Consider the following 144,179-nt stretch of genomic DNA (forward strand, 5'->3'; position numbering starts at 1 on the left):
CTCTAATGCTTTGGAGATCCTCCCATTGGCAACGCTACAAGGATGTGTGATGTCACACATGAACAACTTTCCCTTTGATGGACCCTGAAAATGTGTCTTTTTGCTTTTTCGTATGGTGATACAAACTCTTTATCCATGATGTATTCTATAAAAATCTGTATTACATGCCCTCCTATAGAAAGAATACATGTTCTACTGATAGATGTAATAAAAGAGGCAATTTAAGTGAAATATATACTAAAGTAATGGGGAGAGTTGTTCAAGAGTGACATCACACATCTTTGTCGCATTGCCAATGTGAGGATCTCCATAGCATTAGTGATTGCAATATTCAAAAGCTCATAACTTTCTCATTATTTGTCCGATTTTTCTCAAACTTTCATTGATCTGTTTCTTAGATTTTTCTGTTTTCACACAAGCTATCTTGTTCCAAAGGTTTCATTCTCCTTTAAGTTTTGAACAAAAATTACAGTAAGTGTTCTGCATGAGTACAATAGCATGATAAAAACTGATGCTGCCTTGGTAATGGTTGAATTTAATATCATTTTTTTGCAAATGTGTAACGGATCGTTTTCCCCCAGAAAATACCATCTTTGATAAAAAAAATACCTAGTAGAATCTTATTTTTCATTCATTTCCACTAAGGTTAGGGTGTCAAACATACACGTACATGTTTGTTGTTAAATGTATAAATAACATTTTAAGGCGTTGAAATGGCAATAACATAACATTTCATTTACAAAAAAACATAGCTGACAAGATAATGGACCGAAGGAAAATACAATAAAATTAACTGAATATGCGTAAGGTTTGACCTACTCTTTTAATTTTGAACAAAAGTTACATTAAGTGTTATGCATGATTTCATTAGGATGACAAAAATTACTTTTGTTTTGGTAATGCTTGAACATAATGATGAATATCAATGTTACAAATGGCTCCAGAAAAGTACAAATTTTGATAAAAATATGTTTATTTATTTCCTTTTCCCTTATAGGAGGTTGCTTAACATAAATATGCTACATGATAAGCACCATCTTATTTCATTAGACATGGCATCGAAATAAGACCTACAAAAATCACATCAGACTTTTTTGGGCTCAAATAAATTCCCGAAACTCTAATTTTGATGCTGGACAATTACGTTCAAAGTATTCGCAGGCGGCCATTTTGAAGAAAGCGTTTTGGGGTGATTTGTGTTTTAAAGCTGTTCATCATATCAATAACTAAGGGGATTATAGGGGTTGATGAATCAAAATCTTAACTCTATTTGAGGAGTAGACATGGTCTTGATATCCTAATCAAGGTAAATACAGTAAATCAACTTTTACATGGAGATCATGAAATCATGAAATCCTTCCTTGTTCGACTGTTTTAGCATACTTGGCTTGAAATATGATAGCAAAGCACTATTAGGCATCATCTGCCAGGATACACCTTTTAATTCCTGCATACAAATGTCAGAAAATCGTTACTTTGTGAAAATTCCCATAATTTCTTTAAAAATTCATGAAAATTGCCGAAAATTAAAAAAAAATTCCCACAAAAGTCACGTTTATTCCCATGGAAAGTTTCCATCAAGAAAATTCCCGGGAATTTGCAACCCGTCTCCCCTCCCCCCCCCCCTCCCAAAAAAGAAAAAAAAAATCATTATCAAGAAATAATACAGAGAAAGTGAAAGAGAGATGGATAAAATATGATTATTTTACGAATAATATACCAAAAAGGAAAAATTTGGAAATTTTTGCTCTGTCGCTGGCTCGGTGAGAACATTTTAAAGTAAATTTTGCTTGATATGTCATATCTGGCCCCCTCAAAATTGCACTGCTGATTTTGAAGAAGAAAATTTTGTAATACTGTGATAATTTTTAAAGTAACATATGAATCTATTCAACGCCAAGTGTAATCTATTCACTGGTTATTTTACATGAAAAGTAGACTCGTCAAATAAAATAAAAAATACCTTTACTGGTTGAAAGGTTAAAAATAATTTAAGCAAGGGTATTCCAAGATGGTGCCCTCAGTGGGTGCCATAGGCTAAAAATCCACAATTCATCCATTACTTGATAAAATGGCTTTAATTTGGTTTCTATTCATTGGTTTTAAGGATCAAGTAGTACATTGGACCAAGTTACAGGGAAAGCCAGTGGTCTGGAATGTCCAAAAATCCAAGATGGCTTCAAAAAATTGAATCTAAAATGGTTGCTTATACCTAAAGCGGACATAGCTCATTTCATATTGGCCTGGAGGATAATATTTTGGTGTCTAAATCATTGGTTTCAAGAGTAAATCATTGGTTTCAAGAGTCTAACAATATTAGTACAAGTTACAATGACAGTCAGGTGTATTCGAAAATCCAATATGGCTTCCAAAAACTATTCTAAAATGGCTGCTGATACTTAAAAGTGGAATAACTCCTTTTATATTCACCTGTGAGATATGATTTTGGTGTCTAAACCATAGTTTCAAAAGTGAAATAATAAATTAGGACATAGTTTGTTCAATATCTGTCTGGGAAATATGATTTTGATGTCTAAACCATCATCATAAAACCATGGTTTAATGCATTAGAACAAGTTACAAGGACAACCAATGGACTGGTATGTTAAAAAATCCAAGATGGCCTCCAAAATGGGGTCTAAATTGACTGTTGTTACTTCGAAATGGACATATAATTCATTAATAATGCACATTGGGGGTATGTTTTTGGTGTCTACACTAGTGTTTCAGGGGTCAACTAATACTGTACATTGTGTCAAGTTGAATGGACAGTCGGGTGTTAATATTGTGTCCAAAAATTCAAAGATTGTTTGAAAAATGGGGGTTTTAATGTTACTTAAAAGTGGACATAGTACATTAAAAAATACTCCTGGGGATGTTATTTTGGTGTCTACATTAGAATTTCAAGGATCAAATGATACGTTGGGACTGGTTACAATGATGTATAGATGTCCATTTTGCCTGAAAATCCAAGATGGCATCAATGAATGGGTTAAAAAATGACGACTGTTACGTTGAAGTGGATATGATATCCACTTGTGAGAATCTACCTTGGATTTTGGACAAAATTGAAAACTAACCATCCTTGTTACTTGTCCTAATGTAATAGTGGACCCTTCATACCACAGTGTAGACACCAAAGATGTTTCTCACAGGTTGTATGAACTCTGATAATTTTTGAGTGATAGAAGTCATTTTAGATTCCATTTTGGTCACCCTCTTGGATTTTTAGGCAATTTGGACAACTGGATATCATTGTAACAAGTCTAAACGTATTTTTCGAAACTTTAAACCAAAGTTTGAACACCAAAATCATTTTTCCTTGGTTGACTTTCAATGAACTATGTCAATTTTTAAGCAACAGACTCCAATTAAACCCCGATTGTTTGAAGCCATCTTAGATGTTTAGACATATTGGATTACTCACTGTCCTTGTAACTTGTTCCATGTCATGATGTATTTACTGACTTTTAAAACCATGGTTTAGATATCAAAATAATATGCCCTTGGCAGATATTACACGAAATATGTCAATTCTTTAGTAACAGGGCTATTCTATGATCCATTTTTTTTAAGCCACCTTGGATTTTTGACATACTTGACCACTGAGTGTTCTTGTAACTTGTCCTAATGTATAGTTTGACACATTTCACCATGGCATAAACTTATTCCAGGCTAAACAACAATTTTAGACTCTATTTTCAAAGCCATCTTGGATTTTTTAAATATACTGGACAACTGACTGTCCGTGTAACTTGTCATAGTGTATTACTTGACCATTGAAACCATGGTCTAGACACCAAATCATATATCCCAGACGGATATGAAATAAGCTATGTCCATTTATATATCAACAGCCATTTCAAACTCCATTTTTGGAAGCTGTCTCAGGGTCTTGGACACATCAGACCACTGGCTGTCCTTGTAACTAGTCACAATATACTACTTCACCCTTAAAACCATTGCATAGAAACCACATTAAGCCACTGGAATTAGATGTAATTTGGTTGTCATGGCAATGGCATAAGTTATTTGTATATCAACAGCAAACATAATGCTTTGCACTCTAAAATTAGGGGAAATTTATGACAAAATGCAGATTCTAAACTGTTTTTCGATCAAATTTGGTACTTTATTCGGGAAAAAAGGAGTCATTGCCATGGCAACGGGCTATATGTAACAGTGATATTTATCATTAAATTCAAGCATTACCAAGGCAACCTCAAATTTTATCATTCTAATGAACTAATGCGAACCACTGTAATCTTTGTTCAAAATTAATTGACTGGGTCAAACCTTGAGTTAATGGATTGCATTTTCCACCTGTCCATTATCATGTCAACCATGTTATTTTTTTCAAATTAGATGTTATTTGGTTGCCATGACAATGGCTTAAGCTATAATTTGAATGTTAACAGGAAACATATCCATTCTTACCCTAAAATTAGGGGAAATGAAAGGAAAAAATCAGATTCTACAGATTTTCTGATCAAAACTGGTACTTTTCTTGGGGAAATGAGTAGTTGCTATGGCAACAGGTCATTTGCAACGTTGATGTTTATCGAATTCAATTATTACCAAGGCAACTTCAATGTTTATCATTCTTATGGGGTGTTGCAAGAAACTTGCGATTGAACGCAAATCGAACGCAACTCCCAAAATTGAGCGTAAGTCCTCCGATTAAACGCAAATCTGCAATTGAACGCAAGTTACGTTCAATCCTGTTGCAAGAAGAAGTTGCGTTTGATCAATTGAACGTAGATCAAGCGCAAGCTTTGCAATTGATTGCAAATCGAACGTAACTTATGTGAGATTTTGGAGGATGCGCAAAATTTGCGTTCGATTTACGTTCAATTGATTGTCCATAGGCTTGTGTACTAAAAATTCTGCAAAATTTTTTTTTGGTATTTTGTTTTGAAAACTTGTGTAAATTATGCCATTTTCAATTTTCCATGGGTTTTTTTCAAGAAAAACTTGAAATAATGTTATTTTCAATCTTTATAGGCCTCTTCAGCAATTATGCCATTATTTTCACACAATTTCACTACATTCTCTCCTAATATCATTTTAAAGTGTGTCAATCACCGAAAATATTCTGCTCTTGTTATCAGAGGTCATGGAATATTCAAATTGTGATTTCTGAAATAATTTGTATGAAAAAATATTGAAGAAATATCAATTCTCCATAGGCACAAAAAAGCCACTCTTCATTAAAACACTTCATGCACTGGCAAATGTTTATCAATATTTCTGAGGGTTTGCAGTAAATACAACTCAGAATTTGTTTTGCAAGAGCACCAAATTGCTTCAATGCTTTCATTCATAAATATCATAATGAATAACATGCCCAATTAAGTTATTTTAGTTTGATTTTCAAATAAAACATACATTTCAGGAGATTGCTACACTTCAAAATCTGAAGCTCTCTTGTTTCTCTCTCTTTAATCATGAGATTGCATGGTAGATATATATCACACTTGCATACAGGGATGAGGTCGAGGCTGATTCTTCCGAGTCATGAGGCAGCTTGAGAGAACTTCCCATAGATTCTGTACAGTGACTCGGACCAAGGCCAGCAAAATGTTGTCTCGAGGTCAGCATTGACTACATCCCTGCTTGGAAATGAAAAGATCCATTGATCTATGCACAAAAAGAACACTGCTCAAGACATTCATTATTGATGGACCTTTTATTTTTAATTTTCATTGTTTCTTACTCCTGAGGAATTACTTCTGAGATTCATTTATATCAAATAAAAATTCATATCATCTTCATCAAGTGTTTTACCACTGAATGTCAGCCCACAGTCCTTAATGTTGGCAAGAAGAATCCATAGAAGTCCAGTCAGGAAAGCCACAAGCTTCTCTGCTTGAAGGAACAAATTTGGTTTCCAGAAGCAGTCTAATTTGAGATGACTTTGGAGAGCTCCATGGAGTGAAGTTTTTAAACCAGCAACACCCTCATTCTGAAGTCCACTCTAATAAGATGTTACTACAGACAGGAGCAGCTCTGAATTCAGTTCTGATAATCAACCTGTTCATAAAAAAATAATAATATAGGAAATAATGCAAGCCCATAACCATACATAGCTTGGGTTAGTTCAAATTTTGTCCTTTCAGTGCAAGAATGCCCTTAGCAAAACATTTTTGTGCACCCCATCAGTGCAGAAATGCCCCTATGCCTGCTGGTAAGGGCGTTGTTTGCAACGACAAGATGATATGATAGAGGGATAGTGGCTTACTCCTGAGACCATAATAATTGGCAATTTGCCATGATGTAATCTAAAAGTGTGAAAACTGATTGTTTTTCCCAAAATAAATGAATCATGGAAATTAAAATATGCAATAAATTAAATCAATGAAAGCAAAATTCACAATTTAATACAGTACACATTGGATGAGCACAACAACCACCCCTCCCCCCCCCCCCCCCCATCAATGGGGGTGTCTTCATTGCTGAGAAGTCCAAGTCAAGATAGAGATTTGTATTTGCCTTTTTCATTTTGCATTATCCTTGGGTTAATGTGTTCAGATTTCACCCCCATCCGCATTACGATCATGGTGAATTATTAATAATACAGTTTACATGTAACCTACCATTTGAGAGTTGATAAAATGAATCAATCAGCTGGTTGCAAGAACACACATTGTAGCAGACACAGTTATGGTGGTTCGGAGGTTTCTTGTTTATTCCAGACTTCTTTGTCATCATAACTGTAGTAAGCAATTAAAAGCAAAAAGCAAAGAGATAAAACATGTTCATGAAATTAATATACAAGTTAAGCTCAGTTGCCAGGGTGTTAATCATTATAGTAGTCCCAGGGTGTTTTGATTAAAGTCACTTCTGGCCTGGGAAGGGGCACTATGGTTCCTCATCCATGGGCGGTGCAATTAAAAAAATTATGAAATCATACCTTTCGCTTTAATTTACTAAAAAAAGCTCGTAATAGAATGCTAAACTTTGGTGTAGATATTCCTCTCTAGAGCATTCCTAACAACTTTACTTTAAAAAATCTGGTATAAAAATAAATTCCTTTCATGTTTTTTTTTTAATATTTTTTCTTAACTTCTTAAATGTATTTCTTTTAATTGTTATTTTCAACACAAAGTTCATCAGTGACAATGAATTACTATTGTCAATAAAAAAATTACTCAATTATGAATATTGACTTTTTACATGTAATCATGTTTTTGTCTGACATGTACTTAAACAAACACAATGTTGCAAAATTTCCTGACCCTGTACCTGGGAATTGCAAATTTGGTCTCAAAAGTTGCGTGAGACTTGAAAGTAAAACATCAGTCAATGGTGCGGTAATACAATTTTGAGTGGCAGATTTATTCTGAAAAATGTCAAGGGGGACCATATGCCCCCCCCCCCCCCCCGAGTATTGTACTTGATATAAAGGATGTAAAAAAAAATTATGATTATGCATTCAATATTAATAATGATGCACCAAATAAGACACCCTTTTACTGTAAGCACCTGGAAGAGCATTGTAATCATCCATTAAATAATTTAAAGTGAAAAAAAAAAATCTGTCATCTATATAGCACCTCATGTGCTTGCATAAAAATCAAGTTAAGACTAGAGTCAGTTACATAGTAGCCCGGGGGGGGGGGGGGGGGTTACTCACGAAATAATGCATATGGGGATGTGCCGCTGGAATGGGTCGCCTTTTTGGAAGAAATCCCTAAACATGGGGTATGGATTTATGCTGGAAAATCCCTAAACATGGCCCAATTTTTAGATACTGGCCTTAAACATGGGTCCATATTCTACTCCAATGTCTTAGGTGCAAATACAAAATTATCTTACATTTTGGGCATTAACCTTTTTTTTTTTTTTTTTGCTTGTCAAGTTTTCCAGGCGAAAATGTGCCCCCCCCCCTTTTGGAAATCCTGGATCCGCCCCTGTAATGAATCCCCAATAATGGGCCCCTTTTTAGCCAAAATGACCTGTAAATATGGGTACAGGTTTCAAACCTTCAGCCGCACACCTTTGTCCAAACCAAATCTAAGTACCTCCCCCTCCTCCCCCCCCCCCCCCCCCAGGCATAGTAGACCTACATATTGAATCTAAAAAATAGATGTATTATTTTAGGGGAAATTTAGGCTTACATGTATATCTTTTTATATTTATATATGATGGATATTAAAAATGTGACTCATACGGCACATCATTACATATCAACGACACAAATAGACTGCCCTTGCAAAGAACCTCTTGTGCAATCTACCCGTAAGAAATTTTAAAAAGAGCCCCGGGCGGGCAACTCCCTATTCAATGTTAAAACTTCCCCAAGCCAAGAATGAGGCAGATGTGGCCAATAGATTCTGAAAAGTAGCCCAATACATGTAGACCCCCTATACTTTTTTTTTTTTTTCTTGTCTGGCGAGATATGTGGAGTCTGGAGAACCCCCCCCCCCCAAAAAAAAAAAAAAAAAAAAAAAAAAAATTAAAAAAAAAAAATAAATAAAATGAAATAAAATTAAAAGAATTAGAATAAATAAATAATAATTTTTGTTTTAATCCTCCAAAGACAAAAGTCGAAACAGCAAAAATTTTCACTTTATCCCAGGCCAGGCCAAGGAAATTCCTAAAAAGGGAGGTTAACGTTAGACAGACTCTTAAGAGACAAATGGAGAGGATTTTTTTTCTTGTGGAAAAAAAAATAGAAGGTAAACTAATGGAATTTTTAAAGTCTTTAATTTCTATTTACTGGATGGCTATTCGCCGTTGAAACCGATATAACTTAAAAATCATTTCCAATAGGAACAAAAAATATCTTTAAAGGTCATTTTCGATGTTTCATACATAATTAGAGCCTACAGTACATTTACTTGCTTCAGGGTGATTTTTAACAGCACTGCACCGCCACCGGCAATGACCTGCCGTGTTGTTGATACAACCGTGCATTACCGACACAAAAAGTTAAGTGTGGGACTGGGATTAAAAGTGTGCAGTAGAAAATTTGTTGAAGGTGAAATTTCGACCGGCGATAAAGAAACATTTTCACTCTTTTCAAAATAATTTTTTCCCTGGCATAGGTCTAAAATACATAAATTCTCTGAAAACATACATAATGGAGAAAGAATTGTCTGAAAAATGAATATTTTCTACTTACTCTCTTCCAGGTTCAAGATTATTGCAAGCCAATATTTTGCTTTTTCGGCTAGTCTTGTGCTGCAGACCCTGTTTACAGCTGCAAATCAGCTGCAACTTGCGTTCAATCGCAAGCCGTTTTCTTGCAACGCAAATTGGCGATTGATTGCTAGTTGCAGTCGATCGGAATCGGCTGCAAAGTTGCAGTCGATTTGCAATCAATCGCAACGTAACTTTCTTGCAACACCCCATTAGAATGATAAATAGTTCGTGTAGAACACTCATTGTATTGTTTCCCCTAGATTAATTGAGGTCAATCCCGATGCATACAGTGATGCACATCAGGTGAATTTTCATTGTATTTTTCACCTGTCCATATCCTTGTCATCCATGTTGTTTTTTTAATTAGTTATCTGGTTGCCATGGCAATGGCTTAAGATGTTATATTTATAAATTTAGTCACATATATATCTCGATTAGTACCTTAAAATTATTGAAAATGGAAAGATGATCATACATGTCTAAATTCTAATTCAATATTTTTACCTTTCTAGAGGGAAATAAGCTGTTGCCATGGCAACGAGCCCTTTGTAACATTTTAAAAGAATTTAATCCAAGTGTTACCAAGGCAACATAAGTTCATATCTTTTTAAAGAACTCCTGCAGAACATTTTAACTACTTTTTGTTCAAATGAGGGGGTCAAAAGTTAAGCATACAGATTAAGTCAATTCTAATTGTATTTTCCACCTGTCCATTGTGTTGTCAACCATGTTATTTTTTTTCTTCAAATTAGATTAATTTGGTTGCCATGACAATGGCTTCAGATATTGTTTGTATGTTAACAGCAAACATATCAATTCTTACCATTAAATCAGGGGAAATGAAAGAAAAATCAGAGTCCAAAGTCCTTTTTCTAATCAAAACTAGAACTTTTTTGCGTAAATGAGCCGTTGCTATGGCAACAGGTCATTTGCAACATTGATATTTATCGTTGAATTCAAGTGTTACTAAGGTAACATCAATGTTTATCATTCTAATTAGTTCATGAAGAACACTCACTGTATACTGTTTCCCCTAAATTAATTGAGTAGGTCAAAACTTATGCATAAAAGTTATTTTCATTGGATTTTTCACCTATCCATAACCCTGTCATCCATATCATTGATTTTTTTTAATTAGATGTTATTTGGTTGCCATGGCAATGGCTTAAGATTTTATATTTATAAATGCAGTCACAAACATATATTTTTATTAGTTCCTTAAAAATATTGAAAATGGAATGATGATCGTATTCTATATTTTTATCAATATTTTTACCTTTCTAGAGGGAAATAAACTGTTGCCATGGCAACGGGATCTTTGCAACATTCGTTTTTTTTATTTAATTCAAGCATTACCAAGGCAACATAATGTTTTATCTTTATAAAGAACTCCTGCAGAACACTTTCTGTATTTTTTTGTTCAAATGAGGGGGTCAAAACTTAAGCATACAGATTAAGTCATTTCCAGTTGTATTTTCCACCTGTCCATTGTCTTGTTAACCATTTAATTTGTGTAAATTGATGTTATTTGGTTGCCATGGCAACGGCTTGAGATGTAGTTTATACATTGAGCAACCAAAATATCATTGTTCAACACTGTAAAATTAGGGAAAATTAAAGATAAATCCTATTCTACAACGTTTTTTTAATCAGTTTTTTTATTTTTCTGGGGAAAAACAAGTCGTTGCCATGGCAACGGACCAATTGGAACTATCTTGTTAATTTTGAATGTTTCTAAATTTTATATATATTCATTTGGGAGCTTAAAAATTATAATTTTGGTCATCTATATCATGTTTATTTACCATTTACATGGGAATGTATGTCATTTTTGAGAAATTAATCCGTTGCCATGGCAACGGCCGAAAATGGCATTTTAAAATTTACCTCCCATCTTTAAAATAAATCTTAGGGCATATACTTATACTTGTGAAAGTTTCATGCTTTAGTCAAAATTTGCACAATTGTTCGGCTAATCCGCTCTACTAATAAGAAAAATGAATCTCAAGAATAATTTGTTTTCATGGAGTATATTATTCTCAAACACAACTGGAACCAATAATCAAGGAAAAGTTCGATGCTTTCTATAATATTATAAATCACAATCTATACATGTACTATCTATCCGAAACTATCTATTGCAAGAAACTTGCGCATCAATTGCAAGTCTACTTTAGGTCCCTAAATCAATCCTAACTTTTGAAAGTAATTGCAAATTTGCGATTGATTTCTTATCTGCTTCTTGAAACACGCAGTGTAATTTGATGTGCTATGGTTAAAATTGATATATCAATTGTAAAATGGCAACAGAATATTTGCAATTGATTGCAAATATTTTCTTGCAACATCCCCTTAGTTGAAACTTTATTAAAATATATATAATATACACAGATAGTATTTTTGGTGTACAAGAAAGCAAATGATACCATTGGCAAATGGGACCACAAAAAAAGTGTGGCATGATTCTCGAGGTTTTTTTTTTGGGGGGGGGCGCTGACAACTGCCCTTCTTGCTTTCAGTGGCTTTGCTTCGGACTTATTCACAAACAAATATATTTTTCATTTATAACTTTCGGATATCTGCAAACATTTATCCAAATAAATCGATATATTTTAATTCTCTAAAGATTACAGAGACTAAACATTAAATATACCGACAAGTAATCAATTAGAATTGAGGTAAATAGGCAAACTGAAAGTAATAAAAATAATATTGCAACCTTCTGCTCAAAATTAAAACGATTTCTATTAAATGTATTAACTGTAAAATTCTTTACAGAGAGACTATATAGGCCAAATGCTTAAATAATAGATCTGTATAAATCTTTGAAGGTATTGTTAAAGACAGTGGCGGATCCAGGAGGAGCACGTCCGGCCCGTGCCCACCCCCCCCCCTGAGAGTCATAGGGTTAGGGAACATACACAAGTGTGTCCCCCCCCCCTTTTGAAAGAAACAGGATATATTTTCAATGGGAATACGGTATTTCGTTCATACACAACCGAGGACCTTTTTTTTTTTTTTTTTTTGCTTGTCAAATTTGACGTGGACGAAATGAGCTTCAGTTTTTGGTGAAACCTTTTTTTTTCTTCTTTGCTTGTCAAATTTTGCTTCGGAAAATGTGCCCCCCTTTTTGAAAAATCCTAGATCCGCACCTGGTAGAAATCAATAAGAGCAACATTTCAGAGACGTAGGCCTATCTAGATGTAGGATGGGGGGTCGGGTGTCCGGACACTTTATATTTTTGAAGCCTTCTTTTTTGTATTTGGATTACACTAAAAATATAAATTTAATAGTTGTAATCATCTTATATTTTGTTCTCTATAATATTTCCTTACATTTTGTACTAAAAATTGATGACACTTCGGTTGTAAATTTTTCCAAATGACTTCCTAAAATTGATCGTCCGGACACACAACCTGTCCGGACACACAACAACTGGGTATACCAACGACATGAAAAGATGACTTTGACAAAAATAAGCTTCGATCGAGAATCTAATCACTGCAGTGAATGATAGCTTAATGCATATCACTGTCTGACCTCATAATATTCCAAATAATAGCAATCATAAAGAATAAGCAGGAGGGAGACAAGAAGATGATCATGAACAAAATGAGAAGAGAAAGGAGGAGATGAGACAGGAGTAGAAGATGAGTGAGGAGAAGATGAATGAGAGGAAGAAGAAAGAGGAAGAGGAGACTTCAACTTACCAATAATAATTTGGTCTATTAATCCATTTCTATGAATCCCGACCTCAAAATCCTTCCGAGGCAAGTTCCAGCGATTTCCTTTCCTTTAATAGTCAAAGATGTTTTTATACTCAGCAGATTAAGATTATAAATTTAAGGGAAAAAAACTCCCAGTCTTTCTGGTTAAGCTTGCTGGGTATAAACGCGAGCATGATAATGCGACATGCAAACAATTTTATCATTATTTTTTTTCTGCAAAATATGAGTCGCGCACCTTTTCATGATCCGCGCAGCGTAGTCGGGCGTGGCACGCATGCCTAAGTCCAAGTCCCAGGCACCCCTCCCCCGTGGTAACGGTGGTTGGGGGGGGGGGGGGTGGTGAACAGGGTAAGGGATCGGAGGTGTAATGACTGTATAATTTCCTTCTTTCGCATCAACGTTCACGTGGACGTGAACATTTAACTATTACGATCAGTTTGCATGCAACAATTTTAAAGTCGTTTGAGAGCACAGAACTAATTTAATCAAAGTTCAGTGCCATTTAATACAATATGCCAATAATATTAGTGAAATTTAAAAAAAAAGTAAAAGAGATTTTTTATCAGCCGACCCGACACCGCCACGTCATACTTTGGTAACCTATAGCTCACTTTCTGAATATGCAAACTAAATTTATATTTCCTTTACCATATCGTATCAAAATAAGCTTATTTATACATTTTCTGGTAGAAGTGTATATTACGTTCCAACACTAAAAGCTTTTCATTATTATATCTAGATGATATATGCCCATATTTACCAAATATTTAATCATTATTTTGGACAACTCTCCTGTCGTACACCCATCAGATTTTTTTCTGTTATCTCAGCAGATAGATGTATATCGTTTAAACTATATAACAGGGGCGGCGCGGCGCGGCGGAGCGAAGTCGAAAGTGGGGGGGGGGGACGCAGGAAAACAGGGCACCTTTTCTTTCGAAAAGGGCACTATCTTAAACATGGCCGTATGCAGAATTTTTTAGGATCATTGAGGCGCTTTTGCATTTTATTAAGTGAATTTGATGGATTTGTGCATACTTTTGGTGAAAATTTTGTGAAAATCTGCAGTGAAATAATGTGAGTTTTCAAAATTTCGGGGGGGGGGGGGCAACTGCCCCCCCCCCCGCTGCGTACAGCCATGATCTTAAAACAAAGAAAAATGACTTATCTACCCCACTCACTGTAGTGTCGTAGCATGTACACACTTGGCGTTCCATAGTTTGAACGGGATTAACTTACCGAACATGTCAGTTAATTATGTTATGATTAAAGTATTGCTGTGAACATTATGAATGATGCCTTAGGCCTATTAACTGTTTGTCCTGTTGACTACTTTACATTGGCGACGAGAGAAAATGGCAACCTTCACCATTCCACCGCCAGTCCCTCTGGAGATAGACTCGACAAATCTGGCAACGAGCTTCAAGAAGTTCAAACAGGCATTCGGCAATTTTGAGCTGGCGACGGGGATAGCGAGCCGCGACGACTCCCTGCGGGTAGCCACCCTACTGGCCGTAATCGGGCAGCCGGCGGTAGACCTCTATAACACCTTCACCTGGGACACGGCAGCTGACTCCAAAGTGTTCCAAAAGGTACTCGATAAATATGAGGAACACTGCAAAGGGCATGCCAACACCACTTATGAACGCTATATTTTCAACACTAGAGTTCAGAGAGAGGGCGAATCGTTCGAAAGCTTTGTCACGTCCCTCAAATCGTTAGCTGAAACATGTGAGTTTGAATTGCTGACAGAATCTCTCATTAGAGACAGAATAATCCTGGGAATGCGAAATTCCAACATTCGTCAGCGACTTCTTCGCGAAGCAAAATTGACATTGGAACAAACAGTTACAATCGTCAGGGCTGCTGAAGCAGCTACTGCACATGCCAGCGAAATCTCGAAGAGTGCGGCAACAACCTCTGATGTGCACTACGTCAATAGACATCAACCAAATCGGAAACCTAAAGGTAAACTGCATCAACAATCGAAGTCTAAAGTCTGTCGCAACTGTGGTGACAAGTATCCTCACAGTGATCAATGCCCGGCACAAGGAAAAACGTGTTCATTCTGCAAGAAACCAAATCACTTTGCCAAAATGTGCCGAAGTAAGCTCAAACAAGCGGAAGTTAATGTCATGGATCAAATGTCCCAACAACCATCGTCACAACCACAATTAGCTCAAGATTCGACCTCTGAGGACTATCTGTTTGCTCTTGGCTCATCTGACGAGAGTAATCAATTGCTCAGAGTATCAGTGCTCATCAACAATGTTATGACATTTGTCGTCATCGACACCGGCGCTTCAGTGAATATTATGAGCAAAGAAACATTCAACACTATCTCCCAACAGGAGCTACTACTTGAACCAACAGACAGACAAGTCTATGCATTTGGTGCTAACAGTCCCATTGATGTTCTGGGGAAAATCTCTCTTCCAGTACGCCACAAGACACAGACGCAAACGGCTGTATTCTTTGTCACTGAGCACAATGGTCCAACACTCCTACGCTTGAACACTGCGAAAAAGCTTCAAATGATCGCTGTAACGTACAATGTTCATGCTGCACCATCGATTATTGATGAATTCAGTGATCGATTCAGTGGACTTGGCAAGCTCACTGGAGTCACATGCAAGCTGCATGTAAATCCATCCGTCACTCCTGTAACTCAGCCACATCGCAGAATACCCTTTCACGTTAGGCGTAGTGTTGAAGCTGAACTGAAACATTTACAAGACTTGGACATTATTGAGCCCGTGCATCAAGAGCCTACGCCATGGGTTTCTCCAATTCGAGTTGTGCCTAAACCAAAGCAACCAGGCAAAATCAGACTTTGTGTCGACATGAGAGCTGTCAACAAGGCTATTGAGAGGGAACGACATGTCACTCCAACTATCGACGACATATTAGCTCACCTCAATGGAGCGACAGTCTTCACGAAGCTTGATCTTAATGCAGGGTATCATCAGATTGAGCTAGATCAAGCATCACGCTATCTCACTGTTTTCTCGACCCATGTTGGTTTGTATCAGTACAAGCGATTGAATTTTGGAGTGAACAGCGGAGCGGAGCAATTCCAGAATCTAATTCAATCTGCACTTGCAGGTCTTCAAGGCGTGATCAACATCAGTGATGACATCTTGGTGTATGCCAAAAATGAACAAGAACACAACGAACGACTGATGAGGTGCATGCAACGTCTACGAGAGAAGAACTTAACTCTGAATCGTGACAAGTGCGAATTCAACAAGTCTTCAGTTGAGTTTTTTGGGCATATCTTCAGTTCATCAGGCATATCTCCCAGCCCAACAAAAGTCAAGTCATTGATCGAAGCAGCACCGCCCAGCAATCGAGAGGAGGTCCGAAGTTTCCTGGGTTTAGCCAATTATTGCGCAAGGTTCATCCCAAATCTTGCTTCACTGTCGGAACCTCTTCGCGATCTGACAAGACAGAGCGTGCCATGGTCATGGGAAGAGCGTCACACAAACTCCTTCAACAACATCAAGCACGCGATCGCACAGCACTGCCACATGGCATATTTCGACTCGCGTCGTCAGTCAACTGTCATAGTAGATGCCAGCCCCGTTGGGCTCTGTGCAATGCTCGTCCAGGGAGATGATCGATCCAACAGCATCGTAGCACTAGCAAGCCGTTCACTTACATCTGTTGAGAAGCGTTATTCACAGACTGAACGCGAAGCCCTAGCCGTCACTTGGGGCATTACACACTTCCATCTCTACCTATATGGCAGCAAGTTCAAGGTTATCACAGACCATAAGCCACTTGTGCCATTATTCAATAGATCTCATTCATCTCCACCAGCGAGAATAGAAAGATGGATGCTTCATCTTCAGCAGTATGAGTTTGTACTAGAATATCAACCAGGAGCAACCAACCCAGCCGACTACTTATCGCGACATCCATCGTCTAGTACATTGACTGTTGAGCCAAACGCGGAAGAGCACATCAACTTCATCATCGAGAATGCAGTGCCAAAGTCGATCAGCATGGATGAGATAGTGGAAGCGACCACATCTGATCCTGTCTTGCAAGCATGCATCAAAGCTATTGAAGAGAATAGTTGGCACTCAGTCGCACAAGAGTTGCAGTGTTTCAAAAATGTGAAGAATGAGCTCAGTGTCGCAAAAGACGGAAAAGTGTTACTCCGTGATCACAGAATTGTGATTCCGTCTATGCTTCGAGATCGCATCATCACAATCGCACACCAAGGGCACCAAGGTGTAGTTCGCACAAAGCAGCTGATTCGCGAAAAAGTCTGGTTCCCCGGTATTGATAAGCGTGTGGAAGACAAGATCAGTCAGTGTATTCCATGCCAAGCAACGAGCAATTCTACAACGCGTGAGCCAATACAAATGTCAACACTTCCAACCCACCCATGGAAGGAAGTCAGCATTGACTTCTCTGATCTTCCAACTGGAGAGCATTTGCTTGTCATTATTGATGATTATAGTCGATTTCCAGTAGTTGAAATTCTTACGTCTGTTTCGAGCAAAGCTGTTATTCCTCACTTGGATCGCGTTTTCGCAATATTCGGTGTTCCAGAAGTAGTCCGCACAGATAATGGACCACCTTTCAATAGTGAATATTTCAGCATGTTTGCGCAATACCTCGGATTCCGCCATCGCAGAGTTACTCCACGATGGCCACAAGCCAACGGAGAAGTTGAGCGTTTCATGAGAGTCCTAAAGAAGGTGATTCGCACATCCACTGCAGAGCGTAAATCTTGGAAACAAGAGCTGTACACGTTTCTAAGAAATTACCGAGCTACTCCACATAGCACATCTGGCATACCACCAGCAACGGTCATGTTCCAACGTCCAATCCGCACTCGCCTACCTGAACCGCAATCGCACGTGGAAAACGACGGTCCAATTCGCAATCGCGATAAGTCTATGAAGGAGAAGCAAAAAGCAAACGCAGAAAAGCATCAGAGAATCAGTGAATCAAAAATCAAAGTTGGTGATTATGTCCTTGTCAAGCGTGATGGGCATATTGGTAAATACACCACTCCTTTTGATACCAGACCATTGAAGGTCGTAGCGATAAAAGGTTCGCAAATCGTTGCATCTCGTGGCTCATACCGCGTAACGCGAAATTCATCATGCTTCAAAGTCCTGAAAGGTCGACATGACACTTGTGTGGCAACAGGTGATTACGACGATGTGCTATTGCCACAAATAGCAAACCCCCATCCTCAAAACCAATCTCCTATGGTAGCACGAAGAAATCCCATTCGCGTTCGTGCTCCTCCACGATATCTGAATGACTATTATACTTGACTGTATCACAATTAATATCGTGTTTATTACATGTACCTGTATACTTGATGATTGCAGTCCCTCATTTTATTCAATGTTATCATCTTGGCCTTATATCTCATGTTGCGATGCAAGTTTAATGTTACTAATATGTGATCATATCAATATGCATAATTTGTACATGCACCGCATGCAAGATTCATTACGATCAACCAGCATTGTTTCAGTAAAATGCAGAATCCAATATCTGAAGTTATTGTTAGAATGCCAAAACAAATAGACCTATTTCAAAGAGCAACAGTTTAGCAACTGAGTTTGTTGGCACATGTACATGCATACAATATGCCTTATTTGTTGTATAAAAAAAAAAAAAAAAAAAAAAAAAATCTGTTTAAATTTCAAGTTTAGTACAAACATATGTGAAAGAAAACTTAATTCTATGTGTTATGGAGAAAGATATTATTTCCTATGTCAACATGTACATGTAACAGGTTGAATTATGTGCATCATTTGTATTATATGCAAGATGAAACATGTATTTAGTAATAGTTGGAAATTGAATAGTAGACACACACGCTCACATAAGATTGTTGGTATATCATGTTTTGTGCTAAAGGAAGTAATATCTAAATCTATATGTATATGAACATGATACCACTCTTTATGATTATTTTGGAATTTAGTCATGTGCTATTATTAGTGTCAAGGAAAAGACATGTGCTAACAGTGTTATTTGCGTTAGTGTCAAGAGTCAAAAGACATTATTTGATGTATACTGTAAGAGAAAAGTCTCTCTGCATTAAATTTAAACAAGCAAAATTTGATTTGTAGTATAGTTTAAAACAGGTCAGATAGTTTGTTGTTAGCTTAGTTTGAAATGAATAACAAAGTTTGTTTTGACATTTGTAGTTAGTATGTTTGATACAAAACTATTTTGTGTTCACACGTTCCACGCATTTTGTTTCTACAGTAAAATTGAAACACACAGTATATGAAAGTATGAAGTTTTAAATACATACATGTAGCATCATTAAGAGAAACAATGACAAACAACTCACTACATGTATTATTCATTTCGTGTATGCAAATGATAGCATTATTTTTATCAAGTCACACATCTTATCATATAGTCAAGTGATACAGATTTATCAAACAATCAATTTCTGTTTTTGTTTATGTTCTGGTTTACTTATATAGTCATGCATGCAATAGCTTAGTAGCTAACAAGTTAATAAGCTAACCAAACAGTACTTGCACAACGTTAATGTTTCTCTTGTGTTAAAGAGCAAAATCACATATTTGTGTTGTTGAGTTCAATCCGCAAGATAGGAGGATTGTAGTGTCGTAGCATGTACACACTTGGCGTTCCATAGTTTGAACGGGATTAACTTACCGAACATGTCAGTTAATTATGTTATGATTAAAGTATTGCTGTGAACATTATGAATGATGCCTTAGGCCTATTAACTGTTTGTCCTGTTGACTACTTTACACTCACATGACTCATTAAACTTTTTTTTTAAATTTTTACCTCCTGCCACTGTCACATCTGCTATCCCTATACAATCTCGAACTTTACCATTTTCCTCTATCGTTTGACCTCTTGTCCCTTGTCATTTTTCCCTTGCTGCATATATTGCTACCTCTGCCATTTTATCCCTGTCATTTTTACCTGGATACCGTAAATGGGAAATAAGAGGTATTGGGGGTATCCTATAGATAACCAAGCACCTTTTGTAGGTGGGAATAGTTGTACAGCAAATACATGCTTCAAAAGGGGAAGGTATAAACTTATACTGTGAACTATTGGTTAGAGCATTGGACTCATGATCGTATAAGGTTATGAGTTCGAATAACCGCTCTGCATTTGTTTCCACTTTGATAAAAGGGTCTTGAGAGTAATTTCTGTCGTCTATAGGGCCTATTTATGCGGCCGTAAAATATTTTGTATGCAATTAGTTATAAACCAGCTTGGCGTTATATACCAGCAAAACGCTATCCAACTGAGTTACTATGAATGGAGTTACCATAACAGAAGATACTTCCAAATATCTTTATTTGAAACGAGTTAGACTTATGCCGTATTATACAATATCAACAATTGCATTATAATTCTATTCTAAATAATGTCTGTAGTACGTCAAATAATGGTAACATTTTCTTTATGTCATTTCTTTCTTGATATATACTTTTACTTTTAGTTAGATACAGAAGTTTTCATGACGGCGTATTTTCGTGCTGACCAGCATGACATGCGGAGTGGCTTACTGCGATGCATTGCAGATCAAAATGTTTGTCAATAAATATCTGTCTTTGACCTATACAAATTAGTAGACTATATAAGGGAGATAACGACCGATTTAGACAATTGAAGATGGAAAAACTGAAGGTTGAAATTATATTTTTAGCACTTTACGGCTGGAATATAGGACGCGTAAGAATACCTACATATGTACTATATACATTTGTTTTAAATTATTTTCAGTTTTTGGGGAAGGGGGCATGCCCCATACTTCCTATGCCTTGGTGGTGCCCCGGGGTGGTGCCGCCACTGCACTGACAATATCTAGGGTTTGTTAGTGGGATGGGGTCTGTGTCACCACCAAATCCACCTTTGCTAAGGCCCTAAATTTGCCCCTGCCCCTCCAAAAAAAATATAAAAAAGCTACGGGTAAAATAGAAACAAAAATCAATATTTTTGTGGGATAAGTTTGGGTTTTGCAGAAAAAGGGATACATTTATTTCAGTCTGTACAAGGCATGTAAATTTAGATTTTTCTCTTCTCAGTGGTCTCTATATGCAGATAAAAACATATTTCTTCGAGTGGTCCCAGTGCCCAGTAGTGTCCCTGTATACAGGGACACTAGTGCCCAGTTTTGCATGCTGCCACCTACGGTACGATAGGGTAATCTTGTCAGCTGATCAACAACAGTACACTTACTGACTTAGTTCGACGGTAACGTCATATTTTTGGAGTTAGGCTTACAAATCAACTTTAAATTTGGATAATGGAAGATAGGTGAGTGATTTTAGCATTGTGCAATATGCCCTGCTAACGTATGTTAAAATGAATACAATAAATGTTTTAACCTAGTAACTTTGTTCTCATTTATTTTGACTGACGGCCTTGCTCTGGCAACCCGGCCTTGGCTAGCTTGTTCCCCCGGCCTCCCCGGCGGGCTACTAGCCATTATTCGGGTATTGACCAGGAGCAGCTGGAGAGCCGTGTGTAGCCATAACAATTGTCAATGATCATGACATGAGAAGCCAGGGGCCTGTTTCATGACAAGATGAGCAATACATAGGAACGTCCTAGAACCATTCTTCCGAGATAGGTTAGGAAGAATGGCGACAAATCAGCGCTTTCCATTTCATGAAGGCAATTTTGTCTTCCCTTCGAAGTCCGCGACATCGTTTGATATCGATAGTGTCGGAAAAATATTTAGTCTTCATCGTTACCTGAACCTTTCACTTGGAATGACGACTTTTCATAAAAATCATAAATTTCTTAAATAAATGGAGATCAAATAATTTTTTATTCATTACTGATTATAGAATTGATGTATGGAGATTACTTTATGAGGTAAAAATAGAAAAAAAACACTTTAAAGATTCACAAACATAACTGGATATAATCGAAATTTTCATTATTTCTCTTATCTAAGTAAGAGTAAAATTGAAGTAAATAGGCCTATTTGTTAACTATAATACAACGTACTTAATATTCATCTTTATATTTTTCAAATATGATCTCAAGGTGATTTTTATTTACATGCTATTTTCATTCTCCGTTCTTAAACTTTATACAACCAATATGTCAAAACATGATTTTCAATTGTGAACTGGTTATTCAGGGAATTGTATTATGGGTAATCTGAATTGTCAGCTCATTTAAAAAGATTGTAACGTGGTGAAGATTTAGGTGGTGATATTTACGATAGACTTGGTGCTCAGCTCAGGATCTGGATTTATACGATGCAGGGCCCTCCTGGGCATAAACACATCGGGGCATTTTCACCACAGATGGACACAGGGGCAAAAAAATCAAATTGATATTTATGTCAAATGCTTTATGTTTCTTGATAATACAAGACCTGAAGTTTCTGGGACAATTTTTTTTTCTGACTCTGGCAGCCATTTTTTTTTCAAAATGGTCGCCAAAGTATTGATACAAATTAGAGTTGAAAATGGTAAATTGATACATATTTTGTTTTGATAGAATTTTAAAGAACAGGTTTGATTATGATGTTTTCCCCTGTGATTTAGCTTGCTATTATAACACTTTATAAAATCCCATAGAAAGAAACACCAGTAATTCATAATATCTGATAAAAAAATATTGATGAAGTATGTAATATGGTATGTAACGTCAGTTACCAAGAACGTGAACTTTTTTTTCTCATTTCCCAGAAAAGAGGATATATTATATGAAACTTGGTAGATTTCCTCCGTAGGTAACACCCTTTCCTTCTACACCGAAATTAAAAAATGATAAATTAACAATCAAGCCATAGGGTACCATTAAATATGTGTAACGTCAGTTACCAAGTGGAAAATGTAATGTCAGTTACCGAGATGTAATGTCAGTTACCATGATAAGATGTTGGTTACCAATAGTGAAATGCAAATATGGTCAATTTTATGGTGAAGATATATTGTATACTTGTTATTTAAGTCTTTCACTTAGTTAAATCACACCAGAAGGAGCTTGCCATTGACTTTTAAAAGGTATAGTTCACAAGGAATACTATATAAAATTATGAAGGGAGTTGCATTCCCATCATGCAAAAAATATACAGTGATTTTTTTGTATATGTACATGTACTTACCCTGTACCTAATTGTTTGTATCAGACAAAAAAATATATAATTTGGGTTTTTTTTTGGGGGAGGGGGTAATTTTCCCAACCTTTTGCATAAATCTGCAACATTTGATAAGCTTAACATTGCGATGAATGGGGGTTTCCAGGGCCCCTTTTTTAGTTCCTATTCTTTTGAGCATTGCCAGGCTTTAAGTAAATTCCTGGTTTTTTTTTTTGGTTTACAAGTGTAGATGAAAAGTGAAATTTGACAGTTCTGATCATATGGATCTACTAAAACTGTGTCTTTTTTCTAATTTACAAATAGTTCAATTTCAGTTTAGAAGCTGGAGTTTCTTTTTGTTGACGGCTTAAAAAAGAAATTAGCAAAGAGAATGATTAAACAAATTATGATGAAAACTGAAATCCGACAGATATGAAAAAGCATTGCTTGCACTGACCAGAATAGAAATCAATAAAACTGCATGGCTGCATGAGATTCGGGGGAGGGGTAGCCTAGGGGAGGAGACCCTTATTCATTTTGCCTTTTTTGAGGGGAGGGGGAGGTTGGAGAAGCAAAAGGTTTTAAAAGTCAATATAAAACTGATGAATATATGTAAATGCCTGTATAGTCAGAAAAATCCATATGTACAGTCAATGCAATATCAAATTACTATAGGAATACATGTAGCTGCTATGACCCCCCCCCCCCTCAAGTAAGTAAAACATACATTTCCTATCTTTTGATAATTTAAAATGTGAAATATCATGAAACTTTTATGATTTAAAAAAAGCCTTAGGATATAAGTACCAAGAAAATTATGCCTTTGAAAATCATTTAGCACTGGTATGTTAATGTGTAATGTCAGTTACTGACAAGTAATAATAAAAATGTTCAAATCAAAGAAAAGGAATTAAGAAAAAGAAAAAGTTTTTTCATTGAAATGTTCCTGGAAACTCAGGTATACCTCCACATCAAGCTCACTTTCATGTGAAGCCCTGCACAGAAGATACTATGCAATGATTCCACACATTTGACTTTCATGTGTTATCTCTATGGCAAATTAAGTGTAACGTCAGTTACCGTAATGTCAGTTACCGGCATGGTCGTGGAAAAATTATCATAGCCCCCAAAAGACAAAAACAAATTATTTGATATTTTGACACATCTTAACCTAGTAATGGAGCTATATTTACAAATTCAAATTATTACTCTATCTACTCAGGGACAGGAGATATTTCAATTTTACTGAACACCCTGAAATTGCATGTCCTTTTTGCGTTATGTCAGTTACCGACAAATTTTTGCTTGCTGATGCGTAAAAAATGTGGTTACATAGAAAAACTTAGTATCAGAGTGTACAGCAAGGTTCACTTTATTAACTCTATCAAAAGCAAACTCCCATCATTTGTTGTTTTAGAGATACACACAATGAAAGGTGTGAAAAATTGTGCCATGTAACGTCAGTTACCGTGAAAATGCCCATCGGGTACTTGACCTGAATTTTGCCGGGACCAGCAGGTGCAATACACCAGGTGAACACCCTACTTTGACGAAAAGTTTATTGGTTTTAACGTGCATAGGTTGTGACTCTCCTATACACGGGACCAACATTTGCGTCCTTTCCGATGGACGGAGTGTTTTCCAACTGCATTCACACTTGCACTGAATACAGTGGAGGTATCACAGCTTGCTGTGTGTGGGGGCGATTAAAGTAATCAAACTTGTTCAAGCGACAGTCTGATCGTCATGATGGTTCACTTGATTGAGGAATATATATATGATATGATAAATTCATAATTTATCATATCATTTTATTCATGAAATTTTGCTTTGAACATTGAAATCTTAACCAAGGTTAAGTTTTTGAAATGTCATCATAACTTATAACTTATAGTATATGGACCTAGTTCATGAAACTTGGACATAAGGGTAATCAAGTATTACTTAACATCCTGCCTGAGTTTCAGGTAACATGATCAAGGTCAAAGGTCTCTAGGGTCAATGAACTTAGACCATGTTTGGGGAATCAATATCAAAATCTTTATATCCAAGGTTAAGTTTTTGAAATGTTGTCATAACTTCTAAAGTATATGGACCTAGTTCATAAAACTTACACATAAGGGTAATAATGTATCACTAAAGATCCTGCCTGAGTTTCAGGTCACATGACCAAGGTCAAAGGTCACTTAGGGTCAATGAACTTTGGCCATGTTGGGGTTATTTGAGGAATTGTCATAACTTAAATTTTATGGATCTAGTTCATGAAATCTGGACATAAGAGCAGCAATGTTTCCCTGAATACCCTGTCCACGTTTCAGGAACATGGCCAAGATCAAAGGTCATTTAAAGGTCAATAAACTCTGGCCGTGTTGGGAGTATGTGTTGAATTGGCATCATAACTTAAAAAGTTTATGGATCTAGCTCATGAAACATCGAGGTAATCAAGTGTGAGTGATTGTTTTGCACATGTTTTAAGTCACATGATCATGGTCAAAGATTATTTTGGGTTAATGGAAATAATATTTTATATCATATTAGTGTTTTATTCTGTGAATAATTATTCATTAACTGTTTTTAAGGCAGCACTGCTACATCAAATTGTGTAATGCAGGCGAGACTGTCAGAGGCGTTCCACTTGTTTTTTTTTTATGTTCTCTAGAATGTAGGTAATGACACAATCAAATGACACCCCTAGAAAAATGAAGTACATGTATGACATTTTGGACATCTCAACTAGGCCATGAAAAGACATATAAATAAGCATGTAGAGTTGCCATGTATGTGTAAGCTTATAATCAAGCTTATTATTAATTATCATTATTATTTATTATATAAATTTTCAACAAGAGATCAACAGCTCAATGAACATAATGGGTCTCATCAGTGCATCAAGATGTGTAGTATTCTCAAGGATAAATAACCTTGATTATTGTATTTTGTGTGTTAATATAGGAAGTGACCTCTAGTGCAGTGGTAATTGACCTTATCTTTTGCACAGGCTGTATAAATAACAATAGCTACATGTTGGCCAATTCATACAGCCTAAAACATCTATAGCCTATCTGAGTTTGATCGTAGGCCCCCTATATACCGAAAAAATGACAAATTCTGAGAAGCTGCAATTTATTAAACTCATTGGTTGATTTTACATAGAATGACCAGCTGCATTAAAGGCCAAGTCCACCCCAGAAAATGATGATTTGAATAAAAAGAGAAAAATCTAACAAGCATAACACTGAAAATTTCATCAAAATTGGATGTAAAATTGGATGTGGGTGCGTCGTGGTCTAGTGGTTCTGACTTTCGCCTTTGAAACAGAGGGTCGTGGGTTCGAATCAAAGCCATGGCGTGTTTTCCTTCAGCAAGAAATTTATCCACACTGTGCTGCACTCGACCAAGGTGAGGTGAATGGGTACCCGGCAGGAGTAATTCCTTGCACGCACTGAGCGCCAGTGATGGTAGCTCGAGCGAAAGCCGGGGTAATAATAGCAGTGCTTTGTATCCTCTGGCAAAAAGCGCTTTATAAATTCAGCTATTATTATTATTATTATTAAAATAAGAAATTTATGACATTTTAAAGTTTTGCTTAATTTCACTTAACAGTTATGCACATCCTGGTCAGTATGAAAATGAGGAAACTGATGTCATCCACTCACTATTTCTTTTGTATTCTATTATATGAAGTATGAAATTTTCAAATTTTCTCATCATTAATACATGTAAATAAAGTTAAACAACTATTATTCCCTCCTTTAACATGTGGAATTGGCATTGTTTAATTATATGGTTCAGTCAAGTTGGTTCTTATTGTCAAATCTGTAGAAAATGAAATATTGTATAATTCAAACAATAAAAAACAAAATAAATAGTGAGTGAGGGACATCATCGACTGTCTCATTTTCATATCACTGAGTTGTGCATATCACTGTTTTGTGAAAAATAAGCGAAACTTTAAAATGTCATAATTTTCTTATTTTACACCCGATTTTGATGAAATTTTCAACGTTATGCTTGTTTGATTTTTCTCTATTTATTCAAATCAACGTTTTTCTGGAGTGGACTTGTCCTTTAAGTTTCAGATCATCAACAACAGGGTGAGGAAAAAAAAAATTGAATTTGATAGGTACACTGCAATTTAAGTAAAAACTCAGTGAAAATTGGCTATCAAATGACCATTACCAGATAAAATAAAATCATGTAGAAAATACAACAAAGATATGTGTTTTGAAAAATTTGAATAAGAAATACCTTAAAAATGCATAAAACTCTTGATTCATTGTTATACTATTTTCATGGTTTAACTTTTGTTTGATAGCAGCAACCAAAAAATTACACGGGGGCGGCGGGCGAATTCGCCCCGGAAAGTCCAAAAAGAGCCCCGGAAAAGGGCTAAAAACATTCACACAAGGGCGACTGCAAAACTCATAATCGCCCCCGTCAACTAGGCTTGGGAGCCAGCTAGCGCCGGGTAATCGAGTCTACCCGATTCTCTATGCCAGAGTCGGGGAGTCGACCCTGATCTCTGGAGACTCGAGTACCAAGCGGCGGCGGTTCTGAGATAAAGGGACTCAAGTCTTTGCCATGCTCTCTCATTCATGGACGAAAATCGGCCCCAGCGCCGACTCCAAGCACTGAGATAAAATAAATGTAGAATTTGGAGCCGAGGAGTCATATACTTCGAGCAGAACGTTTCTCTGCTTGTGTGCTTTAGGCTCAGTGTGACTGCATGTGGTATGGGGATGCATCGTGTGCATTGTGTGTAGTGTGTATTTCTGTGTGTGTGACTGTAAAATGCCAGTAGAGACCACGTGCGCATGTGTTGAGCGACACTTGTGATTGTATCATGAACTGGGATTTGTGTGTGGATTGTGTGAGAAGTTTGGTGAAGGTGTAAGATTTTGGGCGACTTGATAGATGATTGCTCCCCCCCTCCCATTCATCTAGCCCCATGTCGAGCTGCAGCCACCCATCTTGATCCTTCCCCCAAAGCTTGTCTCTCCTCATTCCTTCTTTTCTTCCAAACTTTATTTCCCTATTATTCTTGTTAATTTCTCCTTTTACAAGTTGTAATTCACTACGAACTTCATTATAATTTTAATGAAGTGTTTATCACCTCTTGTTTGTTTTTAAATATTTTTATATCTCTGTTCAAAACAAGAGTCTCGTCTATCCCTTTAAAAAAAATCATGCTTTGATTTTTTTTCTTTCATTCTAGTCTTAAATGGGAGTCTTGCCTTATTGGACTATTGGCAAGAAGTTAATAAAAAAATGATGTTATTGTTCTGTCAGTAATAAAAGTAGAGATTCAACTATGGATATTTTTCAGTCATATTTCATTTAATCTTCGTTATTTTAATCCAAACATTCATTTTTTTTTAATGATGTATTTCACCTTTGGCCAGTTCGCCATTTTCTTAAGTGACTGAAAACGTAGACTAGCCCCTTAATTCAGGGACATCAACCCTCGGCAATTTGTTTACATAACTTTCTTTGTCTCCGTCATGTATTGCACAATCTTGAGAAGCACATGTTTGGAAATCTGATATTCTTGTGGTGGTGGTGGGGGGGGGGGGGTACGAGATTGCCGCCCTTTTCATTCTGTTTTGGTTTGGCTGCCACATGGCCTCTCTCACTGTGTGGAGAAATTAGGTCAGGTAAAATTTGCAAAGACGTGGATAAGTTCATTTCAATTAGAGGCTAGGCATTCATGATGGATGATGGAAATTGCCAGTTTACGTTCTGGTAGGCCTTTTTGTCATGAATTTAACAATTCAATGACCTTTATGACTTATATCATTATTTTGTATGAATAATTTTAAGTCTTTTTTAAAAAGTGTCATTTACATAACTTTCAGTCAAATATGTACGAAGGATATTTGTTCAACTTCATAACATTTGCAGGTACCTATATTGTATGATAAAATAAATTACCTCAGAATTGTACAAATTCAGAACTTTCTTTTTCTTTTACATTGTCTTTAGACACGAATACAGATCTTTCTAGATTAATTTGACAAATGGGCTATAACACTAAATAGTAAACACGCTAAGCTCACGTCAACCAAGTATCAAACATTCAAACTTGGATTAATTCATGGAGGTTCTACCTCCATGATTTAATCTGAATAGGTCTGTATTAGGTCCATGAATCAACTCAGATATCGTTCAAGCATCAAAATCCATCTATCATCACAACACTAAAATCATAAACGATCACTTCGAAGAAACAATGCGAAGGTCAAACCAGGGAAGTGTTATACTTCCCTGGTATATGCTAGCTACCGTGTATATATACACACACACACACACACACAAACGCAAAAAAGCCGCGAAATAGCTCCAGAAATTGTAGCCCTGGAAAGTAGAAATTGTAGCCCTGGAAAGTGGAAAAAGAGCCCTGGAAAATGAAAAAGTAGCCCTGGAAAATTTTTAAGTTTCTCCAAAAAGAGCCCTGGAAAGAAAAAAAGTAATTTTTTGGTTGGATAGCAGGTAGCATTTTGTGGCCCACTACTACCATGTTATGTTTATTCATGGATACATCTACAATATATACACTACATGGTTTATCTAAGGATGCCCTTTTATCATTAAGTAAAGGTATTTAGTTAACAATACAGGTCTGTTATGAGTCACACTTTGTAAAAGGCATCATGTGACTTAATCGTAGGAAGCTTCATATGGCAGAGCTTTATGACTGGATCACCTGGATAGTCCAAAAATATTGTGCCACCATCATTTTGCACGAATAAATCTATAGATGGAAAAGGGAGATAAGATTAATGAAAAGCTGCCCACTATTGTGTGGCCATGCACACTAGGGTTTATGGCTGTTCCAGAACAATTCCACTATCTTTTTGTACCAATACAACCTTTTTGTGGTAAAGGAAGTTGTTTACACTAAACTTATACCATGCTTCATTTGAAGGGCAGCATTGTACTGCTATGTGGGGAAACTGCTAGCATTAGGGTGTGTTTATGCTTCCATTGCGAGGATAGAATCAGCGTTTTCAAACGTTTCAAAACGCCGATCGTAAATGTGGTTCTGGTAGTGCTGTTTATGCTTAACTTTTCAGAGGCAAAATCATGAACTCCAGCTGGCTTCGCATCGTAATTTTCGTTGAGCAGGAAAGCGAGGTCAAATTGGGCGCACCCTTTTTCGAAAGTTTTTTTTTTCTGAGTGTTGTTATGGGGAAGGTACATCGACTGTTATTTAAACATTGAACAATTTCCGATATTTTAGTCATTGCATGGAGCTACTTGACATAGCCATATAATTTTTACCATGGTGAGGATAATAGTGAGAAAAATGGAGAATATTAAAGTGTACATAATAAAATAATAAAACATATATTTGTTTTTACTACTGGGGCATCTGGCGATGTCTCCTCAAGTCCTCATTATAACTCATGTTCCAGGTTTTTTTTGTAAATCCCTCAACATTCATCGTGATGACAAATTGGAAGAGTAATAGGCCTACTAGTGATAGTACTTTAATCAATTATCACACATGCAAATGTAACAAGGGAGATGAGAGGTAATTCCGGGGAGGTAACATGCGACCATGGAGCAATGCGACTGTATTTGCCCGCGGATTTTCATCTCACCGGAAGCATGTACCAAATGACATAATTTAAACACGTTTTAGATCGTTCTGTTTATATTTCCCCAGAAAGCCTGATTCTGGTCAAACGACGTTTACAAACGCACCTTTTTGTGAGTTTACGATCAGCGTTTTGAAACGTCGTTTAAAAGAAAGTAGGCATGGACGCAACCGTGTTTTGGACTAATCAAGTATGGAAACGCTGATTCTGGCCTGAAAAGTGGAAGCATAAAGCCATAAACACGGCCTAAGATTGTATTATAGTACTGCTCAAAGTACTGGTTGATATTTAATCTTTTAAAAATATGATATAGACAGTTGGATAATATTGGACTATTTTAAATTAAGTAGATGATATTTCCTTTTGCTTCCCCTTCTGTTGAATACACTTCACATTACTGTGTATTAATTAATAGCAAATAATGTGAAGATTTACATTTAAAGGGGAATTTAATGATGGAAATAATAAGAATGATGATAAAATATACTTTGCTATATATAGCACATAATTTAATGATGATAGAAAGTCTCTGTAAGATAGTTTGAAACACAAAGAGAAGTGTCTCTTTTCTGGACAGTGGAGTAGCACACATAATTACATCATCCATGTACAGTAAGATCTAAATAGTGCTGTGAATTATTCACTTTGAAAAAAAGACTGTCTTCAGTAGGTTGTTGAAGGAGTCTAGTGTAGAAGCCAGTTTAACAGTGTCTGGTCAGTTGTTTCAAAGCAGAGTACATTTTTAAAGAGTATTAAATTTTGGAATAACACCAGGACAGTTTGATGCTGAAATTCAAGAAATATATTTTTGATTGGATACATTAGTTGCTAAGTACACAGAGACTTTAACTTTAAGGTCGGTATGATCTTCTTATTAATATCCCACACTTCAACTTTTCTTTCAGATATCAAGGATTTGTTGTGTTTTTGATGGCTCTCTATTTTGTGTTTTTATGTGTTTTGATTTTACATATCTTTTTATTGGGGGGGGGGGGTCTCTATATTATGATACATAATATGTAATGCATAAGATTTAATCATCCCAAGTTGGGATTAAGGAAGTTACTGTATATGTTTTAATCATTCATTGAAAATATTAAAATATTGTTTAGACAAGTCAAGACATGTTAGATATTTCTTTAAATGCAGGGTGAAATAAAATATAAAAATTCTTACATTAATGTCCATAAAACTAACATACTATCACAACTAATGCAAACAATAAGTCCATTATAAAATGTTTCAGTTGTGAATGAAGAATATCAAGGAAGTGAAAAATTAATAGGCTGCTATAATACCATTTGTGACTTTAAGGACGTTCCACAGTTATGTTTGTGCGCATTATGATCTGCGCATAGTTTACACTCTGCGCGCTGCCGTCACAATGGATGAACAGGTGATTAATTAGCTGCGGGTATGTGCTGATTTTTCTCATCTTCTGCACTTTAACTGCAGATCCGATGCGTTATTTCATGAAGCTAAAAAATTGAATTATTCCATGGACCATTCAAAAAAAGATTCTCTACAATTTCAAAATACTTTACTCTGCAGTGCTGCCAAGAATCACGAATATTACCCCGAGTTTGAATAAATGGTAGAGTGGTTTCGATTTTTTCTTCACATAGATACAAAGCATTCGGTGCATTTTTGGTGTTTTAAAAAGCACATTTGCTCTAATAAAAATACTGATAGTTTATAAACAAGCACATGAACCCATATTTTTTAATGTTTGTTCCTCTTAGGTATACCTTCCTCTACAACTCTACAAATTTTGGTGAAAATGACATGGATTTTGAATAAAGTGCAGCATTTATTGTACTTTTGTAGTTTGTTACTGAAATTTCACATTTTTTAGATTGGGATTTTGTTATCTTTTACGCCATTTTTAAGAACTGACAGTGCTGTTAAATTTAAAATTGCAAAAAAATAGCACTATAAATATATTCTCCATTCTAACGATACAATTATTAACTCTTTTGCGAAATTTGATGACTTTTTTATGTATTTTGACTGAGTAATACAGGTTTAAACTCATTGTAGTAATCTTGGGCGGTCTAAAAATGCCAAATTCTTTTGAATGCGCAATTCTTAAGAACATCAATGTGGGTGAACTTTGAAGTTTTATAGCAAAAAATCAAGCACATGGACCTATGTTAATTTTTGCATATTTCGAATATTAAGGTTCTAAAGTATCTATGTGCAAAGTTTGGTGAAAATGACATGGATTTCACTTTAACTGTGGAACGTCCTTAATAGACAAAAGATGTCATGTATAGTACAGTACATCATCTCAATTGTGGGATGTATCATGTAAGAAGAAAACAAACAATATGAGTGATGTTTTCAATATGTTGTATCAAGGAGCTAGCTCCTTGGTTGTATTGAGATACATGTACGGTGTGAAACATTGAAAATTTGTATTGAGATACATGTATGTACTGTGTGAAACATTGAAATTTGCTCCCATTCCATTTCCTGTTGAAAATCTTTGAGGATGAAAATCTAGGATCACAGAATGTTGAGAAGATTCTGGACTCTTAATGTAATGTTCATGTAAAAAGGTAAATTAGTCTCTTTCATGTTCTAGATCCAGGGGCCCAATGCAGAAAGAGTTATATTAAAATCTTTCTCCAAATATCAAAGGCAACTTTAATACTAGAAATAGCAAATAGGCTATCCAGTTAAGCACTTCATTAATTTTTCAATTCTGTATGCACTTTTGCAGTGACAATTAAGCAACAGAATATACATGTATAGTGTAATTACATGTAAAATATTAGACTAAGCATCAAAGTAATTGAATTATTCAAAGAAAATAAAGTGTTATTCATAATAATTTGAACTGATCATTGACTGATCAATGCTCCTCTTTTTTGCATGGCCCCTGGCAGTGTACTGTACACTGTATTGTCTATGGTACATGTACTGTACATACATTAAAGTACTGGATTTCTTGTAAGTCAGTGAGGTTGTGGAAAGATCAGCTTTGTAAGTAACTCTGGTAGTCAATGACGTCATGCGATTAATGAGTCAAGGAAACGTAATCAGGGAATATTAGAGAATTTAAAATATGTGTTTAATAATAAAATTTGGGTGCAAAAATTAATTATAAACACTTAAAAGTGGTTTTTACATGTTTATGCATTTATCATCTAATCTTAATCTTGCAATTTTCATTTTAGATTTATGTTTATCCTGTAGGGAAATTGGACTTTGTTTTCAGGAAATGCCTGCTATCCTCTTATACTAGTATACAAATGTGCAGATCTACATGTATATACCCTGGAACCATCAAACTACATGTACAATCATTGCCAAATACTATAGAGAAGATACATCAATCACCAGGGGGGGGGGGGGGAATTAAAAAAAATTAAACTTATTATGACTAATGGGATGTTGCAAGAAGCTTGAGATCAATTGCAAGTCTATTTTTGGTCCCTAAATCAATCATATGGATGTAGTTAATTGCAAATTAGTGATTGATTGGTAATCTCCTTGAAACAAGAAGTATAATCTGATTTGCTACAGCTAACGTTGATCTATCAGTTGTAAAATTGGAACAGAAAATTTGCAATTGATCGCAAATATTTTCTTGCAACACCCCCTTAGAGTCGCACGTAAATACCGAGTTGTGTACGGTATAAAAGGCTTGACCGCATTGGTCAGATCGTGTCATGAGGACACGCACTACTGCGTGTCTATCAATAAGATCGCAAATTGCATATCATGTATGTGTCGGCATTTAAGTGCGACTTAAGTCATACTTAAATCTTTGAGAAACACCCCCCAGTGATGATGGTAAATCACTTACATTTAGTCTGAGTTAATGATCGTCTTCACAAATATGTGCATTCGCATTATCAATACGTCACAAAATGTGTTACCAATTGCAAGTTGCAGGCCTTGCATTAGACCAAGGCCTTGCTGCTCTTGGAATTCCCCAATTACTGACAGCACTACCAAGGTGACCTCCCCCCCCCAAAAAAAAAAAAATTAGATCAACGAATAAATGACAACCTATGAATTAGTGGCTATCCATTGTAATTGGTGATAAACTTATCTAAAAGTTTTCAGTCTATGTATAAAGGCTTTATCTTTGAATTACATAAATTTACAAATAATCATAATCTTGTATATCTTTTTTGAACATACAGTGCGTCAGAGAGAGATGCCTTGTTAGGGGACGTAGATCATTTCAACGATTCTGCAAATGGCTACATCAACAATGATGCTGTCCAAGGAGAGACTAAAGTAGGAAGATCTCCAAGTGATATAGGACCTGCAGATAAACCACCTAAAGATAGGTTAGTTACATTTTCACAAGTTAGATTTATAAGCCATTTGTGGAAAACAATTCCTCTAAGTGTACATGTATCTGAGCAAAATTATGATTACTCTTTTTTATAAGCCAATGTTTTGATGTATACATATTTTCATGATTTGAACTCATTAAGACTTCTTATTTTCACGAATCTATCATTAGACATTGCAATGTTTGTTAGTTGCCATGTGAAATGTGATTAATGAAAAAAATTTAAGCTTATGCAGTGATTGTTAGAGATTGATGGGACATTTTATACATTCCTAGGCAACATATGGATTTCAGAAGATATTGCAGCAAGTGAAAGATACATGTAGAACCTTTAGAACTTCCAACAATATATATTTATTATTTTGTCAAAACTGTCAAGAAAGTTATAATAGGAAAACATATGTTTCTTTATGATAGTTACACTACACAATATTTGTAAAGCAATGTTCCTTAAAATTACCCTTTCCAGTCCATAAAGTACAGCTATGCTGCATAATATTAGGTGGACATCTCTGCTATTATAAAAATATTGTTTCCGAAACACTTGTGGCTGTTTTAAGGAAGTAGATATAAAAGTCATAAATTGTGGTTTTGCCAGGGAATGTCCATTCAAAATACAAGTATCTGAACCACATCCCTAATTGTGAATATGATATTCCTTTCTCTGCAGGTATTTCTTTGTTTACATAGTATTCTACACATTTGGCATGTGCTCCGTTCTTCCATGGAATATGTTCATTACTGCTCAGAATGTAAGTAAACACCTGTTTGAATATATACGTTCCTATTCTGAGAAAAGCAAAACAAAATTTCAAGGAAATTTAAACGGTTTATATTATTCTGATAATCTACACAAACACAAAGGTGAATTTAATGTCTTTCATTTGAAGGTACATAATGTTTGATCTACATGTATTAGCATTTTTTTTAGTTGACACAATTTTTAAGATTCTTCTAGAAATGCAAATTGAGATAATTTATGAACCATTGAATGATTGAAGCATAAATCAAAAGATCAAATGCTCAGTATTAAAGTTTACATGTACAGTGTAACAGATTGCCATTACTAGCAATTGGTGCATTCAAGAATTAAAATAACCCTGCTGGGTATCTGTTCATGTCACCTGGGTCAAGTGCTACATGATTACATAATGTGGATGGATTTCATGCTGAAGGAAGTCAATATTATACACTAAGGGTACACAGAAGCCCCTAAATAGGTTTTGAAATTGATGAATGGCATGTTGAATGTTGTGTATTGTATTCTGACGACATGAGGTGAATTTTGCATATATCATAAAATTTTGTTGTAGCATCTTTATAGGAGGTGTAAAATATCACTCTAGTAGGGAAAGAACTAGATTTTTAAAGAATTCATTTGTAATGGTAATATTACCAAAGTAACAAGAATTCAAGATTTTTATTTTTAGGGATTAATCACTTTAATCACCAAAACAGAGTAAACAATATATGTATGTCCTGCATGTATATATAAAGTTGTAATTGATATCATCTCTTATCATACATTGACTTTATTAAGTACTTTGACTACAAGTTTGCAAACCATGATAGCAACACGTCAACCTCTAACGTCACATTCCTTGATATGACGGCAGCTCCCATCCCTCAGACACCAGCACCTCAAACAAAGACAGAACTGCAAGACATGTATGAATCCTACTTCTCTATAGCAGCACAAGTACCAAATGTTGTTATACAACTTGTAAATGTTGGTATCAAACACAAGTAAGTATAAAAAAAACAGCACATTTGGGAGACCACCCTTATATAGTAAAGGTGTACATGTAAGTAGTTAAAAGTAAAAGAAAATGATCTGAGCTAGATATAAGACCATGTTAACCCGGGGGGGGGGGGGGGGGGCACTCAGTATATAATGCATGGTGGGTATGTGCCGCGGAGGGGACCCCCATTTTTACACTTAAATCTCCATTCCAAGGCATAGCATTTTTGTCTTATAATAGAGAAAAAGAACAAAGAAAGCCGCTCCAAAGCATAGCATTTTCTTCTTATCGAGAAAAAAGAAGAAAGAAATCCGCTCCAAAGCTTTGCATATTTTCTGTTACGCCGTTCCGGTCGCATTGATCTGCTACAATGAGCCGCAATTTTGGTGAAAAGCGGCCGCAGAGCGCTGTCCGACCATCGCCTCTGCGCTAGCGCACCGGCGCCCGTGCCGCCGGGCTAGCTGCATGCACGTTCCATAGGGATGCATTCGCACTCACACGAAGGCGACCCGTTCCAAGGATCCCCGTTTTCACAAACATTTGTAGTTCCGAAGCCCGTCCGAGGACCCTCCTTTTTACAATTAGCCCGCTCCAAGGCCCCCGTTTTTTGTCTCGCCCGCAGCACACACCTACTACTTTTTTGGTCGAGTACCCCCCCCCCCCCCACCCTGGGATGTTAACTAGGCCTAATGTTAAGTTTTGCTTTTCATATTTTCAAGAATATTATTGATTCTTAAAATATCTTAAGGAAAAGTTAGTCTTATTTGAACTTTATTTTATACCTGCTTATAGAGAGACCCTTAATGAAATACATTTATTTTTTTTAATTCATCATTTATGTATTTTTTGTTCTTTTTTTATTAGATGAGTTTGGATGGTGGCTTGCATACTGGAAAAACAAGCTGTAATATATTTCAGCATAAGTTCTAAGAATACATGCTCAAAAACTGTTTTTCAAACATTTCTTTGCAGAAATTTTACACCAAAAATGATTTTTTTTAAAAGAAATTTTACCCAAAGAATAATTGATAATTACTTGTAGGACTACTTACAATGTTACACAGTATTTTTGTATATCTTGTTCTCAACCTCATGTAGTTTAAAATGCTCTATTCAACAAATGAAATAGTTTAAATCTATTAATACTTGCCTTTAAAAAAGTCATTTCAAGTACCATCGAAACATGTTGCTCACAATTTCAAAATCTCTCTAAATTGTTTTGTTTGTAATCTTTTAATTTTAATGATCGTTTTATGGTATGTCATAGTGATCAGGAGTGAAACTAATAACATATTGGATCAAATGGCTTCATAATATAGCACATTGGTTGTTTCATGTCTTTCAACTCCAGTGAAGAATAATGAAACTAAACTTGTTAAGCACTTTAGATATTGAAGTAATATGATGCAGTGGAGAGTGTTTTTAATAACGCAATTTTTTACCAATATTGAATTTTCTTAGGCAGTGCTGGTACATCTACATGTCATAGGGAACATTGTATGAAAATGCCAGAATGAAATGTGGCTAACCCGTTTGGCACTTCTTACTCAATTTTCATATAAAGTCATTCATAATTTCCATAAGGACCAGCGTAGTGAAAAAGCCCCCAAATTTTATGGGAAAATGTGATAATTTACTCCTTGTTGATTAAATTTGTTAGTCAAAATGTAATAATAGATTCATTGATTGAAAATATTTTGATTTCTCTAATGCAGGGTAACTCTCAAAGTACGAATGCTTACATCACTGACTGGCATGTTGGTTATATTTATTTTCACCACTGTATTAACCAGGGTTGACACCAATGATTGTAAGTATAATAATGTATAATACGTGACCACCCTACTTAAAACTCACAATAAGTTTCAAGGCAGGGTGTACTGTTATTTAGAAGCAAAAATAGTCGTATGTGTTTGAAAATGAAATCTGGAAAATTAGCTTTTCTGAAAGAAAACCTCTCTAGCTTGGGTCAAATTATGGAATTACACCAAGCATGAGGAATAAGACATTTTGTAGATCAATGTTTGGGACTGCTGGGAGTTTTTGAGTGTCAATAAATCTGGCACAAAATGTCTACATCATGCTTGAGCCGATTTCATATATCAAACCATACTTTTGTGTTATAGGTATCTTTCCTTAAATTTTTCCACATTATAATGTTGTTGTTCAATTGTAACAAGATATCATTTCAAAGATTAGGACCTGCTTTTTAAAATCATATATATATATATATATATAATTCGCCCATAGGGCTTTGTCAAGTTATGACAAATTCATTAGATTGCGTCAAAATAATGCATCATAAAGATGCACGTATCCAAAATAGTGAGCAAAAGCGCACAAAGGATGACGAAAAGGATACATCATAAAGGGGAAACGAAAGAAGGCAGTAGGAGAGGTAGATAGAGAGAAAGAGAAAATGAGAATGGGAGGAAGAGAGAGAGAGAGCGCGTGAGAGAAAGAGACAGAGGGTGGGAAGGAAGGAGATAGGGGGGAGAGAGAAAGAAGGACAAGGAAAAGAAAGTAAAAGAAAAGAAATATCTACGTCAGATGAAATGAGTGGAATGATACATCGAGTCCATTTTGACGTAATCTAATAAATTTGTCATAACTTGACAAAGCCCTATGGGCGAAAATTCGTTTAAATATTATTGTCCATGGAGTTATATATAGAAATAAAAGATAAACCCAGAATGACATAAAAGGGGAATATCACAGTAAAATAATCACCATGTAGTGCTAAGATACTGCATATATCTTTAATATACTATCATCACCAGGTATGATCAGCGACTACCGCGTAGTATTATTTGTATTTGAGTAATTATAGCATAAATCTATCAATGTAATTGCTTTGGTATTGTACATATATACAGTATATATACATGTACATGCATTATGCATTCAAAATTCATTTTAATCATTTAATATATTTTTATCTTTCCCTTATTTTTTCAACAGGGGAGAAACAGTTTTTCTGGATAACATTAGCTAGTGTGGTTGTCATCAATTGTGAGTACAAAGATGAAATATAATCGTCTCAGAGAGAGAAATTGCAATTGTTTGTGTTATTGCTAGTAATTATCACAAAATGGCATTCCCCTCCCCCTCGAATGAGAAGGGAAGTGAACTTTAAAAGATATGTAGCACACAGTCAATGTCTTGCCATATAGGACAATGTGCTGTAGAATAGTCAATACTCTATCATGAAGCAACCAGAAAGATACTCTGACTTTGGGTTGAAGGATTAATGAATGCCATTTGATCTCTGGAAAGCTTGGATGTGAATGTTGTAAAAAGTAATAATGATAATATGTCTATTTATATAGCGCAGTTACTATGTGCATATGCTCAACTGCGCTTTGATACTTGGTATCCCAGCCATGGCATAATTTCCTTTGGCAAGAAATTTATCCACATTGTACTGCACTCGACCCAGGTGAGGTGAATGGGTACCCGGTAGGATTTTTCCTTGAACGCGTTAGCGCCTATTAATATGGCGGCTTAGCTACAGCCGGGGTAATAATATGATACCAAGTAAAAAGTAATGGAAGTAATTAAACTTCCGGATCAAAATACTGGATCCTGGGTAATGAGTTTCTGAGTAGTTTAGGTCTGGAGATGGTGCTGTTCAAATTTACTTTAGCATATTGGTTATATGGACAGTTTCTTTGATTTTAGTATATGTTTATGAGTTAACTGGGGCAATTATTAGTTTTTCTATGTGACAAATCATTTAGAGAGTGTTTGAAACTAATTTATGAGAAACGGTTAATACCTCAGTTGCAGTAGGAGGAGGAGGGGGGGAGTAGTTGTCATCAAGGTCATAGTAGTATTACTCAGTAGCAGCAGTACCACATGTTGTATCGTTATAATTATCTGGTATATGTACTTTTCTATTAGATTTTAGTGCCATATTCCAAGGTAGTGTGTTTGGTGTAGGGGGATAACTGCCAAAGAAATACCCCCAGGCTCTCATGGCTTGGGGATATTTAAGTAGCAGGAGTAGTAATAAACAGTATCAGTAGTAGCAGAAGTAGTAGTAGCAGTAGTAGCAGCAGAAGTAGTAGTAGTAGTAGTAGTATTAGTAGTAGTAGTAGTAGCAGTAGTAGTAGCAGAAGTAGTAGTAGTAGTAGTAGTAGTAGCAGTAGTAGTAGCAGCAGTAGTAGTAGTACAGTAGTAGTAGTAGCAGCAGCAGCAGTAGTAGTACTACATGTAGTATTGTATATGTTTTTCTTTCAGGTTTTAGTGCCATATGCCAAGGTAGTGTGTTTGGTCTCGGGGGGATTACTGCCAAAGAAATACACCCAAGCTCTCATGGCTTGGGGATCTTTAAGTAGCATGAGTAGTATTTACAGTGTGAGTAGTATAGTAGAAGTATTCATAGTATTTTCTGTTTCTTTTGAAGTTACTCCTGTAGGAACTCAGCCAAGCAGCTTTACACAGCATCAAGCTGGTATATAACCAATCACATAGGAACGTACATTCTACGTCTATGTTAATCAGTCATAGTGGCTGACTTTAAATTATTCTCGGACCTTTTTGGTGTGGGGATAATGGCCGAGATTCAAGCTCACAACCTTTCAGTCATGAGTCCATTGCTCATAACCACTATACCACATGACCCTAGTTGTAGTAGTAGTAGTAGTAGTAGTAGTAGTAGCATCAGCAGCAGCAGCAGTAGTAGTACTACATGTAGTATTGTATATGTTTTTCTTTCAGGTTTTAGTGCCATATTCCAAGGTAGTGTGTTTGGTCTAGGGGGATTACTGCCAAAGAAATACACACAAGCTCTCATGGCTGGGCAAGGATTAGGTGGAATCGTTCCAGCATTGGTCTCTATCATCTGTCTTGCAAGTAATTTTTTCATTTTCATATTTTTTTCCTTTGATAATAAATATAGCTAGATTCCTCATAGAACACTTTTAATCACCATTATTCAGTCTGTTGTGAATTAGTGGAGATCTCATATATCACCAAAGCCGTTGAAATTGAAATCTTTGATATTGCATATGATAAGATACAAAATGAAATACTGAGTTTATAAAATGAAATACTGAGTTTATTACATCACCAGCTTCCTCATTTGTGATAACAGGCAAGGGTATGCATATAACTTTTGTGAAAATATACTTAAAACTTACATCTGATTTTGATGATTTTGATGAAAATATACCTAAAACTTACATCTGATTTTGATGAAAATTTTGATGTACCGCTTACTTGACTTTCTCTATTCATTCTTATCAACCTGTTGTCACTTCAAAATTCACATTAAAGACCTTCAGAAGCATTTTCATATATTGAATAAGTTGTCATTGTAAACATGGATGTGGAATGAACAGAGTTAATATTGTGTTCTTATATTTTTCATTGAATGATTGTTTCTGTTCCACTCACTCCCTCCATCATACTGATCGCCCCTGTTCGAATTATTTTTTCTCTTTCTTCCCTTGCCATCTCTATCTCTCTGTGTGTATTATCTTTTGTAAATCAATATCTTTCTGTCAACTTCCTCTTACCTTCTTTTAATCCTCCTCTCTCTCTCTTTCACATAGTGTCACTTTCTCCCTTTACTTTATATCCATTTTCTCTTAAGGATAGTGGAAAACAAATCAATAACAATAACATTTTGTATTAGCTGCCAAATCCTCTTGAAATCAAGTGCTTCAAACACAAGTACTTTAAAGAATAAACCAACAATATATTTTTGAAGTGGAATATTTAAAATTCTGACAAACACTACCAACAATATTTTGGTTACGATTGAAAATACAGAAGATCATCATGTTTTTAATCTGGTTTATACTGAAAGAGAGTAGTTGAAATGCCACTTTCTGGCTTTTCTGCTAATTTCTCCTCTATTTTTAAACAAATAAAAAAAAGGATATCCTATTAAACATTTCTAATACCTGGTGGGTGTCTCATAAAGCTGTTTGTAACGTGTACTGAAAGTAAGTAGTTGAAATGCCACTTTCTGGCTTTTCTGCTTATTTCTCCTCTATCTTTTAAACGAATAAAGAAAAGGATATCCTATTAAACATTTCTAATACCTGGTGGGTGTCTCATAAAGCTGTTTGTAACGTGTACTGAAAGAGAGTAGTTGAAATGCCACTTTCTGGCTTTTCTGCTAATTTCTCCTCTATCTTTTAAACGAATAAAGAAAAGGATATCCTATTAAACATTTCTAATACGTGGTGGGTGTCTCATAAAGCTGTTTGTAACGTATACTGAAAGAGAGTAGTTGAAATGCCACTTTCTGGCTTTTCTGCTAATTTCTCCTCTATTTTTAAACGAATAAAAAAAAAGGATATCCTATTACACATTTCTAATACCTCGTGGGTGTCTCATAAAGCTGTTTGTAACGTTACGCACAACTTTACGCACGACTTGAACATGATCTTAGGTGCTAAGTTAGCTACATAGTGATATTGTGGCATAAGAAAGGTCACCAGTCGTGCATCAAGTCTTCTGTAAGTTATGAACAGCTTTACGAAAAATCCTACAGGCCGGTGTTTCATGAAGCTGTTCGTAAGTTACAGCAACTTTACGAGTGATTCTTTCTTAAGAGCCAAATCAACATCAGTGAAAATGTGGTCCAAGTCATTTACCACAAGAAAGGATCACCAGACTCGTAACTTGTGAACATCTTTATGAAACACGGACTTGTATGCTCTTTTGATGTACACTTTATGAATTCATTTGAATTTTACTGAAGATATGTATTTTGATCTTATTTCAGCTTTGAAAAACTACTCGTTAGTTGGATTTGTATATTTCCTCATCTCTGTTATTTGCATCATCATAACATACGCTGCTTATCTGGTCCTACCAAGGAATCAGTTTGCTGAATACTACCTCAATAAACAAGGTATGTAATATTCATTAATATAGTACAAATAATGCACAGGTGAGTGTGTTAATTACTATGCAGCGCACTTATTTACATTGTGTTTTTGTTTTTAATTTGACTCCTATTATTCAATTACCACAAACAAATCTGATGATGATCACATTTATGATGTCAAACAAGTTAAAATTTACCAATATTTCTCAGTTTTTCCTAATGTTTACTAGTGTATGCCAATATGTTCCTCCTCTCTGGGAATCCTGTATTTCTTGGCAAATTGTCAAATAATTGAAAATTTGAAAGTACCCTCCACCTAATTTAGGATCACTAACGTAATATCTCAAGAATCACATAAGGTACCGAGTTCAAAATCTTTGTGAGTCATTACAAGAAGTGTTTCATGACGGTTCATTCTAAATGAAAGTGCATATTTATTGGAGATGCATATCAAGATAAAACAAAAATGCCCATATTCTGAAGTAATATGGGCCTGTGTGTTTATGTGCCTCTTTCATCTTTCATAGAAACAGACTGTTGAATCAAAATCACTCTATCCATAGAATATGATGTACTGAATATCCTGTTGATAGAAATTTGACACTTGAAGAATCCCCTACACTCTTCATATTATTAGCAGAAACCACAATGTAATCAACCTGATTCCTCTTTTACACTCTGAGATTTTAAAACTTCTTTTCATTGGAGGCACCCAGCAAAAACTTGAGATTAAAGGGCTTCCTGATATAAAATGCAGGTTCAAATGAACTTTTCTGAGATATTTCCCTACTCACAAATGACAAATATAATGCACTTATTTCCAGGGCGTTTTACATAGTATGGTGTTAGCAAATTACAACCTACCCATCTTGAAAAGTCAAGATAAAGTGCCTTTAATGGAAGTTCACTCTAACGTAAAGTTTATTTTTATAATAGCAGAAAAAAAGAAAGAAACATATTAGTGAAGGTTTTACTAAAATCTATCAAAGAATATTGAGTTATGGATTTTTAATGTTTCGGTTTTGTAATGTCACAAGTGAGCAGCTCTCAGTATGTCATGTGTTACAGATGAATCAACATTTATTCAGGAAATTGATTTTATTTATGCATTCATTGTATTATCAGACACACCATTCCTTATCCACTTCTACAAGAAGAATATGTTTGTTCATGATGAACCATTAATAAAATGGGAGATTATGTAATGTATGTTTCCTGACAAATGGGGCAGCAGCTTGCATATAATGATAATAATGGTGGCTACTTATATAGCGCACAGGTCCACCTTTCGGTGCTCTTGGTGCTCAAAAAAGGCCCTGCTATTATCATTACCCCGGCTAAGCTTGGCAACTGATTAAGGCACACACAGCTTTTTGAGGAATTACTTCATGCCGGTACCCATTTATATTACCTGGGTCGAGTGCAGCACACAGTGGATGAATTCCTTGCTGAAGGAAATTGCGCCATGGCTGGGATTTGAACCCACGACCCTCTGTTTCAAAGTCCAGAGACTAATCCACTGGGCCACAACGCTCCACATGATATCACATCACATATGACATCACAAACTCAAAACTTTAAAAATTCATAACTATTATTTCAGAATGATTTTTGTCTCACGTGCATAGCAGAGTGAGACTATAGGCGCCGCTTTTCCGACGGCGGCGGCGGCGGCGTCAACATCAAATCTTAACCTAAGGTTAAGTTTTTGAAATGACAGCATAACTTAGAAAGTATATGGACCTAGTTCATGAAACTTGGCCATAAGATTAATCAAGTATTACTGAACACTCTGCCTGAGTTTCAGGACACATGACCAAGGTCAAAGGTCATTTAGGGTCAATGAACTTAGACCATGTTGGGGGAATCAACATCAAAATCTTAACCTAAGGTTAAGTTTTTGAAATGTCATCATAACTTAGAAAATATATGGACCTAGTTCATGAAACTTAGACATAAGGTTAATCAAGTATTACTGAACCTCCTGCTTGAGTTTCACGTTACATGACCAAGGTCAAAGGTCATTTAGGGTCAATGAACTTTGGCCACATTGGGGTATCTGTTGAATTACCATCATAACTTTAAATGGATCTGATTCATGAAACTTGGACATAAGAGTAATAAAGTATCACTGAACATCCTGTGCAAGTTTCAGGTAACATGATTAAGGTCAAAGGTAATTTAAGGTCAATGAACTTTAGCCAAGTTGGGGATATTTGTTGAATTACCATCATAACTTTGAAAGTTTATTGGTCTAGTTCATAAAATTTGGACATAAGAGTAATCAAGTATCACTGAACATCCTGTGCGAATTTCAGGTCACATGACCAAGGTCAAAGGTCAAATAACTTTGGCCATGTTGGGGGGGTATCTGTTGAATTACCATCATAACTTTGAAAGTTTATGGATCTGATTCATGAAACTTGGACATAAGAGTGAACAAGTATCTTTGAACATTTCGTCCGAGTTTTAGGTTACATGACCAAAGTCAAAGGTCATTTAAGGTCATTGAACTTTGGCCATTTTAGAGGTAATTTTTAGATTGCTGTCGTAACTTTCAAAGTTTATAGATATAGTGTATAGAATGTGGATATAGGGGTAATCAAGTTTCACTGACAAGTTTTAGGTCACATGATCAAGGTCAAATGTCAATGAACGTAGTATTGTATCATTATATGAATGGTGTTTTTTGTGAATAATTATTTGATAGTAGTTTTCAAAGTCAGCACTGCTGCTATATTGAATCGCGTGATGCAGGTGAGACCGCCAGAGGCATTCCACTTGTTATGAAACCTTCACCGATACTTATCTCTAAATGTTTATTAAAACCAACTTATCATCAGGGTGAATTTCGCCTTTAATTGTGTGTAGTGGGAAAAATTAATTGGCTGAACCCTATAGCTATATTGATAAAGGTATTTCCAGTGTTATTTACAGAGTATAATATCAGCCAATTTCAATTGATTTGTTGTGAAAACCCAGTGATCATCATCATTATTCCCTTCTTTTTTTGTTTTGTTCAGCTTCTCCACGAACTGGAATGATAGATGTCTCAGCATCGTTTAGCAGTAGTTTTGAAGAGAAGAAGACACCCAAGCCCCCTTTTTTGAAAATATTAAGCCAGGTAAATTATATTATTATTTCATTCAGAATATTTGCAATTATAATTTTGTATGAATATTCAGGGTGATCTTCTGTATACCTATTAATTATTTGGCATTTTGATTTTTTTTTTATTCAGGTGCTTTGATTTCTTTTGATATAGATATTCATGATGATTTATTGATTGATTGATTGATTGGTGTTGATTTTTTACCTGATTGCTAAGAAAGCATGAATGCTTGTAAGCAAGCAACCAGAGGACTGACGGCTTAAGGTCCTCTCCGAGGGACCTGGTAATGAGGATAAATGCCTTACCAAAGGGCACTAGCGCACCAAGTGGGAATCGAACCCGGGTCACCGGAATCCGAAACCCCCGCTCTATCGACTGAGCTATCGCGAATAGAAAGATTTAATGGGAACTTCTTATTTCTCATTTGATTAAATTTTGATTCATATATTAATGTATTATTTCTTTTCTTCATTTGAAAGAAAAAGAAAAGAATTAATGCAAAATGTTTCTTTAGAATGAGGATGGAATTAATCTTGACTGGTGTTACGAGAGTAATTCACAGTATACCTGTCATTATGCAGAGTAGGTTTAATGAAATAGCTTGCCATCAGTATTCAAATGACTTCCTTGTGAGACCTAACAAATAGAGCTGACCAGGGTCCCGTAATACAAAGGCTAGCAATTAATCGTATGCGTGATTTTCACGATTGATTGTACATTATAGTCAATGGAATCAGTCGTAGAAAAATGTTCTACGATCATTGCTAAGCTTTGTGTTACGGGCCCCAGAATGTTGTTTCTCTCTGTAATGACTTTTCATTTTATTGTTATTAAAACCTTGTTTATTAATGCTTATCGTAAGATTTGGTTAGTCACCCAAAAGTACTTCAGTATTCAATTTATTACTTGATTATGTGTATGCCCTAATATAGTTATGATGTGAAGGACATGAGATAAATTTGTATAATTGTTTAACTTCTTATACAGGGTGTGGGCTGAAAAATTCAGGAATTCTTCTTTGTCTATAGCTGTTTGATATCCATATACTAAATTTATAAGGTAATAGCTTAAATAGAGTACTTAAGTGATGACGTCACAAAAAACTTTTTTGGGGGCATTTCAGCGTTTTTTATACCATATTTTGGTAGAGCATGATGAACAACTCCCCACTACCCAAATTTGGTGGGAAAGGTTCATGGGGGCCTTAGATATGACCTCATGAATACATAATTAGCCCCATTGAAGTCAATGTATTATTGGCCTGGGTCTAAATGTTAGATGATACTTGAGTATTTCACACTTATCATCTTTTACAAAGCTTTAAGTAGGTTTATGACCATGCCCTTTTTGTGTTTCTCTTGAGTTATCTTCCTGAGCGGTCACATGTTCGTCTTTACCATGCTTTGGGATTGTCCTGTATTTTCACTCTATAATATGTTTATTTTGCATTTTTATTTTACAGATATGGGTTGCAGGATTAGGGGTATTTCTAACATTTGCTGTGACACTTGGTAACTTCCCTGGCGTAATATCACAGATAGAATCCATGCATCAGAGCGAATGGACAGGTAAGTGTTACATGTATGTCATCAACCCTTAGAGATACACAGCTCTTCTTATTCTGCTTTCAGTTTCAAATCGGCAACTTACAAAAAATTCCCGTGTATTTAAGTACAAAATCACTAAACATATGTATGAATTTCATTATTGGGGGTAGAAAGGAGAAGTTTATCCTGACATCATGTTGGTTTTACTAAAAGAAAATAGCATATAACATATTTGACAAAAATCCATTAACAATGAATGATAGAGGTATGGATTTAAAAGCTCTGATTTTCTGATTTCACATGTGAGCAGCTACATGTACTCCATATGTCATGAAAAGTAGATACAGGCAGAATATGGATTAATTGTGTTGTATAATGATAAAGTTATTTAATCTTATTGTAGTTTATTCATTTCAATGATTACCATGAGTAACAACTATATATTCATTCCATCAGTAATGTACTTGTACTAGTACAAACACTATCATTTTCATGGCATTCTAGTAAAAGTAAGGTCATTTTATTACTATTCATTCTCATTCTGGATACTTCTGCCCAGGTGTGCAAAGTGATATTAGATTGTCATTCTAGACACTTAGAAACCAAAGAAAATGAAAAAAGGGAAAGTACCACATGTGAAATGACAGAGTACAGTATAGCTTGATGTTAATGAGGAAATGGCTCATGATAATTGTTGCCTTGAAGTTGAAGCCTCTACTGAGAATACCTTACTATGTGAAACATGAATTACATGTGTGTGGGATCAGGTTTTTATCGATGTGGATCAATCAGATCTATTATTTACTTTTTAATGTCACCAGGCCTTGAACCTTAAACCTCTGTATCAGTTCATAACTATTTCATTTAATTTCTATAAAGCTCTACATGATTAAGGCCTCGGGGGGAAAATGTACTATAAATTTTTTCTGTGATTTCATCAATTCAATTCAATTTCTTTTCCATTCAAAGATAATACAATGTAATATAAATCAGATACAAATGAATTGATTGATATTTTAAAGAAAATAGTATAAAATAGAGCATATCACCACTTTAAACTTTAAAAAAAATTATCTTCATCAATTTTTTGCTGTGTAATAACTATTCTATTGCCTGAAATCAATTTAAAATATTGTATGTACATGTATATTCTCTTCTCTTCCAGATATGTACTTCACACCGATCTTCTGTTTTCTTCTTTTCAATGCATTGGATTATTTAGGTAGATCTTTGTCATTTATTCAGCTGGTAAGTGTTTTAGTTTGAATAGTTAATATGACCTGGGGATTGTTTCAATAAAACTATTTATAAGATATGCATGCACAACTGGTGATCCTGTGTTAAATGAAATACCCCAAAGTTTCCCTGTAACACTGAACTGTATACAGACTTTGCATTCTAATGCTTTTGAAACAAAAAATCTAAAAAATAAGTAGGAATATCTTTAGCCGATGAGAATGCAAATTATTAAGAGTCTGATTTAACCCAAGAAAGGGTGACCATATGTGCATAAGTGGTTATGGAACATACATACAGCTTTATGGAACACAACCTTGGCTCTGTAAAATAAAATATACAATAAATTATGGCACATATTGGATGGTATGTGCTTCGAGGCACTTATGTTCACATGTTTCTGCTTCTATAAGGCTTGCAAATGACTAGCCGAGTTGACATTGTGCAACATTGTGAGTAATGTATGTCCCTCAACAATGGATATTCAAGGGGTTGTTTGCAGTGCCATTTTAATTGACTTTCATTTGAATTTTCTTGATGAGTGGTACAGAAGCAAATGTATTTATGTGTGATTCTTCACCACCTTTGTAATATTCATGTCATGCATGGTGTGGTTTGGTTGTATATGTATTTATTCAGAACCATCACTGTATAATGCTATTTACAGGAGAAGAAAATTTTTATAAGTCATGAATCATGACCAGATCATGACAAAATTATTGAATATAAATTGATTTGTTTTAGTGTGCATTGAGCTTAGATTGTAGTACTAAAATTAATTTTGTGATTATTGTCATATACTTATAAATCCTGTTTTTTCCCCCTCTTTTTATACTCAATCAACAGCCCAGCCAAAATCACATGGGAGTCGTGAGTTTGTTGGTCATTCTTCGATTAGGTTTTTTCCCTCTGTTTGCCCTGTGTAACGTTAGCCCTGAATCCAGGGACTCGGATGTGGTCTTTACCCATGATGCCTACCCTATTGTCTTCATGTTCTTCTTTGCCTTGTCCAATGGTTATCTAGGGTCACTCTGCATGATGTATGGCCCAAAGTAAGTAGGAATACACTCTTCCAACTATGGTTTGATACGATTATGCTGGAAAATATACATCCTGGTTTAAATCAAAGTTGACGGATTCCACACAATTGGATATGCAATTGTTCCAGATTTATTGGAATCTATGTTTAATCAGTTGTGTTAATTAAAATTTGTGTGTGTAATCTATAATTTTCAAAGTTGCTAAATTTCTCATTTTTGGTGTGGATACTCTTTATTATGATATTCTTTGGGAAATTTTTGGATCTGACATGGACTTACAAAATATGTTACTCTGAAACTGGCTACCAAACAAACTTTGAAAAAGTTGGTATTAGCATGAATTCTTTGTTTAAAAGACTGAAAGATTTTACCTCATGGAAATTCAATCACAACCTTGATTTTATACCCCAAACTATGAAATTTTTTCTTTTGACCCTTAGACTAACTGATCCAATAGCTAGAATGATCACCAACTTTTTTAGTATACCAACAAGAAAAAGACATGCCATAAATTTGGGTAGAAAAGATCCGAGTTGTATGTCAAGGCACTGGCATAAATACTGTTATTATGATAAAAGAATAAATATGTAATTTCACACACAAAGAGTAAATTGTGACATTTTGGCTGCAATTGATAAAGACTTGCAGTTACAACAGATATATCACACTTTTTGTTTACTTTGTGTGACATATCTCAGTCACATTTCCCGTACAGTGGCCAAAACAGCCGTTTTATTCATTTTCATTCAATCCACCTATATGTAGCTGGTACGAAAAATGTTAAAGCGGCTGTTTTCGACTCGCCATAGGGGAAATGTTACTGAGCTATTACTCTTTTAGTATTGTTCACTGTGGTGATCAACATTTTCTGCTCTATACTTATTATAATTCTGTTTATATTTTGCGTTTTTATGTTGTTGTTTTCTTAGGTTTGTAAAGCCAGAGCACCAGGAGACTGCGGGAAACATGATGGCATTCTTCTTGGTCTTAGGGTTGGCTACAGGATCAGCTATATCAGTATTGGTCATTTATGTTCTTTGAAAGGTCACAATGGTCATAGACAGACTGTACTGGATACAGGGTGATGTGAAGGCTGCATTTTAGGAGATAGACATTGGATAGAAACAGATGATTGAATATACATGGTGCACATATAGAGAGACCATCACATGGATGATGCATCTAGATTGTTGCTAGAAGCTGGGGAGAGAAGAAGCACTGACTTTTGTTCAAGTGGAACATCACTCTTTTTTTTTCCATTTATATTTGATAAAGAAATGAAGGTTTATGCCACCCCCCCCCCCCCCCCCCCGTTTCTGAAATACAACTCCATAGCTTATAGCTTTCCACGTAGATATTTGTTTTCTTCATCGAGTAGCAAAGAAAACCCTGTGTGTGAAGTTGCTTCCTATTTTGAAAATTGACAGAATAGTTTTAATAAGATCAGGGGCAGTATTATGAGAGCTCAATTTGTGCTGAACTAGCATTTTGGTATTTAAAGGTCAAGTCCACCCCAGAAAACTTGAACAAGTGTAACGCTGAGTTTCATCAAAATCGCATATGAAATAAGAAAGTTATATGATATTTTAAAGTTTTGCTTATTTTTCACAAAAGAGTTATCTACACAAGAGATTTGATGATGTCCTTCACTCACTATTTCTTTCTGTTTTATTCTTTGAGTTATACAATATTACAATTTTTACAGATTTGCCAATTAGGCCCAACTTGACTGGACCATGAAATGTGAAAGCAATGGTAATACCACATGTTCAAGGAGGAATAAGAATTTGTTTCACAGGACAATAAGGAGAAAATTAGAATATTTCATATTTTATATAATAAAATACTAAAGAAATAGTGAGTGGGTGACATCATCAGTCCCCTCATTTGCATACTGACCAGGAGTTGCATATAACTGTTTTTGTGAAATTGAGCGTAACTTTAAAATGTCATAATTTTCTTATTTTTCATCTGATTTTGATGAAATTTTCAGTGTTATGCTTGTTGGATTTTTCTCTTTTTATTCAAATAATTTTTTTTTTGGGGTGGACTTGTCCTTAAAGGTTCCTTTAAAAGGGAGCTTGCCTAAATTGAGTTGAGCACTGGTAGAGTTTTCAGAATACCAATTTAAAGATTTATTAACACTCATTGAAATGTTCTACTTACAAGGAAAATTCAATGGAGCCTTACAAGAGTTTACAGAATACCACCCCTGAACAAGTTTGTTCAGAAAAAATGAAAACATGTTTACTATCTTTTTGTACTTTGAAAATTGAAGATCTTTGTTCTTTATGTATGGAGCCTTTACCTAAGTATTATGTCTTGCCATTTATATCTTTAATGAATAAAACAAGTATGATGGGTTTATAGGCAGAAACACACTTTCCTAACGTAGCAACTCATTCGTTATGAATATATGGTCTTTGTTCATTACACATCTCTCTTTGAATGTGATCATCGTTTAATGTCACAAGGGGGATCAGATCTGAAGGGTATTATTTTTAAGGGGCTGGAGTTCAGCAAATTGTGAGTTAATAATATATAGCATTTATTAGGCGCCGATTTATCTAGTTTCCCATTCAATGGCGCACCATATATTACCCCGGCTGTAGCTCCAGCTGCTAAAGGCGCTTGATGCATTCAAGGAATTAATCCTGCCGGGTACCCATTCACCTCACCTGGGTTGAGTGCAGCACAATGTGGATGAGATTCGAATCCACATCCCTCTCATTGAAAGACGAGATTCGTAAATACTAGACCCCCAGATTAGAACTAATTAAAGAAATATTTCAAAATCTATTGAAAACATTCAGAAGTTTTATAAAGTCTGTGCAGGACTGCACACAAATACAATTGATGGGTGTTTTGAATCAAAAGCCCTTTTTACAATTATATCATTCTGTTTAGTATTCAATTTCATGTTTTTTTTAATGTTTTATTCATTCACTTGTTGAATTGAATATCATTCCATGTTAAGTTTGTTCTGCCATCATCTATAAACTTTTCTATTTACAGAAACTGTAGTTAGACATCATTAATGTTTATACTGTATGGAGTGAGAAGGATATACATGTGCTTTGTTCATAATATTGAAAATTGAAATGTTGTTGTACTTGAAATATTTGTACTATTGAAGTTTTGTTTGACTATTATATTGAATTTTGATTATGAAGGTGCATATGATGTTTCAGTACTTTCATTATTTTCTCTTTGATTATACTTAAGTAGGTTTTGAGATGTTGATACCATGTTGTTATGTATGTCCTGATAAAAGATCAATACCATGCTGATCATTATTTTGGAAGACTGCTTTAGTCATTTTGTATATTAGAGAAAAGGGAATAGTCCCTACCCAACATCGAAGTGACATTATCTGTGTGGCCAATTTGAAATTGTGATTACATCTTCTTTAAATTCTTTTAAAACAACTCTTCATTTGGGTTGGATTCCCTTTAAAGAAACACTTTATTTTGTATTTGCTCTTCGGCACACCAATATTTGATGATTTGTCAATTCCATAGAGCATTAAGTAATGTGCTTATGCATACACATGAATCAGCTGCCTAATTCAAATATAAATTGTAAATATTAGCAAAACAAACTTCTCAGGATAACAGTGTAAAATTTAAGGCACATTGTAGAATATATGTATAGAAATTCATCAAAAAGTAGAGATGAGTATTTAATATAATATATATATAGAATCCTCTCCTGTTTTATTTTCAGCTCAAGATGTATATGTATATTGGGCTTCACATTACATTTCTATTGTTAAAAAGTTGCAATAATTTATTTGTTATTTTTGTTCATAGATGATCATTTCTTGAAGCTAAATATTTAATTGACAAATCAAAACCCTTGGAGCTATAAAGGACAATAATACAAGTTTTAAGTATCTTCACCGCTTGTCAGCCGAGTATGTTACTCAAGAAAAACTCCCCCCAAAAATTGTGCTTTTCATCGGCCTGAATTCTGTAACATACCATGTCAGAAGGGATGATTGCAAAGGGTCTTATGCAAAAGAGTGAATATTTTCTTGATTTCAGTCTTGAATTTGCTATTTTTCACAAAAAGAGGATAACTCTTTCAATATCTAGTGCTTACATGGATGGAGACTTGCAGCTCTTGACCATGTTCTATTTTGATACCTTTTTTTGGTCTTATTAGGCCCATATTGCTATATCAGGAAAAGCAGTTGCATACAATCTGAATACAGGTAGAGATGGAAAGCTGCACCAAATGAGCAGCAAATACAACATGGCAAAAATAAAGCTGGAAGTCTTCCTCATTTAAGGACAAAACGTCTTCAGTTTCATATTTTCCTCTGCAAATTGTGAAAAAAAAACACATACCTTTGTATTTTATGATCCTAAAAGTTCATCAAACTTGCTAAGTGTCACCAATCGTTTAGTTGGTCAGAATTTGAAAAAGTTTGAAATTTCCTTTGCAAATGTGTTGGCATCCAATTTGATTGGACAGTGCTTCTCAAATGATAAGCATGATTTTTGTGTAGAAATTTTGATGCATTGAATATGAATGTTGAATTTTGCAGATTGTTTGCATCTTCTATGTTTTTCATGAAATTACACCTGTGATGATTAACCAATGCAGAAATTTCATGATTTATACAACAAATTGCACATTGGCCAGACAATATAATCTGATATTACATTTCCATCTTTTGCCTATGTACCATACTATCTTATTTTTATACGCCCGTATTATGGTATGGTATCATGCTCGGTGTCTGTCCGTCCAGTGGCATATTTAGGACAATCAGTACCCAAAAATTATTGATATTTAGACCTGAAATCGGGACATTTAAGAGAGACGTAATCCCACGAAGCGGATCTATAACTAAGCAATTATTGCAGGCACGAGCAATGAGCTGAATTTTTTTATATACTAACCTGAAAGGGGACAATTATAAGGAGTATTCTTAGGAATTCACGAACTTCCTATATGTACCTGTATCTCATTGGCGTAATGCGTGCACGAAGCGCGAGCTGGTTTTGTTGGTATGTCCTCTCCTAAAAAGAGACGATTGTTTGTGAAAATTAATGAAGAGGGTTTGTATCTAATATCAAATCAGGGCGTGATTATAAGTCTTTGTTAACTAAACAAGAAAAAAGAGTAACATACCAAAATGCTTACCCGCAGCTAGATATGAAAAGTTATATGATATGGGATTGAAAAAGAAATATTTTAAGGACTGTTTGTTGGAATTCTTGGAAAGAATAAGTATATCACTAATAAAAAATTGGCACTTATTCATCCTTGGGTAAAAACAGGCAAGCTTCATTTTCTACATGGGTTCGAAACTTCATTACCATGGTAATAGCGTAGGACGGGGGTCTTCAGTGGTCTTCCTTTTCTGCGACTTTATTCCTTAAGCTTGACTTTTCTGCATACAAAAAAAAAGTGTCGCTAAGGCGAGCACATAATACGCCCGCCTGAAACGCAAAAAAAGTTGACCATTTGGGTTCATTTATTGTTTTCCTTTTATTTGTGCCCTCCCCCCAAAAGTGGCACCCAGGGCACATGCCCCCTTTGCCCCTCCCTAGATATGCCACTGCATCTGTCTGTCTGTCCAACTTTTCTTTGTCAATGCGATAACTTCAGTTTAACTTAACCTAGGCTCATATAATTTGGTGTGTATGATACTAGCATGAATCCCAGGAAGCCTAATGATTTTGAGATCAAAAGGTCAAGGTCACAGTGACATGTTTTCATCTTACCCTTCTGCAGTCCTTGTAAAAGCGATAACTTCATTTTAACTTAACCTAGGCTCATATAATTTGGTGTGTATGATACTAGCATTGATCCCAGGAAGAAAGGTGAAGTCACCTTGCTTGACCAATAACTCCTTTTTCCGTGTTACAGGCGGGCATATGTGCTTGCCTTAGCAACACTCAGTAGTATGGAGGCTGCAGTACAATCATATATACATATATACTCATAAAACACAAATGAGACGATTGTTAATGTATAAATAACTTTTTTATTTACAAAAAGAGAAGATAGTGCTTTCTTTATTTCATGCCTTATTTTCTCTAATGTGTTTATACAAATGTTTACAAGAATTGTATGCAATATATTGAATAATAAAGAATTTAGATTAAAATTTATCTTGAACAAAAATGTGGTTATGTCATATTTGTTTAAGACTCCTACATGACACAATAAATACTACTAAATTTCAGACTTCAACATGTCTGAAAATGACCATGAATTTTACAACCAGATTAGGAAAAAAATGAATTTTATGTAAACTAAACATAAATAACATCTAATTACAGGTTCACATAAACCCTACATAGCCCGGGGAAGGGGTGGTTTATTACACACCAAATGCAATTTCTCTTTCTACCATAAGTCATTAATGTATCATTATCAAATAAAACTATGTAGAAAAATGTACCTTTCCAAACCCTGAGATTACAATGATTTCTACCAATCAGCAAAATTTTGTCGTGATTACACAATCTATAGCAATCCCCCCCCCCCAGACTAACAAGAAAAATATTGGGATTAAAAAACAATTGGGGAATGAAAATATTGTAATATTTACCAATGAAGAGACTTGCCAAACCCATCTTGTACACTGTACTAAAATAACCCAGGCGAGGTGGCACAAAACAAAAATAATTTAAATTGCATTCATACTACTGAAATACATTATCATTATTATCATCATTGGCTAAGGGAGGGATTTAATATTACATTCCACAAGACTTTTGTATTTGATATGATTGCAGCAAGGAAATGGCCTATTGTTCTCAGAATGCAAAACCTTATTGCTGGAGAGCTGACTCATAACAAATATCCTCTGAGCTTTACATGACCAATATCGGTATCTAAGGACTTCCAGCAGCTGAAAATCAAAGTATGATCCAAATCATATTTCATGATGCAATTTGTTAATGATTTTCCCTGAAAACTGATATCCTTGCATCTGATGTGCTTAGACCAATTTGTCAGTTAAAAGGTTGACAACATGCTTTATGAAACACACCCTGCACTCCGTAACGCAAGGATGCCAATAGCTAAACACCATTGGCCAATCAAGATCATTGTTGCATCTGCATCTTGTTCAAATACGGATCAGGACCAATCGCAATAGTTCTTTCATATTTGGTATTCATTGCAAACTTTTGTGCAATACAAGGCCAAGGCTTTGGTTGTTTTTTTATTATCTAATCTTTAGGCAGATAAATATCAGTTGAGTGATCATTCTTTTTGTCATCATTTCAGAGTCTCTGCTATATAAGATGAATTTTATAGACAATTTTCATTTCTTCTTATTCTTGTTGCTACCTGATAGAACATCCAAAAACTTTCCCCTAGTCATCTCACGAGCTGCAAAGAGAAGAAGAAAAAAAAAGGCAATGTAAGACAACTATGGTTGTCAAATAAAAAGAGTATGGTGAATAATGATATTGGAAACAACTCAAATAGAATGGTAAATATGATAAAGCTTAAAAAGAAACCAAAACCAAAGGAGAGAATAAATCTGAGAAGAGTAAAATGAGAAGATCAATATAAAAAAGTGTAATCAAAATCATTTATAAAAAAAGACTAATGGAAATTCAAAGTATTTTACTTTCTATAGAGATTCTCAAACTACAACATATGCTTCAAATGGACAACTTTCCATTCGTTTTACATATTAATTCTCAAATTTTACCCACTATCTTTCAAATAGCATCTAGCATCCTGGGGACCGTTTCATGAAGGTTGTAAGCACTAACAAGTTGATTTTCTCTGATAGTTACTATGGTAACAGTCAGATGCCAGTGCCTCTCAGCCAATCAAAAGCAAGGATTTCACTGAAATTGTCAGCACTGACAATTAAGTCAGTGCTGATAACTTTCATTAAATGCCCCCTTGAGCACAATCAGAGTGTGTAAAATAAAGGGAGAAATAATATGATAGAAAAAGGGTAATATTTCTATCATTCATTTAAGTTTTATATCACTTAATGGACAGCTTTATAAAGCATCCCAGTTTTTATTCTACCGCTTCTATCAAAACAACCCAGCAGGTATCAAGACGGGATCTCCCCATTTCAGCAGGATTGGATGAAAGAATGTCAAAACTCACCTTCCTCTAAGCCAAGTTGGTAGGCTAGATTCTGCAGCCCTTTTACTTTCTCCATTAGATTGGCTGTGGTTAAACTACCCAATTCTGTCAAGGAAATAAACAAAATTATATAAATACAGAAAAAAAATAATAATAAAAAAGAAAACACATGTTCATGCTTTGACTATGAAGCAACTGGTATCTCCACAAGCTTTTTCCTATCCAAAATCAATTGGGTACATGAACAGTGCCAATAATACTACTTTTTTTGTGGGGGGGGAGGGGGGTTCAGCAAATTTGGGATTGGTCAAGCGATTCCCCCATGACAATTCTGTACCTTTAACGTAAGATACAATAAATCTTACAATCGTTATCAACCCTATTTTGGTGTATTATCTGTGATAAACTTACAATATGAATTGTAAGATTGGCTTAAATCATAATATTAATTGTAACTTCAATGTCACATGGTAAAAGTATAACTAAAGTCAATTATTAATGAATGCTTCATGCATAATTAAAGATAGATATTTGCATAAACTTAACTATGTTTTCAAAATAAATTTTCTAAACCATCTCTTAAATTTGGCCGAATGATTTTTTATGTGCTATACTATGGCTATAAAAAACAATAAAACCTTACCATTGAGCATATCGATGTCATTCTTCTCTAAATCAGCTTCCCAAGGCGGTGAATTTGCATTGTTGAAAGGCTAAGAAATAAATATTGAAAAATTCATATTATTCATATAATGTCAAGCCATTGGAGATATGGGAATGTATAATTTACTAAAGGATGGAAATGTAAAAGAAATGGAATAGTCAAATAGATAAGATTGATGAGCAAATATTAACAAAACTTCATCAGAATGGTCAACTGTTCACAATATATCCCCAAATATTCTCATCCCAATTCTAATTCCATCCCAATTCATGCACTTAGCAAAATAGGGGGAGGGGGATAGGCAAAAATAACAGTGGAATAAATCTACTGTATACATTGCACTTACACTCTTGATATCAGCAAAATTGGATACTCCAGGAACTGAGGGAAAAAAAGAAAAGAAAACTTAAGAATAAAGTTCATACTAATTACTTTTTTTCCATAAAATAGTGTACCATAATATAAATAACAAGCATTTCTTGAGACCAATCTGAACTGATACACTCTACCCAAAAGGGTGTTATTTGGAGTATTAAACCAATCATCTCAAATGCCTTAAGGCTACCGCACACCTTACGATTGGTCTGCAACCAGATTTTAGAATAAAACGAAGTAGAAGTTGATGCTAATATTGAGACATGGAATATCTTACTGTGTAATGTTCTAAATCATTGTATGAATACCTATGTTTAAATCTGCGACTATGCTATCATCCTTATTAGAATAAAAGCAAATTTAATATCTAGTTGTAATGACTTCATGGCAATCATACAATTGGCTACGATTTGAAACTAATTTAGGCTTTACTCCAAAATAAAGGCTGGTAATCATCCAAAATTGTTATATACATGTAAGTATTTCAGTTAATTTGATCCTCAAATAAAAAGATACTTTTTATTCAAATTTTCAGAAAATAAGCAAAATGCGATTTGTTCCATAATCAAATCTTGGCCCAGTTGTAAGGTGTGCGGTGGCCTTATCTCTATACACCACCTTTTTGGTTTAATCTCTGTTAGTAATGATTTGACCATATTCCACTAAGTTGCACTAGCGTTAGGTAAGGGGACTTATAACAGTTTTTTTTTTGTGAACACAGTTGGATTTTCAAATGTTGACAAACCACCCCATATAATAACACTTACTTTGCTCAGGCCATAGCTCTGGGGATGCACGGTCCAACCTTTCAAAACTCAGGAGAGTTGCTTCCAGATCTGTTGAAAGAAAGAAACAAACAAACATATTGTGTGAATGTGAGAAGTTTTTGTCAATCCAACCCTTTAAAATTTCAACATATAGGCAATTAAAGTGCTGATTGAGTAGAAGAAATAACCAGTTGTCTCATATCTATTGCCCAATTGTCGCAAGCCCCCTCTTGAGAACGAATTCAAGGCAAGCATGAAAGTTTGCAGCAGCATACAATGAATTAAAATGTTGCAAGTAGGCATAGTAGCAGACATTTTGCAGAAATGAATTGAAAAATGCAAACTTTATCTCATGCTTGCCTTAAATTCATTCTCAAGAGGGCTCCCAACATCATTAATTGCACAATTCATTGCATGCGCAACAAATCAACGACTATCAACAATCAATAAATGGGTAGAACTGAGACTGCCAGACTGGATAATTTCACATCTAATGAAGACAGACATTCCATGCAAGAGTGACGCGTACATGTATTCCATGGTAGTAAATCTGAATTTTCCCTTTACGTCTATTTCATGTGATTACGGCCTAAAAGAAGCACAACTACAGCAATAATCCCAGACCTTCACATTGCTATTCAGATAATGCTCACAATCACTGTATCTATCGCCAGCTGTGAGCGATCATTCAGCAAGTTGAAACTCATCCTCTCATACTTGAGAGCCTCCATGGGCCAAGACAAATTATGTGATCTAGCTCTACTGAGTGTGGAGAAAGAAGAAACTGAAAGAGTCAATTTTGATCTCATCATTGATCAACTTGCAGCAGCTAAGGCGAGGAAGATTAATTTGTAAACAGTCAGACTGCAGGTCCCAAGAAAGTGGCTTCTTTCATCCAAGTGATATTCATGACTTGAGATGTTTTGCATATTTAATGAGCTTGATGCGGACCAAAACACCTCTTTTCATTCGGTCATTGCTGCTCTAATTGTGCATCGAATTTCATGAATTTGGTACCATTGTAAAGAAGAAGAATCATTTTTTCAGGTCATGTGTTTGGATTTATTCAAAGATTTTGTAATATAGGTTAAAATTTTGATCTAAAATAATATGCTACAAAATAAATATTTTCACCTGACAAAAGCTGCTATTTTCACACTTTATTTTTGTTTGAGCCCAAATGATTTTTATATCACGATAAAGCTGAATATGTATGCTTTGAAATGATATAGGCTTCAAAATAAGAATTGGTTTAATCGGGTCAAGACCACACTTTTCATTTGCCAAGTACATAAAGCAGCTTGAAAACAAGAATACTGCATTCTGATTGGTCAAAGAGACCGCACACTGGCAAATTCCAACGGTTCCAGTGCCTGGGTTCGTGGGAAGGTCACACTTCCCATGTGGTAATCTCCTCAAATACCCTGCGCCTGTTGTTCTGTGACTCTTATCCAGCCAATCGGAACTCTGGATTTCATGCAAGTACAAAATTTCTGAAATCTCGTCTTGTACCTTGGTGGGAAAAGTGTGATCTTGACCCGATTAAAAGGTGCTGCATATCAAAAGTGGCATTGTGAGAAAGTACAGAAGTTCAGCTTTATGTTGATATAAATATCATAGAGGCTCAAAATAAAAAGTTTTGCGCAATTTGCAAAAGAAAACAGAGGAAGAAAATTCAGTTTTGAGGCACATTTTCAGGCCAGAAATTTACTTATTTAACAAAATATTGTATACAAAATAAATGACCAATATGAAAGAGTAACTTTTACTCTATCTGATGGTGCAATAATATTTCATTTAACTTGAGGTTAAAACAGGTAAATTCTTAGAGAAAGAAAATCTCACGAATCACAAGATTTTGCAAGGAGGAGGATTCAGCCACGAGATGATTTGGATGAATCTGGCCTTTTTGCTCATTAGCATAGGGACCTGCGGTCTGACTGTAAACTATTTCATCACTGCCATTTGCCATAATCTTCCTGGCAATCATCACTCCTGTGTATTGTAATGATGTATGTTTTGGGGTATTGATTTTATGTTTATATAGTAATTCTGCCTGAAACTAAGATTTCATCAATAGGTTGATATGTGTGTTTGACATAAACAATATATGCATACAGTTTTCGTAATTTGTTCCAATTAAAATCATTGATTTATTTAAAAGCTGGCATTTGAAGATAACTCTTGAAAAAGGCCACAAATCCATTTACCGTCAGTGACTGTATACTAGCACATCAATGATGTGGAGCTCATCCTGCATCTCGCAGCGAAATTTAACACAATTTTAATTTCAGCCCAGTTGACACTTTAGTGAATTATATTGGTGACATACGGTAAATTGAGGATATAGAATTGAAATTGATGAAGAAATGGCATAGAAGCATTTTTTGCAATCTATGAATAAATTTCATATAAATTAAGCAAAAATAATTTTCTCGTCAAAATTTCTGAACTCTGTGTAGTACCTTGGTGAACCTCATGTAGCTCTCAGATGGAACAAAAATAATCAAAATCAATCAACAAATAAATAAGTATTTTTTGTGAGTTTTGAAAATATATGAATAAATTAGCATATTGAATGAGTTTCAAAATTCTGTGTTGAAATTTTGAATCACCACCTTGAGCTATCATATAAAGCAAAAAAAATTGAAATTGATCAACAAATGAAGAAGAAAAAACATTTTTTGTGTTTATGAATAAATTTTGCATAAATTAGCATAAATAATTTTCTAGACAAAATTTCAAAATTTTGTGTACAAGTTTGGTGAACCTCATGCAGCTCTACCAGATTGAAGAAAAAAAATCAAAATCGGTCAACAGAAAATCATATATATCATCATACTTGAAATGACAGAGAAGAAACATTTTGAAATTTAGTCAACAAATAAAGAAGAGGCATTTTCTGTGATGTATGAATTTCATATCAACTGATATTACGACTAGTCTACTCTCCAAGAGTATTGGGCTGGGCATTTATTTTTCTGACTAAATAAACCGATGCCATTGGGAATTACACACGCTCGAAATTTTGACGGAATAAAGCCATATTTTGGTATGTATCCAACTTTTCCTTCTTAAATCTCTTAGATACATGTTAGATAATTCTTGATAAACCTTCTCCATATTTTTTTCTTTTTCAATTTTAGTGGAGGGGACATATGGAAGTCTTGCCGTTTCAACCTTCTTTTATTCGGTTATCTTTTTTTCCCCTTCATTTTTTTCCTCTCATTTCTCAATTCATCTCTTTTCTTTCTCTCCTTCATTTTTTCATTTACCCTCCCTTCCTTTTTTTTAAATTTGTTACAATTTTAACTCAAAACTAAAGTCGGCTAGAGCTAACTTACTTAGCCTAGCCCAATGAGTGGCCTAGGCTCTAGCCCTTCTTTGAGTTTGACTTTGTTCATTTAAAAAAAAAATTAAAATCAAGACAAGGACTGCATGGCTCAGTCGATCCGCTCGTGCATTGTGCTTTGTCGATTGTCCCGTATTTCATTTGTGAAATCTGGTCACCCTGGTTTTACTGGCCATTCTGTATGCATATGGATACGAAAGTGCATTTCCACCAAATATCATGAAAGCAAGCTGCTGGTACAGCCAGGGTAACTTTAAAGGCAGGAGCTCGCCGAACAGTCACCGGAGCGGAGCGTGGTGGTCTGCAGAAAAGCTTACGGTATTCATTCACACACACTCACGATCACGGCAATCGCAACAACACCACAATGTCAAAAGACTGTACTTTTAAGATGACAATATACACATTTTATTTTAAGATAATTCCAATTACCTTCATATTATACTCAAGTAAAAAATTAACCCAACATTACACCCTGAAAGTTAGAACAATGGTAAGAAGAAAAAAATTAAATTTACCCGCACTGCCGGCTGGTGACGCCATTTTCACAAGAGCCCTCTACCGTTCATTTCAGGTACAATGTTTATATTTTCGTTGATATTGAATGAATGAATAAAGTTAAGTGCTGTGCAGTTAATAGTATACCTTTAATTTAGCATTTTAGGCTTTTTAGTAGAAAAGAAATGGAGCCAAAATGTCATCGCTTAGGCGGGAGCTGTGTAGAAGATGCAGATGAACAATCAAACAACATAGTATACCATGGTATTATGGATGATACACCTTTATTACCTTCAGCTTCTGTGCAGCAGGCAAGTCAAGTAACAACAACATGCAAGTTGCAACACAAAACATGAAAATTGATGTACTACTAGTACTAGTCCCTTTGTGTGACTACCGTAGTCATCAATCCAAACAATTCATCAATCGTCATCATGCATGATCGTACTACTAAGTTTATAATGAAATGTTTTTGTTTTCTTCATGTTTGTGTTTTTTATGTATGAAGATAATAATGCAGAGTAATTTTTTATGAGTGGTTATATTTGTGTATATTTTTGTATCAAGGGCCTGAATTAACAGGCTACTCTCGATAAACATTTGCAATAAATAAATAAATGAATAGATCTAATAACGCTTTTACATCCTGGCCCATCCTTGCTAGTCACTAATATAGACACTTGCCATCCCGTACGTGCTACCTTCCCTTCTATCTCTCTTTAAAAAGTTTATTGGTAATCTTTTTTTCTACAGGAGGCAATGACGGAAAGAGTGGAACCTTTTACATCAGGGAAGACATCTTTTGGACTATCAGTTTTCAATTTGATGAACGCTATATTAGGGAGTGGGATCTTGGGCTTACCCTATGCAATGGCACAATCTGGTATTATCCTCTTCAGGTATTACACATTTGATCCATTTCATGAAAGTTTGAAGCTATGGGGGCCAAGTTTCACCACCAAGCAAAAAAAAAAGGGAAAAAAAGGGAAGTGCAAAGCGTGAAATATGATATTATTTTTTTCTAATTATACAGAGGGAGTCAATCCTGATTTCAAGTTCTTCATGAAAATATAATTGATAATCAAGTTGTATATGTGAACGTGTAAGATCAGGCAAAATGTAACTTTTTGAAAATGACCTTGGTCATCAGATGAAGTGTTACTAACACCATTTGATATCTCTTTCTCAATGACAATTAGCCCAAGTGGGAATTAGACCAAGTGGCAATTGGAGTGATTGGACCAAATGGCCATTGAACCTGATTGTTAGTATAATATTAGGTTACACTAGGAATTACCTCTTTCAGCATCAATTATGGTGGCAGCGGTGGGATGAACACCCATAAAATGATAAATGCCTCTCAGAAATATGCAGATGCATGTGTTATTTGTCAATTGTAATTATTTGTTATATATGTTCTTGTAAATTGGATTTATACTTTGAAATGTTAAATTGAATAATAATGTTGATCATGACATTGATGATGATAATGATGATGGCATTTATGATGATCAAAATATTCATTATGATAATATGGCAGGTTATGAAGTGTATCTTAATTTACATTCAAGACAATGAAATTTATCAGGGGATGAAGATAGACCAAGTATTTTTAATGATTATTATTGTCCTTTTCCATAGTGTGATGCTGTTGCTTGTCGCTGTCATGGCAAACTACACAATCCACCTCCTTCTGAAGATGTGTGACATCACAGGTCATAGGTCATATGAAGATATAGGGAACAGTGCAATGGGTGTCCCAGGCAAGGTAAGCTTTTAGTCCCTTACTATTTGAGTAAATGTTATGTTCATATTTTAGTGTCATGTCTTAGTTTAGTGCACTCTCTTGATAAAACCCCTCCTTTTATTTTCTGACTATCTGTCTCATTTCCTTCCCTATTTATGAAACTGTATTAAAATAAATTCAATGAGAATTTTTGTCGATTTTGTTATAGCTAATGGCAGCTTCTGCTATACTCCTTCAAAATGTTGGTGGTGAGTAGAGGATCTAATATTTAGTTCTTGTATTATTATTATTATTATTATTTTTATAATTATAATTATTATTATTATTATCTTCATCATCATTATTAATATTATTATTATTAGTAGTAGTATTATTACTATTATTATTATCATCATAATCATCATCATATCAGTAGTAATATTAATTAGGGGTGATTTACTCCATTATTAATGATGAGTGATGAGTCTATTACAATTAACTTTCCTCTTTGTAATATGATTTACTCCGATGTAATTAAGATAAACCTCAAGGTGGTTTGCTGGAGGCATTATGTTTTAGGGTCATCTGTCCTTCCACCTTTTCATCCTCAAGAAAACCATATGATTTTACGGGTCAATTTCAAACTTAGCTCATGAATAAATGGGTATTTAGGAAAGTGGACTAATAAATAAATCACTAAGACAAATACCTTAAAAGCAATTAACCTGGTAAAAAGAATTGAGTTCAATACTGATGATGGTAGGGGCTTATAATATATTTTTATCCTTCATTTGAATGCTAGTATTGATGGGCTAGATTCCAATTTAAAAGGAATGGTATATTTCAGTGTTTCTTGAAATTCTATAACTTTAAAAAGGGAAACAAAAGATTATCAACATTTTTTAGTGTATTGTCTGCATACATATTGACAGAAAATATTGATTGAATAATGTTTGCCAAATGCCTTTGAAATAAGAATAGTTTGTATTTAGAAGTAAACTATCAAGATATTTTGTGATAAAAATATAATGACCAATGTCACAAATTCTGTGATTACTTATGTCATCACTATCAGTCATTTGATTAGAACTTGAAAGTACAATATTTTATATTAAATTTTACTTAGTAATGTTATTTTGTCTATCCTCCCAGCTATGTCAAGTTATCTATTTATTGTAAAGAATGAGATGCCAGCAGTTCTCAAGACGTTCCTACATGAAGACCAGACTGCAAAGTAAGTGTCTTGTCAAGTATTCATAAATTTTAAAGTTGTAATTGTTATTTTCATCATATTTTTGATCAATCTCAATTTTCATAATGTCAAATTGCCTCTGAGGCAGGTTATTATGAACATTGATGTACTAATAGCATTGAAAATATGCACCCCTCACCCGGAAATCAAAAATTTTCACTGGCAAAAGCATAACATGCAGATTTTTCATGCAGTGCATGTACAACAAAATCAAAATGCCTTCTTACTTGAATATAGAATATGCATGTATTCATTAAATGAACTTTATGTTTATATGAAATTAATTGTTTTGCCTGCGGCTACAGAGATCATCATCAAAATCTTAACCAAGGTTAAAATTTGAAATTTCATCATAACATAGAAATCAAATTATTTATATTTCATAAAACTTGGACATCACTCATCATTTGTATTAATTTCAAGTCACATAATCAAGTTCAAAGTTAATTATTTAGAACCAGGCCAATAATACATTGACTTCAATAGGGCTAATTCAGTATTCATGTGCAGGGACTGCGGAACGGTTTTTAAAGAGGGGGGGGGGGGGGTTGACTATGCAAAAAAACATAATCAGATGGTAATTTTTACGTTTTTGTACACGTTTTGGAAAAAAGTGCGGGGCCTCGAGGCCCCCCGTTTCCGCGGCCCCTGATGTGGTCATATCTTGGGCCCCGTTGAACCAATTCCTAGCAAATTTTAGCTGTCATGCACCTCCAAGATATGACATGAGAAACAATGAAATGCAAAATTTGTATTTTCATCATGTCACACTTCAGTACTCTATTACACTCCTAATTCAATGCAGTGAATGGTATGTAAATGGTGACTATTTGGTCCTACTCCTTGTGTTATTGGTCATCCTCCCCCTGGCTTGCCTGCCAAAGATCGGTTTCCTTGGTTACACCAGTGCCTTCTCCATTCTATGTATGGTCTTCTTCACAGTGGGGGTGAGTTGATGATGATGATGATGGTGATGATGATGGTGGTGATGGTGGTGATGATGCTCGTGATGATGATGATGATGATGATGATGATGATGATGATGATGATGATGGTGATGATGGTGATGATGATGATGATGGTGATGATGGCGGTGATGGTGGTGATGATGCTCGTGATGATGATGGTGATGATGGTGATGATGATGATGGTGATGATGGTGATGATGGTGATGATGGTGATGGTGGTGGTGATGATGGTGATGATGGTGGTGATGGTGGTCATGATGCTCGTGATGATGATGATGATGCTAGTGATGATGATGGTTGTGGTGGTGATTGATGATGATGGTGATGATGATGAAGATGTTAATGATGATGTGGATGATGATGTACATCGATGATGATGTTGTCAAAGGGATAACCTTCTCAAAAAAAATGTTTTCTTATGCTTTCTTCTCCAGATTGTGTATAAGAAGTATGGATTTCCATGCCCTATTCCTGTTACACCAGGACCAAATATCACTTTAGAGAATATGTTTGAAAACTATATGTACTACCATCCTAAAGATAACCAGACCAACCAATGCAAGGCCAAGCTATTTACTATCACTCTTCAGGTAACAATCCCATTATTGTGACTGTACATATATGGGCCTGTTCATAAATACTATGGATACTTTGATTTTGATTGGCTACTGGGCATAGTTACCATAATTGTAAGTTTGTCATCAAATGAGCATCTGGTGTTTAGTTTATGATGTTGTGATCATATTTCAAGTGAAATGAAATTTGATACTTAAGCCAGAATTTTAAGTATTTTACTCAGTATTTTGCTGAAGTAAAATACTTCACCATGTTTGGTATTCAATTTGCATTTTTGGGCTTTGTTTGAAATTAAATCTAAGTTTGGCTTGAGAAAGTAAAATACTTGGATGTGATCTGAACACTAGTTTAAGCATTTTGCTTAGCCAAGTAAAATGCTCAGTAAAATACTTACCGTATAGAATCAATACTTTCAATTAAATACCTGCCTAGCTGTTTTATAGTAATCATTCTATACTACAAACTGATGTAAATTCTTCTCATCCATCTGGTCATATTTGAATATAAAGACTTCAGATCAAATCACTGGAAATACAGCTTACTTGTTGAGACATTTCACCAATATCCAATTGGCTTTCTTGGGCGTATGACGATGCTTTTAAAGAAAGGAAGACCCTTATAAAGTCTGAGATGTGCAGATTCTGTGTGCAATGGATATGTCTAGTGCAAAAGTTATTTAATGTCAGTTTTCTTCTTTTCAAACACCATTCCCTCTTTTATGCATCATTTCTCAGTTTGTTTGTTATCATATATATTGTTTTGTTGTTTTTCCTTTACTTTCACCATCAGACAGCATACACTATACCGACAATGGCTTTCTCCTTCGTGTGCCACACAGCAGTACTTCCAATCTATGCAGAATTATCAAGGTATACCAGTTGTGGTAACAATCTCAAAAGTTTGAACAGAATCCAATAAAATTACCACCCTATGTGCCAAAAGGCTCTGGAAGAAAATGCGTAATTGCTGAGAAATCAGCAAAATAAGCACGGAATTCCATCAAATGTCGGGTATTTTTCCTAGCAATATTAATAGGGCCTACATTATCCCACATTTGCTATTCTGTGTTAATGATCATCAGAATTATCCAGTACCATGGTATACTATGGTATTACCATAGTATTACTATGGTAATACTATGGTAATACCATAGTGTACCATGGTACTGTATGGTACTTTTTTACAAGGGTGAGCTAAGATTTCATGATTTCCCAAAGATAAGCTTACTTTAATGTACCAGATCTAGATATATGATGATATTTTGACAATTAACCTTGATTTTAAAGACTTTCTCATGAAATAATTGTTTGTTGCAACTACTATCTTCTACCTTTAATATACTAGTACATAGAATCAGGTATCAAAGGTGAACTTTGATATTTGCTTTGTTGTGTTTAATAGCTGATATAACCTTTATTCTCAAAAAGTAAGCTTTACATTAAAACCACAACACATTATACTCAGATTTATTTATGTGAATGTTTGTGATGTGGATTAATTGTTATATAATATCATAATTCACCTTTTGAAATAAATTGTCAGCATCAACATCAATTATCCACTAATCTGTTAAAACAAGTATTTGGCAACAATTAAATGAAATGTATATAATCATCAAACTTAATCAAGAATTTGAGTGATGAATTATCTGTATGAAATTGCAAATTATTATGACATTTATTTTTGGAAGCATATGAACCATATGATAATGGGACAATATGTTCATGATAAATGCATGACCTTGATATAGTTTGACAGAGAATATTCCAGCAAATGTGAGAAATTCTGGCAATGAAAAGAAAAAAAAGGATCATCTCTGATATATTAACATAATGCACACCTGCAGCATATATATACTAACTTTCTCTTCTTTTTGCAATTTCCTGTAGACCAACGAAGCGCAGGATGCAGAATGTTACTATCACGTCTATTGGAGTTTGTTACACCTTGTATATGATAGCATCGTTGTTTGGATATCTTACATTCTATGGTAAGCTTATGGTGGGAGAGGGAATACTCAATCTTGGTTCAGATGAGAGTGTTCTGCTGTAGCCTCCATAATGTGACTAGTCTTGGTTTTAAAAAGTGCCATGAGTATCAGGGCCGGATCCAGGATTTTCCAAGGGGGGGGGGAGGGCCCATTTTCCCGAGGAAAAATTTGACAAGCAAAAAACAGCATTTTTTTTTCATTTTTAGTGATGAATATGTAATTAAGGTTGAGAATGTGGGTGATAATTAGGAAATATTGGATGGCCTTGAGTGAGATGCAAAGAAATATTGTACGAGCTGAAGAACAATATTGGATGAGTCGAAGACGAATCCAATATTGTTCTTCAGCGAGTAACAATATTTCTACGCATCTCACGAAAATTGGTCATCCAATATTATTATTATTATTATTTACATACCCCCACAAAGCTAAAAATAAAGTAATGAACCCAAAAAAAAGGTTAGTAACCATCAATTATGGCAATCCTGTAAATCATGAGCATGGCGCCTGAGTATTGTCATTTAAAAAAAAAGAAATCTCTGTAATGAAGTAAAGATGCGCAAGCGTATAGTGCAAGCGCATTTGAATTCAATAAATTGACTCTCCTTTACCACACCTGGCAACTAATACGCGACGAAATTTCATTGTGACGTAACAAAAGCTTCATGCGCACAATCATTTATTAACCAATGATAATCTTGTGGGTGGGGCAAAATATTCATTTCGTCCAATATTTTCAATATTGGATGGTTTTCATTGGCATGCACGTTAAAAATCAGTTTTAATATTTTGTCTCTTTGAAATAAGCGTGCAAGACGTCAAAAAATATCTGCGCCTGTAAAACCCTAGATTTAAATAATAATATAGTTTATTTTCACTTGGTCTACTTATCATACGGGCTTATTTGGTCTACTGTCAGTTTGGAAAATATCCATTCAGTTTACATTATACTTGGTCTAATAAAAGAACTCATGAAGAGATTTGTTCACTGTGCTTGTTAATTATTTTCTCATCTATCTACAGATGGTATCAATAGTGAGATACTCCATGGCTACAGCGAATACAAAGAGGATGACCTTCTTATCTTGATCATCAGAATAGCTGTTCTTACTGCCATTGTCTTCACAGTACCCATCATACACTATCCTGTAAGTCAGGACCAAACGTTAAAATCTGTGGCTTAAAAATGGATAACCAAATGTGAAAACTTTCCAGTTTGATTTATAAGCATTTCTGGTACTCAACTTATTACATCTGACTCAACATGATCATAATAACAGTCATAATAACAATATATGATATTTACCAAGGGTAGCCACTTCAACATTGTAATTTTTTCTTTCATTGGGCCCTGCATAACATGATAAGTTGTTATAAACACCCTTTTCCATTCTAATATGCTGAGTGATTGGCTTGATGGCAGAAGGTCCCATTTTAAAAAGTTCTTGGTATGACTCAGCCTCGTCAAGTGTCAAAATTTTGATATTCTTGACTATTTTGTAATCCATTTCAGGCTCGTATAGCATTCATGATGATAGCCGGGACTGCCTTTCCCGTAGCATCAGCCAGGTATTCATGGAAACTTTATTTCCTGACGACATTCATTCTGCTCGCCTTAGTCACAACATTTGCCATCTGTGTTCCAAACATCATGGAAATATTTGGTGTCATAGGTAAGCAAATAAATATAAACTTGCAATGATATTAAAAAAAGTCCAAACCTGTAATAATAAACATCGGATAACTCTTTAATTGCTATGTTAAGATGGAAGAGATTGCCTTTTTAAGCAAGCAAAGTCCCATTGTGCTAGTATCATCTGTACTAGAGACATTTTTATAGATGTTATGGAGAGAAAATATGCTGCAACAAGGCTCTTATGAAAATGAAAATACCAGGAACAATAATTTATCATTGTTTGGCAAGTTTGTATTATTACTATTATATGAATTGTTTGTTATATAAAACAAAAATGTTTAAATCTATGCATACACATGTCAGTTAGACAACTTCCCCTTTTTCTTTTCTTGATATAGGTGCCACTGCCTCGACCAGCTTGGTCCTCTTTCTTCCATGTCTTTTCTACCTCAAACTTGGTCAGGAGCAGCTCAAATCATCATCTAAAATCATGGTAAATAAAATTACTAAATAAAACATAGAGTCTGTGAACAGACAGTTTAAAATTTTCAAAAATATTTTGCTCATGTAATCCCAATGCTTGTGACAGGGATTGTGGAGCTGTTTTTAAAAGTGGATGCTGACCATACATAAAACACCATCAAATGGTCATATTTACTTTTTTGAAAAAATGGGGCTGAAGCCCCCCCCCCCCCCCCCCTGCTTCTCTGGGCTCTATGTAATGCGACGTTTGAGTCATTTCCTTTAAATTGGTCAGTAATTTTAGTTTGGTGTTATAAGCTCAGCAGTACTTAATGTTTTTTTTTAAGGATCAAAATAGTCTTCTAGATAAAGTATTTCAGTGGTCTCTCTTCAATAAGTTAGCATTTTCTCCCTGAATGCTGCTCAAAGATCTAACTAATCTTCCAGTTATCAAAAAATTTGCACATTCTTGGAGAAGGACACTGAAAGATCATTTAGAGATAATTACAAGATCACCGAAAGACTAGTGAAGACCAATGAAAGAAATGAAAGAGATCGCCAAGAGACCACAAATTACATGAGATAGTACTGAAAATTATTTGGCGGGATATTATTGGTTTTTTATCTTTCAGCAATCTCTCAAAGGTCTCCATGCTTCAGAAAGGATGCTTAAATATTAGTTCTAGAAGTATTAATCATATTTTTTGTGATTTATCCAATCTTTACAGGCCACCATCCTCCTGGTGGTGAGTGTTGCTCTCCTCATCCTCAGCCTGGCCACCATCATCTATGGAATCATTACCAAGGATACATGATGCACTCTCTCCATCTCATTAAATACCAAAGAGACAAATGTGTGGCCAAACTGATTAGTCTTCAGGAAGGACATACTGGTTCATTAGGTACTAGGTTCAAATCCCTGTCTCATACTCGAGTGCTTCATTGAAATCTATATTGAGGGCGAGATGATGATAACATGCAATATCCATTGGACATGCATACACACAAATTATACATGTGTAGTTTGTGGGATACAAGTACTAATTTATGAACACTGGTTGTTAAGATATTGATGTCTGTTATTGCCACTTTCCAGTTGACCTGGATTAAAAAAAGACCTTTCTTTAGAAAATTGCTTCCAGATAAATTTTGAAAATTAGGTAAACACCGATTCTGATCTCATGCCAAAACAGTAACCCTAGTCCTTTCTTTGATTTTGTTTTGACCCCCCCCCCACACACACATCATTCTTTAGATAAATTAACATGGGGGGGGGTCTGAAAAGGGGTTTTATATAAACAAAGAAAAAAGTATGCAGATATTTTAATTTTGAACAGGTGCCTGATGAAATAAATTTTTATGAGTGGGTTTTCTAATGGATGAAGTGGATTATATTTTTGCATTGTTGAGAAGAGAATACCATACAATCTAATTTTCACATTTAAGTAATAAAAAAATTTATTAATATAATAATGAAACAGTTGATGGATCTGTGGAATAAGTATAAAATTGTGGAATCTTTAGTTTTTGCAGTCATGTTTTTGTATTGTTGATATTGAATACATCTTCTTGTATTGCAAATCAGAGTGCAATGTTATGTTGACTACCAAGAATTTACAGGGTATCACTGTCACTTTCAAAGCTGTTTTTGAAAGTGGCCCAGTTACAATTCTATGTGTGTACATGCATTTTTTCCAAACATGCAATAAAAAATTATATTAACCAAAAAAAGGGGGTCACATTAAATGGTGATGAATGTATAATAATGTATATGTGTATTTCATATCAATTAAGTTTCGGAATAGTTCCCTTATGTAATTTAAGTTGTAAGGGATGATAGAAAAATTCAAGTTTATGAAGAAATTCCTTGTGTATATTTGCTTTGTATTCATTTATTCATGATTTTCATTTTTTGTTACAGCCTGGCTGAAATCTGAGTGAGCCTTGGATTTGTTCTCAAACTGGAAAAAAAAAGGGGGGGGGGTTGATTGATATTATAGAGAAAAGTTGTTCTTTTCCCCCTCTTACATTATCTTTTACTTAAAAAATACAGTGGTGTGAATATATTCCATGGAATGCACAGTCCAAATACGCTCATGGGGCTAGCCTGGCATGAGGTCTTTTGTCTATAAGTCAGCTTCAAATACAACAAATCTTAATTTCCTTTACCATCTAAGCTGGTCCTAATTTGAGGAGTATATTTCATTGAACGGTAGAGTATGGCACAATTTTTTATGCTACTTTGGGCCTGAGAATAGGACACTCAAAGCATGTTTACCACTTCATTTGGAGCAACTCCCTAGAGTTTCAATATGGTAATAAAATTAGTTTCCACCTTCCTGCTTTAATACGGGTAGATTGAAATGAGGCTATTGGGGATAAATGATTAAAATGAATATATTTATAGTAAAATCTATGCAAAAATAAGCAAAGATGTGTTAAGAATGCAGTACTTATTGCAAATGTGTTTGTATTTAGGCAATTTCATAAAGAATGTACGTCCAACTTTTGATAATTGGGACCTTACTGAAATTTGGTCTAGTTTTCATATGAAAGGCTTGCATGTTATGGATTGAGCATTCCATGAAGTTAAGCAAGATTACAGAAAAAGGGGGTTAGAATTTTCTTAAAGGTAGATTATTTTATGGAATTGCCCATTTGAAGAGAAATGTATTCCTTTCAACCACATTATGCCTTTATAAATTATACATCTTATTTGTACTTTCATGCAATTAAAAAAAAAGATATTTGCATATTAACCTTTTTTTCCTCAGATTTAATTTTTTATTTTTCTAATTAACAATCATTATACTATTATACTTCATTTATATTTTCTTGAAGTTGTATTGTAATTAATTAGAGAACAATATGCTTCAGATTGTGTTTTTCTTTGTATTTTTGTTATTTACAAGAAACCTTATCACAGCAGAGATCTGTTCATATTTAAGTTTTTGTGTTGAATAGGTTAGATGCTAAAGGTTGTGTGATGTATTTTCTGTGTCCTTATACCTAAAATAATATAAATTATGTTTTCATAAAGAGAAATAAATATTTTCGAAATCAGTATATTGTGTTTTTGATTTTCATTATTTTTGAGTCGTAGGATTGAATGAAAAGAAAGTAAATCTATAAATATTTATCTAATATCGATCAGAAGTTAAGATACAAAAAAAATGGAAACAGTGAAACATATCAATACAGGTCATGAATGAATCCCCTTAAATGATAACAGGGGTTTGAACTTTTGAAGATGGTATTATCATGTGTCGTCATTTGGGAGCTTGCTTCCTGAAATGCTTTTGAATTGTCATATTTTTGTAATTGTTAAAAAGGGCAAGTCCACCCTAGCAAAAGTTGAATTGAGTGAACCCCCCCCCCAAAAAAAAATAGCATACTTTCGAAATTTCATCAAAATCACATGTAAAATAAAGTTTAATTTTCACAAGACAGTTATAATATACATGTATGCACATATTGGTCGGTATGCAAATGAAGGAACCAATGTCACGCACTCAATATATTTTCTTATATGAAATAAAAATGTCTTAGTCCTCATTTTAAAGGAAAGCAAGGGTTGAATGATTCCTTTTGTTAATATGTGGGAACCACTGTTGCATCCTGCTGTGATTTAGAAGTTGCTACCTTAATTTCAAATGTGAAAAAATTTAGATATTCTATATTTCATACAACAAAATACAAAAAAAAAATAGTGAGTGGGTGACATCAACTCTCATTAGCATTTCACTGTGTAGTGCATATAACTATTTTGTAAAAAAATATATATATCTTGCATCCAAATTCAATGAATTTTCAGCATTACTGTATACTAGTAGGATTTTTCTCTTTTTATTCAAATTTTTATAGTATTTCTTTTTGTCATGAAAAATTTTGAGCTTACCCATGTAATGCACATTTAATATCATTCAAAAATATTTGAGAAAAATGACAGTTTATGTTACTTTTACAAATCATATCACATCTTATCACTTGTGTCTTTGACAGATTTTTTATCAAACTTTCTTTGGTGAATTACTCTCATTCAAATTGACTTCTTGAAGCAAACTGTAAATTAAAGAAAATCAATTTCAAACAATCTTAATTTATACTTCAATAAGAGTAAGAAATCACACTTGAATATCACAATACACAAAGAAAATGCACTTTACAAAGGGTTTTCCATATCAAATATTTTAATCAAAATCACCATGTCACACATTCGCATTTTAGTAATCACCATACAACACACATTCACATTTTCTAATACGATATTCTCACCAACGACAGCTATAAATATATTCATGGGCTAAAAATATAACCATAGGTATTTGTTAAAATCAATGTATTCTATGATACACCTATGTACATATGCACAAGTTAATTGCTCTTATCAAATGTGAACAGGAAAGTATTTCATGTTGTATGTAAAGTTAGGCATTGCTTTATGAATGACTGGTTCTTGTGCTAAATGACATACTCCGCATTTTCCTTTGTGTTTCGACAAAGTTGGGCTAAATTCTCTTTTTCTCTAATCAAATTTCATCAAACTATGAACTCTGCATTTTGACATTCTTCAAAGGCATTTTATTTTACAAAGATCGCATATCAACTTTTTTTTTAATTGCCACTGATGCTCATCAAAATGATTCAAATTGGATTTACCACAAGAACATATTCCAGTTTTTCTTAAAACTCATGCATAAACCAGTGACGAGCTAATGCTTCAAAAAATGCCCTGTTGGAGGAAATCTTATCATCATAGGCAGGTTTATATCATACATTCTCTGAATAGAAACCAACAGACAGATTTAAAGGCTCATGTACACATGGAGCAATTAAGCCCTGTAACATTTTATGTGCTAATTGGTATATGAGGTATAAAAAAGATACAACTCTTCTCAGTAGCGAACGCAGGATTTTTTTTAAAGCGGGTGGTTTTGAAGCTGAATGAAATTTTGATAACCAAAAAAAAAAGGTCTTCAAGCAAAAAAAAAAGGGTCTTCACCACAAATTTTACCTTGTTTTGCACCTTAAACAAATTTGACAAGCCCCCCCCCAAAAAAAAAGCGTCTTCAAAAACATTTTAGGGGGGGTTGAACCCTTACCCCTGTGACCACCCCCTTGCATATGCACTACTGACCCTTCTCATGCAACAAAAACTAAAATCAAATTCTTTAAAAAGGTTGGTGCACAATTGTTTCAGAAAGTGCAAAAATCTGTTTAGAGGACAAGCTCACAACATTATTGAATACAGCTCTTGACATGCATGAAGTAATAAAATTATAATGACATTATACAACAACATCATAATGAAATCATAGTGCTGTCAATCCTGTCAAACATTTGAACCATTTGTGTTGTAGACTCGAAGTGTAGGCCTATAATGAATGTTTGTAAGCCTAAGTAGGGCAAAATGTCCTGCCCTGAAATTGTCAATATTGTACAGTGAGGTAAGAGGGTCATCTCATTTCCCTCGCCTTAGAGATTGCCATGCATGTTGACATGCTAAAGATCAGGGTCACTAAATAAAATTTCTAACATAGACTTTGTACAAAATTGAACTTGACCTTCAAAATAAGTCTCATTATAGGAATGTTTGATTCATATTTGATAACATATTGTGGGCTAGATTTTTATCTCTCACCTCTCCAGTAAATAAAATGTACAATCATATGAGGTTTAAGGGTTGATTTCTGATAACTGACCAATAAAAAAAGTATACAGCATGTAATCTAATGACTCAAGGAAAATGTAAAGTAATGACCCATATTCAAAATCTCCTTTGTATAACTGATACTGTAAGAACTACACACTGCTATAATGATGTTTAATCAATCAAAAATAAAAGGGATATCTGCATGGACAAGACCCAAGACTTCACAACAGTCTGACAATACTCCTCTGAGGTGAACTGGTACCGAGTGTATTTTAATACGACAACCCAAATATGTTAAAGATGAGAAGGTACTTGAATGCCTGGTATCAAAAGTGTCTGAATACACTGTTTGAGGTAAACTGACTCTGACTGCGATCTAATCTGGGTCTTTTAGGTTTAGGACCCGAAGGTGTTGTTGATGGGCCTGATGCACTCACAGATCGCTTCACCTGCAGATGAAGATAGAGAGAGAGATAAGGGGGTTGGGGCAACAGAGGGATGAAAGATAAAAACCAATTCAGAGAGAGGGATGGAGACAGAGAAATGAATATATAAAGAGCCAAAAAGAAGAAAGTGATAAAAAAAGCAATTAGTAATTCAGAATTATTAGAAATGTTCAGAATTGTCAGTGCTTTCCAAAAAACATTTAATACCAAACATCCAACTCACACACACCTCTTACATGATGTCATCCAAACACCCAAGATCAGACTTCACACAGACACTAGTCATGATTTCATTCCCAAAATATAATAACCATCTTGAATATTGCATAGTCATTAGCTATAATTTTATCCCAATACCTATAACCAGACTTGATATAATATAGACAAAAGTCATGATTGCTGTTGTATAGTTATTAGCTACGACTGTATCTAAAAACACGTCACCAGACTTGATATCACAGAGACAGTAGCCATCATTTCATTAATATCACAAAGTCAGTTGTTAAAAACCAGCTTTGAATTTTCCCAAACACCTATTAAACTTAAATATCACAATTTTCAGACACTAGCCTTGATTCCTCCAAACACCCAATGCCAGACGTGACCCAGTTTTAATCTAAACATCTAAAATACACCTACCTTTGGAGGTTCTACAACACTGTCTTCTCCTCCAATGGAAGCTTCTGCTGACTGAAACACAAAGTTACGGGTGCTTCTCGGTCCTTGAGGGTTTGTGACTGGTTTCAACATGGAGGCCATCTTAGCCAGGTCATTCTTGCTTCGGGATAAGAAGGATCCTCTCTTGCTCTAAAAATATAATTCATTTTTCAAAGTTTTTTTTATTGTATATATTTGTATTTCATTGAGTTAAGAACTGTATAACAAAACAAGGACAGATTGTCCAAAGACCAATTTATGTCTTTCAGTACAAAATAATCATACATATCATGTTTTATCAAAATGAAATCACAGAATAAATCACACATTAAAACAATCAAATATTAAACACAGAAAGATAAACTAACATTTTTTCATTCATTTTTTGAAAAAAATTAAATAAAACCAAGGCAAAAAAATTTAGGCTTTCAAGAGTGAAAGTATGCATGCTTAAATTATGAAGGCCCAACCCATGCATCTAGAGAAATGAATATCTACTCACCATGATTTTCAGAGGTTTGGGGGTTCCAATCTTATTCTCTTTCTTTGGTTCTTTTTCTTCCACTTCTTGAGTTGGTGTCTCAACTAAAATAGAAAAGTAAATATGGGGTACAAGAAACATAAAAGAGATGTATTTTTTAATAGGAAGTCAGAATTTCTTCCGTCATTGTTTAGACATTTTTTTCTCGAAATCATAACTTTCGTATAGTATACAAATATACCAGGCTTTGAGCAAGAGTATAGCAGGAATTATTTGTTTGACGTTGGATTGGCATTACTATATATAGTAATTTTGCCAGTACAACCGAGAATGAATAATTCTCTCTTTACTTTCGAAATAAAGGCCTGGTATATTTGTTTTATATCCTACATTTGATAAGTTAGAACAACAGATCTTGATAATCTTGTTCTTGTACACATAGTTCATCTTATTTTTTAAATCTGAACCAAAATATGGATAAACACGCTGCGCTGACTGGCCTACTTTTCCTGAAGTTACGCGCTTAGCGGAATGCGCATTTGTGCCTGCACCCAAGAGATTGCACGATGTGTGTTTAATGATCTGTGACGTCAATGATGGAATAGTGCACTTTTCCCTCATTGACGTCACGGAATAGTAATTTTTCTTCAGTGGGCGTTTCATTTTCAACATCATCGCAAAATAATGAGAATATGTTTGGTCACATGATGCTATTTAAACCAATCAGCATACATGATTCAATTTATGCAGGATATAAGGCATCATATATCATATAAGTGTGTCTCTATGGAATTTATGAGCAAGGACAGAAAAAAGAAAATATGACTGTGAGCTTCAAGAACATTTTGGGTAAAAGTATTGTACAGATATTGAGTCAATGATTATATGACAATTTGGGTATTCCATCATTTTCAACAAGCATGAGCAAATAAATGTTCATCCGAGCTGCAAGAAATGGGAACAGACTTCGGGTTTGTAAATATTAAATAAATTGTTCAGCGTATCAACCCCTTGGCTTGAGAAAATTCATAGTAGATGAAATAAATGTTCATCCGAGCTGCAAGAAATGGGAACAGACTTCGGGTTTGTAAATATCAAATAAATTGTTCAGCGTATCAACCCCTTGGCTTGAGAAAATTCATAGTAGATGAAAACTTGCTTTCTACACAAGCTTGAACAATTTGTTTTCTGTAGTACTCAGTAATCAATTAAAGGAGAATGAAACCCTTGAAACCAGCTGAATCCATATCAAAGAGAAAAATCAAAGAAACATATTGTTGAAAGTTTGAGGAAGATTGAATGAATAATAAGAAAGCTATGAGCATTTGAATATTGAGATCACTAATGCCATGTAGATCCTCCCATTGGCAATGCGACCAAGATCTGTGATGTCACACACGTACAACTCCCTCATTACTTTAGTACTTATTTCACTTATATTCTCACTTTTATAGAGTCTATCACAAGGTGAGGTGTTCTCTTTATGAGAGGACAAGTACAGAGGTTTCACAACATTATATAATTGATGAATCGTTTGTCATATGATTAGAATGAGCAAAAAGAGATGTTTTGGGGTATTATTTTTATTTTTTTATATGTCCAAAAGGGGAGAGTTGTTCATCTGTGACATCGTAGATCTTGGTCGCATTGCCAATGGGAGGATCTCCATAGCATTAGTGATCTCGACATTCAAATGCTCATAACTCTTCTATTGCTAGTCCTAGTTTGCTCAAACTTTTGTTGATCTTATTCTTTGATTTTTCTGCTTTCACAAAAGCTAACTTGCTCCAAGAGTTTTATTCTCCTTTAACATCTCTTAACTGGGTCATATTTCATCTTTGTTGGGGTGTTAAAACCATGAATCTAAAAATAGAAGAACAAAAAAAATGTTGAGGACAGGTCAGAAAATGTCTAATTTAGAGTTATATTTTGCCAAGAAAGAGTTCTCTATAGAATAGGAATTAGGAGCTTGCTTTCAGACAATATGAGGTTGTCATCATTACCATATTTCTAAAATACAGCTTGTTTCTATGCTGTCCTCAAATTTATTAAACTTTGACAATGTTTTAGCATCCTATTGATGATATGCTGAAGACACTTACCCTGAGGTTTCTTGATGGATGCTGCCCTGAGACACTTTGCAAACTGACTACTCTCATCTAAAGATGGGGTCACTGAATCTGGAGTCACTGCACTGGTCTTCTCCTATAACAAAAACATGAATAAGCTGATGACAATTATACAAATAATATACAGGTGTGGATGTGCTATAGGCTATGCACATTTGAGGGCTTTTACAATGGTGCCAGAAACTTGTTTGCCTTTATCACTTTTATTTAGGAATTAAGAATTTTTGTCTGTAATTACTTAAGCGATCATTATCAATGAGAGAAAATAAACAGTGACCAGAGAGTCCTGTAACAGAAAGATATGCTATGGCTCACAAATATAAACAATCCTAATTGGTTCCTGGTCAATGTTTTGAAACAAAATTTTTAAGAAACCATGATAACCACTGCCATTTAGTGTTACAAAGCCCAGTTCGAAAAGGTAAACAATGACATGTAACACCACTCAGTATGTCGAGCCAAAACTTATCTGATGAACTCAATCATTCTCCCCCTCCTATATTTCAAACTTAAATACAAACATCTGTCTTACTAGTACTCCATAAGGATTTATTTTGGCCCCCCTGCCTTTATTTGTGTGTGTTTTTATGGGGGGTTATCTTCTTGCTTTTCTAGGTTTATTAAGTACAAGTACCCTTTATTTTCCTACATTATAAAAATATTATTTGCTAGATTCAATTTGAATCATTTTGATTCACATCAGCTAAAGTTTTGAAAACACTTTCATTTTTATGTAATTCATGTATTTTATGTAATTTGTCATTGGGGATAGATGTTGATATTAAAGGCCTTTGTCAATCCTTCCACATCTTGATTTTTTTATTGGTGTCTTTATGCTATACATTGTAACTGTTATATATATATATATATATATATATATATAATATTTTGACTGTATTTTTACTCAATCTGTGGAAATAAAGTTGAACCGAATGACCCTACCTCATTTTCTTTCAACCACTGTTCTCTCTGGTATCTCGTCAGTCTCCATTGAGTATCTTGATCCTGGGCATCTTCTTCATCTTCCTCCCCATCAGAGCCTGGTCTAAACATATCCATCTGGGACTCTAGATGATATCAAGAAAATACACATTAAGACAAAGATGTGTTGTCATCAGGGGGCCCTTAACACAAATCTTTGCGATTAATCATACAGTTGATGTGTAAGCTTGATTGCACATATGTATTATGTACCTAAACTTACGATCGAGTGCTAAGCTTTTTGTTAGGAGTTCCTGGGCCCCGTCTTACAAAGAGTTGCGATTGATCCGATCAATCGCAACTACGGACGGCTAGCAACGTCAACATATAAAATGCTTTTTTGTTCAAATTTTTTTCTAGATATGTGTATCCATAAATTCATTGATTTCTTGACAATTTGGTGCGTTCTCCTTTGTTTACAAAGGACATTTTACAAATTTCCTGTAGAAGAAGTTATGACACTGATGGATTTCCATAGAGTTACGATTGATTGGATCAATCGTAACTCTTTGTAAGATGGGGCCCAGGTGATGGACCCCAACTGTGTCTTCTGGCAATATACTAAACGGTAATCCAGGCCAAAATGATAAGTTGAAACAAGAAAAAACAATGACAAAATCAAAATAAAGTGGAACATGATCGAGTTATTGAATTTGGAATTTTTTGTACTAATTTGGTAAAAGAGTTGGATGCATTTCATCATGAATATGCAATAAAAGTACTGAGTGGATTGATTAATTAAAATTGCCATCAAATATGGAAGCTAGATTTGTTTTCAAGAATGTGTAAGTCATATCTTCAAGAGGAAACATATGCCTGGGCATGAAATATTGATTTCCATAAATCAGTGTGGTCCTTTTTATTCAAAGTACAGTGCAAACACCTTCTACATGAAAAGCTATTATACCATCGTTTAATTTTCACAGACTGATTGCAACTTCACTTTGTCAATTTACAATGATACAATACTAACAATAAAGGTATTGTGTATAGCATACCAAGCAGAAAATCATCTTACCCATATGTCGCCATCTAAACTTGCGCGTTCTACCCTTATTATCAGAATGCAGGTCTCCGTCCGGAAGGTACATCTCCTTGAAGATTCTCAATCTACGAGCATCGTCATCATCCATGGTCTTCCTGTAAATCAAAGTTTGTTAAAAGGAATGAATTAACTTTGCCAAAGTAACTTTATGTCGCCACCGAGGTGTCAAAACATCTTAAATGAATTTTTTTAGGGCAGCTCAGAAAAGGCTGTATTTCTAGAAATATGCCAATGGTGGCAACCTCTGAAAACAGTCTCCTAATTTCTGTAGAGAACTCTTTCTAGGCAAGAGGATTGCTGCTTATGTCATAACTCTTAATTCAAGCTTTTTCTGAACTGTCCTCAAATTCTTAATTTTGAAATGTAAAGTTTTAACACCCCAGAGGCAATGTGCATGGACAGCAGTACTCTGTATAATCAACAATACATGAACATTTAAAAATAGCATTGAAGTCAATAATATCTTTTAAAAAAAATCATTTGAGTTCGGTATACAGTGTGGAGTCAATTGAGAGCAGGAGGTGAAATCAAAATGTAATCACTAACATCTTTTCCCTTCCAGTATTTTGAATTTGGGGAATGGGGTGAATCACTAAGACAGGGATTTATACTTCATTTATAATTCAATCATACATATTGGCATTACAAAATTATGATTATATCATATAAATATTTTTATTTTTATTTGTGTGTACTCAATATAATAAGGCACAGCAATATTAATCCCTAGCCATACAAAATGCCAGCAAAATGTGTGTTATAGAATAAGCTCAAGGAAATACATTATGTAGTAGTACAGATAATACAAGTAGAATTAATTACTTGGAAAAAAAACTGTTATTGCTAATATCATTTATATTATTGAATGACATGAGTCCATGTATCATACTTACAAGTGGACTTTGTTGACTTGACTCCTCAGCTCATCTTCATCTCCTATTTCCTCGTTTACGATGCCTTCAAGATCTTCATCATCGGGTTCATCTTCGGCATCATAGTTTTCATCGCTATCGGCCTCGCTTCCTGATAACTCGGCTTCATCCTCAACAAAGTTTGCTAAATTGAGTTTCCTGATAGAGCAGAGAGAAAAAACTTTTTACCAAATTTAAAGGACATATAAAACATTTTTATATCTTTAAACTTTTGTTTCTCTCCAAATTGTCAATTACCAGTAATCTCATATCCAACTAACTCCTTTGAAAAAAAAGATTTAATAGACTGATTAAGAAAGAAAATCTGCAAAATTCAACTTAGTAAATAATTTGTATCAGAATATACTCTACTGTGGAGCGTTGTGGCCCAGTGGATTAGTCTTCGGACTTTGAAACAGAGGGTCATGGGTTCAAATCCCCGCAATGGCGTTGTTTCCTTCAGCAAGAAATTTATCAACATTGTGCTGCCTCAACCCAGGTGAGGTGAATGGATACCTGGCAGGAATTTATTCCTTGAAATGCCGAGTGCTGGAAAGGCTGCTTGAGCTACAGCCGGGGTAATAATATCCAAGTCCTTTGGAAGCGCATAGAGACGTTATTCATAATGTGTTATGAGCTATACAAGAACTGAATATTATTATTATTACTGTAAAAATCAAAGTTTGAAGTCCTCAACCTCCTATAAAAAGAGTTTGTTATAAAAATAACTAGATGTATTTTATGCTGGATAAAAATTGAATGTCCACAAAGAATCTATGAATTTGTACACATATGTTCAAAGTTGTAACTTACTTGCCATACGTCTTTCCTTTGAAGCCACCCCTATTAAATTCAAATTCACTATCCAAATCAGATTCATCCCCTCCCTTCTCTGCCTCCTCCTCCTCCTCATCATCATCGCTCTCGTGTTGTATTATCCTGCGCCTCTTTTTGGGAGCAATTTCCTCATCACTGCTCAGTCCGTTGTGGACGTCGTCATCGCTGTCTGGTCCGTCAGGGTCTGAAGCGATGTGGAAAGAGAGAGGGTCGTCGTCCTCCTCCTTCTTGTCTTTCTCTTCCACCTTCCTCGTTGAGCTGACCTGAGATTTTGCTTCCATCCTAGAAGAAATAATCAGAATGATGATAACAATAAGGTGAAAGTAAGGGATTGATAAATTAAGGAAATAAGTAAAAGGAAAGGGAAAAGATAACGAATTAAGATACAGAAGATAGGAAAAAAGAAATAAATAGAATGAAGGAAACATATCAAAAAGAAAAAAATAACATTTCCATTGAGAAGAAAGAAAAGAAAACAAGGAATAAAAGAAGAGGGAAGAATGATAAATCAAACAAGGCAAAAGAAAGAATGAACGTAGGGAACATAAAGATAAGAGAGATCAAAGAACGAAAAGGATATCAAATTTTCTTCAAGATAAAACAAGAAAAGGAGAAAAGTAAAATAAGAGACAAGAGAAAGAGAAAAGTGTAATCTGAGGATATAAAGAAGAAAGAATGAATAGGTGATAAACACATCAATCTCATGCAGCCTAGGTTCTCATATATATATCATGCTAGTTGTCCTGTGCTCCTCAAAAGACCATTTTTAAATAATAGCTGGAATTGTAAAAGGACATGTGAGGCTATAGCACTTAGTCCTCAAATTAAACATACATCAACTAGACAGATGATGATAAATGACATACCCAGTGAATGTCCCCGAACAAAGGTCTAGTAATTCATCCATGTTGGCTTGAGTACCAGGTCTTTGCGACACTTGAGAGAACGGTCCCGGCTTGTCAGCTTTAGAAACATCCACACCTGAAAGGGAAGGAATATATGATGAATAGCTATAGATTTCTAGCCAGAGGTGAATGAGCTAAATCTATCCCACTCATGATTTCACTTTTGAACTTCTGGATCTACATTAACACGGCTCAACACTCCAGGGCCCCCATTTCATATTAAAAACTGGTTATAAAAACAAACTTGCAATAACAGTTTGAAGCTACTGAAATCATTCAATTTGATTGGCTGATGGTGAATTTGTTATAGAAATTGAGCATCTTTTATTATAACAAGTCTTTATGAAAAGGGTCCCAGAGGAGTAAAACAAGTTAGGTGGATGGCAGAAAAACTAATACAAAATCAAATCATTGATAATATGGTTCCAGTCTGTTTGTGCATTTTAGGGTCTTGAGTGTCTACCATGGTTTTAGGTAAAGAATTCCGATCAGTTAGTTTTCCTGGTAGAAATTAATAATTTAAAGGTATCTTTACTGCAGCTGATTCCATTGTATGATTCATCGTGAGATCATCTGGTTTGCTCTGGTGACGGGGTGTAGCAGAGCCTTGACTGGATTGGAAAACTAGCCTTCAACTGACACAACCATTTCTGAATGGACCGTATCATTATATTTGTCACTCCTTTTCTCATGTGTGAGCTCGATTTGTGTACAAGTATATTGGACTTGGGAAGCTGTCACCAGCACAGATAAAATAAATGTCAGTGAATGGACATGTCATGATACTGCCTTTGAACGATAGGTAACATACATAAGACACATTCTAAAAAAATAAAAGATGAAGATGAGAAGTTACAGCCAACATGACACAACTACATGTACTTTGAACGCAAGATCTATACAAAAACTACACGCAATAAATCCAAGATGCAACACTTTGATAAAGTTGTCTCATAATATATGCCCTCAAATCATTTTATGCTACTAGATCTCTTTACAACATTAAAAACATCCATAAAGACAAAGAAGCATAAATTACCTATTGAGATTTCCTTGAAAACAGCACACAAAAAAGCTTACCTTGTGTTGTAGTGAACTGTCCAGAACACAGACCTAATAGTTCATCCATACTCTCTTGACTCTCCCCATTTTGAGTTTGAGTATTTTCAAACATAGTCTTCATCTTCTTGGAAGATGATGATGATTTCAAGTTGAGAAGTCTGAAAGATTAATGATAAAGGTAAAGTGGTGCAACTTTAACATATAAAATAACAGAGTCTGAATAAAGGAACACCTAAACATGATTAATAATTTTGAAAAGCATTTTATGAAAGAAAAGTTTTATCCAAGGAATAAATAAATGAAACTTAGTTAGTGTTCTAATAGCTCTAGTACCTTTATTGGCATATTCATGATATGGAATTATTCAAAATTCAATGAAAACTAAAAAATGACAAAATGTAAGTTTCTACTGGCCATACAGACACAGGTGTGTGTGTGACCTAGGCTTGAATTGTACGTATTGCATAAAAATGATTAAAACAATCCCTCCAGTGACAAAATATGATTTTAAAAGCATGTTAACCTCGGTGTGCAGCAAGATAAGGCCCTAAACCAACATAATAAAATGTCTAAAAGAATGACCACCCCCAATACAGACCTGCCAACCTCTGGGAATGAAAAACTGTATTCTGTGATAAAAAAACTGTTTTTTTTCCCCCAAAAAGTGTATTTCATAATAAAATGCTTGGCGCACTCGCTCATCGCAGCGCTCAAGCTGCATGCATACTATACTAATACTAACGTTGCAATACACTGCTCTTGCAGATGAAAAAAAAAAATTGAAACATGTGTATATCTTCATCCTGGTTTTAACAAAATGATTGAAAAAAAAACAAGTTACCTGAAATTATATTGATCTAATAACCATATTTGTGTACATTTTATGAAATAGAGACATATAGAGATGATTTTTTTCTCAATAAATTACGATTTTGTATTTTTTTTTATACAAAAAACATATTTTTTAAAGAAAAAATGTACTGCCGTATGTTGGTTGCAAAAACGTACTAAATACGCCTAAAACGTACTGGTTGGCAGGGTCTGCCAATACCAATAAAGAATTATCCTGTTCAAAATATTGAAGGGTGCATGTTTGTTAATTACGGTCACTCACCCATTCTCATCCAGAAATTGTGTTTGGGTTTCATCTTCGAAGGAGAAATGGAAGCTCTGTGACTCGGTGACCTGCTGAGAGTCTGCGATGGTTGGCAGACGAGGGGAGTCTTCACGGAATAGATCCTGCGAGTCTTCAACAGGTAGGGTAAGTTCATGGCGGGATACAGTCTAGGTACAAGATGGATACAGAGGGAAATATGAGTAGGGTTTTGATGATAAATCAGACTTAAACAGTTGGAAATTAATTTGCTTAATGTTTATCTGTAATTAAAAAAAATATATACATGTATATACTTCCATCTCTTCAATTACAATATTTTTGTTTTTATCTGAAATCAAGTTTGAAATATTCACAGTAAAGCTTCAAATGTAGGCATTTTAAAAATTTATTAATTTATTAATCTTCTTAGTAATTAGTTCTTTTTTCAATCTTTTTATTACTGTATTATCACTACATTTGATTTCAATAAATAGAGAGAGTCTAACAAGTGTAATGCTAAAAAAGTTCATCAAAATTGGATAAGAAATTTGAAGATTTTGCTAATTAACAAAATAGTTACATGCACCAAACAAGTAATATGCAAATGAGAGACCTGATGATGTCACACACCCACTATTTCTTTTATATTTCATTGTAAAAATTACGATTTTACTTCTGATTGGTAGTGAGCTACTCCATTAATCAAAAAGCATTTCTCTCTTGACTCTGGCTTTTACCTTAGCCGAGACACTGCTGAGAGTAGACTGATGTCTAGAGAATGGAGTAAAGGTTTCACTCTTGGTCGAATCTACGCTGGTTCTTCCAGACCTGGCCATCCCACCCTGTGGTTGATGGGCCGGTATTAATGACGTCATTGCTTCAAAGCTCGTATCAAGACTATTGGAGCTGCTGTCTTGGCGTACCGGCGCTGGGAGAACAAAGCTCATACTGTCTTTGCTTGAATCTGGAACAGTGACAGATAAGTTTGAAGCTATAACAGCAAACAAATTTTAACAGAACAACATGTAAAGAGAGAGATACAAAGCTGCCAACCTTGTGCAAACTAAAAGGGGATCACAATGGCAAAAAAGGGGAATTTCAAATGAAAAAAAGAAAATTCTCAACACGCCCCTTAAAACAAGACCCACCAAACCCTGGGGAAGAGAACTGTATGCAGTGATACTCAAAACTTTTTTTTTGAAATACTGACCCACAAATAACCTTTGGTCTAGTTACCTCAAATTACATTCATCCAATTACCTAAACTAGACATATAGAGATAATTTTTCTCAGTAGGATACAATCTACAAATAAATTGTTTAGAAAATCACATTTTATGACAAAAAAAACATAATGCCATAATTCGGTTGCAATACAGTAGTAATTGATAACAGAAAATAGTCGCACAAATCATTAATTGACATCATCAAATTGACAAAAACACAACATTTGCTAATCAAATCCTCAACTTTTAGGGCAAAGCCATCAAGATGATAATCAATAGATGTGAAAACCTGGTAATATGACCTAAAATGAAGCATACTGTTGAGTCTGCATACATACCTGTCTCTTTACTTGCTGCACTCCATGTGACTTTCTTACTACTGGAGTCTACTCTACTTATGGGAACCTGGAAGTCACTAACGGTAGAGTTTGTAGCGCTATCAAACATCTCCATAGTCTTACTACACTGGTCCAATGCTGACAGAGTCCTTGGTGTCTGCGCTGAATTAAAGCGACCAGAATCTAAGGGTGAAAGAGATAGAGAAAGAGAGAGGGAGGAGAGAGAGGAGGCAAGACAGATGAGAAATGTACACGTAAATTGGATAAATTGGAAATAATCCTTTACATTGTTACATCACTCCAGTGCTGCAGAAATTTGTGGTGACATAAACAAATGGATAATAGAGAAAATATTTTATTTCCCATAGAAAAATTTTCAAACTGTGTATATCATCATTCCATCTCTTGTACATAGGATTTTTCTTGTAGATAAGTGTGTATTAGAAACAACATGACACAATTGAATTCGGATGATAGATTTTTTTCCATTGTATTCTCCAACAAAGAAGTGGGAGGGGAGATAGGATGACATTAATGACAAACTTAGAAATTCAATACATTCTTATTTTCAGCTGCAGTTATTCAAATTTACTGGTTATTAAATAAATTTATACAATATCAGAGTTGATTTCTCTGAGACAAATGGACAAAGAGATAATTCATTCTATTTGTACCTTGTAAAGCATCACTTATTTCAGTATCAGTATCTTCTGTGCCTGTGGAGTCCAAGCGTAGAGTTATACCTTTCTCTTCCTCACCATCATCAACATCATTGACCACCATTGGCCTCTTTGTATTTCCTTTCCTCCGGCTTGGAGAAATCTCATCATCGCTATCGACTGGGCAAGACACCTTATCAAGTGATCGGGACTTCTTTTTGAGCTTTTTGACAGTGGTATCCTCCTCTTCTTCCTCTTCATCATCCATGTCATCATCGTCGTCATCATCACTTTCGGCCTCTCCATCAAGGAACTCATTGCCAGGCTGGAGTAAAGAAATAGATTATGGCACAGAATATAAAATATAGTAATAGTAATAGTGGGGGGTGGCAGGGGCAGTTGCCCCCCCAAAATTTTTTTTGAAAATTTTCAAAAGTTCACCAGTAATACACACCAAACCCTTCAATTTCACTTTTCAAAATGCAAAAACGCACTAATGACAAGCTCAGTCACTTCGCCCCCTTGCTTTCGAGTTTTTTTTTTTCAGAAAAGTTTATGCATGCTGCCTCCCCCCACGAAAAAAATTTCCGCATACAGCCATGAGTACAGGACTCATCTGCCACATGATTATAACAGGGCTGCATGATCTTGCATTATTGGTATTTCCATTACTACTAGCTAAAAACTCATGATATAACTTAGTGTCCTTCATAAATAAATGTCAAACGATGTTAAGCAATGTTCATATACCACTTTTTCAGCTAACGCTAACAAATATTACAGATGTGGAGAAGGGTAGGGAAAAAAATATTGGATAGGAATAAAATTGTTATGACACATTCCCCTGGAAGCCTGTTGAGTTGGTTAGGGGTGATTAGGGTAATTTTTAGCCACAACTTTAACTATAGCCTTACATCATAATCTGCATCTTCTTCTTCGTCTTCATTGCCTATCCCTCTCTCCTCCTCTTCGTCCGTGTCACTACCTTCCGTCAATTCTGCTTCATCCTCATCATCTTCTCCTCCTCCAAATCCTTCTTCATTATCAAGCTTAAAGACCTCTTGTCTCTTCTTTCTTTCTTGCTCTCTCTTTACCCTCATGGTGGCTTGCAGGTTCTCCTTTAGGCGACAGAGTTTAGCACCTGCAAAAGACACGTATCCACAAGTCCAGTAATGCAACCCATTTCAAAGCAGCTCTGAATGTATGAACTTTTTTTAAATGCATAATCAAAGATGGAATTTTAATACCAAAGCTTTGCATTTAATCACAGAATATATTCTTCGCAAGATGTAGGATAGTTAGTAGCTTAAGTAAGTATTCAACATTTATTCATATGTATATCATACTGTAGGCCTATTCTCATTGTTGTGCTACTAATATGTGTTAATGGTACCAGACACGATTAGCATTTCATGCTATTTTCTGGTCCCATTTATCCTTTTAATACCTTTGTAAAACTTTCAGTTTCGCAATGTTTTGTTACATATACTTTTTTTGGATAATAAAACATCAAACTCAACTCAACATTATTATTAACTGATGATGTTAATTTGAAAATACATTATGGCTTATTACTTGCCTGGATTTTCATAACAGACCAAAACTTAAGATTATGATGTACGTGTATATGTCACGATGATGTGAATGCGGTTACACAGAAATATATATAATTCATAAGCACCAAAAGTTAAATGTTGTCATTTAATTCTGCTTTTAAAAATGAAGGACAAGGTGCTCACAATTAAGTCAGAATTCAACAACTGAATCTAAGAAACAGTGGAAATCTAACTGTAATTTTTGTTATTAGCAACCAGATTGTATACATGAAGTATTACAGCTCAGCTGGTAGAGCAGTGGTAATGGATTCTTGTAACCCCGGTTCAACTCCCACTTGGTGAGCTAGTGTCCTTTGGGCAAGCATTTATCCTCATTACCAACATTACCAAGTCTCTCAGAGAGGACCTTATGCCTTTGATCCTTTGGTTGCTTACTTACAAGCATTCATGCTTTCTTAGCAATCGGATAAAAAAAAAATCATCACCATGAACATAATTAGGATGACACAGAAAGCAAGTCTGTATAATGAAAAAATTAAGATTCACTCTTGGAGATTACATCATGGGAAAGGTATGTGATTATTTTAATTGTGATTTTGCAGTCAACAGCCGAACTCTGAAGGAGGTGCTACTGAGTAAGTCAATCTTTCCTGTGATCAATAATCTAAGGCTTTTCTTTTCTCCTTTCTTTTCAGGTTTATGTCAAGGAGAGATCACCCAAAGCATTAAATATCAGCCCAATGGGTATCCAATGCACTCTCCTCAAGAACCAACCTTCTTCTGGTTCCATGACATTTACTCCGAAGAAAATTGCTCCACTGCAAATTCCACACATTAATGGGATAACCAAATTCAACCCTGGATTTAAAACTGTACCCTATGATCCTAAACCTAGCATTTATAAAACCTATTGCAACCCTAACCCTATATCTTAGACGAAATAAAGCCCGGAGTAATTGTCGCCGGAGCAAATGTTGTATCATCCTTCTACTGACATACCTGGAACATTGAGTGTAGGATCTAGTTCCTCTGCTTTTTTATCCAATTCGACAGTGAATGTGTGATGTTTCAAATCTTCTTTCCCATCTTCCCCTTTCTCTTTCGTTACAATACTGAATGAAGAGAGAAACAATATTGTTACCAGAATATAGAACAAAAATGAAAAAAGCATACAGCGAATGCACACTAAGTGATATTCTGGTGTGAAAAGTAAAGATTATAATTACTACAATTATATGAAAACCTCAGATGGTGAAATACTGTATACTAGCATAGGCTTAGCACATGGTTTGGTGGATGAATTTGCATAAAATTCATATTCAAAATTTAATATTCATGTAGTTTAAAAGGTATAAAACTAGAAATTCGACGTGTCCAAAGGACACAGATGCCCCCGCTTAACGCAATCAGAAATTCATTCAATATGATTGAACTTGATATCATGCAGAAACCAATATGCATATATATATATGAACAAATTTAGACCTTTGACCTAAAGACTCACCCTTTCCATAGTAATCTCTGACAGAAGATATGACAGTCGGGTCATTTGATGTGACCTGACTGTATTTTGGTGTCATCTACCCAGACACCAAATATTGTTAATATCTGGTGAATATTTCTAAAGTTATCATGCGGAAACCAACTCGCATATATAATGAGCTGTGACCTTTGACCTGCAGACTCCAAATTCGAACTTCACCTGTATTTTGGTGTCATCTACCTACACACCCAAATTTTTAAAGATCTGTTGAATATTTCATAAGTTATCATGCGGAAACCAACTCGCATATCTAATGAGCTGTGACCTTTGACCTGCGGACTCTGAATTCGAACTTAGCCTGTATTGCGCGGAAACCAAGCGGGGGGACGGACGGACGTAAGGATAGAGGGACAGTGGCAACGCTTAATGCCCCCTCCGGACTTCGTCTGTGGGGGCACAAAAAGTACTAATTAGGAATAATAATCAAAGGGAAAAGATTCTACCAAAATAAGCAATTCAAATATAGCTGTTTCTCCTTGATATTTACTTTCTCTCTCTAATCCTATAAAACTTACATGTACCTAATCAGAAAAAAAAAATTATGTAGCTAATTACATTGGTGAGATAATAGTTGACCATTTATACTAAAATTGCATCGCAGGGATAATGAAAGTATTAGAAATCACATAATGAAAAATGTACTTACTTGACTTGAACATCTTTCTGATGTGTCTTCTTGACATGTTTTGTATGCTTCACAAAGCGCTTCATCAGCTTGAAGATGCCCTTCTCTTCTGCTGAAGGCTCCTTCCCTTCATCCAAATCAATGGTAATCTTAGGTCCACCACTAAGCTTTGGTTGTGCCCCTTTTAATCTGTTCAGGGATTCCTGGAGGCGTTGCAACCGCCTTGCCTGTGAAGACTGAGGGTCGGGCTGAGTTGAGGTAGTAGGAGGTGGAGTCTTGAATAATGGCGTCTGGATTTCTTTTGGTGATTGCTGTGATGTCTCAGGCAAGCCTTGTTCTTCTTTGGGCGATTCATTATTTGATGGTTTTGTTGGCGAAAGCTCTTTTGTATTTGAGTCTGATGATACTGGAGAAGTAACCGATTTCCCATCAACTACTGGAGTGTTACAGCTACTTTCTGCTTCTGCATCTTGCATCAATGTATCATTGGTTGCCTCTGGCTCAGTTTCCACTGCATTATCAGTATCAACCTTATCAGTTTCACCTGCTTTGGCTTCTGCCGTAGTCTCCATGGAAGAGCTCTCAGAACTCTCTTCACAATGGAGTTTGTTTTCAGTATTATCTTGCACTTGTGATGTTAAAAGATCCGGAAGGTCATCAATTTCTTCTGTGTGAACTTTTTTTACTGTACTTTCTTCCTCTGTTGAGGTGTTCAATAACTCTTTCCCACGAATTCTGTTCAATATCAAATAAAGCATTGCAATCATAAAACACTTGGTGCAATAAATGTTGGTCAAAATGTGACTGCCATATTCAAAACCTCATATATATACCTTAACATTTGGGTTCATTCAATTCATGAGCAAATTCACTTTAAAATCAACACAGACATTCTACCAAAATTTGACAACACAGTTTAAAACTTTAGGGGCAGATTAAAAAACTTATTAAAATCTTAACATTTAGGTATGTTATGATATTGCAAATCTAACCACAATTCTTAAAGAATGTTATTTTTTCTAAAAAATCAAGAAAAAATATTTCACATTTCACCTCCAACTGGTGGCTTCATCACTGTGTCGTTGATGGCGAGATGCCACTAACGGTACCGTGCGAGAATGGGATTATATACATCTATAGGCCTACATATCTTTATTTTGCACTCTTCCTCTCCCTCTTACATTTATCTCTTTATTCCCTTTTCTCTGCACCCACCCCCCTCACTCTCTCTCTCTCATCATCCTTCCTCGACTCTGTTTTGCACATTAAGTTTAACCACATGCTTTGCTCTCGAAGCATCATACATGTAAGTCATCATTAACCTGAAGATCAGGGGAGTATATCATCTACACTTTCATCTAACAAGTTGTCAGACTTTTCTTAATTCTGTTTGGGTGAGAATTACTTTTAATATGGTACGGGTAACTGTTGGATAAAACGTCAGACAAGTCCTTTCATGAAATGCTCTCCAGAAGCCCTACATCAGGGGTTCTCAAACTTTTTCTTTGAAGGGCCAGATGAGACTCCTTGTAAACCTGAAAGGGCCAGGGTGAAGTGGATACTTAGAAAAGAATGTGCACGAAGCTCAAAAACCCTTGCAGTCAGGGTCCTAGATGCTCTCTTGTGCAATCTGGCCCTTATTTTGAGAGCATCTAATCCAACAAATTTATAACAGTTTCATATGGAACGCAGGTAAAATTAGAAAAGATTTCAAAATACAGCGAGATTCAATATAAATGATAACAAAATTGTAGTTCTTTGTTAAAAGGAATCTAGATTGTATCTATACATACCTGGTATTGGGGTCACAGATAATGTCTTGAAGTATCAATATTTTTTGGTAGTCAAAGTAGAAGGAATAATAGAGCATGTCTTTTGTAGACTAACAAGGATAGTCTCCTAGTCACTTTCAATATGGGGAAAGTGACAGTCTGTCAGCAACAAGTTGCTTGAACCTTGGCACAAAAGGTGTAATTGCCAGACGAAGGCACTGGTGCAAATGTTCACTGGTCAAGCAGGGGCGGGGGGGGGGGGGGGGGGGGGGGCAGCCCCCCACTTTTTTCCAAAACCATGTACAAAAACGTAAAAATTACCATATGATTGTGATTTTTTGCATGGCCAACCCCCCCCCCCCCCACTTTGAAAACCGTTCCGCGGCCCTAGCCTGTCAAGGTATGAGTTAGTTCTTTATAATGTTCATTCAACATGGTTCATTCAACATGGTGAGAACAGCGCTGGTCAACTAATAAGTAGATCGAACAGACAGAAAAGACTCCACTAAACTTTTTGACTGCCATTATACGGTTAGGTCTACATTGATACACAATGTAATCATATTGAGCTATGTTTCATAGTGTGACTTAAAAGGGATTAAAAAACCCAGAGTCTCGCGGGCCGGATTGAGAAGTTCCGTGGGCCGGATCCGGCCCGAGGGCCGTAGTTAGAGAACCCCTGCCCTACATGAACAAATTATTGATAATAAAGTTTGCGTGATGGAGTGTTATTTACATTTTGTTCTGTTATTTTACATTATTTGATTTATCTAAGATTTTTTATCTCAAATACTGAGAGTATAAGAAAATATTTCCTTGCTTTAGGGCAGATCTAGATATCAAAATAGACCATAAAACAGGAAGATTAATAACCACATACCTTGGGACTCTACATCCAGTGGGTTTCAATGAAGTAAGACTTGGCTTCTTGTTGAACAATTCATCCAAGCTCAGAGGTTTGGGGTGATGATATGGAATCTGTATTGTAGACTCTGTGTAAAAATCAATACCGGTATATCAAATACTTTGTTATTCGAGGGTCCAGTTTTTATAAATCTTCTGTTATCAACAACATTAGAATTATGGTATTGAAAACTCCTCGATTGGTTGGATTTGATCAGCTGTTGGCAAATTGGTCATGAATGAGTTTGCATTTGTTATTGATAACAAGCTCTATGAAACAGAACACTTCGCTTATCATTGATAAACAAATTCTATAATTCCATGGTAAGTTTGCTCTCTGCCAATAAAAAGGCAGAATTCAGAAGATTATCACAGTAGCTATTATCTGCAATTGACAGTTTTATGAAACATTGGAATGATAACCAATAAGCTTAAACTTGACATTTTGACTGGATTGGAAAGTTAATTAGTGGTGATATATGAACTTACCTCTGACAATTCTTTGAGATTCACTATGGATCTGCTGTAGTTCATCCTTGCCGATTCGTTTCCTCCTCATAGACTGAAATCAAAACAATTAAAATGTATAATTATCAACTGTGTATCATGCAACATATATCTAAGTGTATCGAGAATAGAATATTGAGATATGTAACAAATTTAAGAATCTGACCAAAACACCATTGCTATGTATTTAGAGTGAATGTAAATATTAAGACATTTATAATGTGATTCCACTTCAAAAAATTGTGCCACCATTATAAGCTAAGATTGTGAAAGTGATTTCATTTTTTAATGTTTCTTCCAAATCCCAATATCCATTTCTATATTTGGCTAGATCTATACATTTGAAACCGAGACGTAAAATCTCGAAACATAATATTGTAATTAGAAATAGAATGTTACAATATTAATTATAATACTACATAACTATTATACCATAATACTACATAACATGCCTATTGCAACCACCTCTGGTGGGTGGAGCCTTGAGATAAAAACCTTACCCTCTTATCCCCATTAGACTCTTCTTCTGGATCTTGAGGCGGTGGTGTTAATTGGAAAGCAATTTCTCCTTCCTCATCCTCGTCACTACTGCTATCATCACTGCTTCCTATAGTCCTTCCGCTTTTCTTTCTTTCTTTCTGCGTTTTTTGTTCACCATCATCATCAGAGTCATCGTTACTGCTATCACTTCCTTCATCGCTTTCACCACTGCTTTGTACATGCCTTCGAATCTTCTTCTTTTCTTTTGGTTTATCATCATCACTGCTCAGACCATCACTATCGTCGCTACTCCCTACAGAGCGACGAATATTCTTTTTTCGTTTGGGTTTATCCTCTTCATCATCATCACTCTGGCTATCGTTCTCATCACTACTTTGTACTCGTCTACGAATCTTCTTCTTTTCTTTGCGCTTGTCATTGTCCGATTCATTATCACTGTCATCTTGTTGTCTACCCTCCATTTGATCAGCATCTGCTTCCTGATCACTTGCTTCACTTTCTTCTTTTTCACTGTCAGACCCTAAATCTCCTGCAAAACAATCAGAACAGCACAAATAGTTATTACTTCCAGTGGAAGTGCTGATTAAAGATACAGAAGTTTGCGTTAGTCTTTCGTGTATAATCATTGTTAAATAACCTCCTTTTGGGACCTTAACCCTAAAAGGACTGGGCTATTTGAGACGTATTGAGGGCTGGGGGGGGCCATGATGGCCACCCTTCTGATCTCGGCCGCCTTTTGCGCGATCGCGCAGAAATTTGGCACGCACATTCTTTACTGCATAAACTACAAGCCAGTATAAAAGAAAAATTCTGAAAATAATTATTTTTATCTATTATGAATAAAATATGTAAATTTATTCGTGAAAACCATTATTTGCATATTTAACACCCAATTTCACTTCAAATTTTCTTTTTTTTCCAGATGTCATCTTTGTAAACAAAGTTAAAGGTTTCCACAAAGAAAAATTGCAAAAGCCAATTTTTTCCATATGTATTTCTTTGTTTTTGGAATTTCTTATGTATTTCTTTGTTTTTTCATCTTTTTTTCATTGTTTTTTTCAATGGAAATTATTACACACAATTTAACAACTAAATTAATAAGGCAGACCAATTAGAATGAAAAATAATCACCCTTTTATGAATTTCATCTCCCATAGACTTTGTACACAAAGTATAAAAATGAGCCATTTTCGGCCTGACATTGTCTCGTAACCCGTAGGACGCGAATTTGGTCTCAAAAGGTGCGCGAGACTTCAACAAAAAAAGTCATAAAACATTGCAGCGCTACCTTTTTGCATTTCAGAAATATTGCGCGAAGCATCAAGGGAGGGGCCATCATGGCCCCCCAGTCCTTTTAGGGTTAAATAGTAGGAAAGTCTCATTTTTCTGTATAGACACAAAATTTGAAGTATCCCTGAATAAATTAATACTACAAAATAATGTTCAAAACAACTGTTTTGTAATGTTGCATTTTGTATTGATTTAATATCAGAAAATGTAACTTTTATCTTTAATAATCTAACTTAAAAGCCTTATGGTCATGATCTTAAAATGAGTTAGAACAGAATAAAAAAATGGCCACCCAAGTATGTAATGTGAAAATCAAGGGCTAAAGGATTCTTGTAAGAATGCATAATTGCTGAGAAATGTGCCTCGGAATAGTTTACTAGATAGATGGTGCATAATAAATGCTGTGTTTATTATCAAATGAACAAAATAAGCATGTTACCACAAGTACATGTACATAGTGTGCAGGCATTTGTATCACTATGTTTAGTTCGTAGAACTAGATGTATGACGGTACACTTAAAATAAACCTTGGAATGTAGAGACTTTCTCATCAAAATACCGGTGTTGTTTAGCTGCAACTGTGCTTGTTTTAACTTTAACCAAGTTCATGTAGCCAAATGGGTTCAAGCATTTACCTTGATCTAAAATACTTGGTATTCTCTCTTCATCTTCATCATCACTCAGGATAAGCCGATGAGTTTTAGTGGGTCCCTTCTGTCTGGCTTTCATTCTGACTATCTCCTCCTCATCACTTTCATCATCATCTGCATCAAACAGGTCAGAGTTTATCAGAGGGTCTGGTGCCTACATCAGAAGATAGATAGGAATGAGAAAATTTCAAATCCTTCTGCTTAGTTCTCTGAAATATCACAAGACATGGACATGACATTGATTGCTATGTCTATGCACATCCAGTGTTCACCATGGAATCTTGTGTTAAGTAGACAAGAATGTCTAGCTTGTGTAGAGTATGGTCTTCACTCTTGTATTGATAAATAATAAATAAACTATGTACCTGTCTTGTGGTCAGGTTTCCTCATTTCTTCTACAAAGTAATGATTACAGTATCACTAAAAAATATTGCCTTTGAAATAAAACCAATGGAATATTGTGCTTCAATCATGCAAGATCATAATTTAACACTCCAAATATGTGAACAAAGTCTACTCCAAGTTTTGGTAAAGCCTCCCACTGTAGTATTTAAATTCATTACTTTATTGTGTGAATCATGATGTAAATGATATGAAGTTTGTGATTTTACATGAAAATTGATTTGTGTCTTTTCAGAACTGGAACACACTAAAATCCAAACTTTGAGCTTCTGAGAGCTGAACTATAGCTCAGTCGGTAGAGCGGGGGTTTCGGATTCCGGTGACCTGGGTTCGCACCGGCCAAGTGGTGCGCTAGTGCCCTTTGGTAAGGCATTTATCCTCATTACCAGGTCCCTCGGAGAGGACCTTAAGCCGTTGGTCCCCTGGTTGCTTGCTCACAGGTTTTCGACGTGCTTTCTTAGCAGTCAGGTAAAAAACCTCGGTATAATTTGTGTCTCAGTCTGAGTTCTGATTTTTACGGCCTACTAAAATTTATTCTCAACATACATGTAGCAAAAGTAAAATTTAGATCTAACTTCATAGATCTAACGTTGATATATAAAATCTTGAGTTTGGCAAAATATATATAGGCCTATATACCGTATATATAATATATCAGCGATCGCGAACACGCACCGCCACCTAGCCTGGAGGCGTCTGGGGAGTAAAAGTCATCTTACTCTACGTAGGCTTACTCCCCACTGACGCCTGGGACACCAAGGTATATTCACGCACGTACGGAAACAAAACCTGAAACTTTCGCCCCCGAGATTTCTACTTTCCCTCTAAAAGATCTAGCCCTAAAACATGTAGGGTTCAACTTCATTTCTGCGATATCGATTTTGTTTTTAAAGAAGAATTCATTAAAAAAACGAGAAAAATGTTATGAAAAGATGGGAAGAGCTTACGGCCGTGTTTACATCGCCATCTTGATTTCTTTGTCTTCCGCTTGGCGACAGCACGCAAATCGTGCTGTCGCCAAGCGGAAGACAAAGATTTAGAAATCAAGATGGTGACGTAAACACGGCCAGCGTTAGCTCTTCCCATCTTTTCATAACATTTTTCTCATTTTTTTAATGAATTTTTCTTAAAAAACGAAATCGATATCGCAGAAATGTTGGAAATGAATTGAACTTTGAAGTTGAACCCCATGTACATCTACAGTACATGTTTTAACAGTTAGGCCTTAGGGCTAACGTTAGATCTTTAATTAGGCTAGAGGGAAAGTAGAAATCTCGGTGGCGAAAGTTTCAGGTTTTGTGGCCGTACATGCGTGAATATACCTTGGTGTCCCAGGCGTCAGTGGGGAGTAAGCCTACGTAGAGTAGATGACTTTTACTCCCCAGAGGCCAGACGCCTCCAGGCTACCGCCACCGGTTAATGCAGCTCAGCCCAAACACACTCTGCACTGCGCCTGGCATGAACACTCGTACACAGCTCAGGCCCGCCCGCCTCGAAACGAACGGGGACGGTACGGCACACAACAACAGCAGCTTTCGCTAGCCTAAAGCCCTGCAGCCACAAATTTTTTCAACGCCTTTTCACTCACCCGTATTGGAGCTGATTCTACACCGAGCATGGCGAGTTTGTTGAGTAGATTAGCTTGAAGAATAACCTTTTTAAGCTTAAGGAATTCCAATGACTTTAACTGCAGTAGAAATATTGAAAAAGGAAAATGTCACGCAGTCGGATGGGTTTTTGTCGTACAATTTATTTCATGTTTTCGCGCTCCATATCTGAATTCTGCGCGCGCAATATTTACGGTAGTCTTGATTCAATTACGGTATGACAGTGTGACGTGGATGAGTATTATATTACTCAAGCAAAAACAAAAAACCCCAAAACGGGCAAAAAAAAACTTGAAATGAAATATTACCGGTATTTATTGTAATAAAAAAAATTGCCTTATTTTATTTCTTACCTAAATGATTTGTATATTTGGGTTGTTTCATCTATCAAAATTAAAAAGAATTGAATCATTACGAACGTTACGCTAATCTCGACCATAAAAGTCTGAATGAACAGTCAGTCCGCAAGCCCTGAAAAAGTGGTAGGCACTTATGATCCAAGTTTGAAAGGAGACTCGTAAAATGACGTCAGTCTCGCCGATGAATATTCATTAGATCGTGGTCGTGCGTGTTCAATACACACTGCGTGCAGGCATGCAGATAGTTATATGCGAGGAACTTTGGCTCCAGAGACAAGTTGTCAAATAACGTGTGTGTGTGTGCGTGTGTGTACCATCGGCTGGTAGTATGCCATGCTGTCTAAGACTTCAAACGCGTCGGAGAGAGTGCATGGCAATTCGGTAAAACGAAGTTTCCGATACAAAGAGATAATAAAATAACACTATGTACAGTACGCCCGGGGGTGCCACTTACATTGACGAGTGGATACCATGCGCGACCAAAAAAAACACGTAAAAAGGATGTCTTTTTCAAGAGAGGGCACGTTACGTACGTAACGTGATAAGGGTGTCAAAAACACAAAAATATTGAAAAAAGGGTATCTATTTCCAGTATACGTTGAGAGGCAAATGTCAGATCAGGGGAGGCAGGAGTACAATCAGGTTTTTTTTAAGGGAAGAATAGTGTAGAATAAAAGGTATTATATATACCCAAATGATCTAGGTGAGGGAAGTGAACAATGATGTTTTTTTAAAAAAAGAATGAATATACCTTACCTGAATATATATTATGGTGAAGCCAATTTAAAAGGAGGTGAGACAAGTTTCAATGGAGGTTTTTAAAAAGAATAAACTGTATTATGGTGAAGCCAGTTTAAAAGGAGGTGAGGCAAGTTTTAATGGAGGTTTTTAAAAAGAATAAACTGTATTATGGTGAAGCCAATTTAAAAGGAGGTGAGGCAAGTTTCAATGGAGGTTTTTAAAAAGAATAAACTGTACTACAAATTATGGTGAAGCCAATTTAAAAGGAGGTGAGGCAAGTTTCAATTGAGGTTTTTAAAAAGAATAAACTGTACTACAAATTTAAAAGGAGGCGAGCTAGCAACGTTTCAATGGAGGTTTTTAAAAAAGAATAAACTGTACTACAATTATGGTGAAGCCAATTCAAAAGGAGGTGAGGCAAGTTTCAATGGAGGTTTTAAAAAAGAATAAACTGTACTACAAATTATGCATGAAGCCAATTTAAAAGGAGGTGAGGCAAGTTTCAATGGAGGTTTTTAAAAAAGAATAAACTGTACTACAAATTATGGTGAAGCCAATTCAAAAGGAGGTGAGGCTAGTTTCAATGGAGGTTTAAAAAAATATACTGTATTATGGTGAAGCCAATTTAAAAGGAGGTGAGGCAATTAGTTTCAATTGAGGTTTTTTAAAAGAATAAACGTACTGTACTACAAATTTGAAAGGAGGTGAGGCAAGTTTCAATGGAGGTTTTTAAAAAGAATAAACTGTATTACAAGTTATGGTGAAGCCAATTTAAAAGGAGGTGAGGCAAGCCTCAATGGAGGTTTTTGAAAAGAATAAACTGTATTACAAGTTATGGTGAAGCCAATTTAAAAGGAGGTGAGACAAGTTTCAATGGAGGTTTTAAAAAAGAATAAACTGTATTATGGTGAAGCCAATTTAAAAGGAGGTGAGGCAAGTTTCAATTGAGGTTTTTAAAAAGAATAAACTGTATTATGGTGAAGCCAGTTTAAAAGGAGGTGAGGCAAGTTTTAATGGAGGTTTTTAAAAAGAATAAACTGTATTATGGTGAAGCCAGTTTAAAAGGAGGTGAGGCAAGTTTCAATGGAGGTTTTTAAAAAGAATAAACTGTATTATGGTGAAGCCAGTTTAAAAGGAGGTGAGGCAAGTTTCAATGGAGGTTTTTTAAAAGAATAAACTGTACTACAAATTTAAAAGGAGGCGACGCAAGTTTCAATAGAGGTTTTTAAAAAGAATAAACTGTACTACAAATTATGGTGAAGCCAATTTAAAAGGAGGTGAGGCAAGTTTTAATGGAGGTTTTAAAAAAAGAATAAACTGTACTACAAATTATGCATAAAGCCAATTTAAAAGGAGGTGAGGCTAGTTTCAATGGAGGTTTAAAAAAATATACTGTATTATGGTGAAGCCAATTTAAAAGGAGGTGAGGCAAGTTTCAATTGAGGTTTTTTAAAAGAATAAACTGTACTACAAATTTGAAAGGAGGTGAGGCAAGTTTCAATGGAGGTTTTTAAAAAGAATAAACTGTATTACAAGTTATGGTGAAGCCAATTTAAAAGAAGTGAGGCAAGCCTCAATGGAGGTTTTTGAAAAGAATAAACTGTATTACAAGTTATGGTGAAGCCAATTTAAAAGGAGGTGAGACAAGTTTCAATGGAGGTTTTAAAAAAGAATAAACTGTATTATGGTGAAGCCAATTTAAAAGGAGGTGAGGCAAGTTTCAATTGAGGTTTTTAAAAAGAATAAACTGTATTATGGTGAAGCCAGTTTAAAAGGAGGTGAGGCAAGTTTTAATGGAGGTTTTTAAAAAGAATAAACTGTATTATGGTGAAGCCAGTTTAAAAGCTAGAGGTGAGGCAAGTTTCAATGGAGGTTTTTTTAAAGAATAAACTGTACTACAAATTTAAAAGGAGGCGACGCAAGTTTCAATAGAGGTTTTTAAAAAGAATAAACTGTACTACAAATTATGGTGAAGCCAATTTAAAAGGAGGTGAGGCAAGTTTTAATGGAGGTTTTTAAAAAGAACAAGTGGAATGCCTCTGGCCGTCTCACCTGCATCACGCGATTCAATATAGCAGCAGTGCTGATTTTGAAAACTACTATAACTCGCACAAGATGTTCAGTGATACTTGGTTACTCTTATTTCCACGTTTTATGAACTAGACCAATACACTTATAGAGATATGATGGCAATTCAACAAATACCCCCAACGTGGCCAAAGTTCTTTGACCTTACATGACCTTTGACCTTGATCAAGTGACCTGAAACTCGCACAGGATGTTCAGTGATACTTGATTACTATTATGTCCAAGTTTTATGAACTAGACCAACACACTTTCAAATTTATGGCTGTAATTCAACAAATACCCCAATTTGGCCAAAGTTCATTGACCCTAAATGACCTTTGACCTTGATCATGTGACCTGAAACTTGCACAGGATGTTCAGTAATACTTGATTACTATTATGTCCAAGTTTCATGAATCAGATCCATAAACTTTCAAAGTTATGATGGTAATTCAACAGATACCCCCAATTCGGCCAAAGTTCATTGACCCTAAATGACCTTTGACCTTGGTCATGTGACGTGAAACTCATGCAGGATGTTCAGTGATACTTGATTAACCTTATGTATAAGTTTCATGAACTAGGTCCATATATTTTCTAAGTTATGATGACATTTCAAAAACTTAACCTTAGGTTAAGATTTTGATGTTGATTCCCCCAACATGGTCTAAGTTCATTGACCCTAAATGACCTTTGACCTTGGTCATGTGACATGAAACTCAGGCAGGATGTTCAGTAATACTTGACTAACCTTATGGCCGAGTTTCATGAACTAGGTCCATACACTTTCTAAGTTATGCTGTCATTTCAAAAACTTAACCTCAGGTTAAGATTTGGTGTTGACGCCGCCGCCGCCGCCGCCGTCGCCGCCGCCGTCGCCGTCGGAAAAGCGGCGCCTATAGTCTCACTCTGCTATGCAGGTGAGACAATAAACTGTACTAAGAATTATGGTGAAGCCAATTTAAAAGGAAGTGAGGCAAGTTTCAATGGAGGTTTTTAAAAAGAATAAACTGTATTATGGTGAAGCCAATTTAAAAGGAGGTGAGACAAGTTTCAATGGAGGTTTTAAAAAAGAATAAACTGTATTATGGTGAAGCCAATTTAAAAGGAGGTGAGGCAAGTTTCAATGGAGGTTTTAAAAAATAAACTGTATTATGGTGAAGCCAATTTAAAAGGAGGTGAGGCAAGTTTCAATTGAGGTTTTTTAAAAGAATAAACTGTACTACAAATTTGAAAGGAGGTGAGGCAAGTTTCAATGGACGTTTTTAAAAAGAATAAACTGTACTACAAATTTAAAAGGAGGCGAGGCAAGTTTCAATGGAGGTTTTTAAAAAATAATAAACTGTACTACAAATTATGGTGAAGCCAATTTAAAAGGAGGTGAGGCAAGTTTCAATTGAGGTTTTTAAAAAGAATAAACTGTATTATGGTGAAGCCAGTTTAAAAGGAGGTGAGGCAAGTTTTAATGGAGGTTTTTAAAAAGAATAAACTGTATTATGGTGAAGCCAGTTTAAAAGGAGGTGAGGCAAGTTTCAATGGAGGTTTTTTTAAATTACCTCTTGTGTGAGTGAAGATTTTTAGTCAAATTTCTATTGTCAGCAAGGTCATGTTAAAAATGTAAATATATAATATATTCTTGGTCTAGCAAAGGCAGTGCCATAAATTCTGACTGCATGTAGTTGAGAATCCATCTAGTTAGTCATAAAACATCAACGGCTAATTGTATCCATTCAACTAATTAGGGTTTCTTATTCCTACGATACTTGCTAATGTTAAATCATGGAGAATCACCTGTGTAAATAATGATACATTGTTTGTTAGCATTAATCGGCATTGAGGCTGATAAATTTCTTTGATAACTATTTGATGCAAGATTATATGACCTTTGTGTTTTATTCAGTATTTTTAGACTGTCTCATATCATTTTGAACATAATTTGCGACCATTTTTGCTGCCCACTCAACAGTCTTTGTAGATGTTTGTGCAAAAACTTGATTAGAATGCATGCCGTTATCACACAGTACTTGCTAACTTTTATTATCTTTTATCATGATCCTAGGCCTGCCAGTACTGAAAATAAACGTATTTTAAACTGTATTATAGCGTATATTTTTATTTACTCAAGCTGCAGTTGCTTTCCATGATCATGAATTGGTTTTATAATACTTGCTGTTAACTAATATAATTGTCACTTGTTTTTTCTAACAGCGAGAATATATTGCTATATGTGTCCAGCCACCCCAATACCAACAATAAATACATTGATTTAAAGATTCTCATTGATCTTGAGCGATCACATCCTAAGCTGTAAAATGATTTATCTTGTTAATATTGATCAATAATATCCCTCGCTAGTACTTCATTGAATGCAGAAGAAGTTTGGTGAGAGCTTCAACAAATAAGAGAACAAGATTTGGGGTTCACTTAAGCATGCGATGTGTAATATGTAGTTCAACTACTTAGCAGTGAGCAAAACACGGATATCAAAGTCTTGTATTTTGTCTTCAACTTTTACAACCTCACATTTTGACAGTATGAAGAAATTTCTTTTTTTTTTCGGATAAACCAATATTCTAAATATGCGTTTGGAAAACTGAATTACTATTTTGTTTATTTTCTACGAACCTTCCCTGGCAACTTATTGTTGATATTTGGGTGGCTGGCCACATTTGTTTTGAGAAAAAATATCAAAGAGTATATGAAAAAAAGATTTATGTAAAAAAGCTTGCCTAGCTGTTGGTATTTTCTTCTATTGTACTTTGTCATGTAACTCTGGTAGATTTCATTTCGTTACACAAAATGGGGTTCAGTATTCAGAAAAACCATTAACCTTGCCTCAACCACAACAGTACTTGCCAAACTGAATAAATCAACATTATATCAAGCTGTGTAGAAGAACTTAATGATCATGTAGATACCATTAAGTGCATACATATATAATGTCTTTCAAGCTGTATGACAAAAATATTCTTTTCCATCCAACATCAGCTTCTACTATTTTTTAAGGTTAGTTTTTATTGTCATGTTGGCAAATTGTGAAATAGTTCATGTTGAAATATGTTGTATTACCTGTCATGCATTTGTAATGTTATTTTTTTAGAATATATTCTGTCATCATTTTCAGTACATAAAAGTTTATTCAATGTATGCCTTTACCAAAGTTGGCCATAAGCACAGTGGGTACCAACTATCACTGAAGACAACACAACAATTACTCAAAATATATGCATAGCCTTATGAATGTACAAGTCAATAAAATCTACTATGACTACATAGCTTTTTTTTGTGCAACACAGTCATATTTCATTTGGATCAATTCAAAATTGAGTGGTGTTTTGGGGGTAATGCTATGGTAACTGCAGTTCTGTTGTCCTCTGACAGTTGGTGTTGTAAGGATGTGATTGGCAGTGTGTGGACGTCATGTTATAAGAGAAAAAAGAAAGTTAAAGTGAGAGTGTTGGCTTTGAAATGGACTCAACCTATGAAAGTTAAAGTTTGTGCTGCAGAAACTGGTGTGGTAGTGGGATGATAATGATGATGAGGAACAGGGCCGGTATTCAATGCTACTCTTAAAGCCACAATTTCAAGTATATTTTACTCAGTATTTTGCAAAAGTAAAATACTTATCCATCTTTGGTATTCAATTGCATTTTTTTTTGGCTAAATATTTTGCTTAAATGTAAGTCAGCCATCTACTAGACTTAAGTCTACATATACAAAAATGATACGCACAGAAATACATTCACACATTTGGCACTATTTGGCTCAAAATTTATAACATCACAATGGGTATTTAATAGTATTTAGTTCAATTTGGATAAGGTAAATTCTGAGATCTGATCTGCATACAAGTTTAAGCATTTTGATAAGCCAGCCAAATTGCTAAGTAAAATACTTACAAAATCAAAACTTAGAATTTAATAGGCGGCCGAGGTATTATTTTCTTCCAGAGGACATGTACAGATTTCTTGTTGACAAAGGATGACATGATGATTATTTTGCAAATATGGCTTATTAAAAAATATATTATGTATATTCCATTTCAGTGACAATTGCATTTTTGGGGAGGGGATATTACGTATTTGGGAATGGAAAAGTTCAAAATTAATGCAAACTTAACCTATTTACGCAGGGGGGGGGGCTCTGAGCTCTGCGATTTAAAAAAAAAAGTCTTTTGCATGTTTTGAGACCAGTTTTGCGAAGCCCGGGTACTGGGTTCTGAAAATTACCAAACAATTTGTAAGTGCATATCAGACAAAAATGGCTCAAAATTGTGATATTTGTGTACCACGTCAATGGAATATGCGTTTTCAACCAAAATTCATGAATGCCTAATTGTTTTTAGTTTTGTTGAACTAAACTGATTTATTTCATGCTGTTACGAGAGTCTGAGCATCGTTGAAAAAAAACAATGCAATACAAAGGTAAAAACACAAGAAATACATTATCGAAGAACACCACAAAGAGTTTCTAAACCAAAAATTAGAACATTTGGAGCTTTATTTAGGGAGTTAGAGGAATAGGTATAGTATACTAATTATGCACAAATGAGCATAATCAATTAATAGCAATTTGCATGAAATAAATAACTACACAATTTTGTGGATTATTAAAAGCAATTGCGATCTTTTTCTTCACTATTCATTGTTTTAGAAACCTCATTGTAGACTTGCCTCATGCACCTCTCAAGATGGCTTCATCATTTGAATTATATTCTACACTTATCATTCTTTAAAAAAAATCATTGTAGACATGCCTCACCTCCTCTCAAATTGCCTTTACCATAATTTGTAATACAGTTTATTCTTTTTAAAAACCTCTATTGAAACTTGCGTCGCCTCCTTTTAAATTTGTAGTACAGTTTATTCTTTTTTAAAAACCTCCATTGAAACTTGCCTCACCTCCTTTTAAACTGGCTTCACCATAATTTGTAGTACAGTTTATTCTTTTTAAAAACCTCTATTGAAACTTGCGTCGCCTCCTTTTAAATTTGTAGTACAGTTTATTCTTTTTTAAAAACCTCCATTGAAACTTGCCTCACCTCCTTTTAAACTGGCTTCACCATAATTTGTAGTACAGTTTATTCTTTTTAAAAACCTCCATTGAAACTTGCCTCACCTCCTTTCAAATTTGTAGTACAGTTTATTCTTTTAAAAAACCTCAATTGAAACTTGCCTCACCTCCTTTTAAATTGGCTTCACCATAATACAGTTTATTTTTTAAACCTCCATTGAAACTAGCCTCACCTCCTTTTGAATTGGCTTGTACGTAGTACAGTTTATTCTTTTTTAAAAACCTCCATTGAAACTTGCCTCACCTCCTTTTAAATTGGCTTCACCATAATTTGTAGTACAGTTTATTCTTTTTTTAAAACCTCCATTGAAACTTTCCTCACCTCCTTTTGAATTGGCTTCACCATAATTTGTAGTACAGTTTATTCTTTTTTAAAAACCTCCATTGAAACTTGCCTCGCCTCCTTTTAAATTTGTAGTCCAGTTTATTCTTTTTAAAAACCTCAATTGAAACTTGCCTCACCTCCTTTTAAATTGGCTTCACCATAATTTGTAGTACAGTTTATTCTTTTTAAAAACCTCCATTGAAACTTGCCTCACCTCCTTTTAAATTGGCTTCACCATAATACAGTTTATTCTTTTTAAAAACCTCCATTAAAACTTGCCTCACCTCCTTTTAAATTGGCTTCACCATAATACAGTTTATTCTTTTTTAAATTGAACCTCCATTGAAACTTGTCTCACCTCCTTTTAAATTGGCTTCACCATAATATTCAGGTAAGGTATATTCATTCTTTTTTTAAAAAACATCATTGTTCACTTCCCTCACCTAGATCATTTGGGTATATATAATACCTTTTATTCTACACTATTCTTCCCTTAAAAAAAACCTGATTGTACTCCTGCCTCCCCTGATCTGACATTTGCCTCTCAACGTACTGGAAATAGATACCCTTTTTTCAATATTTTTGTGTTTTTGACACCCTTATCACGTTACGTACGTAACGTGCCCTCTCTTGAAAAAGACATCCTTTTTACGTGTTTTTTTGGTCGCGCATGGTATCCACTCGTCAATGTAAGTGGCACCCCCGGGCGTACTGTACATAGTGTTATTTTATTATCTCTTTGTATCGGAAACTTCGTTTTACCGAATTGCCATGCACTCTCTCCGACGCGTTTGAAGTCTTAGACAGCATGGCATACTACCAGCCGATGGTACACACACGCACACACACACACGTTATTTGACAACTTGTCTCTGGAGCCAAAGTTCCTCGCATATAACTATCTGCATGCCTGCACGCAGTGTGTATTGAACACGCACGACCACGATCTAATGAATATTCATCGGCGAGACTGACGTCATTTTACGAGTCTCCTTTCAAACTTGGATCATAAGTGCCTACCCAAAATAGCTTCTTTTATCCAAGTGATATTCACGACTAGAGAGGTTTTTGCATAGTTAATGAGCTTGGTGCGAACCAAAACACCTCTTTTTATTCGGCCATTGCTGCTCTAAATATTGACCAAATGTCATGTTTTTGGTATCTTTGTAAAGAAGAAGAATCATTCTTTTAGGTCATGTGTTTGGATTTAAAAAAAAATGTTGTAATATAGGAAAAACTTTTGATCTAAAACATGAAACAAAATATTTTTTTTCATGCAACAAAAGTTGCTATTTTCACACTTAATTTCTGTTTAGGCACAAATGATTTTTAGATCATGATAAAGCTGAAGATCTAAGCTTTAATATGATATAATTTTTATAAGAAGATGTATTTTAGATGGGTCAGCAGCCAGCTTTTAATAGGCCAAGTACAATTTGCAGCTCAAAAACAAGAATACTGCGCTCTGATTGGTCATATAGAGACCACACACCCACGCAAATTCCAATGTTCCCCTCACTGGGCCTCTGCAAGGTCACACTCACCATGTGTTAATCTCTTCAAATTACCCGCGCCTGTTTGTTTTGAAAACAGTATTCAGCCAATTAGAACTCTGGATTTTATGTTACTCAGAAATTTCAGAAATCTCGTCTTGCATCTTGATGGAAAAAGCTTGCTGCTGACCCATCTAAAAGATGCCACATATATCAAGAGTGACATTGTAAGAAAGTATAGAGTTTGAGCTTTCTGATGATATAAATAATGTTGGTGCCTAAAACACAAAATGTTGCACAATTTGCAAGTGAAATCAGAGGAAGAAAATTTTGTTTGATGCATCTTTTCAGGTAAAAAATTCACTTATTTATCAAAATATTTCATTCAAAAGAAATGACCAATATAAAAGAGTAACATTTACTATTGCCCACATGGTACAAAAATAATCAATATTACTCAAGGAGAAAGTGGTTAAATTCTTTGAGAAAGAAAGTCTCACAATTCACGAGATTTTGCAGGGACATGAATTCAGCCACGAGAGGACTTGGATAAATCTTGCTCATTTGCTCATTACATGGCCGGAAATCTGTCCCGAAAGGTAGGGGGGACAACAGGGGCGGATCCAGCCTTCGCCGATGGGGGGGCGAATTTTTTTTCAGCCATATGTTAATCCCCGATCGGCCGCACGAAGATGATTTTTGTTTGTTTCATTGAAGGAGTAGTCCTCATGGCCACTTTTTAGCTTTATTCTTATAATTCAACATAAATATATAATATCATAATCCTTATCTATATAATGCGAGTGCGAAGCGCGAGCATTTTTTTTTTCTTTTTTTTTGGGGGGGGGGGAATTTTTTTGTATTTTTTCCTAAAATTTGAACATTCTGGGCAATGTTTGTTATCCTGAAAAAAGATGTATACTAAATAATTACTTCGAACGCGAAGTGCGAGCAGATGTTAACTGATGGAAAAGGTTAGCCATGAATACGTTACATATTTCAACAATCAAATAATGCGAGCGCGAAGCGCGAGCTTAAGAATGGAAATTCTAAGCACTTTTTGTAACTAAAACATATACTAGGTATATAACTAAACAATTGATGCGAACGCGAAGCGCGAGCGGAAAAGTTTGAGATTTAGACCTAAGAACGAGACACTCTATTCATGTTTTGTAAATTATGAAAAGGATGCCGTGAGTAATTGGGGGCCTTCCTTACACCCGGTCCTACATTAATAATGCGATTGCAAAGTGCAGCCATATAATGTTTTTTTTAATTTGAACTGATCGAAAAGGTACTTGCATGTTAAGGACTGCTTGCACTTAGCCATGAAGACGTTACATATTTCAACAATCAAATAATGCTAGCGCGAATAGCGAGCTGAAAATTGTTGACATTTCTACAAAAAGAATCGAAAATTTTAATCAATTTTCGTAATCGTGAACAGGGTAGCTATATAACTAACCACTTGATGCAAGCGAAGCGCGAGCAGAAAAATTCGAGATTTAGACCTAAAAACGGGACACTATGTTCATGTTTTGTAAATCATGAAAAGGGTGAGTAATAGGGGATCTTTCTATATTAATAATGCGAGCACAAAGCGCGAGCAGAAAATTTTTGATATTGTGATCTGAAACTGGATGATGATTTAAATCGAGAACAAGTTGAATATCTGAAGAAACATGCGCGTGTTTCAGATTTAGACCTAGAATCTAGGCGTTCTACACCTCTTTTATCATGAAAAATCTGAAAAAGAGTCCATTTCAGCTATATATTTCAAGCACTTTGTAGGGAAATTGTGAGGTGGATATGGATCGCACTTAAAGGGGAATCCAACCCAAATAAAAACTTGTTTTTATAAGGAAAAGAAAAATCAGACAAGTTGATAGGTGAAAGTTTGAACAATATTGGACAAACAACAAGAAAGTTATGAACTTTTAAAAGTTGTAATTATTGGTAATCACTATACCCATGGAGACTTCAAATTGGCCACATATGGGATGTCATAGTGATGTAAGGCAAGGACTACTCTTCCATGTACTCCAATACGTATTTTGGCTAAAATGTCATTTTTTTCCAAAAGTTTTATTTCAAATTATATTTTTCATTCATGAGGACATAAAACAATATACTGCCAGGGTTATATTTACATTACTTCCCCAGGGGAATGGGTACTTAGGAGAAAACCACAAATCCCTGATAATAAAGTACATGGCCTATGGGAAAATTGTCCTTGCCCCTTGTCATAATTTACTTACCCAGTTGCCAATTTGAAATCAACATAGTATTAGTGATCTCAATTTTAAAGCAGCTTTAACTTTCTTATTGCTTGTCCGATTTCTTTCAAACTTTCACCATTCTGTTGAATTTATTTTTCTCCTTCCCAACACAACATTTTATGGCCAAGGCTGGATTCCCCTTTAATGAAGAGCTGATATTTTTCATTGTTATTTGAGTTTTGACATAGGACCGGGACATCCTTGGGACATGTCATATGAAAATGATGACTATCTTCCTATTCCTCTTGCTAAGCGCGAGATGAAACAGAAGGGACAATTTAATCGTTAAATTATTAATATCTTATTTATTAATGCCTAATGAGGACGAGAAATCTGATATTATGGCCTGAGAACTTGACATTTCAAGCAATTTTGTAATTATGAATAGAATGCATCAGTCAAAATATTTTTTTACCATTAATGCGAGCGCAAATCGCGAGCCGAAATCTTTGATAAACTGTCATGAAAATCAATATTGAGACATATATAAATCGGCAATTAAAATGCGAGCGAGTAGCCAGCGCTATCTGATACGTTTTGACAATCATACTTTTTTTTTTCAAACTAAATGAAATACAAAAAAATAATAGGTACTTAATAAATCGAAATTTGCGAGCGCTCAGTGCGAGCAGAAAATGTCAATATTCAGACCATGAAGCTTTCACTTTTACAGAGCACTTTTTAAAAATCAGTTTGTAAATCACACAAAATAATGAAAGTTCGATTTCCGAGGTGAAATGTGTAATGTATATTGACTTCCAAACTTGATATTTAAGCTCCATGTTGAAAAATCACCTGACAGGCAATGCGAGCGCGAAGCGCGAGCGAAAATTTCATATAGTGACATGAAAGATTCTTTTTATTTTCCAAGTCTTCCCCTCATCTTATTTTAGTCACTCTGGAAAATTTGACAAGCCCCCCCCCCCCCCGCAAAAAAAAAAGAAGGTTTTCACCCAAAATGTAAGGTCATTTAGTCCAAAAATACATGTTTTATTTCGAATGTGAATGATGCATTTTTCTCCATCATAAAAGACAAAAAATAGTAGGGGGACATTTGATATTGTGTCCCCCCTACTATTTTTGGTAGGGGGGACACGTCCCCCCTGTCCCCCTGGGATTTCCGCCCATGGCTCATTAACACAGGGGCTTGCGGACTGACTGAAGTAGCCTACATTCCCTACCACAAAATAATGGATTAGATGGGATTCATCCATAGAGTTATATCTCTATGGATTTATCCACCTCATTTCTGCGATAGGAAATAAAATAATACCCAAACTAGAAGGGGGTGGGCATGCAAATAAACACAAATTAAATTAGATGGTAATATTTACGTCTTTGTACATGTTTATTGGAGAAGTAGGGTGGGCTGAAATGGGGCTGAAATCCAGCCCCCCCCCCCCCCCCTCGGTTGCAAGCTTATGCAGCCCTCAACGGGCCCTCAACCACTGCGAGCACACAAAGTTATGCCCTCAACCCCCCCCCCCTCCCTTCACACCTCTGTGACCTTGTCTGTGACCTTGCATGACCGTCGCTAAAAAAAAAGGAGGGGTGGGTGTGATAACCTCCCCCCCCCCCCCCTCGCCGGCCGCGAAATTATTTTTCCCACCGAGTTATGGACCAACATATAAATATTCATGACTTGCGTCTTCGGATTAAGAGTACGCATGCGCGTGGACTTTGCCTCGACCAGTGCCCGTCGTAAGCATTCACGTTCAGTTGCCCAGAATGAATTAGCATCGTCAAATTACCGGTACATAGTTACATAGGCCTTACAGGCTTAGCGCCTAGATCTATGTATATATATCCAATTCTTAAACACTTATCAAACTAGCTGCCATTAATGGCAAGACATGTGCTAGGCTAGGGCTAGCTTAGGCTAGCGCATTAACTTTACCTCAAATCTGGACCTGTCTAATGCCTAATACTAATAGTAATAGCCGACTAATGCCATGGTAAACTTCGAACCGGTAAATTCCGAAATTTACGTTTGATTTTATTTACCATGGTTTAATATGTCTAGTCCGTATACAGAACCAGTCCTAGATCTAAAAAAAATATCTTAGTTCTAGTCTAGTCTCTAGATCTAGACTCTGATCTACGCTGTATCAGCACGGAACAACTAGTGCAGACTGCCCCCTGACGATTTACAACTGATCCAGGGGACGTGCCCCCCCCCTCCCCTTTGAGAAACCAAATTAATTTGTAATGTCAAAATGCGCTTATGTCCCCTCTTTTGAACGTGAAGATCTTTTTTTTTTTGCTTGTCAAATTTTTTCAGCTAAGAAATCCTTAATTTGGGGTGAAGACAGGGATCAAGATCACTGACGTTAGTTTGTGCCTGACGTTAGAATACGTTCCATGCACTGCAGTGGCGTAGCTAGGATTTTTTTCTTGGGGGGGGGGGTCCTTGCTTTTTCAGGGGGGCACGTGCCCCCCAGCCCCCCCCCCCCGTAGCTACGCCACTGATGCACTGGCGTACCTAGGATTTTCCAAAAGGGGGACAAATTTTTTGAGGATATTTCATCCACGAAAAATGTGACAAGCCCCCCCCCCCCCAAAAAAAAAAAAAAAAAAAAAAAAAAAAGATCTTCACGTTCAAAAGAGGGGACATACGTCTTTTTCATTGCATTTTTACACTACAAATTATTAATTTGGCTTCTCAAAGGGGGGGGGGCACGTCCCCTGAATCAGTTGTCAGAGGGGCAGTCTGCCCCCCCCCCCCTTGGTACACTATAGTGGTTCCATGCTGATACAGCGTAGATCAGAGTCTAGATCTAGATCTAGAGACTAGACTCGAACTAAGATAATATTTTTTAGATCTAGGACTGGTTTTGTATACGGACTAGACAAACCATGGGCGCGTATACGGACTAGACAAACCATGGCAAATAAGCTAATATATTGTCTAATCCTAATTGAACGTAAAGTTCGGAATTAACCAGTTCGAAGTTAACCATGGCATTAGTCGGCTATTCAGTGTTGTAGTCAAGGCTCAAACCTCCAAGGCCAAGGCTTCAATACCAAAGGCCAAGGCTAAGGCTAAGGCCAAGGCATGGAAACCCAAGGCCAAGGCCTGAAAACCTCGAGGCCAAGGCATTTCAAACTTACGATATCCAGAACAATGAACTAACAATACTTAGGCGGCAGACATCACACATGGTAAAATGTATGTGAGCGAGGGGACTGAGCGATAATAAAATTTAACCTTTGTACATTTAAAACAAAAATAATTTCATGATAGAGACATATTAAAATAATGATATAGTTACCTGTGTACACATAATCCATAATTTTTCTAGGCGATTTACATTGCAATAATTATTATTACCACGGTCATCTGATCCTGGCATTCTCAACGTATGTTTTTCTCCACTGCCTGGGACAGGGGCAGCATAAAATTATTATTGGGGGGGGGGGGGTCAACGCCAAAAGGCACTCATTTATCAAAATGAGTTTTTGTGCAAACAGATTCATGTATTTTTAAAATGAGATTATGAACTACGTGAAGTAATTGTGTGTTTGTAGAAATTAAGTTGAGCAAAGGCTTTCTAAAGTGATTTTTAATTATAAGATAGATATTTTGATTTAGGTTTTACTTCTCAGCGACAAAGCATAGCCATAGCGAGCAAGCGGTTTTGAAAAAAAAAAACAATACTGGGCCCTGTTGCATAAAAGTTTATGTATTGATTTATGTCATGATTTATGTCACGATTTATGTCATACAGCATAAATCACGCTATAAAATCATGACATAAATCCATTTGAATGACATAAATTTATGTTGTGATTAAAATCAAGACATAAGCGGCGGCTTTCCGCAAGAAGTGACTTAAGGGTAATTTCACGATTATTTTTTTTTAATTATGCCCTCTGTAATTTGATGATATTTTGAGTTTTACTTGGACTTTCGAAATAATTTTTGTGTCATTGGATAGCGTATGATGTATTCTTTCAATATTTGAAAAACTAACAATCATAAATATTTCCCTTATTTTTATAACCAAAACTAGGCCTAAGCTTAATAGTTAATGAGTTTACTTCGTTGAGGATAGGACATTTTCCTTAGAATAATATCATAATTTAAATATCAACGTCACATATTTTACAAGCACCACCCCTCCCTCCCAAAATAATGCTAATAACTCTGACTTTCAGTCTAGAATCGCCCCTTTTGTGCTTAATTCAGATGTGATTAAACAAGAAGTTTGCTACACACATTGGCTGATTTCAAGTCCGGTGTTGGCGTTGGTGTTGGAAGTTGGATATTCCCCCTAGCTCCAAAATATATTTGGTGTGTTGGAAATCATGTTACCATGGTAACGGCATACTATATGACAAAAAATGGTAAAACATTTTCAGGTTTAATTACTTCATCAATTTTCAACCAATTCTCATGAAATTTGGTTCACACATTAAGTTAGAAGTAAAGGTGTGACAGACACATATTTTGTGTGTGTCGAAAATTGTGTTGCCATGGTTACAACATATTATAGGCCCCAAATTAGGTAAAAATCTATTGGTTCCAACTACTTGATTAGTTTTCAACCAATTCTCATGAAATTTTGCTCACACATTTGCCTCGAGGTAAAGATGTACAAGACATATTTTTGCATGTGTCGGAAATCGTGTTGCCATGGTAACATTATACAATATGTCCAAAATTAGGCAAAAATCTTGAAGTTCAAACTACTTCATCAGCAATTCTCATGGCTTGATCACACATACATGTAGGTCTTGGGTAAAGATGGGCAATAAATATATTTTTTCCATGTGTTGGAAACTGTTGCCATGATAACGGCGTAGGGCAGGGGTATTAATCATCTTCATTGATAGTTCTAGTTTAAGTTACCCCAAAATTTTGCTTGCTCGCAGTTTTTTGAAATTTTGCCCTTTACACCATGTCTGCCCTATAAAAATTTAAATTCCTGAAGCCACCCCTTTAAACTAAAAGAAAACTCCTTTGCAGAGATATTTATATCAGTTATCCCCAAACCATTAACTCCGATTGACAACTATGCATATATCCCTGTAATCATTTATTCATTATTTTTTTTAATTCTATATAATTTCAGTTGTCTATTTTATAAGCGTGTCATGGAACCCTCTTGCCTGAGCAGTTTGGGCGAGGGTTACACATTTGGAAGCACAGTGGGGCAATTTCGTCAAGAAAATATTTGACATAAAATATAAATAAATAAATAAATAAATAGGCCTAAATAAAAATGTTCCTCACTTCAGAACAATGGTCTAATCCGATGGTTTGGTTTATTGTTTTTTGCTAAGAAAAAATAAAAGAGATACGGTTTTCCTTGCCCAAAACTGGCCAAGATGGGGCGATGGGGGGGGGGGGGTACTTTTAAAAAAATGCCCACTTATTGTCCAAATTTCAAGAGGAGTGCATATGAGGGGCCACTACTCATCACAGCTTTGTGCCTAAATTGGGACACATTCATGCCACCTGTATCCCTTGATCCATGCCTCTGTCACCCATCATTTATATTTTTTTCATCTTTAAGCACCTGGCCATTTTCTTTCTATCTCTCATCAAATGTAACCAACCCCCTCCCCAAAAAATGCTTTATCATATTTTTCCATTTCATTATCTTCCACCCTCCGAGGTTGGCCCACTATCATTCTTGAAATTTATCTCTTTAATTCTCTATACATCTCTCTACCTCTGTTAATGACTTCTTCACATTTCTACTTTTTTCCTCTCCCTTCTCCCATTCTAATTCACCTCGCCTCTCTCTCTCTCTTTCTCTCATTATTCCTTATACAGTGTAATTTTTGCATATCTGGATCTTTCAAATTTTTTCATGATATTTCCTTTTCATTTCTCGCCCTTGCTAATTCAAATCTTCATCTCAATCAATTATTTTTCTAATTTGACAATTCATGGGACAACTATTGGTTTTAACTGGTATCAATTGGTTTGATATTCCAGTATGGTTAATGTGTTTTTTAAGTGGGTTATGGGAGGTCTATGGGTTTCAACTGGCATAATCTGTTCCATATTGGTTTATGGGTTTTAACTGGAATCAGTTGGTTGATATATCAGTAAGGCCTATTGGTTTTAGCTGGTATCAATTGGTTTGATATTCCAGTATGGTTAATGGGTTTCAAGTGGATATGGGAGGTCTATGGTTTCAACTGGTACATTCTGGTCCAGTTTGGTTTATGGGTGTTTACTGGAATCAACTGGTAGATATATCAGTAAGGCCTATTGGTTCTAACTGGTATCATTTGGTTAAATGATATACCAGTATGGTTAATGGGTTTAAGATGGCATTAACTGGTATATGCACCCATTGAGTTATGGGTTCCAACTGGCATCAAATGGTCCAGTTTGGCTTATGGGTTTTAAACTGGAATCTATTGGTAGATAAACCAGCAAGGCCTATTGGTTTTAACTGGTATTAACTGGTGTACTAATTTATACCAGTATAGTTAATTGGTTTCAACTGGAATCAACTTGTATGTTTTCAGCATGTCGATTCCAGTTGGGACAATTGGTTTCAACTGGAATATACTGGTATGATGGGAGTTTACCAGTTGTGCCAATTGGTTTCAACTGGTCCCAGTTAAATCCAGTTGAAACCAGTTAAAATTTCAACTGGTTTCAACTGTTTTTTTTTACCTGGGTTCAGAGTTTATAAAAAAATAATCCTACAATTTTCTACAAATATTAATTACTATTTCTAGTAGGGAAACGTGTGTTCTGAGGGGCAAATCATATTTTAACCCCACCCCTCTTCCTCCCGATTCATTGAAAGCAACAAAACAAAGAGATGAAGCAAAAAGAATGACATTTTGTGTAGATTTATTACTTTTAAAATAAATACACACCAAAATTTGTAAAACAATATAATCTTTTCACCTGTCCCATGTCCTTTAATCATGACTGTATAAACATGATTAAAAGAGGTACATACACATACAAAAATATTTCTTAATCAGTTGTTAACACTTAATGTATAAAATATAAGAAAAAATTATAATTCATAATTATTTTTTGCTTTTTTAAAGTAGTTTCAACTTGTCTTTTAATTTACTTGATTTATTTGGGTTCAATATACATTTAAGAAAATTCACGTACTGCTAGCTTGCTTCAATTGAGTGAATCTAACTTAATTAGGCAAAGATGATTATTACTTATAAAATCATGTTGAATGTATATATTTTCAATTAACGCCTTATTGAAATAATGCATGAATATTCATTAGAGCAAGTCATTTTTTTTTACTGTCATAGGCCTATCTATTTGTGTTTGAAATTGTTTTGGATAAGGGTGTGCATTTTATTCTTTTGTTGAATTAAAGATTGAGCAAAATTAAATTTAGCAGAAAATTTCAGATTTCTTTTTAGGTTTTCGGAAAATGCTTATATTATTCTCATTGTTTTATTTGTAAGAATGAAACGATCGCGTATAAATATCTGTCAGTACCTATACATGTACAGGTAAGTGACAATGCACAAAGTCTAATATTTGGATAAAAGATGTCTAAGATGAAAATGACGCCACTAAAAGTGGGACGATGCGGGGAGCGGACTTTTTAATCACGAAAGTCCACTCCCCCATTTGATTTTTTCAAATATTTTAGTGATTGTTTTACTTAATTGAATTAAGTTATTGTAACTTAATTTCCTTGAGTAAAAATGGATGCAAAGAAAAAAAAGTAAATTTTACTTAAAACTGCCAAACTCATAAATACTGGAAAAAATTTAAGTAATTTTTTGCCACAATTTTATACAGTCATTTCAATTATTTTTTTTTTTACAGTGTCGATTCAAATAAAATATATTATTCATATCCTAAATGAATACAATACCTAAATCAAGTGTACAACTACAAACATGACACATAATACATTAAAAAAAAACATGAATAACTATATCGCATTTGTATGCTTAATAAATATTTCCATTTAAAAGAGAAAGATTTCTGTAAGATTTCATGAAGAGGAACTCACAGTGATGTAATTTATTCTTATTCTCCTTTTCTCCTCTTCCACCCCTCCTCTTCTATTTCTTCATAATCTTCTTCTCCTCTTCCTTCTTTGTCGCCTTCTTTTCTACTTATTGTTCCTTTGTATTATGACTTATCATCATTATCATTATAATAATTTTATGATAAAAATCATAAAAAGGTATCCACAATATCAATATAATGATTATTATCTTTGAAAAATGAAAATGAGTACTTTTGTTAATTTTACAAAGCGTTTAGAGAATACTTAAGTCAGTGAACAGTCATCATGGTCATATAGTTCCCTTGCCAGGTGCAACCAGGTCCATGGCGTCACGTCTTCAAAAGTCTTGACTCTTGAACAATCTGAAATAAGAAGAATCAGTGTAAACCACGTTAGCAGCTCAACTTGATAATAGCAGAGTGTTCACATTCATGTACAGTATGTATATGGAAGAGCCTTATGATGTTGCAATCACGGGCTTAAATTAAAACAAGTGGAATGCCTCTGGCCGTCTCACCTGCATCACGCGATTCAATATAGCAGCAGTGCTGATTTTGAAAACTACTATAACTCGCACAAGATGTTCAGTGATACTTGGTTACTCTTATTTCCACGTTTTATGAACTAAACCCATACACTTATAGAGATATGATGGCAATTCAACAAATACCCCAAACGTGGCCAAAGTTCTTTGACCTTACATGACCTTTGACCTTGATCATGTGACCTGAAACTTACACAGGATGTTCAGTAATACTTGATTACTATTATGTCCAAGTTTCATGAATCAGATCCATCAACTTTCAAAGTTATGATGGTAATTCAACAGATACCCCCAATTCGGCCAAAGTTCATTAACCCTAAATGACCTTTGACCTTGGTCATGTGACGTGAAACTCATGCAGTATGTTCAGTGATACTTGATTAACCTTATGTATAAGTTTCATGAACTAGGTCTATATATTTTCTAAGTTATGATGACATTTCAAAAACTTAACCTTAGGTTAAGATTTTGATGTTGATTCCCCCAACATGGTCTAAGTTCATTGACCCTAAATGACCTTTGACCTTAATCCTGTGACCTGAAACTTGCACAGGATGTTCAGTAATACTTGATTAACCTTATGGCCAAGTTTCATGAACTAGGTCCATATACTTTCTAAGTTATGCTGTCATTTCAAAAACTTAACCTCAGGTTAAGATTTGGTGTTGCCGCCGCCGCCGCCGCCGTCGGAAAAGCGGCGCCTATAGTCTGACTCTGCAATGCAGGTGAGACAGAAAATGGGTTAATAGTCTCTGAATATTATTTTTGATACGCGTATATTGAAGTCAGAAAATATATTTCATTTCAATCATATCATTGGAGAAAATGTACATGTGTGGTGTAAGGAGGGCAAGGGTGCAGGGTAGGCGACTCACCTCTAGTAGTGGGGGAAATAAGAGAACTTTAGAAGAGGGGAAGAACAAGAAATGGGGGGAAAATACATGAACACAAAATTGAGGTCAAGGTCATGTTTATGTTACCAACTTACCACCTATCTCTACTACTACTAGTTTATTCTTAAATGCACTTATATTGTGTTTATGCTTGTAAGCTCACATTGTTAGTCTCTTTGTTGAGATTCTAATAAAAAATAAAATCAACTGAATCTGAATCTCTTGCAAAAGTTAAGTGGAAAATAATTGTTACAATAGTATGGATCCAATAGTCTACCTAGATTTTGTTTTCATTTTGACGAGTTACATCGTTCTTGCTCTTACATATTTTTGAGAATGCATTCCATAATTATATTGTCATTGATTGAAATATTAAGAGGGCTCAGATGTCAATTCAAACTTGACATTCTATAAAAATTCATGAGATTGATATTATCCATTTTTGTGAGTAAATTTAAGATGAATTTATTACAAGATGTGGATGAATTAAATAGATATAACAGTACATCACATTTACAACCGCTCTTAAGAGTAAAATAAATATAAAACAAGTGGAATGCCTCTGGCCGTCTCACCTGCATCACGCGATTCAATATAGCAGCAGTGCTGATTTTGAAAACTACTATAACTCGCACAAGATGTTTAGTGATACTTGGTTACTCTTATTTCCACGTTTTATGAACTAAACCCATACACTTATACAGTGCGTCCCAAAAAAAACTATACACTTTTGAAATGGCTGCCAAATAAAAAATATAGCACTTTGGGGGAAATAACTTATAGATATGGAAAGCCAATAAAGTCAACTTTTAAGTGACACCAAAAATTTGGAAAACTATTCATGCTTGAGCGAGCACTGCCCACTGAAACAAAGGGTATGAAAATTAGGGTGGGCCGGAATTAGTCTTCCAATTTCTTTCAGGTTTTTTGTTTGGTACTTGCAAAGTTGAGGGTTATTTGGTGATTAAAGATCAGTTGTGATCAGTTTGTTGTTTGGGAAAATTCAATGCGTTATTAAATTGAATTTATTACATTGAAATTTAATGCATGAGTGATCGCGAATTGCAATTTTTAGTGCAGCATTTTGTCTTTATCATGTGGATCTCAACAATGTGTTTATGAAAGTCAGGAGAAGAGGTGGTAATATGACTTAGGTAGGTGAAGTACGTTGTTTGGATAAAGGTCAACAGAACATTTAGCACCCCCCCCCCCCCCCCCCGCTTCTCTCCTCCTCAGACACTAAGCTCGGCTAGGCTGGGCAGGAACTAGCCTTACAGTTTTTTTGAGTGGTTAGTCCTTTGGAACTTGCTAAGCTAAATTAATGAGTGAGATAAGTTTTGGTTTCTTAGGCAAATTTCATGAGTTACTAAATTGAAATTTAATGCATGAGTGAGTGAACAGGAATTGAAATTTTAGTGTAGCATATTCATCTTGTGGACCTCAGAAGTGTGTTCGTGAGAGTCAGAGTAATGTGATGGTACCTGTTACAAGCAAGAGGGCGAGATATGCTAAGACTTGGTTAAAAGGGCATTCCTCTTCTTTTTGTCCTTTTACAAATTAAAAGTCATATGTACCCTCCCCTCTCCACCTCCATTTCCCAGCCCCCCCTCTCTGTCTCACTTCCTGGATTGTAGCCTATTCAAAACTTAGCTGCCAAGTGACCGTTGGCTGATGGTCACTTTTTTTATTGAATTATTACCAAGAAATTTAATGATTATGATGATTAATGAAATAATTTATTGAAAAAAAACTGAATGTTTGATTGATCACATTGCACATTGAATGAGTTGATTTACTGATAAATTGTTGATGAAATGATTGATAGGAAAAAGTTGACGCCCCAATTCAGAATTAATCATTAAATCAACATTCCGCTCTGGACTTCACGCGTACATGACAATAGCCATCAGTCTCTCAACAGGAGGGGAGGGCGGGAAAGAGGGAGGGGGCGGGGGCTGAATGTTCTTATTCCATCAACCTACTTCTCCCACTTAAGTCCTATCTCACCCCCTATTCTCCCGACTCCCATGAACACATTGCTGAGATCCACATGATAAAGTTGAAATGCTGCCCAAAAAGTGTAATTTGTGTTCACTCATGCATTAAAGTTCAATTTAATAATTTATAAAATTTGCATAAGCAACCAAACTGGTCACGGTTGATCATTAATTTATCACAACGCCCTTAACTTTGCAAGTTTGAAAGGATTTGCCTCTTAAAAACTGACATAAATTGGAAGGCTAATTCCAGCCCACCCTAATTTTCATACCCTTTGTTTCAGTGGGCAGTGCTCGCTCAAGCATGAACAGTTTTCCAACCTTTTGGTGTCATTTGAAAGTTGACTTTATTGGCTTTCCATATATGTAAGTCTTTTTCCCCAAAATGCTATATTTTTTATTTGGCAGCCATTTCAAAAGTGTATAGTTTTTTTTGGGACGCACTGTAGAGATATGATGGTAATTCAACAAATACCCCCAACGTGGCCAAAGTTCATTGACCTTACATGACCTTTGACCTTGATCATGTGACCTGAAACTCGCACAGGATGTTCAGTGATACTTTATTAGTCTTGTGTCCAAGTTTCAAGAGTCAGATCCATCAACTTTCAAAGTTATGATGGTAATTCAACAGATACCCCCATTATGGCCAAAGTTCATTGACCTTTGACCTTGGTCATGTGACCTAAAATGCGCACAGGATGTTCAGTGATACTTGATTACTCTTATGTCCAAGTTTTATGAACTAGACCAACACACGTACTTTCAAAGTTATGGCAGTAATTCAACAAATACAACGAGGTATTGAGGTCAAGGTCATGTTTATGTTACCAACTTACCACCTATCTCTACTACTACTATTTTATTCTTAAATGCACTTATATTGTGTTTATGCTTGTAAGCTCACATTGTTAGTCTCTTTGTTGAGATTCTAATAAAAATAAAATCAACTGAATCTGAATCTCTTGCAAAAGTTAAGTGGAAAATAATTGTTACAATAGTATGGATCCAATAGTCTACCTAGATTTTGTTTTCATTTTGACGAGTTACATCGTTCTTGCTCTTACATATTTTTGAGAATGCATTCCATAATTATATTGTCATTGATTGAAATATTAAGAGGGCTCAGATGTCAATTCAAACTTGACATTCTATAAAAATTCATGAGATTGATATTATCCATTTTTGTGAGTAAATTTAAGATGAATTTATTACAAGATGTGGATGAATTAAATAGATATAACAGTACATCACATTTACAACCGCTCTTAAGAGTAAAATAAATATAAAACAAGTGGAATGCCTCTGATGGCCGTCTCACCTGCATCACGCGATTCAATATAGCAGCAGTGCTGATTTTGAAAACTACTATAACTCGCACAAGATGTTTAGTGATACTTGGTTACTCTTATTTCCACGTTTTATGAACTAAACCCATACACTTATAGAGATATGATGGTAATTCAACAAATACCCCCAACGTGGCCAAAGTTCATTGACCTTACATGACCTTTGACCTTGATCATGTGACCTGAAACTCGCACAGGATGTTCAGTGATACTTTATTAGTCTTGTGTCCAAGTTTCAAGAGTCAGATCCATCAACTTTCAAAGTTATGATGGTAATTCAACAGATACCCCCATTATGGCCAAAGTTCATTGACCTTTGACCTTGGTCATGTGACCTAAAATGCGCACAGGATGTTCAGTGATACTTGATTACTCTTATGTCCAAGTTTTATGAACTAGACCAACACACGTACTTTCAAAGTTATGGCAGTAATTCAACAAATACCCCAATTTGACCAAAGTTCATTGACCCTAAATGACCTTTGATCTTGACCATGTGACCTGAAACTTGCACAGGATGTTGAGTAATACTTGATTACTATTATGTACAAGTTTCATAAATCAGATCCATAAACTTTTAAAGTTATGATGGTAATTCAACAGATACCCCCAATTCGGCCAAAGTTCATTGACCCTAAATGACCTTTGACCTTGGTCATGTGACATGAAACTCAGGCAGGATGTTTAATAATACTTGATTAACATTATGGCCAAGTTTCATGAACTAGGTCCATATACTTTCTAAGTTATGCTGTCATTTCAAAAACTTAACCTCAGGTTAAGATTTGGTGTTGCCGCCGCCGCCGCCGTCGGAAAAGCGGCGCCTATAGTCTGACTCTGCAATGCAGGTGAGACAGAAAATGGGTTAATAGTCTCTGAATATTATTTTTGATACGCGTATATTGAAGTCAGAAAATATATTTCATTTCAATCATATCATTGGAGAAAATGTACATGTGTGGTGTAAGGAGGGCAAGGGTGCAGGGTAGGCGACTCACCTCTAGTAGTGGGGGAAATAAGAGAACTTTAGAAGAGGGGAAGAACAAGAAATGGGGGGAAAATACATGAACACAAAATTGAGGTCAAGGTCATGTTTATGTTACCAACTTACCACCTATCTCTACTACTACTAGTTTATTCTTAAATGCACTTATATTGTGTTTATGCTTGTAAGCTCACATTGTTAGTCTCTTTGTTGAGATTCTAATAAAAAATAAAATCAACTGAATCTGAATCTCTTGCAAAAGTTAAGTGGAAAATAATTGTTACAATAGTATGGATCCAATAGTCTACCTAGATTTTGTTTTCATTTTGACGAGTTACATCGTTCTTGCTCTTACATATTTTTGAGAATGCATTCCATAATTATATTGTCATTGATTGAAATATTAAGAGGGCTCAGATGTCAATTCAAACTTGACATTCTATAAAAATTCATGAGATTGATATTATCCATTTTTGTGAGTAAATTTAAGATGAATTTATTACAAGATGTGGATGAATTAAATAGATATAACAGTACATCACATTTACAACCGCTCTTAAGAGTAAAATAAATATAAAACAAGTGGAATGCCTCTGATGGCCGTCTCACCTGCATCACGCGATTCAATATAGCAGCAGTGCTGATTTTGAAAACTACTATAACTCGCACAAGATGTTTAGTGATACTTGGTTACTCTTATTTCCACGTTTTATGAACTAAACCCATACACTTATAGAGATATGATGGTAATTCAACAAATACCCCCAACGTGGCCAAAGTTCATTGACCTTACATGACCTTTGACCTTGATCATGTGACCTGAAACTCGCACAGGATGTTCAGTGATACTTTATTAGTCTTGTGTCCAAGTTTCAAGAGTCAGATCCATCAACTTTCAAAGTTATGATGGTAATTCAACAGATACCCCCATTATGGCCAAAGTTCATTGACCTTTGACCTTGGTCATGTGACCTAAAATGCGCACAGGATGTTCAGTGATACTTGATTACTCTTATGTCCAAGTTTTATGAACTAGACCAACACACGTACTTTCAAAGTTATGGCAGTAATTCAACAAATACAACGAGGTATTGAGGTCAAGGTCATGTTTATGTTACCAACTTACCACCTATCTCTACTACTACTATTTTATTCTTAAATGCACTTATATTGTGTTTATGCTTGTAAGCTCACATTGTTAGTCTCTTTGTTGAGATTCTAATAAAAAATAAAATCAACTGAATCTGAATCTCTTGCAAAAGTTAAGTGGAAAATAATTGTTACAATAGTATGGATCCAATAGTCTACCTAGATTTTGTTTTCATTTTGACGAGTTACATCGTTCTTGCTCTTACATATTTTTGAGAATGCATTCCATAATTATGTCATTGATTTAAATATTAAGAGGGCTCAGATGTCAATTCAAACTTGACATTCTATAAAAATTCATGAGATTGATATTATCCATTTTTGTGAGTAAATTTAAGATGAATTTATTACAAGATGTGGATGAATTAAATAGATATAACAGTACATCACATTTACAACCGCTCTTAAGAGTAAAATAAATATAAAACAAGTGGAATGCCTCTGATGGCCGTCTCACCTGCATCACGCGATTCAATATAGCAGCAGTGCTGATTTTGAAAACTACTATAACTCGCACAAGATGTTTAGTGATACTTGGTTACTCTTATTTCCACGTTTTATGAACTAAACCCATACACTTATAGAGATATGATGGTAATTCAACAAATACCCCCAACGTGGCCAAAGTTCATTGACCTTACATGACCTTTGACCTTGATCATGTGACCTGAAACTCGCACAGGATGTTCAGTGATACTTTATTAGTCTTAATTGTGTCCAAGTTTCAAGAGTCAGATCCATCAACTTTCAAAGTTATGATGGTAATTCAACAGATACCCCCATTATGGCCAAAGTTCATTGACCTTTGACCTTGGTCATGTGACCTAAAATGCGCACAGGATGTTCAGTGATACTTGATTACTCTTATGTCCAAGTTTTATGAACTAGACCAACACACGTACTTTCAAAGTTATGGCAGTAATTCAACAAATACCCCAATTTGACCAAAGTTCATTGACCCTAAATGACCTTTGATCTTGACCATGTGACCTGAAACTTGCACAGGATGTTGAGTAATACTTGATTACTATTATGTACAAGTTTCATAAATCAGATCCATAAACTTTTAAAGTTATGATGGTAATTCAACAGATACCCCCAATTCGGCCAAAGTTCATTGACCCTAAATGACCTTTGACCTTGGTCATGTGACATGAAACTCAGGCAGGATGTTTAATAATACTTGATTAACATTATGGCCAAGTTTCATGAACTAGGTCCATATACTTTCTAAGTTATGCTGTCATTTCAAAAACTTAACCTCAGGTTAAGATTTGGTGTTGACGCCGCCGCCGCCGTCGGAAAAGCGGCGCCTATAGTCTCACTCTGCTATGCAGGTGAGACAAAAATAAATATTACCCTACAGTATACTTGTATTTACAAGTAGAATGTTCAATAAATACAACTTTATATACAAACTCACCTTCATACTAGAAGCTTGACCCCCTTATCCAAAGAGAGATTTCTTGTTTAATGGCACACAGTGGCAGAGTGTCTGGACTTCCATCTCCTTCCAGTTGCTGTCCCCCTCTTTCTTTCTACCTCTTCTCACCGTTTGTGTGGTTCACCTGTTAGAAAAGTGAATACCAAATTTTTCCATAGTACTAAACAGATGAGAATGAATTCATATGTACATTTTGTATCAACAACAACAACTGAAGTCCCTTCTTTAAAAAATATTGTTATCATTACAGATTTTGTCAAATATATTTGACAGGGGTGTTGGACTTTTGGTACAGTTTCACTGGCTATTGTAAGAACTGTGTAAAAATGAATTCTATCCATGAGTGCATTGTGAATGAGGTCTAGTCATTCAACCTTGAAATGGTTTGATGAACACACTAAGAATCAGGGTTCAAATTTGAGCCTTAGGGGTTGGTACAGTAAGGGGTGCTAGAGGGAGCAATGCTCATTTGTGCACCTTCATGGGTGTAACATAAGCTACATTAAGCACCATATAGGGTGCAGATTTGAACCATGTAATGAAAGTTATTTTTTTTTTGAACATTTTTAATGTTTAAAGGAGAATGAAACTCTTGGAGCAAGTTAGCTTTTGTGAAAGCAGAAAAATCAAAGAATAAGATCAACAAAACTTTGAGTAAAATAGGAACGACTAGCAATAAAAGAGTTGTGAGCATTTGAATGTCGAGATCACTAATGCTATGGAGATCCTCCCATCGGCAATGCGACCAAGATCTGTGATGTCACACACGTACAACGCTCCCATTTGGACACTGAAAATATACCCCAAAACATATCTTTTTGCTCATTCTAATCATATGACAAACGATTCATCAATGATATAATGTTGTGAAACCTCTGTACTTGTCATCTCATAAAGAGAACACCTCACCTTGTGATAGACTCTATAAAAGTGAGAATATACGTGAAATAAGTACTAAAGTAATGAGGGAGTTGTACGTGTGTGATATCACAGATCTTGGTCGCATTGCCGATGGGAGGATCTACATGGCACTAGTGATCTCAATATTCAAATGCTCATAACTTTCTTATTATTCATTCAATCTTCCTCAAACTTTCAACAATATGTTTCTTTGATTTTTCTCTTTGATATGGATTCAGCTGGTTTCAAGGGTTTCATTCTCCTTTAAGTATTATACACCTTAAAAGGTAAAATGTTGCCCCTTTTATTGTGCAAAGAACATTTCTGGGTGCAAACAATAATAAGGACAATTTCACCTTTTATCACTTAGGGTGCAATATTACAAGGAGAGTACAAGTGTTTCATTTAGGCTTCAAATTTTTTAACTTAGAAAAATATGTTATAAAAATGATTTACAAACGCAATATATGAATACTTCAAATGAAGATACATGTAGCATCCTAACCGATTATTACAGCGAGAATCAAGAGGATCCAGGGAGTTTGAATTTTCGACCCCCTCGCGCCCCACCCGCGACATGGAAAATTGGCCAAAATTGAGCAAATAATTTTTGTTTAATATAGCCCCCAAAATCCCCACACCCCCAAATCAGCCGTCTTTGCTCCCTGGGATGTTTTAGCATCCTAACCAATTATTACAGCGAGAATCAAGAAGATCCAGTGCCATTTGATGTTATTTGTATTGTGATCTTTGTTGTATTAATATATTAGTTTAATATTCAACTCGTTATGATACATTGGTGTCTATATTTATTAGAGTCTTACACCAACGGAGGTCTAACCCTTTTATTTAATAGTGAGCTAGTTACGAATCATCATGATTTTGTTATTCAGATTATATTGTAAAAGAGGAGAGAAAAGTAAAAGGCAGTTACACCAGTATGTTGTATTAGTATTATGATGATCCCAGGACCAAAATCCAGTTAAAACCAATTCGGGCAAAACCAATTGAAACAAGTTGGCCAACTGGTTTCAATAGGGAAATTGGAACAACTGGTTCCAATTGAAAACCAGTTGCCAATTGGTTCCAGTTAAAAACCAATTGAAAACCAGTTGCCAATTGGTTCCAGTTAAAACCAATTGGGCAACTGGAACCAGTTGGCAATTGTTGTCAATTGGTTCCAGTTGTTCCAATTTCCCTATTAAAACCAATTGAATCCAATTGGAGGCAACTGGTTTCAATTGGTTCCAGTTGAAACCAATTGGAGGCAACTGGTTTCAACTGGAACCAGTTGAAACCAATTGGTTTCCAACTGGATCCAATTGGAACTTCCAGTTGGAACGAACTTAATTAGTTACAAATTAATTAGCATTTGCACTAACTATTTCTCATGCCAACACAGAAGCAGTGTTATATGTCTATTAATACCAATGTAAAGGGCATTGATAAAATACAGACTTTCATGTGTATATATTTATATGGAAGATCTTCAAATATATGTACTTTTATTTGATGTAATTTGGTAACATTTAGTGGTGTACTAATTATCCTTTAATCTGTTTTAATTATAATCTATAACATTTATGAACATGGTTTTCACTGCTAAGTATTCTAAATACTAATCTTTAAAAAGTGTGGTACTTGAAATTGTAAAGAATTAAATAGATACATTGTTAATGATGATTAATCTCATAAAACATTATTCTGTGCACACTGGCAAATAATATGCAAATTAACTGGTTTCAATTGGATCCAGTTGGGTAACTGGAAAATTTCCAATTGGAAACCAATTGGAAATAATTTCCAGTTACCCAACTGGTTCCAATTAGAATTCATTTCCAGTTACCCATCTTTCCAGTTAGAAGTCATCTCAGTTACCCAATTGGTACCAGTTAGGATTTCCAGTTACACAACTGAATGGTTCAAGTTAGGATTTCCAGTTACCCAACTGGTTCCAGTTAGAAATAATTTCCAGTTGGAAGTCATTTCCAGTTACCCAACTGGTTCCAGTTAGGATTTCCAGTTGCCCAACTGGTTCCAGTTAGAAATCATTTCCAATTGGAAGTCATTTCCAGTTACCCAACTGGTTCCAGTTAGGATTTCCAGTTGCCCAACTGGTTCCAGTTGGGATTTCCAGTTACTCAACTGGTTCCAGTAAGAAATCATTTCCAATTGGAAGTCATTTCCAGTTACCCAACTGGTTCCAGTTAGGATCCAGTTGCCCAACTGGTTCCAGTTGGGATTTCCAGTTACTCAACTGGTTCCAGTTAGAAATCATTTCCAGTTGGAAGTCATTTCCAGTTACCCAACTGGTTCCAGTTAGGATTTCCAGTTGCCCAACTGGTTCCAGTTAGAAATCATTTCCAATTGGAAGTCATTTCCAGTAACCCAACTGGTTCCAGTTAGGATTTCCAGTTGCCCAACTGGTTCCAGTTGGGATTTCCAGTTACTCAACTGGTTCCAGTAAGAAATCATTTCCAATTGGAAGTCATTTCCAGTTACCCAACTGGTTCCAGTTAGGATTTCCAGTTGCCCAACTGGTTCCAGTTGGGATTTCCAGTTACTCAACTGGTTCCAGTTAGAAATCATTTCCAATTGGAAGTCATTTCCAGTTATCCAACTGGTTCCAGTTAGGATTTCCAGTTGCCCAACTGGTTTCAATTGGTTTCAACTGGAAATTGTTAAATTCCAGTTAAAACCAATTGAAACCAGTTGAAACCAATTGAAACCAATTGAAACCAGTTGGAAATCCAACTGGTTTCAATTGGATTTTGGTCCTGGGATTCGATGTTGCAACCGCAAATTGTAAGCGCGCCATCTAGTGTTGGTCTCCTGGCCATGGTCATTAAAGACAGTCACACTTAACCTCAAAGTTGTCTAGTTTATTTACTTACGTCTTATATTATTAACCCTTGGCGCAGGGAGTTTGAATTTTTGACCCCCTCGCCCCACCCGCGACATGGAAAATTGGTCAAAATTGGCCAAAATTGAGCAAAATGATATTTGTTCAATATTTCCCCCGAAACCCCCCCAAATCAGCCGTCTTCGCTCCCTGGGATGTTTTAGCATCCTAACCGATTATTACAGCGAGAATCAAGAGGATCCAGGGTGTTTGAATTTTCGACCCCCTCGCCCCACCCGCGACATGGAAAATTGGGCAAAATTGGCCAAAATTGAGCAAAATAATATTTGTTCAATATTTCCCCTGAAACCCCCTCAAATCAGCCGTCTTCGCTCCCGGGGATGTTTTAGCATCCTAACCGATTATTACAGCAAGAATCAAGAGGATCCAGGGAGTTTGAATTTTCGACCCCCTCGCCCCACCCGCAACGTGGAAAATTGGGAAAAATTTGCCAAAATTGAGCAAAATAATATTTGTTCAATATTTCCCCCGAAACCCCCCCAAATCAGCCGTCTTCGCTCCCTGGGTATGTTTTAGCATCCTAACCGATTATTACAGCGAGAATCAAGAGGATCCAGGGAGTTTGAATTTTCGACCCCCTCGCCCCACCCGCAACATGGAAAATTGGGCAAAATTGACCAAAATTGAGCAAAATAATATTTGTTCAATATTTCCCCCGAAACCCCCCAAAATCAGCCGTCTTTGCTCCCTGGGATGTTTTAGCATCCTAACCGATTATTACAGCGACAATCAAGAGGATCCAGGGAGTTTGAATTTTCAACCCCCTCGCCCCACCCGCGACATGGAAAATTTGGCAAAATTGGCCAAAATTGAGCAAAATAATATTTGTTCAATATTTCCCCCGAAACCCCCCCAAATCAGCCGTCTTCGCTCCCTGGAATGTTTTAGCATCCTAACCGATTATTACAGCGAGAATCAAGAGGATCCAGGGAGTTTGAATTTTCGACCCCCTCGCCCCACCCGCGACATGGAAAATTGGGCAAAATTGGCAAAAATTGAGCAAAATAATATTTGTTCAATATTTCCCCCGAAACCCCCCCAAATCAACCGTCCTCGCTCCCTGGGATGTTTTAGCATCCTAACCGATTAATACAGAGAGAATCAAGAGGATCCAGGGAGTTTGAATTTTCTACCCCCTCGCCCCACCCGCGACATGGAATATTGGGCAAAATTGGGCAAAATTGAGCAAAATAATATTTGTTCAATATTTCCCCCGAAACCCCCCCCAAATCAGCCGTCTTTGCTCCTTGGGATGTTTTAGAATCCTAACCGATTATTACAGCGAGAATCAAGAGGATCCAGGGAGTTTGAATTTTCGACCCCCTCGCCCCACCCGCGACATGGAAAATTGGGCAAAATTGAGCAAAATAATATTTGTTCAATATTTCCCTCGAAACCCCCCCAAATCAGCCGTCTTTGCTCCTTGGGATGTTTTAGCATCCTAACCGATTATTACAGCGAGAATCAAGAGGATCCAGGGAGTTTGAATTTTCGACCCCCTCGCCCCACCCGCGACATGGAAAATTGGCCAAAATTGAGCAAAATAATATTTGTTCAATATTTCCCCCGAAACCCCCCCAAATCAGCCGTCTTCGCTCCCTGGAATGTTTTAGCATCCAAACCGATTATTATAGCGAGAATCAAGAGGATCCAGGGAGTTTGAATTTTCGACCCCCTCGCCCCACCCGCGACATGGAAAATTGGGCAAAATTGGCCAAAATTGAGCAAAATAATATTTGTTCAATATTTCCCCCGAAACCCCCCAAAATCAGCCGTCTTTGCTCCCTGGAATGTTTTAGCATCCTAACCGATTATTACAGCGAGAATCAAGAGGATCCAGGGAGTTTGAATTTTCGACCCCCTTGCCCCACCTGCGACATGGAAAATTGGGCAAAATTGGCCAAAACTGAGCAAAATAATATTTGTTCAATATTTCCCCCGAAACCCCCCCAAATCAGCCGTCTTCGCTCCCTGGGATGTTTTAGCATCCTAACTGATTATTACAGCGAGAATCAAGAGGATCCAGGGAGTTTGAATTTTCGACCCCCTCGCCCCACCCGCGACATGAAAAATTGGGCAAAATTGGCCAAAATTGAGCAAAATAATATTTGTTCAATATTTCCCCCGAAACCCCCCGAAATCAGCCGTCTTCGCTCCTTGGGATGTTTTAGCATCCTAACCGATTATTACAGCGAGAATCAAGAGGATCCAGGGAGTTTGAATTTTCGACCCCCTCGCCCCACCCGCGACATGGAAAATTAGGCAAAATTGGCCAAAATTGAGCAAAATAATATTTGTTCAATATTTCCCCCGAAACCCCCCGAAACCCCCCAAAATCAGCCGTCTTTGCTCCCTGGGATGTTTTAGCATCCTAACCGATTATTACAGCGAGAATCAAAAGGATCCAGGGAGTTTGAACTTTCGACCCCCTTGCCCCACCCGCGACATGGAAAATTGGGCAAAACTGAGCAAAATAATATTTGTTCAATATTTCCCCCTAAACCCCCCCAAATCAGCCGTCCTCGCTTCCTGGGATGTTTTAGCATCCTAACTGATTATTACAGCGAGAATCAAGAGGATCCAGGGAGTTTGAATTTTCGACCCCCTCGCCCCACCCGCGACATGAAAAATTGGGCAAAATTGAGCAAAATAATATTTGTTCAATATTTCCCCCGAAACCCCCCCAAATCAGCCGTCTTCGCTCCTTGGGATGTTTTAGCATCCTAACCGATTATTACAGCGAGAATCAAGAGGATCCAGGGAGTCTGAATTTTCGACCCCCTCGCCCCACCCGCGACATGGAAAATTGGGCAAAATTGGCCAAAATTGAGCAAAATAATATTTGTTCAATATTTCCCCCGAAACCCCCCAAAATCAGCCGTCTTTGCTCCCTGGAATGTTTTATTAGCATCCTAACCGATTATTACAGCGAGAATCAAGAGGATCCAGGGAGTTTGAATTTTCGACCCCTTGCCCCACCTGCGACATGGAAAATTGGGCAAAATTGGCCAAAACTGAGCAAAATAATATTTGTTCAATATTTCCCCCGAAACCCCCCGAAATCAGCCGTCTTCGCTCCTTGGGATGTTTTAGCATCCTAACCGATTATTACAGCGAGAATCAAGAGGATCCAGGGAGTTTGAATTTTCGACCCCCTCGCCCCACCCGCGACATGGAAAATTGGGCAAAATTGGCCAAAATTGAGCAAAATAATATTTGTTCAATATTTCCCCCGAAACCCCCCAAAATCAGCCGTCTTTGCTCCCTGGGATGTTTTAGCATCCTAACCGATTATTACAGCGAGAATCAAAAGGATCCAGGGAGTTTGAATTTTCGACCCCCTTGCCCCACCCGCGACATGGAAAATTGGGCAAAATTGGGCAAAACTGAGCAAAATAATATTTGTTCAATATTTCCCCCTAAACCCCCCCAAATCAGCCGTCCTCGCTTCCTGGGATGTTTTAGCATCCTAACTGATTATTACAGCGAGAATCAAGAGGATCCAGGGAGTTTGAATTTTCGACCCCCTCGCCCCACCCGCGACATAAAAATTGGGCAAAATTGGCCAAAATTGAGCAAAATAATATTTGTTCAACATTTCCCCCGAAACCCCCCCAAATCAGCCGTCTTCGCTCCCTTGGATGTTTTAGCATCCTAACCGATTATTACAGCGAGAATCAAGAGGATCCAGGGAGTTTGAATTTTCGACCCCCTCGCCCCACCCGCGACATGGAAAATTGGGCAAAATAATATTTGTTCAATATTTCCCCCGAAACCCCCCCAAATCAGCCGTCTTCGCTCCCTGGGATGTTTTAGCATCCTAACTGATTATTACAGCGAGAATCAAGAGGATCCAGGGAGTTTGAATTTTCGACCCCCTCGCCCCACCCGCGACATAAAAATTGGGCAAAATTGGCCAAAATTGAGCAAAATAATATTTGTTCAACATTTCCCCCGAAACCCCCCCAAATCAGCCGTCTTCGCTCCCTGGAATGTTTTAGCATCCAAACCGATTATTATAGCGAGAATCAAGAGGATCCAGGGAGTTTGAATTTTCGACCCCCTCGCCCCACCCGCGACATGGAAAATTGGGCAAAATTGGCCAAAATTGAGCAAAATAATATTTGTTCAATATTTCCCCCGAAACCCCCCAAAATCAGCCGTCTTTGCTCCCTGGAATGTTTTAGCATCCTAACCGATTATTACAGCGAGAATCAAGAGGATCCAGGGAGTTTGAATTTTCGACCCCCTTGCCCCACCTGCGACATGGAAAATTGGGCAAAATTGGCCAAAACTGAGCAAAATAATATTTGTTCAATATTTCCCCCGAAACCCCCCCAAATCAGCCGTCTTCGCTCCCTGGGATGTTTTAGCATCCTAACTGATTATTACAGCGAGAATCAAGAGGATCCAGGGAGTTTGAATTTTCGACCCCCTCGCCCCACCCGCGACATGAAAAATTGGGCAAAATTGGCCAAAATTGAGCAAAATAATATTTGTTCAATATTTCCCCCGAAACCCCCCGAAATCAGCCGTCTTCGCTCCTTGGGATGTTTTAGCATCCTAACCGATTATTACAGCGAGAATCAAGAGGATCCAGGGAGTTTGAATTTTCGACCCCCTCGCCCCACCCGCGACATGGAAAATTAGGCAAAATTGGCCAAAATTGAGCAAAATAATATTTGTTCAATATTTCCCCCGAAACCCCCCGAAACCCCCCAAAATCAGCCGTCTTTGCTCCCTGGGATGTTTTAGCATCCTAACCGATTATTACAGCGAGAATCAAAAGGATCCAGGGAGTTTGAACTTTCGACCCCCTTGCCCCACCCGCGACATGGAAAATTGGGCAAAACTGAGCAAAATAATATTTGTTCAATATTTCCCCCTAAACCCCCCCAAATCAGCCGTCCTCGCTTCCTGGGATGTTTTAGCATCCTAACTGATTATTACAGCGAGAATCAAGAGGATCCAGGGAGTTTGAATTTTCGACCCCCTCGCCCCACCCGCGACATAAAAATTGGGCAAAATTGGCCAAAATTGAGCAAAATAATATTTGTTCAACATTTCCCCCGAAACCCCCCCCAAATCAGCCGTCTTCGCTCCCTTGGATGTTTTAGCATCCTAACCGATTATTACAGCGAGAATCAAGAGGATCCAGGGAGTTTGAATTTTCGACCCCCTCGCCCCACCCGCGACATGGAAAATTGGGCAAAATTGGCCAAAATTGAGCAAAATAATATTTGTTCAATATTTCCCCCGAAACCCCCCAAAATCAGCCGTCTTTGCTCCCTGGGATGTTTTAGCATCCTAACCGATTATTACAGCGAGAATCAAAAGGATCCAGGGAGTTTGAATTTTCGACCCCCTTGCCCCACCCGCGACATGGAAAATTGGGCAAAATTGGGCAAAACTGAGCAAAATAATATTTGTTCAATATTTCCCCCTAAACCCCCCCAAATCAGCCGTCCTCGCTTCCTGGGATGTTTTAGCATCCTAACTGATTATTACAGCGAGAATCAAGAGGATCCAGGGAGTTTGAATTTTCGACCCCCTCGCCCCACCCGCGACATGAAAAATTGGGCAAAATTGGCCAAAATTGAGCAAAATAATATTTGTTCAATATTTCCCCCGAAACCCCCCATAATCAGCCGTCTTTGCTCCCTGGGATGTTTTAGCATCCTAACCGATTATTACAGCGAGAATCAAGAGGATCCAGAGAGTTTGAATTTTCGACCCCCTCGCCCCACCCGCGACATGGAAAATTGGGCAAAATTGGCCAAAATTTAGCAAAATAATATTTGTTCAATATTTCCCCCGAAACCCCCCAAAATCAGCCGTCTTTGCTCCCTGGAATGTTTTAGCATCCTAACCGATTATTACAGCGAGAATCAAGAGGATCCAGGGAGTTTGAATTTTCGACCCCCTTGCCCCACCTGCGACATGGAAAATTGGGCAAAATTGGCCAAAACTGAGCAAAATAATATTTGTTCAATATTTCCCCCGAAACCCCCCCAAATCAGCCGTCTTCGCTCCCTGGGATGTTTTAGCATCATAACTGATTATTACAGCGAGAATCAAGAGGATCCAGGGAGTTTGAATTTTCGACCCCCTCGCCCCACCCGCGACATGAAAAATTGGGCAAAATTGGCCAAAATTGAGCAAAATAATATTTGTTCAATATTTCCCCCGAAACCCCCCGAAATCAGCCGTCTTCGCTCCTTGGGATGTTTTAGCATCCTAACCGATTATTACAGCGAGAATCAAGAGGATCCAGGGAGTTTGAATTTTCGACCCCCTCGCCCCACCCGCGACATGGAAAATTGGGCAAAATTGGCCAAAATTGAGCAAAATAATATTTGTTCAATATTTCCCCCGAAACCCCCCAAAATCAGCCGTCTTTGCTCCCTGGGATGTTTTAGCATCCTAACCGATTATTACAGCGAGAATCAAAAGGATCCAGGGAGTTTGAATTTTCGACCCCCTTGCCCCACCCGCGACATGGAAAATTGGGCAAAATTGGGCAAAACTGAGCAAAATAATATTTGTTCAATATTTCCCCCTAAACCCCCCCAAATCAGCCGTCCTCGCTTCCTGGGATGTTTTAGCATCCTAACTGATTATTACAGCGAGAATCAAGAGGATCCAGGGAGTTTGAATTTTCGACCCCCTCGCCCCACCCGCGACATAAAAATTGGGCAAAATTGGCCAAAATTGAGCAAAATAATATTTGTTCAACATTTCCCCCGAAACCCCCCCAAATCAGCCGTCTTCGCTCCCTTGGATGTTTTAGCATCCTAACCGATTATTACAGCGAGAATCAAGAGGATCCAGGGAGTTTGAATTTTCGACCCCCTCGCCCCACCCGCGACATGGAAAATTGGCCAAAATTGAGCAAAATAATATTTGTTCAATATTTCCCCCGAAACCCCCCAAAATCAGCCGTCTTTGCTCCCTGGGATGTTTTAGCATCCTAACCGATTATTACAGCGAGAATCAAAAGGATCCAGGGATTTTGAATTTTCGACCCCCTTGCCCCACCCGCGACATGGAAAATTGGGCAAAACTGAGCAAAATAATATTTGTTCAATATTTCCCCCTAAACCCCCCCCAAATCAGCCGTCCTCGCTTCCTGGGATGTTTTAGCATCCTAACTGATTATTACAGCGAGAATCAAGAGGATCCAGGGAGTTTGAATTTTCGACCCCCTCGCCCCACCCGCGACATGAAAAATTGGGCAAAATTGGGCAAAATTGAGCAAAATAATATTTGTTCAATATTTCCCCCGAAACCCCCCCAAATCAGCCGTCTTCGCTCCTTGGGATGTTTTAGCATCCTAACCGATTATTACAGCGAGAATCAAGAGGATCCAGGGAGTTTGAATTTTCGACCCCCTCGCCCCACCCACGACATGGAAAATTGGGCAATATTGGGCAAAACTGAGCAAAATAATATTTGTTCAATATTTCCCCCTAAACCCCCCCAAATCAGCCGTCCTCGCTTCCTGGGATGTTTTAGCATCCTAACTGATTATTACAGCGAGAATCAAGAGGATCCAGGGAGTTTGAATTTTCGACCCCCTCGCCCCACCCGCGACATAAAAATTGGGCAAAATTGGCCAAAATTGAGCAAAATAATATTTGTTCAACATTTCCCCCGAAACCCCCCCAAATCAGCTGTCTTCGCTCCCTTGGATGTTTTAGCATCCTAACCGATTATTACAGCGAGAATCAAGAGGATCCAGGGAGTTTGAATTTTCGACCCCCTCGCCCCACCCGCGACATGGAAAATTGGGCAAAATTGGCCAAAATTGAGCAAAATAATATTTGTTCAATATTTCCCCCGAAACCCCCCAAAATCAGCCGTCTTTGCTCCCTGGGATGTTTTAGCATCCTAACCGATTATTACAGCGAGAATCAAAAGGATCAAGGGAGTTTGAATTTTCGACCCCCTTGCCCCACCCGCGACATGGAAAATTGGGCAAAACTGAGCAAAATAATATTTGTTCAATATTTCCCCCTAAACCCCCCCAAATCAGCCGTCCTCGCTTCCTGGGATGTTTTAGCATCCTAACTGATTATTACAGCGAGAATCAAGAGGATCCAGGGAGTTTGAATTTTCGACCCCCTCGCCCCACCCGCGACATGAAAAATTGGGCAAAACTGAGCAAAATAATATTTGTTCAATATTTCCCCCTAAACCCCCCAAAATCAGCCGTCTTTGCTCCCTGGAATGTTTTAGCATCCTAACCGATTATTACAGCGAGAATCAAGAGGATCCAGGGAGTTTGAATTTTCGACCCCCTTGCCCCACCTGCGACATGGAAAATTGGGCAAAATTGGCCAAAACTGAGCAAAATAATATTTGTTCAATATTTCCCCCGCAACCCCCCGAAATCAGCCGTCTTTGCTCCTTGGGATGTTTTAGCATCCTAACCGATTATTACAGCGAGAATCAAGAGGATCCAGGGAGTTTGAATTTTCGACCCCTCGCCCCACCCGCGACGTGGAAAATTGGGCAAAATTGGCCAAAATTGAGCAAAATAATATTTGTTCAATATTTCCCCCGAAACCCCCCAAAATCAGCCGTCTTTGCTCCCTGGGATGTTTTAGCATCCTAACCGATTATTACAGCGAGAATCAAAAGGATCTTGGGAGTTTGAATTTTCGACCCCCTTGCCCCACCCGCGACATGGAAAATTGGGCAAAATTGGGCAAAACTGAGCAAAATAATATTTGTTCAATATTTCCCCCGAAACCCCCCCAAATCAGCCGTCCTCGCTTCCTGGGATGTTTTAGCATCCTAACTGATTATTACAGCGAGAATCAAGAGGATCCAGGGAGTTTGAATTTTCGACCCCCTCGCCCCACCCGCGACATAAAAATTGGGCAAAATTGGCCAAAATTGAGCAAAATAATATTTGTTCAACATTTCCCCCAAAACCCCCCCAAATCAGCCGTCTTCGCTCCCTTGGATGTTTTAGCATCCTAACCGATTATTACAGCGAGAATCAAGAGGATCCAGGGAGTTTGAATTTTCGACCCCCTCGCCCCACCCGCGACATGGAAAATTGGGCAAAATTGGCCAAAATTGAGCAAAATAATACTTGTTCAATATTTCCCCCGAAACCCCCCAAAATCAGCCGTCTTTGCTCCCTGGGATG

At 35.9% G+C, this 144,179-nt stretch overlaps 5 protein-coding genes and 1 long non-coding RNA gene across 11 annotated transcripts; 3 read left to right on the plus strand and 3 right to left on the minus strand.

The window, feature by feature from the left end:
- Positions 1-5,674: 5,674 nt before the first annotated feature.
- On the minus strand, positions 5,675-9,182 carry LOC135154750 (uncharacterized). The gene is made up of 3 exons (XR_010294157.1): positions 9,128-9,182; positions 6,597-6,713; positions 5,675-6,033 (listed from the first exon to the last, which is right to left on the minus strand). It is a non-coding gene; the product is annotated as an uncharacterized LOC135154750 (long non-coding RNA).
- Positions 9,183-14,230: 5,048 nt separating this feature from the next.
- Positions 14,231-18,175, plus strand: LOC135154647 (uncharacterized protein K02A2.6-like). The gene has a single exon (XM_064101465.1). The coding sequence runs from the start codon at positions 14,231-14,233 to the stop codon at positions 18,173-18,175; it is 3,945 nt and encodes a 1,314-aa protein (XP_063957535.1).
- A 10,460-nt stretch (positions 18,176-28,635) lies between these two features.
- LOC129265300 (equilibrative nucleoside transporter 1-like) lies at positions 28,636-56,537 on the plus strand. Its single transcript, XM_064102420.1, has 13 exons — positions 28,636-28,698; positions 34,715-34,864; positions 35,543-35,624; positions 36,413-36,618; positions 38,330-38,424; positions 39,576-39,626; positions 41,337-41,471; positions 43,357-43,485; positions 46,485-46,585; positions 48,036-48,141; positions 49,286-49,368; positions 50,203-50,408; positions 51,326-56,537. Exons 1-13 carry the CDS (start codon positions 28,664-28,666, stop codon positions 51,435-51,437), a joined length of 1,491 nt encoding a protein of 496 aa, XP_063958490.1. The 5' UTR covers positions 28,636-28,663; the 3' UTR covers positions 51,438-56,537.
- On the minus strand, positions 56,375-64,241 carry LOC129264606 (protein lin-52 homolog). Its single transcript, XM_054902509.2, has 6 exons — positions 64,155-64,241; positions 60,285-60,353; positions 59,489-59,523; positions 59,122-59,191; positions 58,500-58,583; positions 56,375-57,755 (listed from the first exon to the last, which is right to left on the minus strand). Exons 1-6 carry the CDS (start codon positions 64,177-64,179, stop codon positions 57,688-57,690), a joined length of 351 nt encoding a protein of 116 aa, XP_054758484.1. The 5' UTR covers positions 64,180-64,241; the 3' UTR covers positions 56,375-57,687.
- On the plus strand, positions 63,671-75,810 carry LOC129265298 (probable sodium-coupled neutral amino acid transporter 6). 6 transcript variants are annotated; one of them, XM_064102416.1, is made up of 14 exons: positions 63,671-63,954; positions 64,293-64,445; positions 64,888-65,033; positions 65,776-65,902; positions 66,090-66,129; positions 67,013-67,094; positions 67,918-68,059; positions 68,515-68,670; positions 69,446-69,525; positions 70,546-70,646; positions 71,670-71,794; positions 72,160-72,319; positions 72,681-72,775; positions 73,473-75,810. In XM_064102416.1, exons 1-14 carry the CDS (start codon positions 63,856-63,858, stop codon positions 73,557-73,559), a joined length of 1,593 nt encoding a protein of 530 aa, XP_063958486.1. In that variant the 5' UTR covers positions 63,671-63,855; the 3' UTR covers positions 73,560-75,810. The 6 variants fall into 6 exon arrangements, 5 of the variants coding, with proteins under 5 accessions (XP_063958486.1, XP_063958488.1, XP_063958487.1 ...); XM_064102417.1 differs by having other exon boundaries at positions 63,895-63,954; positions 64,301-64,445; XR_010294159.1 differs by lacking the exon at positions 63,671-63,954 and having other exon boundaries at positions 64,215-64,445; positions 73,473-73,646; positions 74,666-75,810.
- Positions 75,811-76,916: 1,106 nt separating this feature from the next.
- Positions 76,917-102,750, minus strand: LOC129264604 (claspin-like). Its single transcript, XM_064102422.1, has 22 exons — positions 102,507-102,750; positions 100,502-100,670; positions 98,576-99,105; positions 98,058-98,130; positions 97,546-97,657; positions 94,915-95,628; positions 93,725-93,837; positions 92,084-92,310; positions 91,185-91,494; positions 90,511-90,693; positions 89,685-89,911; positions 88,966-89,135; positions 87,870-88,009; positions 86,751-86,865; positions 85,861-86,166; positions 85,030-85,206; positions 84,110-84,231; positions 83,053-83,177; positions 82,084-82,186; positions 80,003-80,085; positions 79,483-79,650; positions 76,917-78,846 (listed from the first exon to the last, which is right to left on the minus strand). The coding sequence occupies exons 1-22, from the start codon at positions 102,534-102,536 to the stop codon at positions 78,724-78,726; spliced, it is 4,320 nt and encodes a 1,439-aa protein (XP_063958492.1). The 5' UTR covers positions 102,537-102,750; the 3' UTR covers positions 76,917-78,723.
- Positions 102,751-144,179: the final 41,429 nt, after the last annotated feature.

This window comes from Lytechinus pictus, chromosome 7, assembly GCF_037042905.1.
Source record: "Lytechinus pictus isolate F3 Inbred chromosome 7, Lp3.0, whole genome shotgun sequence".
NCBI classification, from domain to species: Eukaryota; Metazoa; Echinodermata; class Echinoidea; order Temnopleuroida; family Toxopneustidae; genus Lytechinus; species Lytechinus pictus.

Coding starts and splice junctions, on each gene's coding strand:
- LOC135154647 (XM_064101465.1), top strand. CDS start 14,231: ATGGCAACCTTCACCATTCCACCGCCAGTCCCTCTGGAGATAGACTCG.
- LOC129265300 (XM_064102420.1), top strand. CDS start 28,664: ATGATGGATGATGGAAATTGCCAGTTTACGTTCTG. Junction 28,699..34,714: donor AATTGCCAGTTTACGTTCTG/GTAGGCCTTTTT, acceptor TTGAACATACAG/TGCGTCAGAGAGAGATGCCT. Junction 48,142..49,285: donor GCATCAGAGCGAATGGACAG/GTAAGTGTTACA, acceptor CTTCTCTTCCAG/ATATGTACTTCACACCGATC.
- LOC129265298 (XM_064102416.1), top strand. CDS start 63,856: ATGAAAGCAAGCTGCTGGTACAGCCAGGGTAACTTTAAAGGCAGGAGC. Junction 67,095..67,917: donor CATGAAGACCAGACTGCAAA/GTAAGTGTCTTG, acceptor AATTCAATGCAG/TGAATGGTATGTAAATGGTG. Junction 72,776..73,472: donor AATCATCATCTAAAATCATG/GTAAATAAAATT, acceptor CAATCTTTACAG/GCCACCATCCTCCTGGTGGT.
- LOC129264606 (XM_054902509.2), bottom strand. CDS start 64,179: ATGGCGTCACCAGCCGGCAGTGCGG. Junction 60,354..64,154: donor GTCACCAGCCGGCAGTGCGG/GTAAATTTAATT, acceptor TTCTTTCAACAG/ATCTGGAAGCAACTCTCCTG. Junction 59,524..60,284: donor AGAGCTATGGCCTGAGCAAA/GTAAGTGTTATT, acceptor TTTTTCCCTCAG/TTCCTGGAGTATCCAATTTT.
- LOC129264604 (XM_064102422.1), bottom strand. CDS start 102,536: ATGCTCGGTGTAGAATCAGCTCCAATACGG. Junction 83,178..84,109: donor GTTTAGATGGCGACATATGG/GTAAGATGATTT, acceptor GATATCATCTAG/AGTCCCAGATGGATATGTTT. Junction 79,651..80,002: donor CCAAACCTCTGAAAATCATG/GTGAGTAGATAT, acceptor TTATATTTTTAG/AGCAAGAGAGGATCCTTCTT.